General features: G+C 58.3%; 10 protein-coding genes, 1 long non-coding RNA gene and 3 other non-coding genes across 19 annotated transcripts in view; 7 read left to right on the top strand and 7 right to left on the bottom strand.

The window, feature by feature from the left end:
* The window catches only part of JPT1 (Jupiter microtubule associated homolog 1), an 18,992-nt gene extending 9,842 nt beyond the window's left edge, over positions 1 to 9,150 (top strand). The window contains exons 4-5 of the mRNA XM_028520571.2: positions 898 to 916; positions 8,149 to 9,150. Of these exons, the coding sequence (XP_028376372.1) occupies positions 898 to 916; positions 8,149 to 8,297 (168 nt within the window). The 3' untranslated portion in view covers positions 8,298 to 9,150. The remainder of the gene's footprint in view (positions 1 to 897; positions 917 to 8,148) is intronic.
* Positions 9,151 to 11,564: 2,414 nt separating this feature from the next.
* Positions 11,565 to 13,132, top strand: NT5C (5', 3'-nucleotidase, cytosolic). Its single transcript, XM_028521475.2, has 5 exons — positions 11,565 to 11,792; positions 12,088 to 12,188; positions 12,259 to 12,319; positions 12,526 to 12,640; positions 12,763 to 13,132. The coding sequence occupies exons 1-5, from the start codon at positions 11,580 to 11,582 to the stop codon at positions 12,927 to 12,929; spliced, it is 657 nt and encodes a 218-aa protein (XP_028377276.1). The 5' UTR covers positions 11,565 to 11,579; the 3' UTR covers positions 12,930 to 13,132.
* A 2-nt stretch (positions 13,133 to 13,134) lies between these two features.
* Positions 13,135 to 26,540, bottom strand: ARMC7 (armadillo repeat containing 7). Of its 2 annotated transcripts, none has more exons than XM_028520787.2 (3): positions 24,931 to 26,491; positions 24,692 to 24,835; positions 13,135 to 14,624 (listed from the first exon to the last, which is right to left on the bottom strand). In XM_028520787.2, the coding sequence occupies exons 1-3, from the start codon at positions 25,019 to 25,021 to the stop codon at positions 14,263 to 14,265; spliced, it is 597 nt and encodes a 198-aa protein (XP_028376588.1). In that variant the 5' UTR covers positions 25,022 to 26,491; the 3' UTR covers positions 13,135 to 14,262. The 2 variants fall into 2 exon arrangements, with proteins under 2 accessions (XP_028376588.1, XP_028376589.1); XM_028520788.2 differs by having other exon boundaries at positions 14,484 to 14,624; positions 24,756 to 24,835; positions 24,931 to 26,540.
* A 1,104-nt stretch (positions 26,541 to 27,644) lies between these two features.
* Positions 27,645 to 39,759, bottom strand: SLC16A5 (solute carrier family 16 member 5). The gene is made up of 5 exons (XM_028521075.2): positions 39,614 to 39,759; positions 36,297 to 36,552; positions 33,604 to 33,747; positions 30,327 to 31,136; positions 27,645 to 29,258 (listed from the first exon to the last, which is right to left on the bottom strand). Exons 2-5 carry the CDS (start codon positions 36,493 to 36,495, stop codon positions 29,020 to 29,022), a joined length of 1,392 nt encoding a protein of 463 aa, XP_028376876.1. The 5' UTR covers positions 36,496 to 36,552; positions 39,614 to 39,759; the 3' UTR covers positions 27,645 to 29,019.
* A 13,672-nt stretch (positions 39,760 to 53,431) lies between these two features.
* On the bottom strand, positions 53,432 to 65,898 carry KCTD2 (potassium channel tetramerization domain containing 2). Its single transcript, XM_028520271.2, has 6 exons — positions 65,563 to 65,898; positions 63,877 to 63,985; positions 62,019 to 62,110; positions 58,527 to 58,622; positions 56,883 to 57,008; positions 53,432 to 56,189 (listed from the first exon to the last, which is right to left on the bottom strand). Exons 1-6 carry the CDS (start codon positions 65,896 to 65,898, stop codon positions 56,160 to 56,162), a joined length of 789 nt encoding a protein of 262 aa, XP_028376072.1. The 3' UTR covers positions 53,432 to 56,159.
* Positions 65,899 to 66,063: 165 nt separating this feature from the next.
* ATP5PD (ATP synthase peripheral stalk subunit d) lies at positions 66,064 to 70,599 on the top strand. The gene is made up of 6 exons (XM_028520320.2): positions 66,064 to 66,217; positions 67,793 to 67,923; positions 68,262 to 68,358; positions 69,228 to 69,299; positions 70,023 to 70,085; positions 70,398 to 70,599. The coding sequence occupies exons 2-6, from the start codon at positions 67,802 to 67,804 to the stop codon at positions 70,527 to 70,529; spliced, it is 486 nt and encodes a 161-aa protein (XP_028376121.1). The 5' UTR covers positions 66,064 to 66,217; positions 67,793 to 67,801; the 3' UTR covers positions 70,530 to 70,599.
* A 4,533-nt stretch (positions 70,600 to 75,132) lies between these two features.
* TRNAR-UCG lies at positions 75,133 to 75,205 on the top strand. The gene has a single exon. It is a non-coding gene; the product is annotated as a tRNA-Arg (tRNA).
* Positions 75,206 to 75,546: 341 nt separating this feature from the next.
* Positions 75,547 to 75,619, top strand: TRNAR-CCU. Its single transcript has one exon. It is a non-coding gene; the product is annotated as a tRNA-Arg (tRNA).
* Positions 75,620 to 75,943: 324 nt separating this feature from the next.
* Positions 75,944 to 76,016, bottom strand: TRNAR-CCU. Its single transcript has one exon. It is a non-coding gene; the product is annotated as a tRNA-Arg (tRNA).
* A 3,334-nt stretch (positions 76,017 to 79,350) lies between these two features.
* On the bottom strand, positions 79,351 to 85,888 carry MRPL58 (mitochondrial ribosomal protein L58). 3 transcript variants are annotated; one of them, XM_028520959.2, is made up of 6 exons: positions 85,638 to 85,870; positions 83,154 to 83,190; positions 81,090 to 81,149; positions 80,481 to 80,563; positions 79,964 to 80,133; positions 79,351 to 79,693 (listed from the first exon to the last, which is right to left on the bottom strand). In XM_028520959.2, the coding sequence occupies exons 1-6, from the start codon at positions 85,821 to 85,823 to the stop codon at positions 79,609 to 79,611; spliced, it is 621 nt and encodes a 206-aa protein (XP_028376760.1). In that variant the 5' UTR covers positions 85,824 to 85,870; the 3' UTR covers positions 79,351 to 79,608. The 3 variants fall into 3 exon arrangements, with proteins under 3 accessions (XP_028376760.1, XP_035890005.1, XP_035890004.1); XM_036034112.1 differs by having other exon boundaries at positions 79,491 to 79,693; positions 85,725 to 85,888; XM_036034111.1 differs by lacking the exon at positions 81,090 to 81,149 and having other exon boundaries at positions 79,492 to 79,693.
* Positions 85,889 to 89,560: 3,672 nt separating this feature from the next.
* On the bottom strand, positions 89,561 to 101,025 carry CDR2L (cerebellar degeneration related protein 2 like). The gene is made up of 5 exons (XM_028521804.2): positions 100,375 to 101,025; positions 95,133 to 95,245; positions 94,733 to 94,881; positions 93,985 to 94,149; positions 89,561 to 92,175 (listed from the first exon to the last, which is right to left on the bottom strand). Exons 1-5 carry the CDS (start codon positions 100,451 to 100,453, stop codon positions 91,296 to 91,298), a joined length of 1,386 nt encoding a protein of 461 aa, XP_028377605.1. The 5' UTR covers positions 100,454 to 101,025; the 3' UTR covers positions 89,561 to 91,295.
* A 4,300-nt stretch (positions 101,026 to 105,325) lies between these two features.
* LOC118502247 lies at positions 105,326 to 108,469 on the top strand. The gene is made up of 2 exons (XR_004904955.1): positions 105,326 to 105,697; positions 107,800 to 108,469. It is a non-coding gene; the product is annotated as an uncharacterized LOC118502247 (long non-coding RNA).
* Positions 108,470 to 109,850: 1,381 nt separating this feature from the next.
* HID1 (HID1 domain containing) lies at positions 109,851 to 126,639 on the top strand. 3 transcript variants are annotated; one of them, XM_036034107.1, is made up of 20 exons: positions 109,851 to 110,056; positions 115,063 to 115,212; positions 115,716 to 115,886; positions 116,346 to 116,459; positions 117,045 to 117,151; positions 117,361 to 117,477; positions 119,322 to 119,544; positions 119,734 to 119,790; positions 120,445 to 120,585; positions 120,780 to 120,870; positions 121,124 to 121,275; positions 121,375 to 121,453; positions 122,804 to 122,968; positions 123,350 to 123,577; positions 123,935 to 124,041; positions 124,526 to 124,606; positions 125,164 to 125,255; positions 125,454 to 125,612; positions 125,894 to 125,984; positions 126,025 to 126,639. In XM_036034107.1, exons 1-19 carry the CDS (start codon positions 109,991 to 109,993, stop codon positions 125,955 to 125,957), a joined length of 2,364 nt encoding a protein of 787 aa, XP_035890000.1. In that variant the 5' UTR covers positions 109,851 to 109,990; the 3' UTR covers positions 125,958 to 125,984; positions 126,025 to 126,639. The 3 variants fall into 3 exon arrangements, with proteins under 3 accessions (XP_035890000.1, XP_035890002.1, XP_035890001.1); XM_036034109.1 differs by having other exon boundaries at positions 125,894 to 125,988; positions 126,031 to 126,639; XM_036034108.1 differs by having other exon boundaries at positions 125,894 to 125,992; positions 126,031 to 126,639.
* Positions 126,640 to 126,972: 333 nt separating this feature from the next.
* OTOP3 (otopetrin 3) lies at positions 126,973 to 133,529 on the bottom strand. Its single transcript, XM_028521474.2, has 6 exons — positions 133,055 to 133,529; positions 132,841 to 132,977; positions 132,218 to 132,276; positions 131,815 to 131,933; positions 129,446 to 130,251; positions 126,973 to 128,297 (listed from the first exon to the last, which is right to left on the bottom strand). The coding sequence occupies exons 1-6, from the start codon at positions 133,527 to 133,529 to the stop codon at positions 128,127 to 128,129; spliced, it is 1,767 nt and encodes a 588-aa protein (XP_028377275.1). The 3' UTR covers positions 126,973 to 128,126.
* Positions 133,530 to 133,766: the final 237 nt, after the last annotated feature.

The raw sequence follows: 133,766 nt of genomic DNA, 5'->3' as shown, positions 1-133,766 counted from the left end.
CACTTCCGAGTTTCTCGTGTGCACGTAGGGCGGCATCTCTGAGTGCAGGGACTGTTTCCGTTGTTGGTAGATGCTGCGCGTTTGTCCTAAGCTGAACTCCAGGGCACTGAGCTCCGCCCCACAGCCCCCAGCTGAGTGTCGGGAAGGCCTGGGAGGGGGTCCTGCTGGGCCGGGGTCTCAGGGCACGGGGAGGCACCGGCAGCCCCCTTTGGGTGTGGGGAGACGTGCAGAGGGGCTTTGAGGTCGTCAGCTGCCCTTCGCCCCCAGGTGAGAGGGAAGAGGGAACATGGAGGGGTGGACTGGCCACTTTCCCAGGCTGATACAAGAGCCTCTGAAATGCTCATTGTCACAGGTCAGCAGTGGAGATGTTAACATGTTTTCATTTTTAATCTGACTTGTGTGGCTTAGCAGGTTGGGCGTCGACCCTCAGACTGAAAGGTCACCGGTTTGATTCCCGCTCAGGGCACAGGCCTGGGCTGTGAGCCAGGTCACCGGCTAGGGGCGTGAAAGAGGCAGCCAGTTGATGTTTCTCTCGTGCACCAGTATTTCTCTCCCTCTCTTCCTCCCTCCCTCCCCCTCTCTCTAAAAATAAATGAATAAAATCTTTTTTAAGAATCCAATTTATTGGGGTGATATTGGGTAGGTGTTAAATTTCTTTTTGGATTTTGGGTGTGTTGCTGGCCCTGGGGCAGTCAGTCCGGTGGCATTTTTGTACAGCGCTGTCCCCGAGCTGAATAAAGGTCGCCTATTGTCATGTAGCCTGGCCCTGACCTTGACCGAGTCAAAACGAAACCCTTGGCTTCCGAGAGACAGTAGTCTGTCGGAACTGTGACTGCTTTGTTTGTATGTTGCAACCTTCAAGTCCGAAGTCAATGTTTAATGTCTTGTCTTTTCTAGGGAGAAGGTGACATTCATGGTGAGTCCTTCTGCAGCCCGAATTTCTGCTTCTGTAAATGGTTTTAGGACGGATTGGAGTTCTGGTCCCAGTCACGTGCTGGGGAAGGCGAACCTGGCTGTGCCCGAGTGCCAGCGTACTCTGGGTGGAGGGGACAGACCGTGGGAACAGGTAGGCTAGCAAACGCAGCCGCGCTGGGTATCGGCCAGCAGTGAGAGCGACGCTAGAAAATGTGCAGAAAGAGGGGCAACACCAACATCCTTCACCAGGACGCTGACCAGCTTGGCGCTGGTTATCCTTAATGACAGCGTTTTAGTGAAGGGCTCTGGCCGTTCACCTTGGCCCACCGCGTTTTGTTTGATTTTTATGCTGAGGTGCTTACTCGTCGGGACAGCGGGAGCCCTGCGATCCTGTAAATTGCGATTTAGGGAGGCAGATGTGAGTTTTAGTTACCATCCATGTGGGTATGAGCTATTATCAGGTACTTAATTATTTTAAGTCTTCAAAGTGTTTATTAACCCTTCCTTAACAAGTGCAGCAGGACTACTGGCCAGGGCAATGCAAAGCTGATACAGCTCAAGCAGTAGCCGCCGGATTCAAAGGGACTCGGTGAGACTCCACCTCCACAGGCCCCGTGGGCCTTGTCCTGCCGGGGAAACGAATGTCTAAGAACCACATTCCTCCTCTGTCCTCTCAAAGGGTCTTTCTTTTCTTTCTTTTTTTCTTGTATCTTCACGTGAGGATATGTTTACTGATTTTGGAGAGAGAGAGGGAGGAAAACATCAGTGTGAGAGAGAAACATCCCTTGGTTGCCTCTCATACTTGCCCCAACCAGGGACCGAACCCTGCTCCAGCCCGCTGAGCCACCCAGTCCGGGCCAAAGGTCCTTCTTGCTGGAGGTGGGGGCGGAGGTCCTTCCGAGCCTTTGTGAGTGTAACCCGGGCCTGTCCTCAGCGGACACATCCCCTTTTCACTGGACTGAAGGGGGACTTGTTTTTGTTCCTGTCCGATTTGTTCCACTGAGAGGAGTGCTCTGGAGGTCAACTGTCTTCTAGGCTTTTCGATTCCGCTGCTTTTCACATTCTGAAACGTTTCTCCTGTCCGACCTTATTTAGCCGCAATCTTTATTCCTAATTTTGGCCAGTGGTTAGGAATAGAATTAGGGATTTGGGGAACCCTGAGAAGTATCTGAGAATCTTTTTTTTTTTTTTAAGATTTTATTTATTTATTTATTTATTTATTTATTTATTTTTAGAGAGAGAAGGGAGGGAGAAAGAGAGAGAGAGAGAAACATCAATGTGCGGTTGCTGGGGACCGTGGCCTGCAACCCAGGAATGTGTCCTGAATGGGAATTGAACCTGCGACACTGGTTCTCGGCCCGAGCTCAATCCACTGAGCTACACCAGCCAGGGCATATCTGAGAATCTTGATGAAAATGAAAAACTGTGTCATTTGTCCTGCTGAGTAATAATGCCCCCAGCTCAATTTGTTACAGATTCTTCGGGAAAACAGCAATTGAATTGTGCAGTGTGACGGGTCCTTCCTCTTTTTGTTATTTAATGGCCGTCTGTGTTGCTACCAGGTTATTTTGTGTCCCTGACTGCTGCTACTTTTAGCTTATCTGTCACAAAACGAGAAGGGGCCTGGTGATGCCAGATACACCTGGTGGAGTGGAGGTCAGCCCCGGTTCTGCTGTCAAGCTTACTTCCAAGCCCCGCTGCTCTGCTCGGTTCACACAGAACAGATGTGTTTGGATATGAGGAAGGTTGTCTTCATCTTCGGCGTAAATACAGGAACGGCCACGGGGAAGGCTTTGGAAATCTACTGGGTTGGCCAAAAAGTTCTTTTTTTTTTTTTTCCTGTATGCTGGCTCTAGTAGTGCTTAATTGTCTTTAATCTCATTCAAAACAATTTTGTTAGATTGTATTCTGAAAGCTGTAGTATCAATGTGCATTAAAAAAAAAATCAGAATTGCTCTCTGGCTGGTGTAGCTCAGTGGATTGAGCATGGGCCAGTGAACCAAAGTGTCACTGGTTCGATTCCCAGCCCCAGGGCACATGCCTGGGTTGCGGGCCAGGTCCCCAATTGGGGGCATGCGAGGGGCAACCATACATTGATGTTTCTCTCCCTCTCTTTCTCCTTCCCTTCCCCTCTCTCTGAAAAATAAATAAATTATTAAAAAAAACAAAATTGGTGAATTTTTAAAAAAATATACTTTATTGATTATGCTTTTACAGTTGTCCCATCCCCCCCTTTATTCCCCTCTGCCTGGCACACCCCCTCCTACCCACATTCCCGCCTTTAATTGATGTCCATGGGTTATACATATAAGTTCTTTAGTGTCTACATTTCCTATACTGTTCTTAATCTCCCCCTGTCTCTTTTCTACCATTTACACTACTTATTCCCTGTACCTTTCTCCCCTCTTTCCCCCTCCCACTCCCCCACTGATAACCTTCCATGTGATCTCCATTTCTATGGTTCTGTTCCTGTTCTAGTTGTTTGCTTAGTTTGCTTTTGTTTTTGTTTTAGGTTCAGTTGTTAATAATTGTGAGTTTGCTGTCACTTTACTGTTCATATTTTTTATCTTCTTTTTCTTAGATAAATCCCTTTAACATTTCATATAATAAGGGCTTAGTGATGATGAACTCCTTTAACTTGACTTTATCTGAGAAGCACTGTATCTGCCCTTCCATTCTAAATGAAAGCTTTGCTGGATAGAGCAATCTTGGATGTAGGTCCTTGCCTTTCATGACTTGGAATACTTCTTTCCAGCCCCTTCTTGCCTGTAAGGTCTCTTTTGAGAAATCAGCTGACAGTCTTGTGGGAACTCCTTTGTAGGTAACTGTCTTCTTTTCTCTTGCTGCTTCTAAGATTCTGTTCTTATTTTTAATCTTGAGTAATGTAATTATGATGTGCCTTGGTGTGTTCCTCCTTGGGTCCAAGTTCTTTGGGACTGTCTGAGCTTCCTGGACTTCTTAGAAATCTATTTCCTTTGCCAGATTGAGGAAGTTCTCCTTCATTATGTTTTCAAATAAGTTTTCATAATTTCTTGCTCTTTCTCTTCTCCTTCTGGCTCTCCCATGATTCAGATGTTGGAACATTTAAAGATGCCCTGGAGGTTCCTAAGCCTCTCATTTTTTTGAATTCTTGTTTCTTTGTTCTTTTCTGACTGAATGTTTCTTTCTTCCTTCTGGTCCACTCCATTGACTTGATTTCATTTCCTTCCCATCACTATTGGTTCCCTGTACATTTTTCTTCCTTTCACTTAGCATAGCCTTCATTTTTTCATCTAATTTGCAACCAAATTCAACCAATTCTGTGAGCATCCTGATTACCAGTGTTTTGAACTGTGCATCTGATAGGTTGGCTACCTCTTCGTCACTTAGTTGTATTTTTTCTGGAGCTTTGATCTGTTCTTTCATTTGGGCCATTTTTTTTGTCTTGGCACACCTGTTACGTGGTGAGGGGCGGAGCCTTAGGTGTTCACCAGGGCGGGGCTACCCACGTGGTGCAGTTGTGACGCTGTATTTTGGGGAGGGTCCCAGAGGGAACAATGGCTCTTGCTCCACTCTGCCGGATCTCAGCCACTTCCCCCGATTCCCACAAGCAAAGTGGACCCTTCTGGTGCTGATTCCCTGGTGGGTGGGCTTGTGCACGTTCTAGGACCCTGTGGGTCTCTCCAAGGAACTCTCCTGTGAGGCTGGGAGTCTCTCCTGCTGCCTCAACCCCCACAGGTGTTTTCAATCGGTGGTTTGAGGCTTCGTTTCCCGGCGCTGGAGCCCTGGGGCCCTCGCAGTCCGTCCCGCTCCCCAGTTGTTCCCCCCGGTTTATCTGACCGTGAACGTGGGACCCCCGGGTCCGCCAGCCGCGGCCTCGCTGCCGTCCTCTCCGCTCTGGCCGCCCCTCCCCGCCCCTCCATCCGGCCCGGGTGAGTGTGTCCTCTCTACCTCCTTGGCTGTCGGACCTCCATACAGTTGGGTTTTCTGTCAGTTCGGGTTGGTTTTGGTTTTTAAATTGTTGTTGTCCTCCTTTTGGTTGTACGGGGAGGCACAGTGTGTCTACCTACGCCTCCATCTTGGCCCGAAGTCCAAAACTGGTGAGTTTTTGTGTAGCCAATTTAATATTGAAGATCATAGAAAAGAAACAACATTTTCGGCATGTTATGCTTTAGTATTTCAAGAAAGATAAATACGCGACTGAAACACGAAATTCAATCAGTGCAGCGTGTGGAGGAGGTGCTGTGACCGGTGGAACGTGTCCAAAGTGGTTTACGAAGTTTCGTGCTGGAGATTTCTCGCTGGACGGTGCGCCACGGTTGGGTGGACCAGTTGACAGTGATCAGATCACGACATTCATTGAGAACAGCCAGTGTTAGGGACACACATTGTCACACAGGAGATAGCTGGCATCAAAGTATCCAAATCAATAAGGTTATTGGTGAAAATGAAAAAATGTGTCTTTTATTTTATGGCAAAAACTAAATGGACTTTTTGGCCAACCCAGTATAAGAAGAGGGAGACAGTGCAGGAAATTTAGGGCTGAAGTCTTTCCCTGCCTTCAGGCAGGCTGCATTTTCTTAGGTTCCAACTCTCTGACCCTTGCTGGGGGTCCTGTTTTCCTGTGCTGACAGCGGTGTCCGTTCATCACGTTACTGACCCACCGCAGAAGGAAGGCGAGTCAGGAGTCTAGAAGGCGGATGTTATGGTAGCAGTACTTCTGCTTAAAGCCCTTTAAAGAAAATGATTAGGTTCAACAGACAAAAGCTTTGTGAAGTTGCTCTAGAAGTTTCTAAGCTCTTACTCTCAGTTCCTTATTTCCCTGCAGACTTGATGATGAGGTCAAGTAGCAAGCAAACCTGCATCTTTTCTGGCGGGAGTATCTATTTCCAACCAATGAGCATTGAAGTTGAGGCCTGCTGTTTTTTTTTTAGTTTCCGTGTGTGCATTTTTTTTTCTTCTTCTTTGGTATGTCACCTCCCCGTGAAAGACAGAAAGAACTGTTCCATTAATAATAAAAGACAAGTCGATTTGTTGGAAATGAGCTCGATTTCCCTAGGAATCACTTTCAGGAAATTAACTGCCTGCCCTGACAGAGCATTCATTCACTGCCCGGGCCAGGCAGACAGCGGGGAGGTCAGGTCCCGGCGGCAGAAACGGGACGGCTCACAGCGCGCTCGTTGGCTCCGCCCGGGTTCCTGGTCTGTGTTCGTCTGTGTCAGATTGTTTTAAAATGTTTTGTGTGTGTGTGTGTGTGTGTGTGTGTGCTCGGGGGGCGGGGGGTGCTGTTTGTATATGGAGCATCACGTCGGACATGTCTCCCTAGGCTCCGTGAGGGGCACAGGGCTTGGGCACTGGGCGTTGGCGCACGTGGACCCCCCATCGTGCAGCGGGGAGTGTGGCGACAGGCACCCGAAGGCGGCCCTCTCCCGCCCAGCTTCGGTCCGCAGCCACCAGGGCTGTCCTCTTGGGAGGCGTCCTCGTGGGTCTTTGCCGCCAGCTCAGCACTGCGGACGGAACCTGGTGTCGGTCCCATTGTGTTGCTTCTGTAGGCCGTTCCCCAAACTCACAAAATGCGACGTCAGAAGCAGCGGCAGCGCATTTCTGGGATTTTTGTCGCGTTCTGATCCGAAACCCCGTCCTTCCCCCTTGGACTCTCGGTTTCTGTCCGCTAAATCAAAACCTGGTACGAGTGGTTTTAGGGACGTGAATTTTTAACGTTTGGTTTTTGAGGAACTTAGAGAAATTGCATTTTTTTTCAAAGCTGGAACTTGTCACTGGTGTCCCGTGGGGGTCCGTACAGAGGTCTGACCCTGGACGGCTTCCCCCCTTCCAGGGTTTCGGAACTCCCAAACCAGGGACGGGGTCACTGCCGGGGTCAATGCCGTTAACCTGTACAGTTGTCTTCTCCCACGTTTTCTAAAGGTGCCTGTGTGTGCGTGTGTGTTATCCTAAGGCAGGTGTTAGAGCATGCAGTTGGATGTGCTTTAACACCACAGTGAGGCCTGGCATTTAAAAAAAAATTAAAAATAAATATTGTGCCTTAAAACTAACGAACTCTTCATAGAAATTTTTTTCCCACAGAAAGTACTGAGTTTCTTCTTTTGCGGTTACTCCTGACCTTGAATACCAGACTCCTCTGACTTTGGAACCTACCCGGTTAGGAATATAGGCTTGTTGGGGGTCTCACAGATCAGCCCGTGAATCAGCCGAGCAATACCCAGGATGCTGGATGATAATGCACAGTCTGTAGAGACTGGAATGCGGAAGGTGCCCCTTTAGGAAGAGATGGGAGCGGGCGACCAGGGCAGTGGAGATGGCACTACCAGTCGGGGGGGAACACAGACTCTTTGGTACGTGTCGATGGCTCTGTGTAGTTCACGTCAGCCTCGCCCAGTGACCGAGGACATGTAACAGAAACAGGGAACACAGTGACATTTTTCACCCATTGGTTTGGCAGAGATTAAAGTGAGGTGGTCATCAAGTGGGGGCTGTGCAAAGGTGTAAGGAGGGCATTCTTCAGCGTGGGCTGTGGGGCGGCTTGTGGCACAGCCACCCGGGAGGGCAGGGCGGTGAGTCATGTCTGCCCAGGTCGAAGACGGGGTGCACGTCCCAGGGGTGCACGTCCCGGGGACGTGCCCCACAGCCTCCTCCGGAGTGGCTGGGTCGGTTCCCGCTTGTTGCTGTTGCTGGAGGGTTGCACGGATATCTACTGTATATGCACACATAGACTATGAAGCAGTTCAGTGAAGCAAGATGAATTATGACCATGTGTATAGATAATGGGTAAATTTGCCAAAGAGTGGGGAAAAAGCAAGCTGATATTGTTTATGTTAAACGCAACACAAACGGTGTTGTATGTCACCTGTTGGAAATAAAATACACACGGAATACGCACGAAACAGACGGGCTGGAGGAATGCAGACAGCCAGCCAGCCGTGGGGCCTCAGGGCAGGGCGAGGAAACCCACGTGGGCGTGGATGGGGTGAGGGATCTGGAGTTTTGTCTGTGGGGCTTAGCTAATTCAAACCATCCTGGCCCTCACGGTGCATGTTCCTGAGACAGAACGCACACAGGAAAGGGTCCCGCCCGGGGACAAACGGCGAAACGTGGGCGGTGGTTAATTCTGGGTGGTGGGAACATGGCTGGTGATTGTCGCTTTCTTCTCGACATCTCCAGGTATGTGTGGAACCTAGGTCCTTCGTCCCCCCTGGAAACAGTTAGTAGCCTTAAAATGTCATTCTATCTTCCTAGAAAACGTGGACACAGACTTGCAGGCCAGCCTGGGGCAGAGCGAGGAGAAGCCCGTGCCCGCCGCCCCTGTGCCCAGCCCGGTGGCGCCGGCCCCGGTGCCGTCCCGAAGGAACCCCCCCGGGGGCAAGTCCAGCCTGGTCCTGGGCTAGCTCCGGCCGCCGGCCGCCGCCGTTCCGTTCGTTTCCTCCATGCTTGTGAACTGCACAACTCGAGCCTGACTGTACGTCTTTCGGATTTGTTTCATTAAAAAAGAAGCACTTTATGTACTGCTGTCTTTTTTTTTTTTTCCCCCTTTTCCTTTTGAAGAACAGGTTCTCTGATCTGTCCTGATCGCGCTGGGTCTGTAGGCCATGGCATGGTGTTCTCTAGTGGTAGGTTGGAGGGAAGCTTTGTGGCCCTTAGTATTGTGTTTCTCAGAACGAGTAATTTGGCTCCCAATCTGTCAGAGGATCTTCTGTACTGAGGTTCTTAAACCCCTTTTCCTGTCAGCTTTGCTTGGGTTCACCAAACCTGTGGACAGGCCAGTGGACGGGCCACACACAGGCAGCGCCCCTACGGGCCCCAACACAGGGCTGTCTCCACGGGGCAGCGCCCTCTCGGCGTGGCCCTGACGGTCAGCGCCCTCTGCTGAAAGCGTCCTCCTGTGCCGTGCGGAACCACAGAGAGGCCTGCGCCTCATGCCGTGCTGCCTGCAAAGCAAAGAAACTGCCTTCTCTTTCCGAACCTTAAGAAGCAAGCCAGGTACGAACGTGACCGGCCCAGGAGCCAAGGCTCCTGCTCTCGAGAGGAGGAGCTGACTGATTCCAGGCGGTGACCGCACAGGGTGGGGGGGGGGGGTCTTCGTCTTCACCAGACCCCGCCGGGGCGGCCGTGCTCGGAGGGGACCTGCAGCTGTGTGCATGACGCTGGTGCTTGCCCCTGGAACGAAAAGCCTCATCCTCAGAACATGTGTTGTCCTTCACAATCCCGGACTGTTGCTCAAAGTAAACAATGTACGCATTTTGAAACAGTGTGTCCTGTGTCATCTTTCTGAGACCGCGTTCTGCCTGTTGGAGCGCATTTTCTCGCATTAGCGTAATCCCGCTGCTCGGTGGTGTGAGGGGTCATTCAAGGTAAACCAGTGAAGGTGCAGTAACAATCGGGCTGCTCCCCACCTGAAGTTGCAGACACAGCAGGTTTAGACTCGTAGCACGAGTTCCAAGTGCCAAAAGGATGACTAACTGATATCTGTGGTAATGAAATTCAGGCATAAGAAGACGAATCGACGGCCCAAATAATTATTAGCCCAAATATTCTGGGCTCAAGCCCTCTCACCACCTGTGAGGTGCTTCTCAGTGGTGGGTGGGCAAAGGAGCGTTCCAGGGAGAGGAAGGACCCACATCATTAGAAGGGGACAGGGGTGGGGGCCCCTTGAGTGACACAGGGACACCTGAGCTCTAGGGAGAAAGTTCCAGGTCAACATGTTATATCAAGTGTCTAAACTGAGCATTATCAAGACCTGACTTCCAGCAACGACTATGCTACTGACCAGCTGCATTCTGTCGGCTTGTCACTGGGTCTCAATTTCCTGACTTATGAAGGGACCCCTTTGGAGTCGGTCACCTCTAAACCCCTTTCACAACTGAGATGAATGTGCTGTGTGACCACAGAGTCATTTGAGCTAGTGGGCATCTCCGTGGGAAGAAGAAGGGTGTTTATAGGCTGTGCGTGTTAAGTTTTTCTTCGAGTGGAAGGTGTGCTAGCCTCACTTGCGGTATGGAGTGTGACTGTGGAGGTGGGGGCTCCTGGAAAAGAGATGTCCTCGCTTCGTGTATGGCTTGTGATCTGAAGTTAATTCTGTGAAGAGAAATGCCTAATCCAAAGGGGTTCTGGAGGCGGTTCCTAATCTTTTTGTTACAGCGGAAAACAAAACTGGACGGCTGGAGAGAAGTGAGATGCTCTGAGGGATGCACCAGCAGTTCTGCCAGTCATTTTACTCTCAACATTACATCAAGTTTGTAGAAATTATGTAAACATGTTTGCTAAAGGTTCATGTTAAATTTTCCAGTTAGAAAGCTTAGAAAGTGAAGTTGAATAATCTTTTAAAAAAAAGATTTTATTTATTTATTTTTAGACAGAGGGGAAGGGAAGGAGAAAGAGGGAGAGAAACATCAATGTGTGGATGTGTCTCTCACGCCCCCTACTGGGGACCTGGCCCACAACCCAGGCATGTGCCCTGACTGGGAATGGAACTGGTGACCCTTTGGTTCTCAGGCCCACCCTCGGCCACTGAGCTACACCAGTCAGGGCTGAACTTGAATAATCTTTCTTTTTTTTTTTTCTGTTAATTGTTCAAGTAGAGTTTTCTGCCTTTTACTCCCATCCCAGCCCCCACCCCCAAAAGTTGAATAATCTTAAAATGATGACCAGAATCGACATTTTGGATTTTTTACCCAGTTTGTGTGGCTTAAGTGGTTTAGTGTGAGGGAGTGGGGGAAAACAGCCAAGTTCTCAGTATTTACTGTTTATGCAAAAAGTTCTACCTCTTTTTTCCTTTATGTTTTATTGTTTAGACTGGTACAATTGCCCCTACTATTTAGCGCTTTGCCGCCTCCACCGGGCGCCCCCCTCCCCCCCCAGGCTATCACCACGCTGTTGCCCTCCTCCGAGGGTCACGCAATACCAGTAAGCGGTTTGGCTAATCCCTTCTGCTTCTCGCTTCCTCCACCTCTTAAGAGTTTTTTTGTTTTGTTTTGTTTTGTTTTGTTTTGTTTAAGTTCGGTCCCCTTAGAATGAGAGGCCAGGCTCCTCTTTGTAATGCTTCTGCTGCATTGGTTTGGCAGTATCGGGCGCTCTTGGGGAAACTATACATGGACGTAGTCAGGAAATTGCTTGATATCTACAAGAGGGGGAGTTAAAATTTAGCAACATCCAGCACTTTTTAATCGGAGGATCTAACCGCCGGTTCTAGAGGCGCCAGTTCTACGGCGAGAAGGGCGGTCCCGACGGCCTGAGCTTGACGGAAGTCGTCTGCCAGGCGGGGCTGTGTGCTTTAAGCAGAAGCTCCCGCGTTCCAAGGCGGCAGGTCCGAGCCTTCCTTTCTCCGGAGCTCGGCTCCGGGTCCGCGGAGTCCCTGGGCTCCCCGCGCTGTAAGCCTGCAAGCGAGGACTCGCGGTCTGGGTCCTAGGGCAGGGGGAGCCAGCCGCCCCGGTTTAAGAAGCCCCAGCTCCGCGTTTGAAGAGGCTTCTCAGCATTTTGGATCCCGGGGACGCCGGCGCCAGCTGAAGACCAGAAAGGCAATCAATCCCCTGCGCCCTCCCGCGCCGGCCTCCCCCCGGCGGGTGGGCGGGGCCTAGGGAAATCCGCGGGCGTGGCCACGCCCACCGCGGTGCCGGAAGGGGCGGCCCGGCGCTCAGTTCGTCCTTGCTTTCGCGGGCCCTGGTGCTCCCGCAATGGCGATGGTGACGGCGACAGCAGCGGCGGTGCGGCACGGCGGGCGGCCCGTGCGGGTGCTGGTGGACATGGACGGCGTGCTGGCCGACTTCGAGGCCGGGCTCCTGCGGGCGTTCTGCCGCCGCTTCCCTGGGGAGCCGCACGTGCCCCTGGCCGAGCGCCGCGGCTTCTTCGCTCGGGAGCAGTACCGAGCCCTGCGGCCGGACCTGGCGGTAGGGAGTGGAGGGGGGGCGCGGGTGCAGGGCGGGGCGCCCTGGGAGGACCCCCCCGTCTCCGGGTGCGAGAGCTCCAACCCCGCAGGGCACTTGGGAGCGAGGAGTCCTACCCTGGGGCAGCATGGCCCCTGGTTCACTTCCCGAGACGCCGTCTTCCTGTTAAAAGTTAACAAACCCCACTTAAGAGTACAGGGTTCGTCCCAGGATAAGAAGAGCCTGCCCCCCGCCTTCGAGATCCTCGCCGGGGTAGATCTGCCGAGGCAGAGGCCAGCAGGGGAACGCTCTCTTTCAGGACAAAGTCGCCAGTGTGTATGAAGCCCCCGGCTTTTTCCTGGACCTGGAACCCATCCCTGGAGCCGTGGAAGCCATGCAGCAGATGAACGCCCTGAAGGAGTGAGTCGGGGGGAGAGGGGGCGGGGAGCAGGGCCAGCACCGCCCTGTCTAACGAGCCCCTTCCCCGCAGCACCGAGGTCTTCATCTGCACCAGCCCTCTGCTGAAGTTTGACCACTGTGTGGGAGAGAAGGTGCGGCCGCCCCAGCTGTCTCTCAGACACGCTTAGCTTCCTAAGTCATGATCTTAAAATAAACCAGCGGAAACGCAGGAAGTGTGGGGTGGGGGAGAGGGGGGCAGCGGCCGTCATGGGCCGCAGACCCCACTCACCTACTTTCTCACTGGCCCTGAACTCAGGGGCCGTCAGGCCCCACTGACACATCCGCGCCCTCTGCACAGTACCGCTGGGTGGAGAAGCACCTGGGGCCCCAGTTTGTGGAGCGCATCATCATGACGAGGGACAAGACGGTGGTCTTGGGGGACCTGCTCATTGATGACAAGGACACCATTCAAGGTTGGGTCTCTTTTCCTTGGCAACCGCTAGGCACCTGACCTTCCTGGGATTGGGGAGAGGGAGCAAAAAGAACCACGTCACAGACTGCATGCTCGCTGCCTTTCTCCCATGTCCTGTCCCAGGCCAAGAGGAGACCCCAAGCTGGGAGCACATCTTGTTCACCTGTTGCCACAACCAGCACCTGGCCCTGCCCCCCACCAGGAGACGGCTGCTCTCCTGGAGTGACAACTGGAGGGAGATCATAGACAGCAAGCGGCGACTGGGGCCCAGGGCCGAGGACGGGAGCTGAAGGAAGGGGAGGCTGGCCAGCAGGGAGCCCCAGCTGAGCGGAGTGACAGGGCAGCATGTGGCAGTGAGCCCAGCACTGGGGAGCAGGGAGACACGGTAACCTCTCCTCTCAGGCCGGCCACCTGGCACCTCCCGAGATGGCTGGTGTGGAAGCACGCTGGGCGATCAGTCAGGAACCTTTGAATAAAAAACACTTGGCTCATTGCTCTTTTCAGACCCTTTATTTGGGAAAGGAAAGGGGCAGGAGCCCAAGGGCTGCAGCTGGATTGGAGGCTGGCGTAAGAGGCCTCCCCCTTCCTGTCTCCAGGGGCCCTGGGTCCCGCCACCTCCACACCCCCGGACGCCTTTCCTTGGTCAGGTAGGAGGTCAGTCTTAAGGGGGTGCAGGGGACCAGGGCTCCCCACTACTGCTGAACCCTAGCCTCCCATGGCTGTCCCTCGCCCCTTCCCTGGCGCTGATCAGCGTGTACTGTGGACTGCAAGCCACAGACGGTGTCAGGGCCTGGCCCTCTGTCTCCTGAGCACCCCTCTTCCCCGTATCCCTGAAGCCCTCAAGCCGGAGACGCACTTTCAGGGGCAGGGACTCCCCTTGACTTAACCCTGATGGTGGAGGCGGGGCCTGCGTGGGGGAGAAGACGCTGTTCCGGGAGTTTGCGCCCGTGTTCTGATGTCATCACCTGCGGGGCCTTGGCCTGAACGCCTGATGCCACGGGAACAGTCGCGGGGCTGTATGGCTTGGGAGCAGGGACCACTTGCTTGCTCGCCTGTGACGCCCTCCCAAGGTGCCTGGCAGACGGGCCCGTGTGGATAACTGGTTAGTCCTGGGCCAGGCACCCAGCCTCCCGGTGGTTTTAATAATGAGGCTGCTCATTCCCGCTCCGCAGCATTGCCCCAGACACTCCCGTTAAGGACCACACCTCCTTCCTCAAGCTCGGGCAATGCTCCCGAGCCCTGGCCCAGCTGCTCTCAGGAGAACGGCCTTCTGCAGAGGCCTCTGGGCGGAGGGAGCGCTTGCGGCTTCTACCCGAGGGTGAGAGCCGGCCAGTGGGGCGGGGCAGGGGGCGGGGCCTCTGTCCCCCTTGGTGAGCGTGCCGCCCGTGAAATGCACTGCTCTGGATTTCCTTCTCGTGTGTCTCAGTGTGTCTGTCCTCAGCTCAGCTCCTGACGCCTTTCATCACGGTGTAAACACCCGTCAGGCTGAGGAAACTCACCTTTAAAACGGCACCATGTGGGGAGAAAGGGCTCACTGGGAGCCACCGGCCCCACTTCCCGAGCCCCACGGGATGTGGCTCGTCTCCGGCAGTAAGGGCACCAGGGTCTCGGGGCCTCCCTGCATCAGGACTGCTGTGGGGCCTCGGCCCTCGGCAGGGGGATGCCCAGGGCGGAGTGGGCCGGCCGGCGGCGCGCTTCAGCCACCTGGCTGGGGGAGCAGAAGTCTTCCAGGAAGATCTGTGCCAGGTTCCGGAGCCTCGTGTTGGCCGAGAGAGAGAAGCGCAGCATGCACTGGACCACGGGCAGCGCCGTCAGGTCGGGGTGGGCGGCGGAGCCCGGCGAGCTCAGGTACATGAGCGCGGTGACGGCGGACAGCACGGTCTCCTCATCGGGGCTGGACAGGCAGTTGGTGATGAGCGGGACGCCCCCCGCCTGCAGGATGTGCTCCCGGTTGGCCGGGTCCGCGCACAGGTTGCAGAGGCCTCCTGCGGGGAGAGCAGGGTGAGCCCGGACCGCCCCCCCCACACTCCACCGCTGCCCATGGAGTCCAGGGAAGGGCCAGGCCCTGGACGAGGTGCCCCAGGGACCAGGGCCGCGAAGTCCACGCTGGTCTCCGGCGCTCCTCACACGGTCCCAGCCTTCCGGAAGCGGGCACTCTCCTTTTGGTTTGGCCAGCTCCGTGGGTGATGTGCTTCCCCCACCCCCCTTTTTAAAAAGTAAAACACAAAAACAAAGCCCATAATATACATCTTTAAAAGAATTTTAAAGTAGAGGTAAGATGATGGTGTCACAGTGTACATACAGGTCAAGACTTATGGAAGTGTACCCTGGAAGAGTGTCCGTTACACTTCAGTGAAGCTAAAAACACTGGCCCTGGCCAGGCACCTCAGTTGGTGCGAGCGTCATCCCAACAGGCCAAGGTGGTGAGTTCGATCCCCGTCAGGGCGCACACGGGAAGCAACCAGTGAATGCGCAAATCAGTGGCACGGCAAATCTACGTCTCTTTCTCTTAAAGACAAAAACAACCATTTTCTTAAAAAGCTAAAAATATTAGGCAAAATATAAACCATTTTAATCTCCTCACCCAGACATTTGGCATTTGCTTTACGTAACTTTTAGATACGTAAACACGCCCCTCACAAAAACCCGGGGCTCCCCCACGTTTCCCGAGCCGACTGTGCTCGCTGGGCAACGCGCTGCCAACACCGTCCCGTGCTGACGGACCCACCGGCGCCGCCACGCAGCGGCCGGGCCACACGGACGAGGGCACCGCAGAGCTCACTGGGAGGGCGGAGCACTTCTGCGTCACTTTCCCGTCACTGTCACCAGGCTGCTGGGGCAAAGAAGGGGTCCGCAGGGAGAGACCCGTGGCTCTGCGTCCGAGCGGCCATGGCCCAGGCGGTGCGGCCAGACGCCCCTCTGGCGCGTCAGGTGCTCGAGCACTGCCCCCTCAATGTGGCAGCCCTGGGGGACGGTGCTGCCCGGCCCCGGGGCAGCGCCTCGAGCGGCGCCTCGGGCGGGGAGCCGAGTTCCTGTGCGTGGACGGAGGAGCTTCCTGCCATCGCGGCACCGCTACCTTGTGGTGGTAACCATGCTGCAATGTAAGGAATGGCTACCGAGGAAAAGGAGAACAAGTTCTGACTGGCTGGGGAACGTGCTCTGGACAAGCCAGACAGGCCGGAGAACGGGAGGCAAGAGGAGGGTGCTTCCAGATGCAGGAAGCCACGGAACCCGCCCCGCCCCGCCCCGGCCCCCCGAGAGGTCAGGCAGGTGACCTTGGTCACACAGCAAGTAGGGCACTGCTGCAGGTAGGGACAGGGGGGCCTACGGGTTGGCCCAGGGATTAGATGAGGTCGTGCAGACAAACGCTTGGCCAGCAGCTGGCGCCTGGGGGCTGGGTGAGGCCTTGGAGGGAAGGGCCCAAGACACTACTACAGCTGAGGACGCAGCCACCCAGGGCTGCTGGACAGTCTGCAGCCCACCCCAAGCCAGCATCTCCATCTGGGACTCTGTTCTTGGGTTTCACTGCAGCTTCTTGAGAATGGCTCTTGCTGGAATTTCAAGTTTGAAGGACAGGACAGTGCATTGGGAAAGCCGCCCCTGCGCAGGGGCAGGGGCAGCGTGTATGCGTGTGCTCACGTTCATGGGTTCTCTGTGAGGGGGTGCTGTGGGGGACACGGGAACGGAGGGGACTTCCTTAAACACCTTGTAATACAGTTTTGACCTCAACCGATGAATTCCACTTCTAGACACTTATCCTACGGATACAGTCCCACAGGTGAGAAGTGGCACTAAAGCAAGGCCATCCACTGAGACACTGCCTGGGGGAGCAGAAGGGAAACCAGCTGAACCTGCACCCCTGCGGGGCTGGCTAACCCTCCGCCCCTCCCGGCCACGGACTACCACACCACTCTGTGCCACGTACACAGCACGAGGCGGCTCCCTATGGACTGACACTGCAGGTGTGTCAAGACATGTTGCTGAGTTACACACACACATACACACAAAACAAAACAAAAGCAGAATACCGATACAGCACCCTGGCCAGAGTAGCGCAGTGGACTGCAAACCGAAGGGTTGCCAATTCGATTCCCAGTCAGGGCACAGGCCTGGGTTGTGTGCCATGTCCCCAGTAGGGGGCGTGCAAGATGCAACCACACATTGATGTTTCTCTTCCTTCTCTCTAAAATAAATAAATACAATCTTTAAAAAGAGAAAAAAGAATGTTGATATAGCACACTACCCCATGTGTAGGATAGGAGAAAAAGGATTCATATACAATTTATACGCCTGTAAATCCCAGCAGGGAGGGATGGCGGAGACGGCCCTGGTCCGGGCGAGGACAGCCTGCTGACCCAGTGAGGGAGGAGCAGTGGGGAGAACCGGACAGCACCTCGTTCTTGTAAGGGGAACCCTGCCACAGGTGCACGGCCGAGGAGTTTCTTTGCAAGCAGAGAGAGGATGACCACGGGGGCTAACCGATGGGTGGGTTCAGAAGGGAGTACCGGGGAGCCTGGAGGAGGAGGAGATGGAGCAAGGTGGCGGGCAGATCCAGTTAGAATCCCAGGACTCCCACTGAGGACTTAGGGGACCAGAGCACGCAACTCGGCTTCTCTAAGCCTCGGTTTCTTCATCAGTCAAATGGGCAGGGAGGACTAAGTAACATGATGGCAGCCCCTTCCTGGCACACACTGGCTGTGGACCAAGAATGTGCCTGTTCGCAGCCCCAGAGGCTGGCACGGGGCCACACGTGCAAACCACACACACAGAAAAGGGCTGACACGCACAGGAGAGGTGAACACGGGTAAAGCAGATGCCCACGTGACCAGCACTGACAGGGTCAGGAACGCGAACACTGTCGGGTCCAGAGGCCTTCCCGTGTCCCTCCCCGATCCAACTCTCTTCCTTGGAGGGAAACACCTTCCTGGTTTGGAAGAATTTAACACCATACTTTTTCGTAAGCAGAACTTGTCATACTTTTTATTTAAAAATGATTTTTACACACACATCCCTAAACACTACAGTTCATGTCTGCCTGTTTTGGACTTTGCGGAAATGGAATCACACTGTAGTGTTGTGTCTAGCAACATTATTGCATGTAGTTGTCGGCTGTTCATTCTCCCTGCTTAACAGTATCAATATCCCCCAATGCTGGTATCCGGTCCACTGTGTACTGTTTCCAGTTTGGGACTCTGCAGACAATGTTGCTATTTCTGCACACGTGTCTGGGTATATAGTCGCCCTGACCTTACGAATGCTCATGGGAAATGCCTATCTTCGGTTTCACTAAGTACTATTTCCCAAAGAAAAGTTTCCCTGAAAACCTGCTTTGGACTTCTGGTCGAGATGGCAGCATGGGCAAACACGGCTCACCTCCTTGCACAATCACATCGAAATTACAACTAAAATACAGAACAGCCGTCACTCAAAACCACCAGAAACCTCGCTGAATGGAAGTCAGGTGCCACACCTGAGACTCATCAACTTGGCTAACACCGTCCGCCTTCCCCTGGAGACTCCATCCTAGTGAATGGAACCATGAACCACCCAAACTGTTAACAGGGACTTTTCCATGTGAATGGCTGGTCTTGGCTCATGCTGCACAACTTCCTAAATCCTACCGAACAAGGAAAAGCTCACCACAGTGAGCTCCCAGCCCCCCAGCCCCCACCTGGTACCTCTTGCAAGTGTCCCCAGGCCCAGCACCAGCAGCAGCAGCCAGCCTAGATTCATAGCTTGGTGCCTCCCGGGAACCTCAGAGTCCAGCACCACAGCAGCCGTCTCAGACTGCTTTACAGCTCAGGCAGGGTGGCCCCGGGCAGAACACAGGAGGGGGCTGAGCTTGGCCTGAACCCCCCAGGAAACTCCAGAGCCTGCACACCCAGTGGACAGCTACGGACCAAGTCGGAGCAACGTCACCCTGCCGCCCCTGCACAGCTGACCCTCCATGGAAGGTGGAGGCTGTGGTCACAGCCAGTCCTTGCAACTGACTGGCCTGGGTAAATCCCTCCCACTGACCTGCCAACAGCAACTCAACTACAAGAGGAGGGTGTACTCAGCCCACATGAAGGGCACACCTCGAGTACCCAGCTTGGGTGATAGGGGAGGCGGTGCCCTGGACCCTACAGGACACCTACTACCTTAGGCCACACAACCAAGCCAGGGAGTCAGTGCAGCTCTACCTAATGCATAGAAACAGACACAGGGAGGCTGCTAAAACGATAAGACAAAGAAACATGGCCAAAGTGAAAGAACAGATCAAAACTCCAGAAAGGGCCAAATGAAATGGAGATAATCAACCTATCGGATGCAGAGCTCCAAACACTGGTGATAAGGATGCTCAGGGAGCTTAGTGAGGACCTCAGCAGCATAAATCAGATCCAGTCAGAAATGAAAGACACATTAATCGAAATAAAGAGCAACTTACGGGAAAAAACAGAGTGGATGAAGCCAAGAATCAAATCAATGATTTGGAACATAAGGAAGCAATAACAACCAACAGAAAAGCAAGGAAAGAAAGAATCCAAAAAGGCAAGGAGAGGGTAAGGAGCCTCTGGAACAACATCAGGTGATCCAACACTCACGTCACAGGGGTGCCAGAAGGAGAAGAGGAAGAGCAGGAAATTGGAAAGGAACCCGAAACACGGATCTGAAAGAACACAAGCACCCCGATGTTCCCTGCAGCGTTATTTACGATCGCCAAGCCATGGAAGCAGCCCAGTGTCCACCAGCGGGTGAGCGGATGAAACAGCCATGGGACATTTACACAATGGGGTACTACTCGGCTGTAAGAAAAAGAAGGAAATTTTACCCTCTGCGACAACGTGGACGGACCTGGAGAGCATTATGCTGAGTGAACTAAGCCGGTCAGAGAAAGACAAGTACCACGTGATCTCACTCGTATGTGGAACCTAATGAACAGACTGAACTAACAAGGAAATGGGGACAGGCTCACAGATGGGGAGCAGATGACAGTGGGGGGTGGAGGGACTGGGCAAGAAGGAAAAAGGGCTCGTGGACATGGACAACAGTGGGGTGATTGCCGGGAGGAACTGGGGTGTATATATAAGGGGACTAAATGTTAATGGAAAACTACAATAAAGATTAAATTAAAAACAGACACCAAGGGAGGCCCCTGAGGATCTACCAACCAACCTGTTTCTGCACGCCGCCGCCGCCTGGTGGCAGCTACACATATCGAAGAAAATAGGGAACAAGGAAAGGGCTTTTAACCTGAATCCTGCGAGGCACCCTGCTTGAACTCGGTTTTAGTGCCAAGACCGCCAAGTACTCTGTGATATCCCAGGATTTCACCAGTGTTCGCAGAGGCAGAGAAACCCCTCCTGGTCCCTGCACGCCCACACGCAGCATCCAGGACGGTGTCCACGCAGCACACGGGACGCCTGCGAGGCGGCCAGTGGTGCTCCGGGCCAGCGATTCCCACTTCATGCCAAGGGCCGCCCGAGTTTCCGTCTGGGACACGAGCTCGGAACACTCACTCGAGGGTCTGTGGAGGTCCTGGCTTCATCTCTGGTCCCCACAACCCACTCACTCCCCACCCCGTCCCGGCGTGAGCAGCACCATCTCCTGGTGGCAGTTCCTCATAGACACCTGTGCCAGGGACGACTTGGCACCGGAACTGTCTCGGGGACACTCTGAGCCGCACGGGATGCAAAGACTCAGGGACGAAGATACGCTGGACTCTGTGCCTGGCTCTGGCAGCTGGGCCCCTGGGCACAGAGTTCGGGTCCAGGAAGACGGGGGTCGGCGGTGGGCCGCAGGCAACGGAGCGGACCTCCACGGGGTGTGCTCCCTCACGGGTGCAGAGGGCTCGGTGCTACGTGCCCCGCGGCTGGCGACACACCCAGAGACCGTGCAGGCAGTGCTGGTGCGAGGAGGGCAGGCAGAGGGCATGGGCTGGCACCCAGGAAAGTGGCCAAGGGAGCAGCTTCTAGAACCTGACAGCCGTGGGTTTAAGTCCCGGGTCCGGCGCTCTTTAAACCTCTGAGCAACCCACCTCCGAGGCCTCAGATTCATTGTCGGGAAAGGCCTGTTACGAGCCCACCAGCTTTCAGCGCTGTCTGGGGGCCCACGGGATAAAGCGCAGGAGGCCAGTGCGTGGCACCCAGAAGGGGCTCCGTCCGTGGAGCTATCGCTGCAGGTCCCAGTGAGTGGGACAGCGCCAGTGTCGCAGCTAAGGGGCCGAGCGTGGCGGCAGTGACACCACAGCCGGGCTCACTCCGCCTGGAACTGCGCGCACAGCGCTAGGAGGCTGAGGATCGACTTCCCCGGCTTTTCCCACCATCCGACGGTGTCTCCCCAGGAGGGAAGACTCCCCGGAGCAGAGAGGAGGTTCCCTTGAGAGGCCCTGATCCCCGCCACGGCACCTCTGGGGACGTGAGGGAACGGCTGGTCCTCAAGGGGCTCCGAGTACCCGGGGGCTGCAGCTGCAGACACTCTGTGTCACTCGCCTCCCAGCCCTCTGCGGGGCGGGCACCGATGCTGCCCCCTCGGGCGGACAGCGGGAGGTGGGAGATCACGCACTGGGACTTAAGTGGGGCGACAAAGTCCTAGGCCCAGGCCTGCCTGGCCCCAAAGCCTGGCTCTCACCAGATTCACTCACGTTCCCTGCCAACAAACAGCCATCGGTTTTGGTTCTGGGAGCCAAGGCCATGGGCAGTCTCACCCAGCTCTCCTCTCTGCCAGCTGTTGCAGAGCCAACCCCACTCAGGCCTGCGGGGCCAAGTCGCAGCCAGGACTCTGCGCCTTTTGGGACCTTCCGTCCAGACCAGTCCAGACCAGAAGGCCGGGGCATTCGGGACGTGACAGATAAGCGAGGCTGCACTCCGCCCTCACGGCCATCACCGTCTCTGGCCTGCCGCCAGAGATGGAGGATTCCAAGCTACAACGCGCACACGGAGCCTTTCGGCAGCAGAGAAAGCGCCGGCACATTCAGAGAAAACGGCGGCGGTGGCCAAGTCCGCCTCTAAGTCCCACCGGGCTCTCCTTTACAAGATGAGTAAGAGAGAAACCTGATCCCAGGGGATCCCCCGAAGGGGCAGCTAAGCAGGCTGCTGCTGCTCCTGGGGCTGAGGACTCTGCTCTGGTCCTCACTCTGGGAATGGGGAGGAAGAAAAAAGGAGAAAAAGGCGGCTGGGAGAAGCAAGGCTGGGGAGCCGCCCAGGAGGGCGTGTGCGCTCAGGCCCGGCGCAGTGGGCCAGGCTCTCGGAGCACCCCTGCCTGGGGAAAGTTGCCTCTCGTCCTGTAAAAACTTTCCCTGGGCAACAGCTCTTTTCAGGCCAGTCTCCTCCAGGGTCAAAAGCTTGAGCTGGAGGGGCTCTGTCACTGACAGGCGGGGCCACGGTCACCATGCAGATGTCAGAAGCCACGGAGCCGAGTCACAAAAAGGGAGGGGATGGAGAACTTACACTGGTGAACATCTTCAAGTAGCAATTTTGTAGAATATTTATTTAGCATAACAATCTTCCAGATGGCCAGAGACAGGGGCTAGCGCCACTCTATCAGCCCTGGGCTGCTGGGGCACTCGCCCCGGCCCTACTGTCGAGGGGCTCACTCTGGTCTTCTCCACAGGCTGGGAAATCCCCGGCACCCACCCAAAGGCCTGAGCTGTTCCCCACACCTGGCGCTCCAGGGCCTGCACCTCTGCCCACAGCTGCACGGGCCTCTTCCCTGGATCCTGACTCCTAGTGGGGAACCCGGGGGGGCGGGCACACACTCCAAAGTCCAAGGAGAGGCCGAGGGCAGGCATGTGTGGGGGTGTGAATGGAGCCAGGACGTCCACACAGGTGCGAGGCCCGCCGTGGTGAAAAGAGGAGGGACGACCCCCACCTGTGCTTTAGCCCCAATACCGCAAACATTAGGGGCAGACCCGGGTGGTCTTCCGGAATTTTAAATTACACTCACCTAGGATGTGTCCAGAAAGTCATGTGTATCTTGACTCTGTCAGGGCTTTCGATCTCATTTCTAGGTCACAGGAAATTAAAGGGGACAGAGGGGCAAACAAGCACCGTGAAGAGGCAGCCAGACAGTCTGGAAGGCGGGCAGGCGCTCTGCAGAACTGGTCTGGGCCCTTGAACAACGAGCGCTATGAAAAAAGAGTCTAAAAGAGAGGTAACTGACTCAGTGACTTCCTTCCAAAGGGTGCAGTATGGAAGGGGGTAAAACAGCCACTTTAGCACAGAGCAACCTGACAAACCCTGCCTCCACCAGGGCATCGGCGCTGTCAGCAAACGTGGTCAGCCCTGACGGGAGCACCGGCCCCATCTAACTTCCCCTCTGTGGCTGTCCTCCCTCAAACCCAGTCTAATCCTGAGAAAAACAGCAACTTCCCATTGAGGGGCAGTCTACAAAACACCTCCCCAGGACTCCTCAAAACGATCAAAAAACAAAAACGAGAAATCTAAGAGGAGGAGCCTAGGGAGATGGGACAGGTGAAAGTGACACAGTCTCCCGGATGGGATCCTGAACAGGACAAAGACCTCAGGTCCAAACTAAGCAAATCTGAATAAACTATGGTCTTTAGTTTAATAATAATAATAATAATAATGTATCAAGACCAGTTCATTAAATGTAACAAATGTACGGTACTAATGAAAGATGTTAATAACAGGGAAACTGAGTGTGGCATGAATGGCAACTGTCTGTATTACCTTGGCAATTTTCCTAAAACGGTTCTAAAATACAAAATTTATTTTAAAGGAGAGAGAGACTGAGATCTAAGGAACGTAACAACCAGACTGAACTGCATGGACCCTGGTTTACACAAACCAACCCCCAAAAATGTCCCTTTGGGACCTATGAGAAAAATTCGCATAATTGGGTATTAGGTGACAATGGGATTATTATGAAAGGCTTTTTTCCCTACATAGATAAGAATACTTTCACTATATAAAGAAATGTTATTTTTTATTTATTTAAAAAAATTTTCACATTTATTATTTACTTTTAGAAGGGAGAAAGAAAGGCAGAGAAACATCAATGTGCGAGAGAAACGGCAATGGGTTGCCTCTCATATACCCTCTGACCCAGGAACGAACCCACAACAGAACCCACAACCCACTCGTGTGCCCAGACCCGGAATGGAACCGAAGACCTTGCACTTTGCAGGACGACACCCAACCAACGGAGCCACACCAGGCAGGGCTGAAATGTTCCTTTCTAAAGACGCATGCTGAAAAGGAATTTCTGTTTCCCTTTCAGAATAAACTCCAAATGCTTCCCTGAGGCCGAGATCCCAGCCCCTGGAAGCTCTGGTGCTGTCGCCTCGCCAGTCTCACCCTGTCCCTCGCTCCCCACGATCCAGACACGTCGGCCTTCCCGGGGGCTCGCCCTGCCCTCCGGCCTCCCGCCCGTGACGTGATGCACCTCTGCCTCGAAGGCCTGCCCGGCGTGGCCAGAACGCAGGCCGCCACCGTCTCCCATCGCTCTACCCATCATCCTCTTCATCTCCTCCAGAGTCTCCCCGTCCGGGTTTGTGTGCTCAGCATCTGCCCGCCCCTCCTAGAATGGACGCTCCTTGAGGGCAAAGGCCTTCCCAGACCTGTTGGCCATCTCCCCGGCACTCAGAGCCCGTGCTCACATTCATTCATGCCCATAAATGTCTGCCCAGTGAATGACGTAATGGGTCTTCGGCCCTAACAACTACAGGAACGACCAGCCATTCCAATCACCTCTGTGTCTCTGGATATTAACACATTACAATAAAGCTGTTTAAAAGAGCACTCTAATTTTTCTCCCCCTCCAAGTGGCTTCAACCCATTCCCTCAGTTACGATCTCATCTCTAAACAGGAGGAACAGGTGGTGGGGGGTCAGGGCACGCGGAGGGAGTCCTCGCCCTGAGTCGCAGGCCTGACCCCATGACCCCAGCTGGCTGCGGCCTGGACACTGTGCGAACGGCGAAGTCTGCCACTGCCGCCGAGGGGCGGCCTGCCCGGGATCCCTTCCCCAAACACTCGCCTCGCGCTCACTTCCCTCGCCACCGCCCGCCACAGCCCGCCACCGGGCACCCGGGACACCAGCCCCCATGCTTACCGATAGCAAACTCCACCAGGGTCTCGTTCTCCTCCGACAGCGAATCGAGGAACAAGTCCAGGACCTGCAGCTGTCGCAGATACTGGTAGTTGCTGGGGTCATAGGCGAAGTTGGCGAGGTTGGCGAGGACCTGCTCCTTGGCGTCTGCAGCGGGGAAGCGGCACCGGAGTCAGGTCCCAGGCCACGGTCGCGGGCAGCCCGCTGCCCCGCCCCCCTGACCCTCACCCCGTCTCTCTCACCTTGGCTCTCTGTCTCCTGGAACTCCGTGACCAGCGCCTGCAGGTATCCCAGCCGCCCTACGTGGGGGTCTACCTTCTGCTTCTGGGCCATGGTCGGGGTGGAAGAGGGTCCATGGGGGTACGGGCAGGGGAGTGTGGCTGATGAGGCCGGAACGGCGTGCGAGAACCTCACAGGGCCTCGCCGGGCAAGGGCGGGCCAGGGCAGGACGCAGGTCCGTCTCCCGGCCTCGGGTCCTGCGGTAATTTGCAGCTGTAATTGGGCTGAGGCGCGGTATCGGGACCTTGTAGGAGACGGGCGTGAAATTCTGAGGCGCAGGAGCCTCGGAAACCGCTGCGCGACGGAGGAGGAAGTAGCACCACCCAGCCCCGAGCTAGTAGGTAAGGTTTTCCGCTTGGTTCCGGGCTTCCGCCGGAAGCCGCACTTAGCTCCGCCCCAGAGGGCGGGAAGGGGTAGGCAGAGGCGGGCCGAAGGCGGGGCTTTCCCTGAGCTCAGCGCGCGTGCGCAGTTCGCTGCAAGCCGTAGCGCTCGGGCAGGCGGCGGAAGGCTGCGAACGCTTTGAGGGACTTATCCAGGGTCCTTTAGAGCGTAGAGGCGCCGGAGGGCTCCGTGGGGGGAGCTGTCGAGGCAGAACCACCTCCAGATCCTCTTGCATCTGACGCCGCTCTAGAGCGTGGGCGTCGGCTGCCTGCGAACGACCACCGATCCCCACCCCCACCCACCCCCGCTCTGGGTCCTTTGACACTGCTTTCTGGTCGGCTTTTCCAAAAAGCCGTGCAAGCCTGGTGCTCCCTGCTCCCCCTCCCCGAACTGAGTCTTCCGCCTCTGGCCAGAAATCTCGTGAACTGGGTAAAGCTCCGTCAGCCAGGTGGATGGAGAGCGCCGGGCAGCACCGACGGGTGGTGGGAACCTGCATCCACCCGAATGTACGGTTGTGGGCAGCGTTTAGAGTTGGGCAGCAGCCCTGCATGTGGAAGCCCTTCTGTCCAGTTCTTTCTCGGGGCTTCCCAGGAAGGTGGTATGTGAGGGAGACCTCGTAGGCGCAGGGACTAAAGCCCCAGGGAAGGAGGTGGTCCTGCCGCCCTCCCATCTAATTGAAAACGTGAGGGTAAAGGAGGCTTGGGCTGTGAGCTTCTCCAGGGCGAGGACCATGAGCCTTTGGTCCTGGGCCATACTCCATCCTGCCACCGTCCCACTGGGAGCAAGCCCCGCATGGCGTGCGCTCAGGTCCCTGTGGTCAGCCCATGCCCTATGCACACCCCCTGGGGCAGGAGGTACCCTTGGGTACTGTGGCTACTCTGTGATAGTGGTGGCCCCAGGACCCTTAAACGGGCCCTTCAGCGTCTTTGGGGAACCGATGTGGCCTGGGGATGTACATCTCAGCCCAGGATGGCCCGTGGCCTTCTCTCCCTCTGGCTGGACAGAGCAGCAAAGGCTTGGGGACCAGAAGGTCAGGGCTTGGGGGCAGGGTGGACCAGAGCTCCCACCCGCACTACTCAGGAACGGCTCCAGACCCTGTCTAGAGGATTCTCAGGAAGCCAGCTAAGCGTGGTTTCTTCCCTCATTTGTTTCCTCCCAAGGCCTCAGCGGCCCTCCTCCTTCGGGAGAAATGCCCAGTCCTGGCACACAGTAGGTGCCTACATATTTGTTGAGGAGAGCCTAGTGGCCATCGCTGCTGTTGACAGAGGGCCAAGCTCTCTGTGCTGAGTGTTCACTAATAATCTTTTTTTGCCTTAAAAGAAATCTGTTTTGTCCTGACCATTGTGGCTCAGTTGGTTGGGTGTCGTCCCTCAAGGCAAAGGGTCACTGGTTTGATTCCCGGTCAAGGCAGAGGCCTGAGTTTTGGGTTCTGTCCTTGGTCGGGGCACACACCAAAGGCAGTTGACCAATGTTTCTCTCCCTGTCTTCCTCCCTCCCCCTCTTTTAAAAAAATAATAATATATATTTTTTAAGATTTTATTTATTTTCGGAGAAAGGGGAGAGGGAAAGAAACATCCATGTGTGTTTGCCTCCTGCGTGCCCCCCACTGGGGACCCAGCCTGCAACCCAGGCACGTGTCCTGGCTGGGAATTGAACCCGAGTCCCCTTGGTTCTCAGTCCAGCGCTCAATCCACTGAACCACACCCGCCAGGGATAAATAATATATTTTTAAAATCTGTTTTGAGGAAGTGGGCCAATTAGGGGGTGCAATTTCAAAGCCTAGTGGCTACTAGTAACCAAAAGCATGTACCTGCTTACCAGCCCCAACTCCCTCCTTTTCTACTCCATTAGGATGGAGGACACAGGACTTGGTAAAATGTGTCCGAGCTTCTCCCCTTCAGCTCACACTCTGGATGGTAGCCAAGCACAGGACGGGGCAGGGAGCAGAAAGGCAGTGTGGTTCTTCAGGATCAGGCTTTTCAAACTGGAGGAGACTTTAGCTCATCCTGGCCAACTTCCTCCTTTTACAAATCCCAGTGGTGGTGAACAACTTGCCCCAAGTCACGGAGTAAATTATGGCCGAGTCAAACATGAACTCGGGTCCCTAGTATCCCAGCCAAGAACCCTTTTCTTCGCCTCTGCACTACCTCCTTTGGCCATAAGGGGGCACTCCGTCACAGGGTCCGGGAGAAGACTGGACATCCTGAAGGATGCTTACTCATGCCAGTTGGGCATGTGGAGGAGGAAGGCTAGAATCGGGTCATGAAAATACAATCAATCTCCTGATAAGGTTTTCTTGGAACCTGGCTGAGCCTGAATCAACAAACGAGGTCTTGGGTGTGAGCAGCCCCGGCCAAGCTGGGAGAAACGGAGCGTGGGAGGAGGGCTTATTCCAGGTCCGTTTTCGTGCTTCATTAGTTCGCAGGTTTTACAGCCTGCTGCAGGAAACGTTTTTGTGTGTGTGTGTGTAATTCAAACAAACTGCTTTTCTGTTCCCTTGGTTGGTACCCTGCTGGGACAAGCCTGTCCTGATGACAGTGAGCACCCGCTCCTCCCCAGGGATGACCTCAAGGAAGGGCACCAGCAAAGAGTGTGTATGTGTGTATGGGGGGTGGGGAGGGGAGGCGGGAGGTCTCACCTCCGGCCAACGACGCAGGCCAGCAGGCCAGCAGGCCAACGCGGAGCAGGGGTGGGTTGGCAGCCGGCCCAGCCAGCTACTGACCCCTGGCCGGCACCTCTGACACAGCAGGGTGCAGGGAGTGGACGGGCTTCTGTTACAAAAGCAGCTCTATTTTCAAAGAGGTCGTTGGGCCCTGGCTGGCGAGCCTTAGCCTTTCCCTGGTTGGTCACGTGTCTGGCTTCCTCAACTCCAGCGCTCATCTTCCCGCCAAAACACCAGGTGGGGCAGGGGAGGAGGGGAGGAGGGGAGGCCCTGGAGCAGGCTCTGCGGACCGGGCAGGGGGCCCCTCAGACTTCCCCGACTTTGGGGCCCGAGCGAGGTGCTCCCCTCCGATCCTCTGTGCAGACGGACGCCAGGAAAGGCACTCCGCCCGACATCCAATCCGCCCAAACCCCGCAGCCAGGCTGCCTCCTCGGTGTGGCCACCCGCTGCTGCAGGCCACGCTCGTTCTCTCCCGAGGTCCTTCTTCCCGAGGTTCCAGTCTGTCGGTCGGAGGCCCAGCAGCGTGCTGGGGGCAGCCCTGAGGGCAAGGGCGGGGTCACTGAGAGGGGGCAGGCGGGAGGGCTGAGGAGGAGGGGTGGAACCGCGTGGATGTCAGAGAAGGGCGATGAGATAGCATCAGCGGCATCCAGCCAGACCGGAAGGGCTGCTGCGTTGAGCTGTAGCAGTAGCGGTGGGCAGCCAGCAGAGCGGGGTCGGGCGTGACAGGCCCAAGCAGGGCTCAGCCCCACCTTCCTGGGCCCAAGCACCCTGGTGCCCAGAGGAAAAAAAAAAAAAAAAAAGGAGGAGGACTCGCTCCTTCATTTGGCTCATTGGAAGGAACCCTGAGTCTTCAGAGGACGACCTCGAAGGTCACAGCCCCTGGCTGCGTCCCAGCGGGCGGAGCCTGGATGGCCTTGGGTTCGGGCATTCCGGGCGGCGCTTCACCTGGTGAGGCAGCTGGACATCCTGTTCTCGGGCGGAGGCGGCGGTCACTCACCGACCTTGGGGCTCAGACGCTGGTCACGTACATGGTTTCCGTCCACAGCTGCCTCTCTGCACTGTCTGTGCCCTCCCCAGTGAGGGCCCGCTCCGGGACGGCCTCCTTGGCCTGCAGGGCCTGCTTCTCCTGCTTCTTTCTCCGAAGGGCACAGAAGCCGCCAAGCATGAAGAGGGCCGCCGAGAGGAGGAAGAAGCTGGACATGTAGAAAACGTAGCTGAAGTTGCTGTCAGTGCTGTCCAGGAGAAACCCTGAAGGACGGAGAGCAAGTTAGGCCGCTGCCCTGGCCTACCAGCCCCCCACCAACTCTGCGCCCTGCAGGTGTGGGGACTTTATTTTTATCTCTGTTGGAGCCCCAGTACCAGGAATTGCAACTGACGCCTAGCAGGCACTCGCTAAATCGTTGTTAAATGAAAGGGGAAGAAGAAACACTAAACCTGCTCTAGCCCGGGCCAGGAAGACTCCCGGGGCTGGAGAGCACTTAAGGGCATGCCTTTCTGACCCTGGTGGCTGGAAGCTGAGCAGACGGGGGCCAGTGGAGCCCGGGACATCTGCTTGGCCATTTCCAGCAGCCCCCCCCCCCCCCGCCCCCACCGCCCATCCCCGCCAGGTTCTTCCGCTCAGAGAGCTCTCTCTACTTCTCTACTTGCTGGCTCAATGGCACACTCGGGAGAAGACTCCCCATCATCTTAGTGGAATGGTCGCCGTTGCGACCACAGATATGTCCCTTTGCTTTAACCCCCAGTGCTGCCACCAGAAGGGAAGTCCGCGCACCCAGGGACCGGCACAGGTCCCTGTTGCAATGGTTGTGGCAGGTGCTCTTTTCTGCATTTCGCAGGTGACACTGTGGGTCAGAGAAGGTAAATGACTGGGCAGGTTCCCACAGGCAGGAAGTGGGAGAAGCAGGATGTTAATAGCAGCAAACCCTTGCTCCATGCCAGCTTCCCTGCTGAGCTCTTTATGGCATAACCTGTGACCCTCCCAACCAGCCTGCCGGGTAGACTCTATTATCTCCCTCACTTTGCTGATAAGAAAACAGAGGCACAGAGAGAAACACGACAGAGTCAGGTAAGCCTGATAAGCAAACCCCTATTTTTAAGTGTTCACACCCCAGGTGACAGCTAGGAAATAAGCTGGCGCCAGTCCCTTGGGACTCTTGGGAGGAGGACAGGCTCCAAGTCCCCGCTGCTGGGGTCCTGGACGGGGCCCAGAGCTGCCCAGACTGCTCCCTTCCCTCCCCTCCCCTCCCAGGCCACACCCTCAACCCCCAGAGACCCTCCCTCCCTCCCTGCCTCGGCCCCGCCCCTCCCGGGCCTCACCAGCCAGGGGGGGAGAGATGAGGATGGAGATGCTCTCCAGGATGGTGCAGAGGCCCAGGGCCCTGGAGAAGCGGTCCATGGGGACAATGTCCATGAGGACCTGGAATAAGAGGGCGCCGATCATGCTCATGGACATGCTGTACACCAGGCAGTAGCCCACCAGCACTCGGAAGTCGGCCGACACGGTGCACACCAGGTTGGTGAGCCCGTTGAGCAGGACGGCTAGGCTGAACAGGTACTTGCGGTAGCTGGCGAAGCCCTGCCGGCCCGCCAGCAGCCCGGCCAGGGGCCGCAGGAAGATGTTGCTGAAGCCGATGATGGAGACGAGCACGGCCGCTCTGTGCTCGTCCACCCCGTGCCGCACGGCGTAGGGCACCAGGAAGACGTGCGGCAGCAGGAACCCGAGGACCATCCACACGACCCCCAGCGTGAACACGCGGTAGCCTGCGTTGTGCCACAGGATGTCGAAGGCCAGGTGGCGCAGGGTGAACCGGCCACATGCTGCCAGGCAGCCGGGAGCGGGCGTCTTGGGAGGCGGAGGAGGGCCATTTGTGGTTTCAGGAGCCGTGCCGGTGGCCACCGGCCTCAGGACGGCCCCGCAGACACAGCAGTGGAGGAACACCCCGCCGAAGACGAGGAAGGTGCCCCTCCAGCCCAGGTGCTCCAGGAGGTGGCGGGAGAGCAGCGGCCAGAGTGTGATGCCCAGGGAGACGCCCACTGAGGCCAGTGCGTTGGCCAGCGCCCGCCGGCGGGTGAAATAGAAGCCCAGGACGGTGATGGTCGACTGGAAGCTGAAGCACAAGCCCAGGCCTACGGTGGAAGAGCGGAGACCAGCTCGAGGGGGGTCCGGGGCCGCCCACTGCACCCACAGTGGGGACCGCAGGGCCCTGTCCCACGTCTGCTCTCCTTCCCTCCGAGCCCGGACCCCCCTCCCAGGTCCCAGGGACTCAAGGGAGACTCAGCCTGGCTTGCCTCCTCCCTAGGCCCTCACATGTGCCCCCCCCAAAGGCTCCCAGGGACACACCAGTCCCCTTGGCAAAGCACCCGGGTGATCTTTAAAAACTGAAGTCAGCCCTGGCTGGTGTGGCTCAGTGGATTGAGTGCTGGCCTGCAAACCAAGGGGTCGCTGGTTCGGTTCCCAGTCAGGGCACAGGCCTGGGTTGCAGGCTGGGGCCCCCCGTAGGAGGCGCATGAGAGGCAAAAACATACTGATGTTTCTCTCTCTCTTTCTCCCTCCCTTCCCCTCTCTCTAAAAATAAATAAATAAATAAAATCTTTAAAAAAACACCCTGAAATCAAATTAAGTCTCTCCCCTACTTAACACCGTCCAGAGACTTCCCATCGTGCGTAAGAAGAAAGTGTTTAGCCCTGGCTGGCATAGCTCAGTGGATTGAGCGCGGGCTGCGAACCAGGCATCGCAGGTTCGATTCCCAGTCAGGGCACATGCCTGGGTTGCAGGCCACGGCCCCCAGCAACCGCACATTGATGTTTCTCTCTCTCTCTCTCTCTCTTTCTCCTTCCCTTCCCTCTCTAAAAATAAATAAATAAAATCTTTTAAAAAAGATAGAAGAAGGCGTTTACTCTGTCCCAGAGGGCTCCACGCGATCTGGCCCCTGGCCACTCGCCCTGCCACTGATGACAATGCAGCCACATCAGCTTCCTTCCTCTGGACACCACGCTGTTCCCTACCTCAGGGTGTTTGTTGTTTCCATTCCCCCTGCTGGGAACATACCTCTCCTGATTTTGTCCTCCTAACTCAGCTCAGACGCCACCTCCCCGTCCAACTCTGGGCCTGCCCCAGTGCAGCTGAACATTCTAGAGAGAAAGCTCACAACTGCCCATGACCACGGGCCGCAGGCGGCCTCTGGGTTGCCCGGGATGCCAATATGTGTCCCTCGTCCATTTACTCCCCTTCCTCCTGGATGACCCCCAGGCTTTCTTCCTCTTGACTCTCCACACCTCACCCCTCCTCACTCCCGGCTGACACCTGCCTTCCCGCCTGTGACAACGGGCCGTCCGACCTCCCCCTTGATGCCAGCCCTGCATCTTGTCCACTCACAGGCACCTCTCTCCAGCAATGTCCCCCTCTCGCATCATCCGTTTTCTCTTTTCCAGCTCACTCTCCTTCATCGTTGTTTCTCCCATTAAAAACCAAACCAGCCCTGGCTGGCGTAGCTCAGTGGATTGAGCACGGGCTGCGAACCAAAGTGTCGCAGGTTCGATTCCCAGTCAGGGTACATGCCTGGGTTACAGGCCATGGCCCCCAGCAACCTCACATTGATGTTTCTCTCTCTCTCTCTCTCCCTTCCCTCTCTAAAAATAAATAAATAAAATCTTTTTTTAAAAAGGACCAACTTTCCTTGTGTTTCCAAAATATCCCTTTAAAAAAGACAAAACACAAAAAACAAGCCCTCTCCGGACCCCACGGCCTCTTCTAGACTCCGGCCTGTTGTTGCTGTGCTCCCCTGACACTGCAATTTCTTGCAAGTCCTTATCATCTCAGATGAACCAGATTTCTCTCCTCCCGCTCTCGGCTGAACCCGCTCCCGTCAGACCGTCACCCCCAGCTCTGCTCCAGAACTGCTCTTGCCTAGGTCTCCAGCCTCGACATCGCCACATCCACACAGTCCGGTCCCTATTCAGTCTGAGCTGTCGGTGGCTTGACACAGTTGGTCGCTCCCTCCTCCTCCTGAGCTGTCTTCGTTCCTGTTCCCGAGAAACCCCACCCCTGTGGTTCTCCTCCCTCTCTGTCCCTTCAAATGGCTGCCCGTCTCACTACGACGGCACCTCCCCCCAGCCTGGCCCCTCCCCCCTACTGACCACCGCATTGCTCCTCAACACCCCAGGGCCTTTGCACTTGCTGCTCTCTCTGCCTGGACCGCTCCTCCCCACACAGCCTGGTGGCAGACTCCCTCCATGAGCTCTCCGCTCGCCCAGAGGGCGCCTTTGCTGCAAGGCCCTCGCTCCCGCCTCGTTGAGAACCGCGCTCTCCCCCCAACCCTGCCCGTCTTTCACGGTGGGCGTGCCAGGCGCTCGCCCTATCCACTCCTCTCACCGCGGCCCGCCCGCCTTCACCCTCAGCCGGGACACCGTCAGGTCAGCGGTCCTGTCTTCTCGAGCACTTGCCCCGATCAGATACAACCCTTCCTGTGTGTCTGTCCTCCCCTCCCCCCACCCCCGGCTCTCTCACGGGTTCCCTCGCTTTGCCCGCCCTGACCCCTGAGCCTGGCGCGCTTTAGCAGGCGTCCAGCAGTTCTCCGGACAGGAAGACAATCACCTGTGAACAATCCCGTTGCGATGTAGAGCTGGCTGAGGGTGTGGCTGAAGGAGCTGGCCACCATGCCCAGGCAGGCCAGCACACCCCCTGCCATCACCGTCGCTCGGCAGCCGAAGCGTCCCACCAGGATGCTGCACAGGGGGCCTGTGGGGCGGAGGCGGGAGGAGCAGGGGTGAGGAGCCCGCCAGCAGGGGGCAGCGGACTGAGCGGGTCTGGAGGGAGGGGCCGCAGAGTGAGGCTGGGAGGGGGTTGGGTCCCGCAGGAACCGGTCAGGAGGCCTAAAGGGCATCATCAGCCCTGGATCCTGGTGCCCACTCTGCCACAGACTGGCCAGGTGGCCTGGGCAAGGCTCTCCCTCTCTCTGCCTCAGTTTCCTCTGCTACAGCATGAGGGATCAGACTGGGCGATGGCCAACCAGACAAAGGTCCCAGGGGCGCAGGCCGGGGACCTTGCTGCCCTGGCCTGAGGCTGCTTCCCGCCGCGTGAAACGGGCCTGGCTCACGACCTCTGTGGCCACTCCTCACTGGGGGTCTCTCTCAGAGGGCGGGGGTCCTGGGCATCTAAATCGTGGTGAGCATCCCCAGGCCCTGCTCCTACCCCACCCTCAAGAAGACTGGCCACAGCCCCCCCCCCCCCACCTATGCAGAGTGGGCAGCCGGGGCCCCAGACCACTCTGCAGCCCCCGCACCAGCCTCCGGAGAAAATTGGGTGGGGAACCTCCCCCTCCCCCTCTCCCCATCCCCTCTAGCCACCACCTGTCTTGCACCCAGATGTTTCGCTTCTGTCTGGAGAGGGGCCTGTTTTCCTCCACCCCACCCCCACCCGAGGGGCTTGCTTCCGGCCCAGACCGGGAGGAGGAAAAATGAGCCAGTCCTGGCTGGCTGCTCAACACCTTGCGAGGCCCGCTCCCTAAGGGCCCTGCCCCCACGTGCTCATAATGGAGTTTCCAGGAGAGTGCATACACTAGGGGTGCATGTGCATGTGTGCGTGTGCGTGTGTGCACGCGCGCACGTGTGCTTGGGGTGCAGAGGGGATCTGTGGGTGGGAGCTGCTATGAATTTGGGAGTGCAGAGGAAGTGAGCGGCGCATCCTTCAGAGATAATCAAGCAGAGGGAGGCAGCTGCAGGGGGAGAGGCGAGGCTTTGGCATGGATGTCACCACGGACCCGCACGTCTCCCCGCCACCCTGCTTTGACCCGACTCAGGAAAGGTGATATTGGGGAAAACCCTGAGTCATGAGTTGGGGGTGGGGCTGGGACAGGTGCCAGCCTAGCTGAGGGTGCTGGGGCAAGGCACCGGGTGTTTCTTTGGCAGGGGCGCGCTGCCTCTGCCCCGAAGCCGCTCTGCAACCTTGGGCAGGCCGTGCACCTTGTCCTCACTTGCTTTCTTCCTCTTTCAACTGTGTCGGTGCCGGCGACACCTAGGGTCCATGAGCCTTTCACATTTAAAGCTTCTATCAGACTCTGAATGAGCGTGGGCTGAAGGCCGTGTGTGTGTGTGTGTGTGTGTGTGTGTGTGACAGACACAGACAGACCAGACATGCAGGGCTCCCAAGCCAGCTGAGACGTTGGGGACTGCTGGGGGACAGCGAGTAAATCTGGCCGGGGAGTCGGGGTCCCCAGCGGATGCCCGGCTCCCAGAGCCCGGCCCACAGGCCTCTGCAGCTGTGTGGAAGGAGCCCCCTGCAGTTCCCACTTCGGCACCTGCCTCCCAGGTGAAGAGGCCGTGCGGCCGGGCCAGGCCTGGCCTCTCCCCTTGCCCTGAGCCCGTGCCCTCAGCCCGCGCCCTGGGTGCCAGGTTTAAGAGTTGCTCCAGCAAAGGCAGCACCTACCACAGGCTGACCTCCCTTCCCGTTGGAAGGACAGAACTGGCAGGATAAGCAGGTGCCAGGTGGAGGGAGTGGCAGGAAGCAAGCACACCCCTGCATGGGGAGCCCTGAGGCCCCATCAGCCCCCACTCCAGTTGACCCAGCCCCCTCCCCCTGGAGGCCGCTGTCTGCAGGGTCTCCCCCCGGAGAGCAGCCAGAACTGAGCCCACAACTGTGGTGGAGAACGCTCCTGGGTGGCTCCTGACCTTCCCCTAGGGCTGGGGTCCGGGTGAGGTGGTCACGGTCCCGGAGGAGCCAACGAGGAAATGTGAGGGCTGCCTTCCCTCCATCTCCCCAGCCCTGGCAACCCCTCCTCTGCTTCCTGGGGAGAGACGGGGCTTTCGCCCTGTCCCCACCCTGCTCCCGGCGTCCACAAAGAGCCGGCTTTCCCCCCCTGAGGCCTGGGAAGGTCTCCGGGATACGAATCATTCACGCTACTTAGGCCTCCGCTCTCAGCATCAATGAGTGTCCTGTGCTCTTCCCTTCCAGCCCACATGCGAGGTGGGCGGGATGCTGGGTGCTGCTCCCAAAGGGCAGGGTGGAAACCAAGGTTCAGGGTGACCTCCCCGCCGCTCCCGGGGGCACTCCTCCCCCAGGGGCCCCTCAGTATGTACCCTGGGCACCTCCCTGCCTTCACGCCTCCGCAGCCTGGCCCCGCCCCGGCGGGACTCCAGCCAGGGGAGTGGGCCCCACCGAAATCAGGTGAAATCTCAGGGATTCATCTGGAAAGGCAAAGCCTGTGGCCTCTGACAGGGGGACCCAGGAGGCCAGGGAGGTCACGGCTCTTTCCCACCGCTCCCCGCGCCTCCCTCCTCAAGGCTGCTTACCGCCGGCGTGGAGCATGGCCATCAGGGTGGAGGGGAACCAGGAGGTCTCGCTGTTGCTGGCCCGGAACTCATGCTGCAGTTCGGTGAAGAAGATGCCGAGGCAGGGGGGGAAGCCCAGGGTGAGGCCCTGGGTCACCACGGTGGCCAGCAGGACGACCCAGGCCCAGGAGCCCTCCGCCCGTTCCAACGCCTGGGGCATCGTCTGCTGGGAACGCTGCCCCGGCCTCGAGGCCACAGCTGTCAGGGCCTGGGCTGCCTGGGGAGGGGACAGGATGAAGCTGCCGGCCCTCCCCTGGCTCACCTGCCACCTCTCCTGGGCGACTGACACCGTCCCTTCCTCTTGCCTCAGCGCCCAGTATCAGAGGAGCACCACCCACTCTGGGAGGCGGCCAGAGGCCCACGAGTTGGCCTTGGCATCTCCTTTCACCCGCTTCTCAGAGCCGGCCTGGCAGGAGGGGCGGGCAGGTGAGGGATCGGTGGGACAAGGCAGGTGAGTGGGATTCTTTCCAGTCCCACATCACTTAGGGGTCAGCAGGGGCCACCTCCTGTCCCAGCCTTGGGCCCCGCCCCCCCCCCCCCACAGAGCAAACACCCACCAGCTACTGAGTAGCTGGTTGTAGATGAAGCAGGTCTCTAGGGTCAGTGGGGTCCCACAGACCCCTCAGACAGACAGACAGACACACACACACACACACACACACGTCCTGAGAGCCAGGCTTCCTGCACACAAACACAGACTGTGGCAATGGCACACCAACAGCAAAGTCCACTGTCAGTGCTCTTGTGGGGCCCAGGGTGAGCGAGCCGGTGCAGGGTGCAGCCGAGGAGCACACAGAGCAGCTGGACGCTGGCGCCGGTGAGCAGCGCTCTGGGAGAAGGCAGGGCCACGCCCCGAAGCCCTCCGGCCGCGCCCTGCAGTGCTCCTTTCACGGAGAGCCGTGGCCCGGGGTCAAGGTCCACGGGCACACTGAATAGTGAGCGACCACTGGCAAGGGCCTCTCGGAGCGCCCCTCACGCGCGTAACACGCACTCACAGGTGGGTGCGCAGTCACAGTTAGGCACATTTCAAGACGCAGGTTCGCACACAGGCGCGAGGGTAGACACCCGCTTACACAGACACACACAGACAGACACACGCCCCTCACACCTGCGGCTCAGCACTATCTCAGGCCCTTGCCACCACTGGGCCAGTCTCCCTCCCGCAGAAGCCACCATAGCCAGACCTAGAAGCCCCAGGCCCCCTGCCCAGAGGTGGAGCCCTTTCCCAGCCCCCTCGCTCCATCCCGGCTCTCCCTGGTGCCCTCTGACCTCACACACACAGGGCTCCAGGGCCAGCGGGCGACGGGAGCGACTTCCGCCGCCGTCACGCCAAGGGGCCCACAAGCGATTGCCCCACGGCCTCCCTCCTTTCAGCCCCAGGTCTGGGGAAAACCCACAGAAACCCAGGACACTCCCGGAAACCCCCTCCGCCGGCCCACACCTCTCCCCCAGGCCCAGCAGCTGTATGAGGGCGCCTTCGCTGGATCCACCCTGAAATGACTCCTTCCCTTGTTTCTCCGGGTGCAGCCCTGCCCAGGCAAACGTCCCATTCATCCCAGCCCTCAGGGTGCGAGCACTCGCGTGCGTGAGTGAGAGTGTGAGCGAGCGTGTGTGTGGCACCTGCTGGCCTCCTGGCTCCTGCCCAGGACACTGGCCCTAGAGATGCCCTCAGCCCCGACCCTCCCTGCCCGGCTTCAGGCTGGGAAACCTCAGAGGCCGCTCCTCTAGCACACTGACTTCCGTCCCTTCCACGATTTCTGTTCCCTCAGCAAGTGGAAAGGCCACCAGTGCCACCTGATCCTCTCTACGGTGACCTGAATGTCGGTCTCCACACCCTTCTCCATAGCTCGCCCCTCCTCCTCCCTGACACGCCCTGGCCCCTCACCCTTCTGGGACCTGCCACTGTCCAGTCTCCCCCCCCACCCCCGCAGCGGGACCACCAGCCTTCCTCTGCAGCCCCCACCTCCCCCTGCCCTGCCCTCCCTGCTGCCCCTGCACCCCCAAGCTCCGTTTCCCTTCAGAGCTGCAGCTCACTGTCGCCCAAGCCAGAGGTGGCAGGGAGGAGAGGAGGCTGGAGAAGAAACAAGTGGGGGGTCTCAGTGGCTGGACCCCAGCCACCAGCCCCCATCACCCCCCACACAGCTCTTCTTGTTCATTCTCTTCCTGCCCCTCCACGGACAGGTCCCTCCAGCCACTGCTTGGTAGCCACTTCCCTGGGCAGGACCTCTGGGGACTTTTGTCCAGGATTCTGGCTTTCACTGCGGCGTGGCCGGCTCCTCACAGCTCCTCCTCCCTGGGGCCTCCTGGGACCATCAGCGTCTAGGGACTGCTAAGCACCTTGGTCCTCTCTCTGCTTGTGGCAACCCTCCCGGGTTAGGAGAGCCCTGGGGACCCTCTGGGAGCTCCCAGACAGACCCAGCCTCAGGTTGGGGAAGGAGAGGGCCTTCCCCTCCCACACCCCCAGCAACTCCCAGGCCACACACATAGCTTTTAAGTCCAGCCCCTCCCCCAGCAAGCTGCCCCCCCCGCCCCCACTGCCACTAGCTTGCCTACAGTAGTGGGTCCTTCTCCAAAATCCTTAGCCTGAGAGAAGTCGGACCGGTCCTTTAAGATTCAGCCCTGAGGGCACCCCTAGGAAGCTACCCGGACCCTCACCCCCAGCTGGACTAGACCCACTTCTTGTTTTCTCTCCTTAATAATGGTTTTCCAGCCCCAGCCAGTGTGGCTCAGCAGACTGAGTGCCGGCCTGTAGACCAAAGGACCGCAGGTTCAATTCCCAGTCTGGGCACACGCCTGGGTCGCGGGCTGGGGACACGCGAGAGGCAACCACACATTGATGTTTCTCTGCCTCTCTTTCCCCCCTCTCTAAAAGTGAATACATACAATCTCTTTTTAAAAAAAACAGTGGTTTTACCCCTGGCTGGCATAGCTCAATGGATTGAGCGCGCGCTGCAAACCAAAGTGTCACAGGTTCGATTCCCAGTCAGGCCACATGCCTGGGTTGCAGGCCTTGACCCCCAGCAACCGCACATTGATGTTTCTTTCTCTCTCTCTCTCTCTATCTATCTCCCTCCCTTCCCTCTCTAAAAATAAAAATAAAATAAAATCTCTTTTAAAAAAACAGTGGTTTTTATACTACGCTGGAGTGGTTCCATCCTTTGTTTATCGTGCCCCCTCACCTGTGCCCCCTCCCCCTGCTTTTACACCGTAAGCATCTGTTTCCGAGCTCCCCCGCCCAGCCTCCGGCAGAGCACGAAAGTCATCCAGGTGTGACCCACCTGCGTCCCCCAGACGGAAGGCAGGTCCGGTACGAAGGGCGACCTGGCTCCGTGGCAGGCAGGCCCATCGCAGAAGACTCCCGCGGCGTAGGCACGAGACGGGGCTGGGGGCTCGGGCTTCGCCTGTGCCCTGGCTGGGAGACGGTCTTGCCTCTGTGCACGGAACCATGAGCCACCGTCGCCGCCTGCGGTGCGGGTGGGACACGGAGGGAGATGTGGCTGCAGATACCTCACTGGCACTTCCTGGGCCGCGAAGTGAGCCGCCTGCCACCCACCTCGGCCCTCGGGGGCACCCCCACGCCCCCACCCGGAGGGGACCATCTTCACGACCAGGGGACGATGCCAACATGGCATTTCTTGTCCTCCCGTCGTCACACAGCCTCCAGTCTGTGTTCAGGCCTCCTCACCAGGTGGCAGGCGCCTGGCTACGCCCCCACAATCCTGTCCTGCCCGTCTGGGTTCGCAGGCACGGTCAGAAGGACCAGCGGGTGCTCTCAGACGGAGTTCCCCGGCTGCCTCTCGGAGTGGAGAGGTCTCTTTCTCCTTCTCCCTTTCCCCAGCTCTTCCCACCGTCAGGGGGAAAAGGGCAGCGATGGGCCCCAGAGCGGCGAAAGGATGGGCAGCCCCGAGAAGCCCCTGGAGACCCCTTTCGTCCGTCACCAGACCACCTACTACGTGTCAGGCAGGAATCCGAGAGCCCAGAGCCTAGGACACAGGGCGGGAGGCAGTGGGGCTCCCCGCTGGGCCCGGGGAGCCGCAAGAGCAGCTTGAACTTGGGGCCACCAGCCCTCCAACCCCCCCCCCGTCCCTGGCAAGGGCCCCGGAAAGAAGAAGTTAATTCCAGAGGTCCGCAAGCTGGGGCCAGTCTCCCCGTCCCTTCTGGGTCCCCCGCACGTGCCCCACCTTTCCCTCCGGGCCCCGCAGACCACAGCCTGAGAGGGGGATGGGACGGGCAACAGAAAGCCATGACCTCTGGTCACCCCGGGCCGGGCCGTGTCCTCGCCCTCGGGATCTAGTTTCCACTGGGCTTCCCACCCTCCGCTGGACGGCGCCGCTCTGGGTGGGGCTCTGCTCCCGCGTGCCCATTTCAGGCCACGCCTCGGGGCCGCCCGTCCCCTCGTCCCCTCGTCCCCTCGCTCCCCTGGCCGAGGAGGGCAAGGAGTCGCTTGGGAGAGACGCCCCCTGGGGGGATTCCGCAGCCACCCAGGGCTGTGGGAGCCCTGGACCCGGGACAAAAAGGCTTTTCCGCATCCTCACCCTCGACAGGCGGGAAGGGGCCGGGGAGGCCCGGAGCTGGAGCCGGGAGGGTGTGCCCGGCGCAGACGGAGACCCCGGCAGGGGGCGCCTTGGGAGCCGTGGGGGGCCCGGGAGCCCGCTTACAGGCTCGCAAGGGCCCGGCCTACCCACAGCTCCGCTTCGCTCCCGCCGAGCGCGACTACCTGCGGCCCCGCCCGACCCTCCGGCGCGGACAGGCCAGACGCCACGGCCAGGGGGAGGCGGGCCGCCGGGCGCCGGTGGGTGGGACCGCCTCGGGGCCTCGGGGTGTAGGGGCGGGACGCCTGGCCTTGAGGTGGGAGGGCGTGGCGTGGCCCGGGCCGCCACCCCTGCTCCCAGCCAGGTTCCCTCCCCGGAGGCGCCAGGGGCCGTCCAGCAGCCGGGGTCTGACCCTGGCTCGGCGGGTTCTTTTGCATGTCGTTAGCGCGTCGTTTGCGTAGAGCATAAGCTGGCTCTTCAGCTTCCCGATTTGAGAGTCCCGGGTGCCGGGGCCGCGGGAGTCGGAGGGCGGGAGCGAGTGCTGAACCCGATGAAGAGACTCCATCTCCCAGCCGGAATGCGGTGCAAGGCCAGGGCGGAGGGTTCCTCCTTTGGGGGCTTTAGATGCCCAGGGCTCCTTCCAGTGCAAGCCTAGAGCTTGGAGGGCCACGCCCAGGGTACCCCACGCACACAGCTGAGGGGGAGCAGAAAAGAAAGCCAAACCCCTCAGGCCTGGGAGCTGCTCAGAAGACGCCCACCGTGCCCCAATGCGCCTGCAGAACCACAAGGCCCCCATCTTCTCCCTCAGCTAGCCAGCCCTTGACACGCACTGTTGGAAATGTACTCAGTTAAGACAGAGCTCCAGTAACGAACACCGTCGCCCTGGCCTACGGGTAGACACGTGGACCAACGGGCTAGAACTGACAATAAACCCTGACATTTACGGCCAACTGATTTTCCGCAGGAGTGCTGAGACAACGCCATGGGGGGGGGTCTCTGCACCAATGGGTGGGGGAACAACTGGACGCCCACAGGCGAAAGGATGAGGCTGGACTTCTACCTTGCCCCACGTAAAGGGGAAAAAAAAGGACCGCAGAGGGAACTGTGGGGATGAAAACATAGGAGTAAATGTTCACGACCTTGGACTAGGCCAGGGGTTCTTCCCCGCGGCACCAGAGGCACAAGGGACAAGGGAGAAACCGCACGCCCGGTGGACATGGACCAAGTGGAAAACTTGTGCACCCAGGGGACACCGCCCGGCAGGGAGAAGGTGACTCTCAGGACGGGCGACGGCGTCTGCGAACCGTGCACCGGAGAGGGGGCACTTGCACCGAGAACTGGTACAGCTCAGCGATGGAAAGGCGACCTCGCTGGCAGTGGGCAAAGGCCCCGGGTGGGTGGCTCGCTCCCCGAAGAAGAAGACGCACAGCTGGCCGACAAGCCCGCGAACGCAGCTGCTCTGCGTGCGAATTCAGCAGGGAAGTGCAGGTTGGCCCACGAGGAGACACCACGTGCCACCCGCCAGGATGGCTCAACTCCCGGGCATCTCCTGCGGGAGACGCTTGTGTCAGGAGGTAAGGGCGTGCCTGATGTCCTGAGTCACCGCTCTGCCTGGGCTCATCCTGTCGCTGCCTCCATGCTGGCGCTGGCTCCGACACGGCGGGAGGTTCAGTGTTAACTTGAAGGTCTCGGGGGGGGGGGGGGGGTAAACCTCGGGCGGAGGGGTTGGGATCTATTAAGATTTATTTTAGGATCCTAGGGGACTCGATGGTAATGGGAAAAGTATAGTAAAGATTACACACACAAGCCCTGGCTGGCGTAGTAGCTCAGTGGATTGAGCACAGGCTGCGAACCAAAGCGTCGCAGGTTCGATTCCCAGTCAGGGCACATGCCTGGGTTGCAGGCCACGGCCCCCAGCAACCGCATATTGATGTTTCTCTCTCTCTCTCTCTTTCTCCCTCCCTCCTCTCTCTAAAAAATAAATAAAATCTTTAAAAAAAAGATCACACACACGTATATGTGTATATATATACATATATATATATATATATAAAGATTTATCTTACGGTCCTATAGAGACGAGCCCAGACCTTGGGGGTCCTGTGTGAGGGACAGAGAGGGTCAACTTGGGGGTCTGCATCACCTTGGCCGTGGCCTGGCCGGCGCTGTGAGCGGCAGAACACACCCCGGGTACTGAGAACAGGCCGGACGCAGCCTCCTGCCCCCTCCCTGGGTACTCTGGCAGGACCCAGGGACTTCCTGGAGCATCTTACCCTCTCTGAAAAGATCAAACAGGGAGGTTTCCCAGGGACGCCACTGTCCTCTGGGGAGCCCCACTTTAATCTTCAACCTGTACTTCATTGAGATGAAATTGGTAGATTTGTGAGGGCCCTGCCCCCCCCCGCCCACCACCACCCTGGACTCTGGGTGCTTCTCCCGTGTGAGGTTCCCAGCAGACTGGGCCACGGTCAGTGTGGCTGCGGCACTCGGAGCCAGGGCCTTGGGCACCCACGGGCAGTCCCCAGCCTTCCCCAGCCTCCCTCTGTGACTCTGTCCCCTGAGAGCAGGTCTCAGCACGCAGGCTGGTCACCAGGCCCAGTTTGGTTAGGGCCTCTGACAGTCATCAGTGGGGGGTGAGTGACCAGGGACCCAGACTGGGGGAGGGGGTCAGCATACTATAGATAAGGGGACGGAGGCACGTCCTGGAAGAGAAAGGGAGGCGCTTGCTCAAAGTCACAGATCTTTAGAAATTAACAGTAGATCATTGGTACTTAATAGCATCATTGCCACACACCAGTAATAACCACCTCCATCGCATCCCATGTGACGTGGAACTCCCTGAGAGCTTTGTGCGTGTGTGTGGTTGTGCTCTCCTGGAACACTCTGTCCTGCTGATCCTTGTTTACCTGGTTGGCCTGCAGGTGCCAGCTTAGAAGCCCCTTCCTCCAGGAAGGCCTCCCAGACCTCCCGAGTTGAGGCAGTAATCCTGCTGAGCATTATGTGTCCTCCCCACTAAGCTCCCTAAGGCTTGCCCTGCTGATCAGTACTTCCCCGGCTCTTAGCACAGGGCACAGCGCAGCATCATAATTACTCTGATGACAAGGGTCCCACGTATGCCACATGGTTCTCGGTGCTGCCCAGGTACTGACTCATTGGCTGAATGAAGGGATTGAGTATCGCTCACCCAAGTCACTCCCCCATTCCCGGGTCTTGACACTCCAATCCTTGAGCCTGGGGTCCTTTAAAAACATTTAATTACTTGAGCCCTGGCTGGCATAACTCAGTGGATTGAGCTCAGGCTGTGAACCAGGCATCGCAGGTTCGATTCCCAGTCAGGGCACATGCCTGGGTTGCAGGCCACGGCCCCCAGCAACCGCACATTGATGTTTCTCTTCCTCTCTTTCTCTCTTTCTCCCTCCCTTCCCTCTCTAAAAATAATAAATAAATAAAATCTTAAAAAATACATTTAATTACTTGAAAGCTCTGGGATGGGCTCCTGGTCCCTTTACCTCTGCCCAGCTCTCGGCCTCTGCTGGGACCCCCTGGCACACCTGGCATAGCCAGGGCGCCCTCTGCTGGAAGAACGGGGACAAGGTCTGCTCCAGCTCTGGATGCCCGTAGGTGGCTGGGCAGCTCCGTGCCTGCACCTGCCAGTTCAACAGCCCCTTCTTCGCCCGCTGCAGGGCACTCTCTGTGTCCTTTCCCCACGTGACCCCCTCTGCCTGTCTGCACGGCGCAGGTGGGAGCTTGTCAGCTGGCCCCCGAGGCCTAGGCTGTGCCGCCCAGCTGGCTATTTCCCCCAGGACCCCCTGAAGTCAGATCTGATGGGCATAGTCTGTCCCAGGGCTGGCCATAGAGGCTGGCCGTGATGTTGGGGGACCCACTCCCCCACCCCACTCTACTCCAGCCCCGCCCTCTGGGGGGGTCCAGAGATGCCCTGATCTCTCCCGTTCAGGGGCAGCGGGATGCCTATTGCTGAGGCCGGGGCTGGGGCACAGGACAGGGGAACTGCAGGGCGACCTCATGCCTCCTGACCTGGGACTGTCCCTGTGAGGAGCCCTGTCCCGATGTCAGCTGTGTGGGGAGGGGCGGCAGCCCTAAATCAGGCAAGCGGCCCGCCTGGAGCCGCCGCAAGCCCGGCACAGCCCACGCTCCGACGGCCCCGCCAAGGGAGAGGCTGTCGGAGTGGTGCTCGAGGGGCCACCTCTTGACCTGAGCCCCCCACCTTCCCTGCCTCCTCCTTCCCCGCTCTCTTACCCAGACTCTCCTCCAGCCCACACTCTCTCTCTCTCTCAAGTTCCGCCCCTGCCAGCAGGTCTGGAGACTGTCTCGTGGTCACCCTGACTCAGCCTGTCCCCGCGCCACCTTCCTCCGTGGCCCAGGCCTCGCCTCTACTCCTTGACCCGGTCGGTCAGGGGCCTCATCTCCCAGTCCGTCCTCCCCTCTGCAGCCTCGCTCAAGTCTTATCTCTTCCTGCCACTGGGCCGCCTCGGGCCCCCGTTGCCTGGATGCTGAGCCTCGATAGGATCTCCCAGCCCAGCCCCCCTCTCCCCCCGTCTGGACTCATCTCCAGAAGCATCTGTGCTCGGGAGCCGCACCGGAAAGCCTCGCTTCGCCCACGCCTCAGCGGGCTGCGGGCTGCACACGCGGTTCCCAGCTCTGTCAGCCCGTGCGTGAGCCCATCAGCTCACCCGCCAGACTCTTCCCCTCCCCTCGACCCCACTCGTCACCCTCTTACCTCCCGCCCGGTGCCCTCGTGCCCTCGCCTCACCGCCAGCGCCCTCCCTCTCGCTCAGCCTGACCCCGGCTGCCCAAAGCCCCCCGGATTGTCCTCAAACAAACCGGCCCCTGCTGCTCCGCGGAGGGCCTCGCTCGGCGGTGCCCAGAGCGCTCCAGAATCGATTTCGCATTCCTCCTGCGCCCTCGCCTCCTTCCTCCCGGTCTCTGCCCTTCCTCTGCTCAGCCCTGACCCAAGTTTCAAGTTTCATCACCTCCCTGCTCCCACTCAGGTGCTGCCCCGCTGCCCTGCATAATCCCCACCGTTTGCAGTGACAAAGGCCAAGGGCCACCTCCTCTGGGGGGAGCCCCTGATGCCACAGCTTCCCGAGAGCAAGGACCACTCAGGGGACTGTCTGCTCTGGGGTCTGCAGGGCCTGGGAGGACCGGACACGGGGGGTGGGGGGCCGAAGACAATGGCTCTTCATTCTGCCACGATCCCAGAGGCCTGACATCCGAGATCAAGGTGCTGGCAGGGCAGGCTCCTTCTGGAGACTGGTGGAGAATCCGTTCCGTGCCAGTCCCCTCGCTGCTGGTGATGATGCACCTTCCTCGGTTACTGGGCTCGTCATTCCAGTCTCTGCTCTGTCTTCTCTCTGTGTCTGTGTCTGTCTGTGTCCATGTCTCCGTTGTCGTATAAGGACAGCGGCCACTGGAGGAGGGCCCACCCTCCTCCAATGGCACCTCCTCTGAATCACCTTGTGAAGACCCTGTTCTCAAGTAGGGTCACATTCTGAGGTTCCAGGTGGACATGAACATGAGGAGGACACTGTTTATTAGCTTGCAAGCCACACAGAAAGAGGTAATTGGCCACGGTTGGCTGACTCCTGGTTTAGACGGTTCCGGGACTGATCTTTCTGTCCCGGCGTTGCTGGATCGCACGCTCCGTGAGGATGGGGGCCGTGCAGGTCTTGGCTCACTGTCGTGTTCCCACCGCCTGATACACGGGAAGAACGTTCCTCCCTCTTTTCCACGCCCCCTCCCCAGCTCAAGGAATATTTGTTGAATCAATAAAAATAGCCAGGGACACAGGTGAATTCACTAATGAGGTGGATACTATTATTACTTTACTTTTTCCCAGAGGAGCCATCCACAGCACAGAGAGGTTAAGTGACTTGTTCAAGGTCACGGATTTGTCAGTGGCAGAGCCAGGATTTGAACCCAGGCAGTCTGGCTTTGGAGTCTGTGTGCCTAACCACCACGTAGTGTTTGTCGAGGGCTGTCATGGAGGCAACATCAGCGGGACGTGGCCAAACAACCTGCCCCCAGCCCAGCCAGGCCCCGCCCTCCCACCCCGCAGGCGCGCCCTCCACACGCAAGTCAGGGTCGCTTCTCCAGGAGCACCCGCTGCAGGGCGGCTCCCGGTCACCTCTTCCCCAAGGAGGCTTGATGAGTGCGTGGGTGGAAGCGAGGGTCTGCCCACCCCTGAGCTGCTCTCTTGTTCCCCCCCCCCCCGCATCCCCCATGGGGGGGCCCTGTGCCTGGCCCATAGCCGCCACTCTGGGGACATCTGTGGGACATGGGAGCGATCTGGGCAGAACCCTAACTGCCTGCATCTCCAGGGCGTGTGAAGTACGGAAGTCCCCAGACATGTGTCCCGCAGGCAGGGACAAGCTGGCCATAAAGAGAGGAGGATTCCGCTTCCAGCAGTCCCTGGCGAGGAACCCAGGCCTCTGAATGGGCGCCCTTGGGTTTTTGTCGCTGGGTGGTTTACTTTGGCAAGGGCGAGCGGTCGAACGACTGTCACTCGCTTTTCACCTGAAGTGTGGGTGCGCGTGCACATTGGTAACAACAGGGACATGTGGGGCAGGACTCCTCCGAGCACTGCGGGACACTTGGTGTCCCTGACGCCTCCCCCTGGTCCGGGTCTGAATTCCAGCAATGCCCTCCAGGTGTGGGACACCCTTGACCCAGGGGAGGCCAGGGAGGCCGGTGAGGTTGGTGACCAGGCCTCAGAGTTTACAGAGATGCCGACGAAACTCGGTAACCAAGGTAACGTAATGCAACGTTTTTTCAAGAAAACAAGATCAAACAAACCAGGGCCAGGGGAGCAGCCGCCTGGCTTCAGCCGTGCTGGGCCCAGGCCCCCTCGGGCGAGTGGCCTGGGGCAGACAGCGCTGGCCCTGGGGCTGGCCTTCAGTCATAACTTGGAGATGCATCGTGGATCCGGCATTAATTCTGATTTTGTAAACGATTGCATTAAAATATTCCCTATCTTGAATCCTGAGATTTTTGGCACGGCCCCGTGAGTTGTGTGCCCAAGGCGGGTGCCTGGCCTGCCACGCCCTGGCTCTGCCCGAAACAGACCGCGTGGCGCGGCCAGCTGGGCTGAGCAGCCCCGGGAGTGCGTTCGCCTCGGCATACGTGAAGGGTGTCTCTGTCCCGGCCGTGTCACAGATCAGGAAGCAGGTGGGGAGAGGCGTGTGTCTGCCTCCTCCCGCACCTGCTGCAGGGTCCTGGGCCTCCCAGAACCTTCAGGGTGCAGGGGAAGCCGGGGTGGAGACGGAGGAGGGGTAGGCGGGTCCTCCGCACCCACCTGGGTGCAGTGGGCACGAGGGCTGAGCTGCGGGAGGGAGCAAAGGGGCGACCCAGGGAGAAGGACGGAGGTGGGTGAGTAGTCACACTCGGGTCTCCGACAGCCAGCCTGACCTGGCCCAGGACAGGACCCGCACCCCCCCGCCCCCAGCACTGCAGCCTCTGGAGGCTGTTCCTTCTGTCCTGGGGTCCGCGTTTATGGAGCACCCGCTCTGTGGCAGGGACGGAGACCGAGAGGAAGCGGCCAGCCTGCCCCCAGCCTCACGGAGAATTCCCGCCTGGAAATACCGAGGCGCCGGGAGGGACAGATGCGGGAGGGCCTTACGGGAGTGCAGAGCAGGGGACCCGGCCTGGCTTAGGAGACTTCTCCGCCAGCGTCCCGGAACACAGCCCCTCCTAGCGGGGTCTCCAGGACGGAGGAGGAGAAAGTAGTGAGTGAGTGGGCAGGAGTGAGACGGGGGTGCGGGTGGAGGAGAGCTCTGGGCAGAGGGGACAGCAGGGGCACAGGCCAGCGGGTGAGACGACCCGGGAGGCGGAATGGAGTGGGGGCTGGCGATGACAGCGACGGGGAGGGGCTGCTTGTGGCAAAGGAGCTGGGGCGGGAGGGGGCGGGACGGGGCCAGCAGGGAGATGGTCCACCTCCCTTTAGCCGGTGGGACCAGGTCCAGGTCGTTCCCAGGTGCCTCCCTCACAGGAGAAGTGCCCAGGGGAGCTGGTGTCGTCTTAGGTGAGAGGCCCCACTGCGTGCCGGGCAAGGGCCCTGCCCCAGGCCCCCACAGGCATCCTCTCCACCGCCCCCCTGCCCGTCCTGGTCCTGCGAGCAGCATCCCTGGGGTGAGGGGAGGGTCAAGGCTCATTCCCTAGGCACCTCCTTCTGGTCCTGCTTCCTGCACTCCCCAACCTGTGGGATGAGGCCAGACGGCCGGACACCACGGAGGCTGCCAGTGTCCGCTGCCCCCCCCCCCCCCCTTCTGACCATCCTGGCTTTGGGAGACACTGGGGAGTGACACAGAGGGAGCCACACCTGCGGCTTCGGCTGGCTCGCCACCTGCCACCCACTTCTAGGGGGAGGCAGGGAAGGGGTTCCGACAAAACAAAGCTATAGGCCAGGCTCCTAGGTGCCTGTGAACCCTACGTAGGGCAGCTGTGAACAAGCCGTTTTGCATTTTGAAAGTAACTTTGGAAAAGGTGCACGGAGTGAGGTGGATGAACACTGCGCACGGGAGCTGCACTGCCGTCTCCCGGGGGTCTGCGTGTCCACGGCAGCTCCTGAGCTCTGTCTGCTCAAGAGTGCTGGGAGGAAGAGGAGGAGGAGGGGCTGTCTCTGGGAGGGTGGGATTGCGGGTGGCTGGCTTTATTTTCTTCTTTGTTTTCGATACTGCATACATTTTCTGTAACAAATGTGTTATAGGAGGGCCGATGCAGCATCATGGTTAAAAAAACCAGACTGCCGGGGTTTGAGCCCTGGCCCCCCAAAGCGTGCTGCAGCTTCATGATCTCGGGGACGTCCTCCCACCCCCGGTCCTCAGGTTCCTCGTCCACACAGCGGGAGAATTCGCGGCACCTGCTTATCGGGTTGCTGTGAGGGTTGAGTGAGTTCATATTTGCCACGCACATTTCACTGGCCGTGACCAGGGGCTGGCGCGGAGGACGCGCTGGGTATTGGTTGAATAAAAGCAAAATTACTTCTCTAGACGATGCAGAAAGACATTTGAAAATGACCCAGGACAGGAACACAATCTTTTTGTAAGGAATAACAAGACACATTTTTTTTTGGAGAAACAGTCCTTGGAGACAGATTCTTTTACAGCCTGTTTGGGCTCACAGGGAAGCAAATACTCTTTGCGTGTGAAGGCAAGAGCAGGAAGGCATGAGAAGTGTGTGGGTGGCATTCCGGGGACAGTCCCCTCCCTGGTCCCAGCGCTGGAGGGGGAGGGGGAGGGTTCCCCGATGTGGATTTTCGAAGAGCCCTGGCTGGTCTTGCTCCGGAAGCTCTCCCTTCCCATTCTCCCCTGTGAAGCACGTACTGACTTTATGAGCAAAGAACACTGACATCTTGGTTTGCTGGCCAGCCTCACCGACGCGCCGTCAGCTTGCCATTCGGCTCTTTGAAACACCAGAACTCATTTGTGGACCCCAGGGATTGTCCCCTGGGGACCCCGATGGGTCTAGCGACTCCAAATGAGGAACTACTGTTTAAGAAAGAGAATGGCATCCCTCTTACATCCAGATGCTGTTTCCTGCCGTGTGACCGAGGGGGTGGCAGTGCCAGGATCACACCCCGCTCCGCCCAGGAACGGCATGTCCCTCGGAGCCAGAGGGTGTGGGTGGCCACCTCCCACTGTGTCAGCTGCCCAAGGGGAAGGAGTCTGAGGCCCACGCCGCTAGCCCAGTGGGCCCCAGTCCCCTCGGGTCACACATCCATGTTCTCAGCATTCGTACCTCTGCCCGCCTGGTGACGCAGAAGCCCGAAGGCCCTGCAACCAGGACGAATGAAGATTTGGGGGCGGAGAAGCGACAGTAAGGCATTTTGGAGAGCGAGAGCGAGAGCGAGAGCGAGAGAGGTGCCTCCTGGACAGCAGGGAAAGGTTTAGCTTAGGCTCCTACCCATCACCACAGGTGGCAGCCCACAGGGACAAGTGGTCGGAATCCGTGCAAACACTGCAAGGAGGAGGCTCAGCCCGGGCCCCCCAGCTGGGCTGCTCAGAGGAGCTGAAGGGCATGCCCCCCCCCACTTAACACCTCAGAGCACCCTGCTCCCCCATATCCTGCTGCAGCCAGCTCCGGAAGACCGCCTCCTGCTGAGAAATGGGGGTCACTGACCTCTCTGAGGACAGTCCTCCCCACGGTGGAATTCAGGCACAGCCCCGTGGGGCCCTAAGGGTTTTCTCCTGTGACTTGCCTCTCATTTCCTCCTCGGAGCCAATCATTAACTTTACCGAGAACCACTTGCGAGAAGCCACAGGGGCGATGGCCGGCTGCGGCTGGAAACACAGACGCCGCTCCCCCAGAGGGTCCAAGCATACACGGGGGACTTGCTCGCGATTTCCTCACGCGAAAGCTAAGAAATACGAATTCTCAATCTTTTAAAAAAAATCTACTTGGTGTTTTTCTGGGAATAATAAACAGAAGACTGCCATTAGTAAAAAATATACAAATGTAGATCCATGAGACTTAGGTGTTGAGCTGCCAGATTTGACTCAGGGGAACAAGACGTGTTGGAGGGAATACCGCAACAGAAACCCAGGAGGGCAAACGCTAAAATTGGTTAAACTGCATTATTTTTCCACCATAAAAATCTCACGGAAAACAGCGATTTTTTAAAAAGATTTTATTTATTTATTTTTAGAGAGGGAAGGGAGGGAGAAAGAGAGAGACAGAGAGAGAAACATCAATGTGCGGTTGCTGGGGGCCATGGCCTGCAATCCAGGTATGTGCCCTGACTGGGAATCGAACCTGCGATGCTTTGGTTTTCAGCCCATACTCAACCCACTGAGCTATGCCAGCCAGGGCACAGCGATCTTTTTTTAAAAAAATTTTATTTATTCATCTTTAGAGGGGAAGGGAAGGCGAGAGGGAGAGAAATATCAATGTGTGGTTGCCTCTCGTGCATCCCCCCCTGGGAACTGGCCTGCAACCCAGGCATGTGTCCTGACTGAGAATCGAACCACGATCCTTTGGTTCACAGGCCCGTGCTCAATCCACTGAGCTACACCAGCCAGGGTGGAAAACAACAATCTTAATGAAAATAGTTTTAGGTAAAAATGAAAATAGAAAAACTTGGAAACGAAAATTTAATTGCACTGTAAGGGAATAGATCAAGGAATTAAATGGGCTTAATGGAGTATCTCCAGGAGAGAGCTTTGCTGATGGAAATGCGTGTGGTGTGATTCTTGTTTTATTTTATTTTATTTATTTATTTTTAGAGAGGGGGAGGGAGAGAGAGAGAGGGAGAGAAACATCAATGTGTGGTTGTCCCTCACATGCTCCCTACTGGGGACTTGGTCCACAACCCAGGCATGTGCTCTGACTGGGAATTGAACCAGCGACCCTTTGCTTTGCAGTCTGACACTCAGTCCACTGAGCTACACCAGCCAGGGCTGGTTCTTGTTAAAAGCTGAGCTCTGGGCTGCCACCTGGCTTGGTGACCGAGCTGATTCCGCAGTACTCACACGATCTGTTCCAAACACCGTTGCTGCTGGGAGCCCCCAGCAAGCCCTGGCTGGAGAACCCGTGCGCGGAATTCCAGGGCTTGGGGAGGGATCCGCGCCTTCTTCTGCACAAGAACTCTTCCCTCTTTGAGATCCACTCCTGCCCTCTAACCACGGGGCCTCAGGAGGCCGTAGGGCCTGAGCTGCTTGCTCACCACGAACCGGGTGCTGTCTAACCCACCAAGCCAGTTTGGAGAGTAATTAACATAGTTCAGAAATAGATGTGGGTCTTTCATATCCAAAGATTTTATTTTATTTTTTAGACAGCGGGGAAGAGGGAGAAAAAGAGGAACAGAAACATCCATGCGCTAGAGATACATCGATCAGTTACCTCTCACACGCCCCCTGCTGGGGGCCCAGCCTGCAACCCTAACCTCTTCCCTTTGCTCCTGGGTCCTGGGAGCAACTGTGTCCTTCAGTCACTACACCTGTGACCCCTCAGTGTCCTCAGGCCCTTTCCCTTCCCCACCACCTGCTGACTGCTGGGGTCTCCGTCTCCGGTTGGGCCCTGGCTGACACAACCCTGCACCTTGTCCATGACCTTTCTGTACAGTTGTCTCCTATTTCGGGGTGCGGGTGCTTCCGAAGGCCTTTTGGGGGTCCCACACCCTGCCCGGTGCCTTAAGTGGTGGATCCTTCGCTTGGTTACTGAATGTTCACGTATCTCACCCTCTACCTTGCAGAGAACATGGGCACTTTTCTCTTCCAGGAAGGCTGTTTCCCTCTTAAAAACCACCTCACCCTCCTCCCCGTGTCCCTTTCCCGGCCAGCTCCCTGGTGGGCAGCCCATCTGTCCCACCTCCTGTTTCTCAGCACTGTCTGGTCCCTTCAGATTCAGTACGACGGCGGCGGGGGGGGGGGGGGGGGGGTGCGGGGGGGGCGGGGAAGAAGGCAGTTTCAGCAGCGGCGACACCAGGGCTTGGTGCAAGGCCTGCTGGGAAAGGGGAAATTCTCCTCCGGGGAGCAGCGTGAGAATCACGAGGGGTGACAGGGGCAACCAAGGAGCTCGTGGTGCGGGAAACACACACAAAGGTCTTAAGATTCAGAAGTGTAATGTCTTTATTGACCAAAAAAAAAAAAAAAAGTCAACATTTCAGACTTTCCAAACACGCCAACAGTAACAAAGGGCATCCACAAGGGACAGGCACGGTCCCCAACACCTGGACCCAAGGCCACACCGGGGGGCGGAGGGATCCTCCCGCAGCAGTGGCTCTGCCCCTCCCTCCCCGGCACCACCCGCCGCCCCTGAGACCATTCAACTGCGCAGGAGCAGTCGCCTGGCAGGGGCTGGGCCCCGCCGCACTGGCAAGGGTGGAGAGCAGGTTCTGAGGGACAGACGGAAGCGCTGGTCACTCGGGAGGTGCCAGGCTGCCCCTGGGCCCGGCCCGCATGGCCCGCGGCCTCAGGCCTGGCGGAGAATGAGCGGGAAGACACTCCCCACTGGGCGGCTGGGGACGGGGGTCCCTGGGCACGTGACGCCCCCCCCCCCCCCCCCCCCCCCGCCACTGGCCAGACGTCTCTCTGAAGTTCCCAGCCGGACTCTGCCGGGGGGGAGGGCTCTGGGGGAAATACTGCCTCGGCTCATAGAGGGTTCGGGTGGAACACTTTCCCAGAAACCTTGAGAGACAAGTCGCCTGAGGTTTCTGGAGCACTGGAACAACTTAAACTGCCACTGGGCTGTCACGGGGAGGGCCACGTGGTGAAAGCCAGCCCTCCCTCCAGGAGAGAGGAAATCTGGCCATGCCTGCGGCTCAGGGCCCTCAGCAAGGGGTTCCACGGCCTCTCCACAGGACCCACGGGGGGTCCAAAACCCAAGTGACGGTGCACCCCCAGGGGGCGGGCCCACGTCGGTCCTCCAGCCCTCCTCTCGTCCTCTCGCCGCCGGCTCGGGGAGGAGGGGCTGATCGCCAGGCACAGCCCGTCCTCCTTCCGAATTGTTCGAATTGGCCAGAGCACCTCTCCCAGGCCCCTGTCCTCGGGCAGCTTTCCCCGACACAATGAAATCCTTGTCTCTCCTGAAAGATGACGGGATGGTGCTTGTGACCTTCTGGGAGAGGTGACCGTTTTTATTATAGGCAACATTTTACAGCTGTAAACGTCTCGGGCACGGGAACTTCCGAGGTGCCAGCATGCACACCCGGCCGGTGTGCAGACGCCGCGGCAGCAGACACCCCCGTACACACGATTCTGTCTTACTTCACACACAGAGAAACAGGCTGGAGTGAGAGTCTGCGGCCCGGGCAGGTCACACGCCCAGAAGACGTTTGGCACAGTCTATGTTCATTTCCAAAGAGTGCGACCCCGGGCCCACCTAGCGAGCGGCTGCGCTGCAGAGCAGGGAGGGCCGCGGCTGTGATGGAACCAGGAGCAAGTGGCTTGAGGTGGCCTTCACTGGTGCAGCGTCCCCGGGGCTCCCCCCGAAGCTGCCCCCCTTCTCTGGACCGTTTGCCACGCTATGCAAGCCATCGAGGGGAAGCACAAGGGCTCCCCGGGCCCTGTGCGCGCCACGGCTCTCTCCACGACTTGAAAGCTCAGCGAGAAGGTCGAGGTGCAGGCTCTATGGTCACCGCCTTGCTCCCCCAGGCCCAACGAGCGTCCGATCCCCGAGGACGCGGCACCCCACAGAAAGAAGCGATGGCGAGGGGTGGAGTAACAGGTGCAGGGAGTCCTCAGACTGCGCAGCAAACACACACACACACACACACACACACACACCAGTGGGGACGGCGTGGGGTCACTGACAAGGCTGTGGGGCTGGACCGCCAAGGTCAGAAACCAAGGGAGACACAAACAGGTATCGCATGTTCAGTCGAAGGCATTTCCTAGAGACAGTCACGGAAGTAACGCTTCGGACACACCTGGCTGCTCTGGGACAAACAGCCGTCCCCACCCCAAGCCGCCAGCACTTCCGAAGTCCCTTCCTTCCAGTTGAAGGTCGGGGAGGCAGACGGGCCCACGGAGGGTGGGAAAGGGCCAGACGCGGTCACACGAACTGCCCGAGCTCCCACCTGCCAGATCCAGCCAGGCCGCCGCCCGCCCCAGACTGCTGCCCGGGAGACAGGGAGCCACCCGAGGGCCCGGGCTGCTGGGGACAAACGAGGCAGAGCTTCGCCTGGCAGCGGCTGAACGCCCTGGACACCGGGCAGCCACCCCCGGCCTCCAGCAGCAACCAGGGCCGCTCCACCCTCCCTGTGCCCAGAGGCTCAGTCCACAGGAATGTGGGGACTCTGTCGACCCCACCCTTCTCCCAAAACCCCGACGCAGCCCGACAAGTGGGAGCCAGCATCCCACGCACCTGCTACATTAGTCTGTGATGCATAGAAGGAAGGGAAAGAGTCACGGAGCGGCCGGCTGCCGACGCCTGCCGGGGCGCCCTCACGCGCAGACATGGCACAGCCCAGGGACAGTCCGCCTTCGCTTGCCCCCAGGCCCCCGAAGTGCAGGCAGGGGCCAGGAGCGGGCAGGCCGCCCTCCCCCCAACTCCCCACAGGGGCTCCGACCGGGAGCCCAGCCCAGACGCGGTTGTAAGGACTTGTTGTAACACTGGTAGGAAAACAAAGCCAGATTCTGACAAGGTGCTCTGCGGCCAGAAGTTGCATCAGTCTTCGGCTTGTGGGTGGGGTGCGGGTTCCTTTAGTTTGACCAGAAACTCTCCACGGGGCCAGGCTCAGCCTCACGCTGCAGCGGCTCGGTTACTGTACAGGGGCAGGACCGGCCTCCACAGGGGTGCTCTGCCAGGCCGCTCTCCGGGCGTGCAAGGATTCTGGGGTTCACATCCGAGACCCTCTCTCCTGAAGGATCTGGAAGTGGAAGACGGGGCAGGGGCTGAGGCCTGGACCCAGCGCAGACTGCTCTTAGGCTGAGGCCGCTAAGCAGGCTGCTGAGGGCCAGTAAGGGGACACAAGGCAGGACCGCAGCCCGGCACTCCCCCAAAGCTCCTGGGCTGTGATGAAAGATTCTAGCTGGGGCGCAGGCCCGCTGGGCGGTGGGCCCACTTCTCCGGCGCTCCGGGGAGCGGTCCGGGCGCTCCGGGTGACTCACAGGCGCGTGCGCGTGTGTCTGAGGGGCGCTGCAGGACAAAGAGCGCAGCGCGCCACGGGGTTCGGTAACCTAAGAAGTCACAGAGGGAAACCAATACCTTTTCCCTTGAAGCAGGAAAAGAAGAGAGAGAACAGTTTCAAGTGATTAAGGCAAACCACTTTTCAGCTTCGCGTGGCAGAATTCGGGCCCTGGAGTAACTGGGGGCAACAAGCTTTTCTTTTTCACGCTGATTGGACGGAGGCTGGGAAACCGCGGCCCCGCTTTGGGTCACGTTTCCTAACTAAACCCCTCTCACTGCTCCGTGCATACTGACTTACACTGCACCAGTCAAAAGACCCAGACGCAGGGGGACAGGAAGCTGGCTGGGGCAGGGGCGGGCGGAGGCAGGCACGGCCGGGGAGGGGCTGGGGGCGAGGGAGTCGGAGCCGCGGCGCGGCGCAGCCACTTCTCACCTTCGCCTTCTCACTGGGCTCTATGACGATGCCGTTGGTGGAATTATTCAGTTCTCTGGAGACGACACAGAGGAACTCGGCCTGGTCCTCGTTCCCGTAGTTATAGGAAGACCCGATGCTGATGAGCTGGGAGAACAAGGGCACGGCCAACACATGGCCACGTTAGAACACTAAGTGCTACTCACACCGGAGTCCCCCCCCCAGCCCCGCGGGCTCTCCGGCTGTGCCTCCCGGGGGGTGAAGGACTCCCCGGGGCCTCGCTCAGGCCCAGGGGACACCCCAGTCTCGGCTGTTCACCAGGGCGTCCCGGGGCAGCAGCTGAGACTGACCCGGTCACACTCCTAGCAAACATGGAGGCAAAACGAAATGCTTCTCCGAGGCAAAACGGACCCCCGCTCCGGCTGGAACGCCCACACAGGGCCGGCTCCTCCGTAAGCCGAGGCCCCAGGCAGGACACGGGCACTCGGAAGGCCCTGGAAAGCGCCAGCGCCAGGCACTGGAGAGCCACCGCGGGCCTCATGCTGCCGGTGGTTTTAGTGTTTTTGGCGAACTGATTCTGGGCTTTAATTCTAAACAGGAAACACACACGCAGAGGGGACGCTGAGCCCGCAGCGAGGTCACCCTGGTGAGCCTGCGGGGTCTCCAGTCGGGGGGCCCGGCTGCCCAGCCGGGCTGCAGACGCCGTGGCCACCCTGCACCGTAACGTCCTCATCCACGTCACGGAGTGACCAGGGCACACCTTGGCCCCACAGGACGTTAGTAAGATGAGCAAAATAAGATAAACATTTTTCACTGGTTTCACAAAGAATACTTTAAAAAAAGGTTTGATAGTATCCTTCGCTTAGACTTTAATCAGGTAAAACACTTTTGCAGCATTTTCGCGGCCTGCACCCACCGGGGACCAGGAGGCCGCCCGCGGGCAGAACTGATTCCACGGCGGGGGCGCCGTGGGAGGAGTGCCGGGGCTGGTTCTGAAGACAGAGGCACAAAGGGGAACCTCTGAGAAGGCAGGTTCACGGTGACAGTCCAGTGACCGCCCACACGCAGCTGTAACAAGGCACTGGCTCCGTGGTGCTCAGCACCCCCCCCCCACCCCGTTTCAGCGACGACCGACCAGCTGCACGAGCCCGCCATCTGGTGGAAGGCAGCGGTAAAACCCCGCCTCCCTGGGCGTCTGGGCGGCTGTCTGGGCGCCCAGTCCCCAGCACAAAGCTCCAAGCTCGGAGATCAGAATCCACAGCCTGGGGGCGACAGGTACACTCTGCTCTGTGTTTACCTACACGTTCAGACACTAAAGCGCTGGCTCTGGGCAAGGAAAGGCTTCCTCCTTTGGCAGTTACTCCAGAATGGGGCAACAAGCCCTTCTGAGAACCATTCCTCGGGGGAGAGCAGCCACAGAGAGAGAAAGGCGCCTCAGGCCCAAACACGCTGGCCGGCCGGCGGGCTCCCTCTGGACACGAGGCTGGGAGGCCTGATGTTACTCCCAACTCGTCCTGCACCGCAGAGCACACAGTCCACACCGGGCAGCCCCCGTTTCCCGCCTCTGCACAGGACCGCAGGGGGCCCCCTGAGCCCCACAGGGCGATGTCTGAGGCGTGCGGACGCCCAGGCGGGGACGCGGGGGCCGCCGGCACGGGGACGTACCTGCTCGAACTTCCAGCCGTCGGACATGGTGGAGACCATCTGCGTCAGCTCCTCCTCCTGGCACTGCAGGACTCTGTACACGTGCTTCACGGGGCCCTGCGGCAACCAGGGGCAGACTTGGGGCAGAGGCCAGGACACGTGACCGTGCGCAGCCGCCGCCTCCGTGAGGCCGAGCCAGCTGCACCGACCGGAGCTGGCCTGGTGCGGCTCTTCAGCGGCCGCCCCCAGCCCTGTGTCCCCCCCGCCCCCCCCCCCGCCCCCCACAAGCGGCACCAGTGTCCCAGTAAACCCAAGTCCGAGGAAGGAAGGGCAGGGTCTCAGTGGGGACCGAGATTCCAAAGTGCAGAAGAATGGACTATGCACTTCATCTGTTTTCTAAACAGAAAATAGAGTAAAATTGCTCCGGACAACAAAGCCACATTTTCTCAGGTGCTCACTCTGACGCCCACGCTGAAAAGGCAGACTCCGCTTCGGCTTGTTGAGCGCGACGCCTCGCTGCGGGACGGCACATCGAACAGGAGCCCACGGCACACAGGCGTTCCAGCCGCGCCCGCCCTCTGCCCACGCCGCCCGAGAGTGTCCCGTGCTCCAGGGCCAGGCCCCCGCTGCAGGCCGGCAGGGCAGCACAAACCAGGCCTCGGTTCCCGTCCCTGGGTCCTGGCGGCACAGAGCACCTAAAACGCCTGGCATCTCCCGAGTGACACGTGTCTTTTGTGTGCTAACGGCAGGTCACCAGAGAGACCAAGCTTGAGGGGAGGGGGCTTCCGGTCCCATCTCCCGACTTACCCTGGGGAGAGGGGCTGGCGATGGCTTTCAACAACCAGCAACCAATGACCAATGGCTTAGTCAATCAAGTCTGTGTAACAAAACGTCCCTAAAACCCCTCAACAACGAAGTTCAGGGAGCTGCCCAGTTGGCGAACACACCGGGCACTGGCGGGAGACGCACCCTGCCGCCCGGGGACAGGCTCCTGGGCCAGGACCCTCCAGACCCTGGCCCCGTCTCTCCCTCCGCCTGGCGGTTCATTCCTGCCCCTCCCAGCAAACCACAGGGGTGAGCAGAGCCTCCCCCTGGTCCTGGGAGTCACCCTGGCCCATGACCGGACCTGGGGCGCGTGCGAGGCAGCCGATGGATGTTCCCTGCTCTTTCTCCCTCTCCCCTCCTCTAAAAATAAATAAATAAATAAATAAAACCTTTAATAATTTTTTCTTCCACGTAAAACATATGACAAATCTTTTTCTAAAAAAGACTTTACTTATTTATTCTTAGAGAGAGGGGAACGGGAAGACACAGAGAGGGAGAGAAGCATCGTTGTACAAGAGAAACAGCTGCTTCTCACACGCAGGCCCACAACGCAGGCACGTGCCCTGACTGGGAATCAAACCAGCGACCTTTCGGTTCACAGACCAGTGCTCACCCACGGAGCCACGCCAGCCAGGGCAGGACAAACATTCTAAAGATTTCAATGTACGTGTGGCTGTAACCACACACTTCGGAAACCACCAGGTGTTCTGTATCACAGACGTCAGGGCATCGCAACAGATCTACGACAGTGGCCGGGACTGTCACAGCCCCAGGTATTTATGACGTCGTACTGCCTTTTTGATTTTCCTCCCCCAAAGTGAGCCGCTGGTGCTCTCAGACATCCCAAGATTGACCGCCTAGCAAGCAGCGTTCTCGGAGACAGCGCCGTGGCAGAACGGCGGCAGCCCTGGGAAGGGACGGGAGGTCGCTAAGAAAAGGGGGGGGTGGGACCTCGCACTCTGGGCTTCACCCACCTATCTGCCGGGCGGGTCTCCTGCAAACACAGACACGGAAGAGGAGACACACAGACACATGAGAGGAGACACCCTGTCCGAAGGGACAGACAGAGACAGCCACGCGCAGCCAGCGTCACCCGAGAGCCCCGTGCAACAAAAGCAAAAGTGGGCGTCTTTGAGCAGCATCAGCTCATTGCTTCGAGAGTTGCACAGACGGAGAGATCAATTAACATCAAAAAGCTCCTGACATTCCTGGACTAAAAAAAAGCTTCCAACCGGGTCTGAATCCCCAAGCCTTCAGAACCTAGAACTAATTACCTAAATTGCTGTCATCGGATAGAAACCTTACAACGCTCTCAAGGAATCAGCCAAATGCCAAAGAACTCGAGTGTTCAGGTACCATGATTTGAATGGTTTCAAAATACATAATTCATGCCACCCTCAAAATCTGTACTGAGCGAAAGCTTTTTCTGGAATACGGAAAACTGAGGGTAAGGTCAGACTGTCCGAATGTCTGAACTCCTAAATCTCCCCCACAGGCAAAGTCGCCGTGGAGATAGAACACAAGGCGGCAAAGGCCGGGCCACACGGGGCCCTCTGTCGCCGGCAGTCTGCAAGCCAACCGGGGAAGCGTCTCCGAATGGCAGAGGGGCCCCCGGCCCTCGGCCAGACGAGAGAACTCAATGAGCACACCTTCTCCCCACCTCGGCCAGCCGCGGAGGCAGCGTGACAAGAACCCACTCATCTTCTCATCGGAAAAGTGTGGACCGCTCAACCAGACAACCCACTCAGAGCCAGAACACTCTGATACACAAAGTCCAACACAGAGGAAGCGAGGAGCTACTTTTGACTTTGGAGAAGAAACGCGCCGCCTTCTTCACCATCACAGGGGAGTCCCGCGTGCTGCACACCAGCTCTCAGGAAAGCCTCCACCACCAGGGTCCGGCCCCACCCCGTCCCGTTACGGTGGTCGTACGACACACAGGACCTAACGACACGAAAGGGAGCCTCTGCTTCCCCTCTGGACCCCAGGCTCCTTGAAGGCACGGCATTTCTAGCAGTCACAGAATCCCAAGGGCCTAACAGAAGCTACTGTGGCCACTTAAGACACACAGTGGATGGGTGACGGGACGTGGAATAAGCTAAGTGCACCCTCCCGTGCCCCCTTCTCAAACTGGGTGGCAAATTGTGTGCTTCACTTTGTTACTGTGGCTAGTGAGTTAGTACCAAAATCTAGGCCCCACGATAAACGCAGAAGCTGGAGTTATTTTCTCAGAAGCACAGTTCACAGGCAGCTCCTGAAGCCCACGCCAGGGGCCCGGTTTCAGGTGGCTGGCGGGGGCTGGGTGTGACGTGCGGACACCTTCCAGGCTGACCCTTTCCAGAGCAGCCGCAGGTGGAAGCAGGACTCGGCCCGGTCTCCCCGTGGCGGGAGACAGGTGTTCTGTCCCGGAGAACAGGTGCGGGCCCCTCCTGCCGCCATATGGCGGGCAGCCACCACCTCCTCGTTCCTCTAAAGGGACACGAGGCTGTTCTGTTTCCTTTGTTACTCCTTCTCTGCGTCTTTGTTCTGAGCTAGTCTGGGGGAGCGCAGCTGTCTGCCTGGCGGACGGAGGGTGCCTCCTCACTGGCCTCTGGCCCTGAGGGCAGGCGTGCCTTTTCTGCTCACGCGGGGCACGCGGGCAGGGAGCCACTCGGGACAGTTTCCCCACGAAAGTTCAAAACCCATTACTTGTGAGGTTCTGTTCTCATTGTCCCGTATCCTCTCCTTAACCAGCCGCACGAGAGACGCGATGTTGTAGAACTCCGCCTCTTCGAGCACACCTGCAACGAGGACCGGACGGCGGTTAGAGGCGCGGGCGGACTCCCCGGGGGCGGCAAGGCGGCTGCAGTTTGCACGCTCGCCAAACACGGCATTTTCCAAATGCAGGTCCGGTCTCCCCCAGCCTGGGAAATGTGTCTTTGCTGTCACCTCCTCCCCAACAGGAGCCAGAGAGGAAGGTCTCCCTGGGTACTCCGTCTCACCCTCGGGTTCCCACCGGCACCTTCCCTGCCTCCCCCTGTCCCTGCCCACCGGCTGCTCGGCGCCTTTCCCGTGTGCCACGTAGCTCCCGGGACTCATCCCTACGGGTAACTCCCGAGCTCGCAACTTCTACCTGAGCTTGCGGTCTGCCCTAAAAATGACGAGGGTGGGCTGTGTGTGTAATGTGCGTGGACCAAGTTGAACAGAATGCTTGTATTTGAACAGTACAAAAAGAGGTCACGGAAAGAACCCCGTACTAAATAAAAGCAAAGACCTCGGACAGGACAACTGAGTGGGCCGTGTGGTCTTGTCCCGGGAAAACAATTCACCATACAGGCCACGACGGGCACAGCTGACGTAACTGGGAAATGAGCTGCAGATAAAAAACATTTACCAATGTTCAATTCCCTCAGTTTGTCAACTACACTGCAGTTACGTAAGAGAATATGTTTGTTCTTGGGGAACACACACCGAAGCACGAGGGGTGAAGTCTGGAAACTATCCTTCAGTAGCCCAGGAATAAAACTGTGGGAGGGGCGCAGAGGGGAGAGGCAGGAGGAGAGAAGAATGAATGAATGACAATGCAAATACGACCAAAAAAATGTTAAAAATTGGTGAACATGGGTAAAGGGAGTTCTTTATACTATTGCCCTTTTCTCTAAGCTTGACATTATTTCAAAATAAAAGTTTCTAAAAAGGCATTAGAAGAGATGCTTAAGATTCCTCTTTTCGAGCACAGTTACCCACGAGTTGGCCACCGTAGAAGCAGGACGGTGGGTGCGCGGAATTCACTGTGCTATGCCCATCGCTTGTGCATGCGTTTATTTTTTTTAAAGAGGGCGTTTGAAAAAAGAGAGGGAGCGAGTCCTCTTATTACCGGTTGCAACAGAGGTGTTTTGCAGCCGCTTCATTAACTCGCACAGCCATTCCAACCTTCTTCTTCAGAGCCAATACTCCCCGGTCGGGGCGTGCTGGGTTTAGGGACAGGCCCCCATTTTCAACGGAATGCCTTCGGTGAGACGGAGTCAGGACTTCTAGAAAGATGTGTGGACCCACTTACAGCCTCAATGCCCTCAAAACCAAAGATGATGCACCTGACAACGCAGTGCAGAATGAATTAGGTCAGCTGAAAAAATTTACAAGGAGGCATGAGACCAGCCTTAAAAGAAATGGGGCCAAGCTTTTATAATGTTCTTACAGTTGCAAATTCGAACTAAAATGGAAAATCTAAATAACTGGATGTCAGAATGTGCTGCTCCAGGCTCTGGACTCTCACTGCTGGCACAGAAGCGCACGTAAGGAGGGCTCCCGACAACGACACGGTGCAGAAAAAACTCCCGCAGCCGTCAGCGAAGCTACGCTATCCGTTAAGGAGAATGAATGGAGCCCGACGGGGCTCCCTTAAACGAGACTCCCGAAGCCGCCGCCAGTACCTGGAGGAGGCTCCCTGCGCACCTTTGTAAACCCCCACTACGCCTGTGCGGAAGCTTGAGAAAAGTCTCCAACCGAAGTGAAAGCTGTGAAACAGAGTCAGCCTGAAAATGGCTGGTTCAAACCTCGTCCTCACCTTCTTCTGCCAGCTCCTTCGTGATGATGAGCTTCCCGTGGCGGAGGTAGTTTAGGATGGGACCGAAGTAGGTGGGGTCCCTGTCGATCAGGTAGGCCCCGGTCTCGTCCTGCCAACCAAACACAAGGGTGTCACCATGGAGCTCTGAGACCAGGCCAGGACAGGGTCTCAGCGTCCGTCACCGTGCGTTAGAAGGGGGCGAGTGATGTGCAGACGCCTGCGCATCACAAACCACTGGCAAGGAGGCCAGCGCTGTGATCTCGCACTTCGAGATCATTCCAGGTAGGGGGTTCTGGATGCACAGTCGTATCGTCTGTTCTAGGCGTTTACTTGAACTCCTAAAATATTTAAGTGGAAACAAGTACCGACATTCTTCTGTGGGACATTTGCTATAAAGGAAGGAAGGAACAGAATGCTCTAGTTGCAGGATTTAAATCTTTGCGTGAGACGGACATGCTCAATTCTCTATTGCTCCTAAATCACATTCCTGATTCTGAGAAAACCTGTTTAGTTGGCAGCACTCCTGAGCTCAAGGCCAATATCAGTGGAAGTCTGCACTGCCAGCTGTACCTCACATACCCCAGCTCCGTGCCAAGAGGAAGCTTGGCACTGCCAGGACTTGGCTCTCCGCAGCTTTAACCCTACTCATCTTTACAGTAAATGAAATAAGAATAAACTGGCTTCTACTGCAATAAGGCAGACCGGGCCGATAAAAAACCACTCCTCTATAAGCAAGGGTTTGGGAATCTCTTTACTTTAAAGTTAGGGCAGGACAGGTTTCCAGCAACCTGAGATTAATTATAAGAGAGATAAAAGATGAATAAATGAAATCAGTTTCGCCTAACCCCAAGACGGTCTCAAGGTAACAGGCTGAACACTACATGGGATGTTGCAGGTGTGAGCAATGGTCAATTCCTATACGTTGGGAACGAAGAGATGAACGTGTCAAGTTAAAAAAAAAAAGTCAAATAACAGTTCAAACTGGAAATGGGTTAAGTATCTCGGGTCCTCTCACCAATTTGGTTAGCAGCCACGCATCTTGCCCAACAGCATTCTCATGTTCATTTTTCCTGGGTCTTAACCCAGTGGTGTTAGGTTTGCACTGGAAACGGTAACCTCTTTCCAGGGAATGCATCTGATCTCAGATGCGGACCCCAAACAGTGGCTGTTCCTAGACATGAGCTCTGGGACCACGACCACGGGGTGGAAGTATGCTGTCACGAGAAGCACTCCCGCGGCTGTCTGTCCAAGCCATCCTACAACCCAGGCATTCACCCAAGGCAGAGGGTCCTGGAGGAAGTCCGAGAAAGCTACAAGGATGCCTTAGCTCACCCTGACCCAGTTCTGGATGCATCTGGCACATGCAGTGAGGGGCTGACAAGGAGCCAGGGGAAAACTCATGCTGACCTGAGGGGCTGGGAGATGGGTGTGGAGTGGGTTGTCATGGGTGCCGGTGGTCAGTCTGGGCAACGAATCGCTGAGAACCAAACGAAGGGTGGGGTCAGAGAGAAACCCTAGGAGCGTCTGAGGATGGGCGAGAATAGCTGCCTGGCTGGGGAAGGGTCGGGAAAGGGGGTCTCGGCTTCAAAGGCCCGCCTGTGACGAGCGTGTCGCAGGAATCTGGGGACGCGCCTAAAAGAAACGAGGGGTCCAAAGGCCGGGGGCGCGCCCGAGGGCGGGGCGCACCTTGTCCGAGTCCAGCTCCGGGTCTTCCTGGCAGCAGAGGCGGCAGAGGAAAGACTTGGGCTCCCGGCCTAGGGTCTGTCTGGTGGTCACGAAGTAGGTGCCGCCCACGTTCAGCCGGACCCAGCGGGCCGCGCCGGCGCCCCCTGCCCGTTCGGGGGGTCCGGGACCGGGCTCGAGCGGCTGCGCGGTAGTGGGCGGGCGGCCGTGCCCACGGGACGTGGGGCCAGCGGGGCGAGGGCTGGGAGGTCCGCGGCCCGGGCCGCCCCCGTCGCCCAGCCCGCTCCCACCACCCCCGCCTAGCCCGGCCATCGCCGGGTCCAGTTGCAGCTCCGCCATCTTGGGCCGCCGCCGCCGCCACTGCCCGCGCGCCGCCGGGCCGGCCCATCTCTCGGCAGGGAGAGCCGGACCGGCCCATCGGCGGGGGTGGGGCCGGGGAGAGGGACGGGAGCGCCCCCAACCAGCACTCGGGGACCCGCACAGTGGAGGCGCTGGGTCCGCCCCGGGGGCGGGACTTCCGGGGCGGAGCCCCATCCTATCGGCTGGCCGGTGGCGCGAGGCCCGCCCCCTGGGTTGCGGGTTGGCTGAGAGGGGAGTTTCCGGTGACCCGCTTCCGTCACTTGCTGCTGCGGCCTGTGGGGCGCCGGGGTCGGTGAAGGTGAGTAGGGTTGGGGACGCTGGGTCCGCCTCCAGCGGGTTCCTTTGCTCTTTCGCCTCCAAATTTTTCGCCGACCCTTGCCGCAACCCTGCCTAGGACGTGGGGTCCTGCGGCTGCCCCGCTGAAGCGGGGCCCCGGGTGTAGCTGCTGCCGCTTCGCTCCGCGCTCCCTTCCTTTTTCCCTGCCCGGCGCGGGAGGCCGCCGGGGCCGGGCTGCGGCCGGGTCGCCTCTGCCTCAGCCGCTTCCACCAAGCTGGCCTCGTCCAGTCCGCCCCCGGATTAAGCAGTCCGGGTTGGGGGCTGGAGAAACGTTACGCGGAGATAGTTACATAACTTGATGCGCCTTCCCCTGCCTCCCGAGGGTCCCAGTTTTGCAGCGCGTGGACCGTTCGGAGCTTCTCAAGTGCAAGCTTCCTCTGCTCCTTCAACAAATAGTCCTTGAGCCCCTCCTGGGTGCGTGACCGGCTCTAGGCGCTGGGGGTTCAGCAATAAATAATAGACAAAATCCTTTCATTTATGAAGCCTACCTGTTACTGGGGCTTGGAAAGGCGTCTATAAGGAAGCTTATTCCTCCGATGTCTTTAAAAGGCACCTGCCCCTCACCTCCATTCCGGGTAACCCAAGGTATCCTGGGAGGGCAGGAAAGGAAGGGGCAGGTGCTGGACAATTTCTCTCTAAGATCCTGGGGAAGAGCTGCTACCACCTTCCCTGTGATCCGCCCCGTGGCCTGTAAAGACCGTTGACACTTCAGCTTTTCAACTAAGGCCTGATGCTATTATTTAGTTTGGCGAGTTTACTTTATTCTGTCTTGGATTTTTAAATAAATGGCTGTAATCATTTTCCTTCTTCTCTCACATTCATGTGTATACTGAATACCTCTTTTAAGGGTGTTGCTAATTACCCTCCGGGCATGTGCTGGTGCTGCAGGGGTACATCAGACGTGAATAAGGAATACAGGTTATTACCAATCTGATAGACAGGGAGTAGAGAGCCCCTTCCGTTCGCCTGAGACGGTAGAGTGAATGGCTGTGCACAGTTTCCATTTGGTCCTTCGAACAGCTTGCTCAGGTAACAGCAGGGCTGGTGTTAGCGCCATGTTCAGGTGAGGAAATTTTGGTCTGGAGCCTGCGCTGTTCACACCTTGTGGGAACTTGGGTGCGTACAGTTCTATGGCCTGGAGAATCGGTGAATAAAACAGTCTCGGTGGAAATGCATTTAAAATAAATCGCTAACTTGAATGCAGTGCGTGAGTGTTACCTTAGCAGTGTTTCCAAAGGTACGTGGAGAACGCACAGTAGAGCACTGGGCTTTGAAGGCTGAGTTAGGAGTCACGGAGTGGGCGGAGGGACATTTAGGGGGAGAGAACATAGTTCTGTGCCGGGTTGCACACCTTGAATTTGAAAAGCTGAGGTGCCCCCCCTTTTCTGGGTTAGCAATCCTAATTTCTGTAGTTGCCATACCCTCCACTCACTCGAGGACGCTGATCTGTTTCTTAAAGCACTTCCTGTTCATAAGACGACTTGTATAGAGTTCTTTCCGAAGGCCCGGTTTTGATCTGAGCTGTTTCATTTTCTAGGATCTCAAGATGGCTGGGCGAAAACTTGCTCTGAAAGCCATCGACTGGGTAGCTTTTGGGGAGATAATACCCCGAAACCAGAAGGCCATTGCTAACTCCCTGAAGTCCTGGAATGAGACCCTCACCTCCAGGTCAGTACCTTCCTGAGAGGGAGCCTCCTAACTCGCCACGTACGTGGAGACGGAGCAGTGACGTGCGGTTACGTGTGGTTTGGGCTTTCTGAGGCTCTTCTGCCAGAAACTGTGAGGAAGCCCGTGTATCAAGTTACCAGATGAAAGTAGGGCATTTTTTTGTTTTTGGGTTTTTTTTTTTTTGGTTTTTTTTTTTTTTGCATTCCTGTGCTCTTCCTCCTAGAGAAAAGTGTGATGACAGGTCCAGGCTGTGGGAATAAGGAACAGGGGAATTATTACTGTGTGAATTTTCGGTTGCTCAGAGAACAATCTTAACTTTTGCTTTTCCGCGTGAGCAGGTTGGCTACTCTGCCCGAGAAGCCCCCTGCTATTGACTGGGCTTACTACAAGGCCAATATAGCGAAGGCCGGCTTGGTAGACGACTTCGAGAAGAAGGTGAGACTTGGGGCAGCCAAAGCGCTGGTCTTGTAACGTGGCTTGCGGCTGGGACGGGGGGAGAGCAGATGATCCCACGTGCAGGTTCACAGCAAGGAAGGAGGGGTGGTGTTAACGAACACTCAGGTCCCAAAGGAAGCTCAGGAGAGGGGGCTGCGGCCACAGGTCTTGCGTTAGCTGATGTAAAGGTGAACAGAATGAATACACGCGAGGGATTCAGGATCTGTTCATCGGGCAGGTTCTTATCCAAAGGAACAGTACAGGATGGCCTTGGTCAGGGGCCAGAGGGCTGTCGAGGTAAAATTCCCATTCATCTCACCCTTGGGAGAAACTACCATCTTTTCTCCTCTTTCGCTGTTTCCCCCCGTCTCCGCGCTGCCTTCCTCACTGTCTCCTGTGGCTGTAATCTCTTGTCAGCCTGTCAAGGCCCGCTCCGCCGGGGACGGTGCTGAGCGCTGGGCCCCAGCACGAAGCGGTCTTCTCCGGAGACCGTCTCTGCCTCCATTGTGCCATCAGTGCTGCCACCTTGTCCACAGGGATGGGGTTCCCTTAAAAGAAACCAGAATTTCTTTAGAAATCAGAGGTTCTAGGAGGCTATTTTTGAGGCCATCCGGTCCAGCTGTCCCTTTCAGATGAAGCTCACTGTGACAGAGACTTGTCCGAGGTGTGCAGCTGGTTGTGGGCGGGGCCGGGAAGCACCTCCGTCTCCCTGTCCCGGGCTTGGCATTGTTTCCACCGCAACAACCCGGATTCATCCTGGCTTCCTCTTGGAGTGGGGGATGTGTTCTTATGTGCTCTGTGAGGACCGACAGCCCTCCCTTTGGGCTCCCGGCTGTACTGACAACGGCTCCCTGTGCCTGCGTTCACAGTTTAATGCCCTGAAGGTCCCCGTGCCGGAGGATAAATACAGTGCCCTGGTGGATGCTGAAGAAAAGGAAGATGTAAGTAGTGGAGGCTGTTACGGATCTTAAAATCCTCTTAATCCCCGACGGCGCTGTATTTCTCAGTCCCTGGGCTGGGGTGGAGTGTGCTAAAAGGAGCAAGGAAATGAAACTCTAGAAAATGCAACCTGCGCGGTTGCCTGGGAACCAGAGGGAGGGGGCTGTTCAGTGTGCTTTCTCTCGCGGTCGTGGCTGGTTTCACAGATGAGCGCGTACGTCACAACGGGTCTTTAAACACGTGCCCTTGACTGCATGTCGGTTGTGCCCTGACGGGCAGTTAGGGAGTTGGGTAGGAAAACCGTCCAAGGTGGTGTTCAGATACTGAACAATGTGCCTGGAAGTACCGAAGGCCAGATGTCGGAGCCCCGGTGGCTCCCGCAAGGGGTGGTCTGGCTTGGCGGTCCGGCGGCTCGTCCTGACTGTTCGGTACCCAGCCCCCATAAGCACAGGCGTGGCGCAGGCTGCCTAGACGAGTGACTCCCGGAGGGGCCCCGGGCCTGCCGTCCCAAGCTGCTCCTCCTGTATGTGCTGCCCTGTGCGTTTAGCAAAGCTGTCATTCGCCCCCCACAGCGCGCTCCCCCCAGTCGTCACGGCGTTCTCCGTGTATCCTCCAGAGCGAGACAGAGAGAGGGGTCCGGCTCTGCGACTTCGCAGACCTTGGGAGCCTCAGGGTCAGCACGGTTGAGCTTGGTTTCAAAACGGAGTTTCTCTCTTCTTTTAAAGGTGAAGAGCTGTGCCGAGTTTCTGTCTCTCTCCAAGACCAGGATCGAGCAGTACGAGAAGGAGGTAAGGGTGAGCTCTGGCCTTGGGGTGGGCTTCCTCTTCCACCTAGTGGCAGTGACCTGCCGGGGTTCTTTTCTGCATCTTTGCAGCCCCCCCCTTTTTTCTTTTCTTTTTCTAATTTTATTGTAGTCATTGTTCAAGTACAGTTTTCTGTCCTTTACTCCCATCCCAGCCCACCCACCCATCCCTCCCCACCTCCCTCCCGTCCCTCCCCACCTCCCTCCCATTTCCACCGCCCCTAGTTTTTGTCCATGTGTCCTTTATATGTTCCTCTAAGCAGCCCTGTTTACCTTGACATGTTTGCCTGCCTTCCAGCTGGAGAAGATGAGGAACATAATTCCATTTGATCAGATGACCATAGAGGATTTGAATGAAGTCTTCCCAGAAACCAAACTGGACAAAAAGAAGTATCCCTACTGGCCTCACAAGCCAATTGAGAATTTATAAACTTCAGTCTGGGAGAAGGCTCTGGCCTCTGTATCATAAACTGTGGACATTAAAAATAATTACGTAATGCCGAGTGTGTCTGTTCCTTTGCAAATGAGAGAGTTACAACTCTGAGGCGACCCCCCCCCCGGGAGTGGGCTGTTTGTTAAAATGGGAGGGTGAGCCCATAGGTGGGTGCCGGCCCCGGTGTCCAATGATCTGCCTGTGCTCCTAATCCCAGAAGGTAAAAATGGTCTGGAGGGTTCTAGAAGATCCTTTGTTGGGTGTTGGCACACTGCACCTTAGTCATTTATGTCCCCCAGGGCGTAGCACTGTGCTTGGAATTTTAGAAGCGTCTTCATATGAATTCATTATGAATGAAAGAAAAGACCCGTGAACCTTCGGGGGTTCACATCTGGGGAGGACATTCCCACACACAAACCCTGAGTAATAGGGCCAGCCGGCATGTTGGTGATGGATCGTGCCTCACAGAACACATACTGTGTTCCAGGAATCGTCTTAAGTAATCACTTTAGATAAATACTCTCATAACAACCCTACAAGGTAGGTAGTGTACCAGCCAAGACAAAGAAGTCCTTGGAAGGCGACAAAATTGCCGATGGCACGTTGGCTATTCTCTACCCAGAGGCCTTCCCTGACTGCTCAGTAGCTTCCCGTCACCCTCTTTATTTTGAATCATCTCTTGTTTATTATTTGTGTGCTGTCCTCTCTCAGTAGAGTGTGAGCTCCTTGGAGGCAGCCCGGAGGACAGTTTTAGGGGGAACTGGAGGCAGAACCCAGAAAAGAAGCGTTGTCTCCAGTCGTGCAGCGGGGGCCCGTGTTGCTGCAGTGACGTAGCCGGGCCTGGGGCCTTAGAAGTGGCCTCAGTGAGACTCCTTTGAAGCAGACAGAGGAAGAGTTCTGGGTGACCCTGGAGAAGGGAGAAGAGAATCCTGTGCTTACAATCCTTTGTTTTGTTCTTGTGAAACGTACGAGAAACACTGGTTTTGAAACATTTTCGAGTCAAAGACCTACAAACAAGACAGTTTTGCTCTGAACAAGAACAAGTATCCCGGAGGGCACGTGATGGGAGACACGCAACGTCTAGAGCGCAGCCGTAGCTCCCCAGCAGCTACGGGCTTCGAGGTTTAAAAAAAATCACCTGTGGCCATATTGATAGTTGCAAAAAGATAAACATTTTACTAAAGGAATACACAGGAACAAATGAAAATCATAAAAGTACATTTCTCCTATAGTCCCTTTTTTTTTAAGATTTTATTTTTAGAGAGGAAAGGGGGAGAGAGAGAGAGAAGCATGAATGTGCGGTTGCTGGGGGCTGTGGCCTACAACCCAGGCATGTGCCTTGACTAGGAATCAAACCTGCAATACTTTGGTTTGCAGCCTGCGCTCAATCCACTGAGCTACGCCAGCCAGCTATAGTCCCTCTTCAAAGGCTCCCGGGATCAGGCCCTGGCCGGCAGCTCGGTTGGCCAGAGCATCACACCAGCAGGCCAAGCTTGCAGGTTTGCTCTCTAGTCAGGGCACGTGCAAGAATCAACCAGTGAGTGCGTCCATGAGGTGGGGCAGCAAAGTGATGCCGAGCTCTCTCCAATAATCTACAAATTAAGCACTAAGGGTGGGGGGGACTTCTGGCCAAGATGGAGGCGTAGGTAGACCAAGTGTGCCTCCTTGCACAACCAAAATAAGGACAACAACAATTTAGAAATAAAATAACAACCAGAACTGACAGAAAATTGAACTGTATGGAAGTCCCACAACCAAGCAGTTAAAGTAGATACATTCATCCAGACCGGTAGGAGGGGCGGAGCCGGGTGGCCAGGTGGAGAGGGATCACGGCAAAAAAAAGTGGTGGCACCAGACGCACAAGACAGCAGTGGATGGACCCAGTGAGGTGGCGATTGTGAATCGAGGCACAGTGCACAAGGCGGTTGGCTGACCAGGCGGTCCCACATTCACGTGCACATAAACCAGGCGAAACTGGGAGGCGAGACAGACGGCGCGACCCAGGGCCCCAGCACCAGGAAATAAAGCCTCAAACCACCGACTGAAAACACCTGTGGGGGTTGAGGCTCAGGGAGAGACTCCCAGCCTCATGGGAGAGTTCTTTGGAGAGACCCACAGGGTCCTAGAATGTACACAAGCCCACCCACCCAGGAATTAGCACCAGAAGGGCCCAGTTTTCTTGGGGGAAGTGGTGGAAGAGACTGAAATCCGACAGAGCAGAGCAAGTGTCATTGTTCCCTCTCAGACCCCGCCCCCACGTTCAGCATCACAACCCAGCGACTGGGCTGCCCCGCCCAGGAGCCCAGGTGAACACCTAAGGCTCCACCCCTCACACATAACAGGTGCTGACAAGGCCCCCCCCCCAAAAAAAAAGGCACAAACAGAAGAACAGATCAAAGCTCCAGAGCAAATATAACTAAGTGATGAAGAGATAGCCAACCTATCAGATGCACGGTTCAAAGCACTGGTGATCAAGATGCTCACGGAATTGGTTGAATTTGGTCACAAATTAGATGAAAAAATGAGGGCTGTGCAAAGTGAAATGAAGGAAAATGCACAGGGAACTAATAGTGATGGAGAGAAAATTGGGACTCAAATCAAGGGAGTAGACCAGAAGGAAGAAAGAAACAACCAAACAGAAAAGAATGAAGAAATAAGAATTCAAAAAAGTGAGGAGAGGCTTAGGAACCTCCAGGACATCTTTAAACGTTCTAACATCCAAATTACAGGGGTACCAGAAGGGGAAGAGGAACAGCAACACGTGGAAAAGTTATTTGAACAAATAATAAAGGAGAACCTCCCCAATCTGGCAAAGGAAATAGACTTCCAAGAAGTCCAGGAAGCTCAGAGAGTCCCAAAGAAGTTGGACCCAAGGAGGAACACACCAAGGCACATCATAATTACATTAGCCAAGATTAAAATGAAGGAGAGAATCCTAGAAGCAGCGAGCGATAAGGAGACAGTCACCTACAAAGGAGTTCCCATCAGACTGTCAGCTGATTTCTCAAAAGAGACCTTACAGGCAAGAAGGGGCTGGAAAGAAGTGTTCCAAGTCATGAAAGGCAAGGACCTACATCCAAGATTGCTCTGTCCAGCAAAGCTTTCATTCAGAATGGAAGGGCAGATAAAGTGCTTCTCAGATAAGGTCAAGTTAAAACCCTTCACCAAACCCTGATTATATGAAATGTTAAAGGAATTTATCTAAGAAAAAGAAGATAAAAAACATGTATAATAAAATGACAGCAAACTCACAATTATTAACAACCACACCTAAAACAAAAACAGAAAGAAACTAAGCAAACAACTAGAACAGGAACAGAACCACAGAAATAGAGATCACATGGAGGGTTAGCAACAAGGGAGTGGGAGGAGGAGAGAGGGGGAAAAGGTACAGGGAATAAGTAGCATAGATGGAAGGTAGAAAATAGACAGGGAGAAAGCAAGAATAGTATGGGAAATGTAGAAGCAAAAGAACTTATGACACATGGACATGAAGTAAAGGGAGAGAATGTGGGTGGGAGAGGGTGTGCAGGGTGGAGGGGAATGAAGGGGGAAAATGAATGGGACAACTGTAATAGCATAATCAAAATATATTCTTTAAAAATAACTATCAAGAAAAAAATCACTACTAGGGTCACACAGTTTGAGTGTGCCACCTTTTCTCCTGTGATCCGTGGTTATTATTCCTACTGTCCGGTGACCACGTGCACACGTGCTTCCTTGTACACACACACACCCAGTGTGCACAGAGCCGTGCGCACCGTCGGGATGGGGACGGCGCACAGCGGGGCGGGCGGCATGGAGTTGGGCGGCATTCCCATCTCGCCTGCCCGTCCCCAGGGCGTGGCTTAGGGGGAATGGAGGGGCCGGGCCTGCAGTTTTGCCTGCTTTTAATTAAATTGTAGCGATTCTTACAGAACACATTAGTTTCTCGAGGTGAGTGGATACCAACTCAAAAGATGCAAGAAGCGGGGCCCCACTGACCCTCAACAGTTTATCATTCAAGCTGTAGTACGGCATGATCAAAAAGAAAAGGAAAATAATTGCGGTACTATTAAAAAGGAAACGAACTACACCGTTTTCATTTTACGTGCGTAATAGAGAAACTACCTCATACAGGATTTGAACTTACACCCTCTCTCACTGTTACATTCACTTTCAAAAGCCAGCGTCTTAACCACTAAACCATAGGAATGGTAGACAAGTAACCCCCGAACAATTGCCTTTTCAGCTATGATGCCGCGGGGCTGCGTAATGACATCACACCGGAACTCTCTGGCAGGAAAAGCAAGGGTTGGAAGTGAGCTGTGATGCCAATGTGCTGTCCTCTCGGAGGACTGTACACGGGTACAGGAAATTCGAACTCGCGACTTCTTCAACCGGAGTCAGCGGCTTTACTCGCTATGCCACTCAAACTCCACGGGGACGCAGCTCTGCCGCGATGCCTCCTTGGGGATCTGCGGACGCACTGGCACAGAAAGCGACTGCACTCGCTCCGCCTTCGCCGCGCCGGTGTCGCACCCTGTGGCACCTGCAGTGGGCGCCACCGCCCGCGAAGAAGTTGTACCTGGACTGCGCATTGCTCATTGTGTTACACTAAGACCGCGTGGCCTAACGGATAAGGCGTCTGACTTCGGATCAGAAGATTGAGGGTTCGAGTCCCTTCGTGGTCGGTGATGTTTTGGTCGATTGACCCTGGGCCAGCGGCATGACAATACTGCGGCCCCTCTCCTAGTCCCTCTGCCCGCTGACATCTATCTTCTAAGAAGCTAGGAGGTTCGCGCCGCTAGACCACCCTAGGTCTGAGCCGGCCCTTCCCGGTCGTCTCGTCTTGCTGTTTAGCTTTTCGCGGTAGCACGGCTGTGTACCCTCTGGTTCTCGGGCTGTCCTGCCGCGGCGACCTGTGCTACGTTCTGGTCTAGGAGTACGCAGTCCTGCCGCAAGCTTGGCGGAGAACTGTGACATTTGTGCACGTGGCATTACCATGGACCACGTGGGCACCGCATTTTGTCGTGCCCCAGTGGCCTAATGGATAAGGCACTGGCCTCCTAAGCCAGGGATTGTGGGTTCGAGTCCCACCTGGGGTGATGTACGTGTCCTTGCGCTAAAGGTTATTTTGGTTCTGCGAATGGGCAACCAGGGGCTCCAGTCCACGTGATTTGGACCCCGGGCACTCCTCCGCCTCCGGAGCCTGCCTTCCTTCTTGACAGTCCCCGTTCGTCTGCAGTACTGCTGCCTAGCCTCGGCCTGTGAATTGTAGAAAAGTTGACACAGGTGAGTGTTGCCGATGGCTGCTTTGTTTCAGGGAACCATTTGGTTTTCCACCGCGCTCCCTTGGGGTCTGGGCACGTTTTTACTAGAATGTAACAACGTTGGAGTGAATTTTTCTGAGTAACAAAAACACAAGCTTTTACCCCAGGTGGGACTCGAACCCACAATCCCTGGCTTAGGAGGCCAGTGCCTTATCCATTAGGCCACTGGGGCCTGCAGCTCACCCCCCTCGCATCTTTTCCTCTAGTAGACGGTCAGAGTTCGAGTGCAGGAGTCCGTGGGGCACCCGTTTACCGAGGGATGCGGAGCCAGGGATGGGCACGGGAGAGGCCCCCGGAGCTCACAGGCGAACGAGAGGATGCGGGAAGACGCTACCCCGGGAGGCGAGCTGCCCAACCTGCAGCCTCCGCTCCGGGGAGCACAGTAGGGCTGCGACTGCCTGAACACCTGGGCCGCGGCGGATGGAGGCTGGGGTTCGAGCCATCGTGTCTACTACTGACCCGACAGAAAGTCAGGTGTTTGGGGGGAAAAGTGGTGTAAGGAGCGAACGAGAACAGGCCAGGCTCAGTCACGAATACTGACACATAAACCCTGAAAATCTTCACTATCACGAGACAAGGGACAACCAGGAGGAACAAATCCTTCCATGTACACACACACATACACACACCCACACACCCCTATGTATATGTTATATGCCAACGTATAATAAGCAGAAAAGAAACATATCAGCCAAATATATACTTCACCCTAATATTTTGTTCCTTTAAAACGGTTAGATAAAAAATAGCCCAAATAAAGGCTAAGCACATTTTTAAACGTTGCAACATTGAAAATCCGCTATTACAGCCCATGCACCTCTGAAGGATGTTGCAGCAGAAGCTTCAGCCAAGGGCAGGCGGCGCGCGTCCCCGTCAGGACTTGGATGAGACTTGGCCTCTCCAACGCTCTGCATTTCAGGACACAGGGCGCTTGGACACGTTCCCGTTTCTCTCTCCAACACGCGGCGTCTGCAGAAACCCACCCCTTTCCTTCACATCAGCAAGACGGGTTTAACCGACCTGGCTCCGGTCTCCTGCCCTCATTTCAGTTAATCAGCTTGTTTGTTGAAGGGTAACGTTCATGCGGCAAAGTGCACACACCACGGCCCATGAGATACAGAACATTCCCAGCCTCCCAGCCCTCCTCCCCCTCCCCCAGCTACTTTCCTGATGTGCATCACCGCCGAGCAGCTTTGCCTTGTTTTGAACTACGTATAAGTGGAATCGCTGATTGGGAGCTTGGCCTCTTTCGCTCAACACTGTGCCCATGGGGTTCATGCAAGTTCCTTCTTTCTCCCTCAGCTTTTTAAAAGAATGGGTCCCACCCCTGGGCTCTACTTTCTGTCCCGTTGCCTGTTCTGTTTTTCTGTACGTCTTCCTCCCCTCATGTCTGGAATGCTCTTCCAGGTCCTGTCACATGCCACCCACGTCTTCTGAGGGTCCAGCACTTTGCCCAGGGTCAACCCACAGGGGTGCCTTCTCCCGTTCCCCGCTGACACCGTCTGAACCCGTCTCCCTGGGTTCTTTCTTCTGCCTTGCCTCTTCCTCAACTGCTCCTGCCTTTCCCCAGACTCTGCTCGTCCTCCTGCACCCTGCACCTCCCAGAGGCAACCTCACTCCCAGCTGCAGGGCTCCGGCCCCTCTCCTGGGCATCGGCACCTGGGCATTCCTTCTCGGGCCCCACAAAGCCAGCTTCTCCCAGGTGACACCATCCTCCTCATCCAACCGCCCTCCCAGCCTGCTCCCTCGGTGAGTTTCCTGTTTCAACGCACAGCACCGCCCACGTCGCACACCTGTTCCCTTTCCACGTGGGCCAATTTTCTGTCCCCATAATCCTTCTGCATCGATTTTCTCTTCATCCCTGCTGTCACTGCCCCAGTTCTAGGACGGGTCCCTGACTGCTCACCGGGGTCAGTCTACCAACCACTGCACACTTCCCTGCGGCCTTTCCGCCTCCGCTCACGGCCAGATTAATCTTCCCCTGACAGCCGCTGGAGGGGTAGAGCCTGAACGTGTCAGCTGTCACACTTAAGGACTTCCTAGACCTGGCTCCCACTCAATGTGGCAGATGTGTCTTCCACAGCTCCTCGTCCCCTGGGTCCCCGCCAAACTGCGCTATTAATCACCATTCCCCGAGCACATACTCAGCGCCATTAGCCATTTATTTATTCATTTCGGTCCCACACCAGCGCGAGGAGGTAGCCGCTGATAGCATCACCCCCAGGTGATAGATGGGAAACCGGGAGGCGAGGCAGTGTGCGGTGCAAGGCCCCACAGCCGCGGGGGGTGGAGGGCAGGAGCTGCCCGGGGTAGTCAGTCTGGCTTCGGAGCCCATTCTCAGTGCCACAGTTCGCTGTCCCAGCGACAGGCATGGCCCTCGGCCACCCTGGAGTCTCCTGGTGACAAGCTCTTGTCTCGCTTGCACGGCCGGCTCTTCCCATCCGTCAGGCCCACCTGCGCTGCAGCTTCTCCGGCCTTCCAGCGGAAACTAATCGTTTCTCTGCCTCCCAGAATCTCTTTAGACCTTTCTTACGTTATTTACATTTTAGGTCATGTTACCATACAGGAATCCAGTTTTTTCTTTTCAACTGATCGGATGCCAAATCTCTGCCAGAATGGACTTGGTTCATCGCTGACTCCCCGGGGTACCCACCCGGGGCCTCGTGGACTAACGGATGTTGCACTTCCTTGATCCCCAGGGGGCTCTCTTCAGGACCGGGACCCCGTCTTCCACATCTGTATTTCCTAAGCCATTTATCCAAGACCTTCCCCCTTTGTTTACACGCGCGTGAATGAGGTCCCTGCTCAGATAGTGTACGCACTACTGCTGTCTGTTACATTGCGTTTAAAGCCCTGCGATGCACTGTTGTTTGTCAAATGAATGAAGTAGGTCAAAATAATAGAGAACGTTCTACGGAATTTGTACATTCTAGAGTAACCTACTCTTATGCTGGCCTGGGTGCTCCCCCACCCACAGGATTGCAAAACCCTTTTCCTAGTTCCAACCCACTCTTTCCCTGCCCCCACAACCCCAGGGCCTAACACTCGACATTCCTTCCCACTCAGGTGGTCCCCTGCTCCCTGTTCCTTAAAACCTAACCCGCCTGACTTGAATGTGAGGGTCTCCACCCTGAGCGTCTGTCTCCCTCCGGACTTAGCTCCCATGAGCCCCTGCCCAAACCCACCATTCCAGCGGCTTCCTCATGGTCTCGCCGCCCCCAGCCTTCTCTTTGGTCCCCTTTATCCATACTGTTCCCTTCAACTGGCAGGTGCTCCGCCCCTTTGTCCTGATGGAAGGTCCGCACCTTCGTGGAAGCCCAGCTCTGACGCCCCCTCGCCTGCCTCAGCTTCTAACCGCACGTGTGCTCCTTGAAGGCAGACACCACGCTCGCTCCCGTCTCCCCCGGCTGCGACACCTAGTCCGCGCCAGTCAGTAACTGCTAGGCCGATTTCAGCCGAGAGCAAGGTGGGACCCCGTTCTGAAGCGTTCTGAAGAACGGAAGCCGTCTGTGTTTAGAGTTTTATTGCAGCTCACACATGAAATGGGAAATTAAGGTTTGACAACATGCAACATGCAACGCCTATGAAGAAGGTCTCAGCCAGTGTCCACAGCCCTCACTCCCGATGCACGTTCCCGGACGGTTCCAGCGCTAGAGACCGGCGCTAGCGACCGCACACAGCGGCTCCGACTCCTGGCGGCGCTGAAGCTCACGGCCACTGCCCGACGCCCCGCAGAGCGTCTCTGCCGGCCCTGGAGGGTGACTTCAGTCCACCTCTACCCTCCTGCTCGTCTTGACGGCAGAACTCATTCTCTTCTTTCTCAGCCTTTCCCGGTTCGTGTTCTCTATCCTGCAAACAAAAACAGCGCGGTTAGGCCCGGGTGTCCAGCCGGTGCTTTTCAAGGCAGTGAAAGGGCCTGGCCGCGCAGCGGGGAGCGGAGCGGCTGGAGGAGGAGGTGCGGGCTCCAGGTCTCCGCTCCAGGGTCTCCGCTGGGGCCAGTCTGCCCCCGCCCTGGGGGAGGGGCGTTTCCACCCATTCGCTGGGAGGCTGTGGGCTCCACCCTGCCCCCCTTATGCCCGGTGCTGCCCCTCAGGAGAAGGCTGGGGCGGTTCCTGGTACCTGATTTTCCACAGTGCAGCATCCTCTTTGGAGGGCTCCTTGGCCGGCTGGTTGGCTTCAGCGATCATGTCTCGAATTTTCTGTAGGCAATCCGCCAGGTTTCGGAGCTGATAGCGGCTGCATTCGGAAGTGAGTATCAGCTCTCCTGACTTGTTGATCTTATTTTTATGCTGCAGGGAACAAAGGCAAAACCAGAGTTCCACCGAGTAAAGGCTTAAACGCTACCAAGGGGTGCCCTGACCAGGGTGGGTCAGTTGGTTAGATGGCATCCCACAAAGCAAAAGGCCGCGTGTTCAATCCCCAGTCAGGGCCTATGCCTGGGTTGCAGGCTCTGACCCTGGTCAGGGTGTGCCCCTAGGGCATGAACAAGAGGTGACCTAGCCATGTTTCTCTCTCTCTCTCTCTCTCTCTCTCTCCCCCCTTCCCCTCTGTCCAAAAAAGAAATCATTTTAAATAACAAATAAAAACAATAAAAGCAAAGGAGGGATTAAAGAGACAGAAAAGGGGCTGGCCCTACTGTGACAGCTATCTTCTGCCGCACGGGCTCTGCAATCCAGTCCGCGGTGGCCAGGTGGAACCTGACTTCGGCCTTGGAATTCACTGGAAAGAAAGAGAGGAGGGAGCACGGGTCACCGGGTCTCTAGGCAGGCTCTGCACCTGGGTGGCGGGTGACCATCCTGGAACAAAGGGAGGCGAGAAACCCAACCGGGTGTGTTTCCTTCCTGTGTCGACTTGGGGAGGCCCGGCTGGCCGGGGAATGAGCCTGCCGGGCAGTGGGGCACTTCTGGACAGAAATAAACCGCCGGGAACTGGAGCCCAGCACCCCCCTCACAGTGTACTGGGTGCTGAGAGGAATGGGGGGGTGGGCTCCACGAGGACGCAGGGACTCCGCTCTGGGGGCTGGCTGCCGGCTCCCACTGGGGTTTCCCTTTGTTTCGACTCCCAAGCCGACCCACAGCTCAGTCTGAGAACCAGGCCACGTTCAGGAGGATAAAGAGGATTATTAGAAACTGGCTTATTTAAGTTTCTGCTATTTAAAAAAAAAAGCCCTTTATTCCCCACGAATGTAAACACAGAATCGTCAAGTCCCTCTTCCGACCGAAGAAAACGACAAGGCGTCCCGTACCTTTGTTCACGTTCTGGCCCCCGGGACCGCTGCTCCGGCAGTAAGAGATCGTCAGGCGGTCTGCAAAACAGAGCACGCCCCAAAGAAATGATTACCTCAGGGCAAAACACTCCACACCTCTCTCAATGACACAAGACTACATATATATATATATATATATATATATATATATGTGACATTCAGATCAGCAGAGTAAGAGATGATTTATAGAGGTCACAACTAAAGTCAGGAGTGCCTTTCCCAAGGTCGCAGACAGCGGAGGCCGTAAAGTTATGACCCAGGCCATCTGCTTCCGGTCTGGTACATTCCAGCTGCCCCAGCTCTTTGCCCCTTGTTTTAGGGTGAGGATCCTTTCAAAAGGTCAACCTAAGAGACAAACTTAGTGTTTTATTTCAGAACGTGGTGGATGTGGTGCCCAGTAGCCTGTCAGCTCCGAGGACGGGCGTGTGTCTAATTCACTGCGGGGTCCGCGTGCCTAGCGCTTGGGCAGCGTTTAAGGACACCTGCTGGGCGGCTGAGCACCTGAACTGGAGCCGGGGCCTCGCTCCCAACCCTGGCTCAGCCGCTGACCAGGTGGCGCCGGCCAAGTCCCATGCTCCTCTGGGTCTCAGTTTTGTGTGTGTCTGCAATCACAATGAGGTTTCTTCCTTCTGTAATTCATGACAAGCAGCCTCACAGTGTCTGAGGAAAGTGGGGAAAAGGAACATTTGGGGTGCCTAGAAGGTGAGCTGCAAGATGTTTGGGCGGCAAACGACGGTGGTGGCCTGGTGGCGGAGGGCAGGCCCCTCCGGCCAGTGGTGACCCATCTCGGGACTGCTCCTGAGAGGACTTCCTCCCTGTGGCGGCTTGGGTGACAGGCCCACGCAGTACTGTACGGGGACCATTCCCCCATGGCCCCACGGCCCATGGCGCTGGCAACCGAGCCTGTGTCCATGTATGCAGGCCAATGAGGTCCGGCTGGCACCGCCGTCCACTCTGTCTCTGCAGGAACTCCCAGGGTCCTCCAGGAGCACAGCAGCCTGGGCGGCAGGCGGGGAGCTGTACTGCAGCCCCCTCCCACGGCCTCCCTTCTCCATAGGCTACAGTGACACAGCTTCTGAGCCCCCTTCTGACGCAGCAGCTTTCTGCCTCCTCCAGGCACGCGCACCCCACAAGGCCCGGCTGCAAGCGAGGAGGCCGGCCGCAGGGCGTCCTCTCTCTTGTGTTGTTGCTGCCTGAGCGGGGCCAGCGGGGCCGGCACCTTTGATCCTCTTCCTTTCCGGCCGGTGGAGGCCACAGTGAGGCCTCTGGATCTGAAAAGGACTGGCTGTTCCTTCCCAGGCCTTGCCTCAGGCTCGATGGGCGCACAGTCCTCAAGGGATGCACGCTCTGGCTCACAGGGAGACGTCCCCACGAGTCTGTCCTGTCCTCTCCCCTCGCTGAGGCCGCCCTCCTATCCAACTACTTGTGCATCCTTTCAGATCTATGCATGCATGTAGGAATATATATGTATTTCAGATGCATATGTAAGACACAAATGCTAGCTTACTACACGTATTCTTCCATAACTTGCTTTCTTCCAGCAACAATCAAGTCATCCACTGTAAAGATTACTCAGCCCTGGCTGGCGTAGCTCAGTGGATTGAGCGCGGGCTGTGAACCAAAGCATCGCTGGTTGGATTCCCAGTCAGGGCACATGCCTGGGCTGCAGGCCACGACCCCCAGCAACCACACATTGATGTTTCTCTCCCTCTCTCTCCCTCTCTCTCTCTCTCTCCCTCCCCTTTCTAAAAATAAATAAATAAAATCTTAAAAAAAAGATTATTCCACATCACAGGAATGTGAGGAGCTCTCTGTCCGAGCTGCACAGCACTCCGGAGTGGCTGCGCCACCATATTTTATTTTATTTTATTATTTTATTTTATTTTTTTTATTTATTTTTTTTTTGCTATTCTAAACAATACTGAAAGGACTCCACTTTTGCACACCCAAAGAGTTTATTTTTACTAGGCTGAAAAGATCTGGGAGGAATGTGTGAGGGGTGGGGGAAATGGCTGATTTTTAAAATAAAATCAAATGACTTACCTAGAGGAATGTCACTGTTGGCTTGCTTTGCGTCATCCTGTAATGTAATGCACACAGTGTCAAATAAATACTACTTGCTGGGTGACTCCCAGCTGGCCCAGGGCAACCAGAGAAATGATGTAAAGCCATGACACAAATGTAATACAGCTATTTCCAGGACCCAGCAAAACCCCATCAGAGGACAGAAAAAGCTCCCAGAAGTACCGTCTCAGATGGTACACTCCTTCAGGAAAACGGAACTGCCGTGTCCAGCCCTCCCTGCCCTGACCCGAGCCAGTGTGGGGACGACCAGAGGCTCCTGGGAGGCGGGAGGGAAGGCACCAGAGCACACACATCCGTCAGGGAAACTCCAGCGGGAGTACCCTCTGCTGGCCCGCACGGACGAACACGGGGGGCCCCCAGTGCTCCCTCTGCCCCTGGGAGTTTTCCTGCCCTGGACAGTGACAGGCATGTCTGCCTCGAGGGTCTGTGTGGAACAGAACCACTCCCTCCAGGACGTCCCACCTCCGTGCCTCTCCCAGCTGCTCCCCTGGCAATGGCCTTCAGCTTCTGAGCCTCAAATCCACGGGCCCCGGGCAACCACTACCCCCCTGAGGCTCTTCGGGCCATCCAGGCTCAGAAAGTGTCCTCACCTGTCCTGTTGTCCACCCCCGCCCCTCTCATCTCAGAATTATTCCAGGGGTTGGGGGGCGGGTCCTCCTCTCACTCAGCCTCTCCACAGCGCTGAGGACCGTGGGCCATGCCCTCCGCGCAGCACCCTCTGCTGAGCGATCTTCTTCGTGTTTTTTCTCCTCCTTCCCTAGGACTTTCTCATGCTCCTTTGCTTGCTCTTTGCCACCTTTCAACACGGACATGCCCCCGAAATCCTTCCACTTCTCTGTCTGACTCTTTTCCTGGAACGTTTCATCCCTCTGTGTTGACACACATACCATCTGTGTTGGTGATTCCCAACTTCCTGGCTCAAACCAAAACCTCTCTTCGACCGCAGACCCACAGCCAACAGCTCTTCGATGCCCCCTCTCAGAGGCCTCAAAGACCAACTCAGGGAGGGACAGCGTCCCTTGCTCCCACCGGAAGCAGCTGCCCCGCCCCCTGACAGCACACGGCTCTACTCATCTCTTCCCAATGCCCGGCGTGTCTTCTCCACTGGCTCACTTTCCGCTCCTTCCACTGCAGCGCTTGACAGTGTCTGACACAGTAACTACAGATTCATGTTTTTTCTCTGTTACTAAATGAAAGAACGTTCTAATCTCAATGAATGGCAAAGCAATCCTTCCATTGCTCAAGGCCCCAGACTTCAACTCCTCTTTTATTCTTGCCTCTCCTCGGAAACCCATCGGCAGAGGCTTCCCAGTCAGAATATATCTAGAACCGGAACAGTTCTCAGGACTCCCGCCGCTTCCACCCTGCTTCTCCCCTCTCACCTGCATTGTCACAATCTCCTAACCGGCCTTCCTGTTCTTCCCATCCTACAGCCTACTCTGCACAAGGCTCTCTGAGCGTGAGCCCTGCAAAACCCAGCCGGACCATCCCACTCCTCTGCCTCGGATCCCCCAGCAGGCTCCCCTGCTGGCCTGCCTGCTGTCCCTCGAACAGGCAGAGCACGCTACCACTCTGAGGTGGCGGCACCTGCTGTTCCCACAGGATGTCCGTCTCCCCTCTATTCCCAAGCTCCCTGCCTTGCTTCTTCTAGGCCCTACTCAAAGTCACCTTCTCAGAGACCTTCCCAGGCACCACCTCCTACCTTAGCTCTCTCCTTCCTTCCAGGCTTTATTTTCTCTAAAGCGAGTCACCTTCTCACATAGTCTGCACTACTCATTTTACTTGTTGCTGTCTCTCTCCTTTAGAATTCAAGGTCAACAAAGAGTAGGAATTTCGTGTTGTGTTCACTACTCTGTCCCCATGCCTGGCGCAGTGCACAGAGCATGCTCTCAATGGAGGTGTGTTGGCTGAGTGAATGAATCCATGAACGTTCTCTTCCAGTCCTGTAGGTGGAAACTCTACAGAATTGGCTGGGTGCTATCTCTCCCGCTCCAGGGCCAGAGCCTGCACACAGCAGGCTGTGATTGAATGCATCCTGAGGATACGAATGAGAAAACAGTTTCCTCGGGTGTGCTGGGGCTACTAGAGGCTAAGGTCGGTGGACCTTTCCCACATCCCAGGAGGGAGCAAACAACATGGCAGCCTCCTGCATTTATTGCTCATTAGGGCCAGAATGTCCACATTTTCCCTGGGACAAGGATCTGGGTCTGAAGGTTGGGGAACTAATGCGGAAAAGCTGGTGCTCTCCCAGTACTCCCACACTTCTAGTCTCCCGAGGCGCCGAGACCCGCCCAGTGGTCCCAGTCCTCGGTTGCTCGGGCAACCAGCTCCCACCGCGGCCCCTTCGAAGAACGGCGCGCACGCCCAATAGGGCTGGGCTTCCTGACGTCCCCCGCCAGAGGCGAGGAAACGCCCCTTCCGTCTGGCCCTCCCGGCTCTCACCGGGACCTTCCAGGCGGTGTCCACGCCCCGCGATTCCGGGTAGAGCTTGTCCAGGCTGTAGATGCTCTGGTATTCGGTGCCGTCTACCTGCTTGTGCAGCTCCCGGCGGGCGCAGTGCGCGGGTGGTGGTAGCAGCCAGGCCCCGGCTCGGCTCAGGCCCCAGCGGAGCCCCCGGGCGGCCGCCATGTTCGCGTCCCGGGGCTGCTTCCGGTGTGCTCTTCCTTCCGCGGTCCGCTAGATCGTGTTTCCCTTTGGATTTGGTTCCGTGCAACTTTTCGCGCCATCCGAGGAAGCAGAGAGCTGGGCTCCCTGCGTGGCTCTAGCGCGGCGCCTGTTAGAAGGTCCCCATCGGCGGGCTCCCGCAGGCCTGGTTGGCACTCTGAGGTCCGCTGCAGCGGTGGGGAAGACGTTAGCTAGCCAGCGAGTTCTCAAGGGAGCCCCCTGGTGAAAGAAGCCCCCGATCTGTCTCCCCAGAAACACCCTCTCGCCCCTCCTCCCGGACCGCTCTCCCGCCGCATCTCACACCATCCATGAGGCCAGTCCTGTCCAGCTTAGTTCATCTTCATCCCCTTTACCCTGCTGTACTTTTTGTTTCCCCTTTCAGATCGCCTAATCTTACTTTTCTGGTTCATTGCCTGTCTCCCAGCCAGAATGTAATAAGCGCCAGGAAGGCACTGGCTCTCTGCTGGATCCCCTGCAGCCAGCACCTGGCACATGGTAGACACTCAGTACACATTGTTCCGACCAGTTCTTTGGGAATGTGTTTCTGAAAGCTGAGGTCCGCTAGAACTGAGTTGTAGTAACTTGAGGCTCATTTCACGAGGCAGCCTACAAGCAAGACCCCGCTGAACGCGTGTGGGAAAGGCCTACGGCACAATTACCAGAGGGGAGGAGAGGCAGGCAGGTGGAGGAAGAAGTGTGGGTAGCCTCAGCCCGATACACCGAAGTTGCGGGTGTGGCCCCCAGGTCAGGGAGCAAACATACAAGAATCAACCAATGAATGCATAAATAATGAAATAACAAATGGATGTTTCTCTCTAAAATAAATAAATAAATAAGTGGATTAGACCCACCTCCCTTTGTGGGGGAACCAGCAGTTCCGAGGAGCCCCAGGGCAATTCCCCCTAGCCAGGAGGTAGCCGGGGGCTGAGGATGTAGGTGGAGGTCCAGACAGACAGGCTAAGCAGAGCCTTTTACAGGGCTGTTAGGGAGTGAACTCCAAGACTGAGAGGTTGTGGCTCCAAGGAAGGTTCCAACAGAGCAAGCAGTGTCTGGAAACAGCTGAATGGTGGCCGAGTTACTTTGTTGAGAGGCAGGGTGGGAAATGAAAACAGCTCAATGAATGCTAGTGATTATTAGCAATATTAGTGGTTGTTGGTTTTTGTTTTTTTTTTTAGGATTTTATTTATTTACTTTCAGAGAGGGGGAGGGAGGGAGAGAGGGAAACATTAGCGTGTGGTTGCCTCTCGGGCGCCCCCTACTGAGAACCCGGCCCACAACCCAGGTATGTGCCCTGACTGGGAATTGAACCCGCGGGCATTTGGTTCATAGGTGGCCACCCAAGCTACTGAACCACACCAGCCAGGGCTAGTGGTTGTTTCTTAATAAAGAGTTCTATTTTTAGGGAAAGCATCATTACCTAGAAAAAATATGTGCTTGGGGATGTTGGCTGTTTGAAACAGGAGATTGTCATCAAATCAGGTCTTTATGGTCTTAGCCTCGTTGATCCAGGCAAATCTTTAGGAGGGAATAAACTGCCCATCCCCACTGGCCCTGGCTTTGTAAACCCAAATGGGGCAGAGGATGACCCTGGGTTGGAAGGGGAGTCTCCTGGGTCCCTCCCTGTCTTAGTCCCAAGACCTCAGAGACATCTGCATGGCGGCTGGGACAGCTTCTCAGGGGAGCCAAGCCAGGACTCCTCCAGGTCCGCGCTCCGGAGTTATGAATGACAAAGTCACCGCTGTTCAATCATTGCTTTGAGCTGGGCTCCGGCCCTGTGCCTGACCCAGAATGATAGGGAAGGGAAGCTGCAGGTTTCCATGGCCCCAAATGAACACAGCCTGCTCGGGCCATCTGGCGCCCTGGATTCTGGGACAGGAGGGGGGTAGAGGAGAGAATGAGACAAGTTACCCTGGGGGGCGGGGGCGGGGAAAGCAGCTGCCAGGCTCCTTGCACCTGCTGCTGCGGTGAACCATCCAGAATAGAGACCCTTCTGGGAGAAACAGGCCCGAGGGGTGTCACCTGTTCCCTTAAAAAGAGGGCACAGAAGGCTAACGCCAGCCTCCTTCCCCCTCCTTGGTCCTCCATAGGCCGAGGCAGAAAAGGGACATTCACAGAGGTGAGGACGGGGGGGAAGGCAAGAGGAAGAATCATCCAGCCCTTCCTGGCAGCTGAGGAGCTTGCAGGCACCAGCTCTTCTCGGCGGCCTGTGAGTTGGGCATCACAGCTGTGCAGGGAGTCCAAGGGGTTTCCCTCTCTCTCCTGGAGTGCCCCGGGCCAAACTGGTCCTTAAAACTCAACAGTCCATGGAAATAGGGAATGTGCAGTATTGCATAGTGGGATGGGGTCACATCTGGTTTCAAGTATTTCTCTGTGCTCCTGAATGACTAGCTGAACCTCTAAGCCTCAGGATCCCCATCAGAAAGTTGAGATTCTATAGCTGCCTGCCAGCAGGCAACAAAAGTTGGCTGTTACTAGGGTGCTAAGTGTGTAGAGGTTTTTTGAAGGAACTTCCTTTTACTTTCAGAGAGCCGATGGCTTTTATCTTCTTTTTTTTTCTGCCGCACAGGCTAGGAAATCCAGTCCGACCAGCTCTGTTCCAGATCTCCGTCCCTCTCCGCCGAGGGGCTGGGCCGGCAACACGGAGCCGGCCCCTGCCCCCTGCCCCCAGCGTGGGTGAGCAAAGCTGCCCCCTTCTTCCCGAAGCTGCTTCCCTCTCAGCCTAGTTACCAGAAAACCAGGCCTTCAGCTCAGAGTTTGCAGGGCGGGTGCAGGCAGGCCTGTTTCCTGGGTCGTGGGAGGGGGGCCCATCCCTCTTACTTACCCAGTGTTTGGTCTCGGGGAAGGTTGGCTGTGTGGGAGAAGAAAGAAGCAGGGGAGAGACCTGGGGTGGGGGGGAGCAACCCAGGAAGGGAAAAATGGTGACAGGAAGAAGCGGGGAGGGAAATATATCCAACGGGGAATTCGGAAGGTGAGAGTGAGAGAAAGGTGCCCGGGCACAAGTCCCAGCTTCCCTTGCTCCTCAGGTGCAGCTGCTCCAGGTACCACGCCCACACTGTGCTCCCCGTTCCCCCCCAGACAGGCCACAGCGGGTCCGGAGACCCCGAAAGTCCTTCGAGTGCCATGTACTTAAAACCCGCATGCTGGTCATTGACTTAAAAAGCAGACACCACCAAGTTGGGGCCCAGCTCTGGGCTCCCCCCACCACACTGTCCTCACCTGCAGGGGCCAAGGGAGGTTGCTCCTGGCTCCCTGGGGTGGGGTGGGGATGCGGGGAGAGGTCCCTGGGCCGACCTCCAGAAGATTTTGCAAGCTTTTCCTTGTGGGGATGGGATCCACAGAGCTTGCCGATTTTTCTGTGTGGAAGTGGGCGCGTGGAGAAGGCAGTGAGAAACGGAGCCCCAAAGATTCAGGAGCGTTCTCTGTGATTCCTGAGGTCAAAGCCGCTGGTGGGTGTGGGTTGGGAGGAGGGAACTGCCGAATCTGTCCGGCAAGGGGTGTCCCCCCAGCGTGGGGCGCCCTCGTGGCCGGTGCTCAGTAAACAGCTTCTGAGACCCACTCTTCACCTCAATGGCTGCCAATCACGGGGGCCCGGGGAGGCCCGGAGGATCAGGGTTCCAGAACTCCTCTCCTCTGAGCTGTGTGACGGGGAGGCGGGCGTGCGGGATGCACAGATAGGACCACGGCTCCGGGGCCATTTCTGCTTTTAGAATACTGGTGCATTTTATTTTTATTATTAAAGAAGAGAATAAAGCATTTGTAAATATATTTCTCTCATGTGTACATCAAAGGTGATGCCGGGTCGGCTGCTACAGAAGTGGGAAATGAACAGGCAGGAGCCCCTCCCCCACCCGATGCACCCCGCCCCCTCCACCCTAGATGACAGAGACACATGGAGGGCCGGGAGCCGCCTGGCTCCAAAGGACAAAGGGTTCCACGATGTGTGGCCGAAGGACCAGCCAACAGCTGTCACCACAGTGCCGCCCGGAGAGCAGGTTGGCACCTCTGGGGAGGTCAGGCGTGCGTAGTAAGAAAACCCCTTTACCCCTTAGAAACGAGTAAGGCATGAAGGTGCCCCCCCTGGGGCTCCCAGCACAGAGGCCCGGGCCACCGCCTTCACCCAGCTGCACGGCTGTTCTGACTTCTTGGGTCTCGGGGTGGGCGGGCAGCCGAAACCGGGGGGGCCCTGCAGGGTTGCTCAGGGCAAGCTGGGGACCTTGGCCTCTCCTAGTTGAAGCTGGACTTCCTGCAGCCTTCACAATTGGCTGAACCCCAGCTGGATCTTCAGGAGCCCCCCACCCAAGCAGGAGGTTAAGAGCAGGCATTTTATGGGAGGAAGGAGACATGCTCTCCTTCCGGGTCCCATGTTAATACTGTTCAGAGTGGGGGGGGGTGTCTTGAGCTGTCCCCAGTGAAGGGGGGGCAGGGGCAGAAGCTGGGACCACTGGCTTGTGGTGGCACATGCCTGGCACATTCTGGGGGCAGCAGGTGTGACCTGTGGTGAGGTCAGCACGTGGGCAGCATGGGAGTGAATGAGACACGTTATGGTCCCTGAGGTGGGTGCAGGCAGAGGCCAGACTTGATGAGCTGCAGGTGGCGTGCAGGGATGGGGGGGCTCCCCGCCACTCAGACCCCCGGAAGGCTTAATGCTCGGAAGGCATTTCCAGGGTGGGCACCCGAGGGGGCTGGCTCTGAGGGCAAGGGCGCACGGCTCGTGTATGGCTGCTGAGGGGCTCTCTCCGTTCTGCTCCTCGGATTGGCTGCAGGTCTGCAGTGGGCCGAGGGTCTCCAGGGGGAAGGCCACCCTCCCCAGGGCCGGAGCAGGGCACACCTGAGGCCGGGCCGAGGTGTTCTGCTCTGCGTGGCAGGGGGCATCTCTGACCTGGTTAGGGCCCCGGGGGTGGGACAGCTGGTGCTAGGGGAATGACAGTGTGTCACAGCTGGGGGAAAGCAGTGGGTGGTCTAAGAGACCCCAGGAACCTGCCACAGCTGGCTCTGGGGTCCCCCTTCAAGTGTTTCCAGTTGTGGCGAGGGGTCAGGGGGACCTTACATTGCAAACCTCTCAAAAAAAAAATGAAACTAAACTTTGAAAAAAAAAAATAGAAAAAAGCCAGCTGGTCCAGAACGGCTCTCAGAAGCCTGGTGACAAGTCTGGGGTCAGAAAGCGGGGGAAGGGAAGCGGGGCCGTTTGGCTTTGTAACTCCTAGCTGTGCCTTGGGCTGACTCGGGGTCATGGAGGATCCCGGGGGGGCCAGGCTGTTTGCATGTTGACCACCTCCCACACCAGCAGGGGACAAGCCCAGTCCCCCACCGGCTCCCTGGGTCGGAGAGTGGCCCCCACTGGGCTATATTGCCACAAAAAGGCTCCCTCATTCACCAGAGGCAGCTCGGCCCAGGCATGAGGCACCCATGGCCTTACTCTGGGGGGGACCCTGAGGGTCACTTGCTGCTGTGGGTCTTGACCTTGGTGGCGTTGATGTCGGCCTTGGTCTTCTGGATTCTGGAGAAGATCTCCTGGAAGAGCGCCTTGTACTCGGGCTGGCTCTGCTCCAGCCGCTTGTCCACGGCCTCCACGTGCTGGCTCAGGCTCTTCTCCGCCATCCTGGCTTCGCCCTGGCCCTCCTCACTGCCCTGCAGGTCCCTCCACGAGCTGTCCCGGGAGATGGGCCGCGAGGTCTGCACGCCGGCATGCCGCACCCCGGCGCGGTGCTGCCGGCACTTGCTCAGCAGCTCCTCGTACTTCTCCAGCAGCGCGTGGTACTGCTCGTCCACCTCCCGCAGGATGGACATGCCCCGCTTGCGCACGCTGTTGGCGTGCAGCGTGAGGTTGCCGGCGTGCCGGCTGGCAGCGTCTTTGGCCACGATGGCGTTGAGCGCCGTGTCGCTGCAGCTTTTGCGCACCGAGTGGCCTGGGGAGGAGACACCGTCCTGGGCGCCGAACTCATCCCCGCTGCCTGGCTGGGGGTCATCAGCCTCGGGGGCCTGGGTGAGGGGTGCCAGTAGGGCCGCGGCCAGGTGATCCTCCTGGCCCAGCAGGTAGGTCTTCGCCTGCTTCATCTGCTGCAGCTCCAGCAGCTCGGCCTCCAGCTCCTGCACGCGGAGGCGGCAGCCCTCCATCTCGCACAGCTGCTGCTCCAGCTCCGAGTACTCCTGGAGCACGGCCGCGAACTCGCGCTCCGCCCGCTCCTTGCGCTGCCGCTCCTGGCTCACCTGGGAGCGCAGGACACCCACCAGGGTCTGCAGGCGCTCGTTCTCCTGCTCCAGGGGCCTGGGGCCCAGCTCCAGCGAGGAACTGTGTAGGCGGAAGGCGTCTTCGCACCTGGGAGAGGGGGAGGGGCAGGTGGGCAGAGGGCTTGGGCCCTGGGCAAGGCCGGGGAGCCCAGCCCCGGAAGCCCAGCCCCGGACACTTACAACTTTCTATTACCCGGGCATCGTTTGTTCCTCTCGATCCACTCTAGGCCCTTTGCCCTCTGCCCTCTGCCCTGGGAGGCGGACACCAATGGACCGCTTCAGCCCGGCTACCTGAGCTCAGTCAGGGGGGCTCCGGGCAGGGGATCCGAGAACGGGAGGAGACGCAGGCCCTGGGGACGCCTTCCCCAGGCTCCCTCCGGCTCCGTGCGGCATCCTCCATTGCTTCTAGGCTGCAGTGACCCCGCCCCTGCCCTCTTGGGCGGAGGAGTGGTAACAGCTCCTCACTATGGCAAGCCTGGGGTGCTACAGTGTCCCCCCATTTTCCCATACCTGTCCACACCTCTTTATTAAGCGCCCCTTAGTTACTCTGTGTGAGGCACTGCCTCTTGCCTCTTACTGAAACCCCAGGATTGGATAAAGATGGGGTACATGCACACAGTGAAAAACTACTCAGCCATAAAAGATGAAATCCTAGCCCTGGCTGGCGTAGCTCAGTGGATTGAGTGCGGGCTGCGAACCAAAATGTCGCAGGTTCGATTCCCAGTCAGGGCACATGCCTGCGTTGCAGGCCATGGCCCCCAGCAACCGGACATTGATGTTTCTTTCTCTATCTCCCTCCCTTCCCTCTCTAAAAATAAATAAATAAAATCTTAAAAAAAAAAAAAAGAGTCTCTATCTCTCTATTTAAAAAAAAAAGACGAAATCCTGCCATTTGTGACAACATGGGTGGACCTTGAGAATACTACAGTAAGGAAATGAGTCAGTCAGAAAAAGCTAGGAATTATAGATTCCACTCTTTTAAGGGACATAAAACTGAAACACGTGGACACCGACAACTGTGTGATGGTTACTGGGGGGAGAGGGCGGGGGGTAGTAAAGGAGGCCAATTATACACCAGCAGAAGATGATCTGACTTTGCTGGCGGGCACGCAATGCAGCACACAGATCACGCATCCTAGAAACGTACAGTCGAAACCTACATGATCTTATTAGCCAACATCACCCCAATAACTTAATTAAAAAAAAAACAAAAGTTCAATGTTTAAGGAAACCAACCCCCAAAATAGACCACATGTATTCTTCCATTAAGAAGTCACCCCACTCTGGCTGGCGTAGCTCAGTGGATTGAGCTCGGGCTGCGAACCAAAGTGTCACAGGTTCGATTCCCAGTCAGGGCACGTGCCTGGGTTGCAGGCCATGACCCCCAGCAACCACACATTGATGTTTCTCTCTCTCTCTTTCTCCCTCCCTTCCCTCTCTAAAAATAAATAAATAAAATCTTAAAAAAAAAAAAAAAGAAGTCACCCCACTGAGGTGTAGCAAACGGGGGCTGCCAGGGCCAGGGGCTGCCCCTCCCGGGCTAGAGCTCTGGCTTGCTAACCAGGGGACCTTGGAAAGACACACGACCTGTGGGGCTCACTTCCTCATCTGCGCAGTGAGGGCGGTAAAACACACCTCAGGGTGTTGCCACGATTATGAAGCCACTTAGCGGAGTCTCGGGCACGTGGCCAGCGCTCGGTCAACAGCAGCTGCCGACTGTGGTTAGCAGCAGGGCCGGCCTCGCCGACAGCCCGGGCAGTGCACCAGCTCTTGCTCCCACCTGCTGCCTGGTGCTCCCCCTCCCCTTGCTCCCCCGGCTGGCAGTCCCAGGCACGTGGAGGTGCCATCCAGGGTCCGGGCCCTCTACCCACAAGGGGCGCCCTCACCCCTCACCTACCGGGGGCTGGTGCACAGCTCCTTGAGGCAGGGGAAGGTGTGGATGGTGCGCCTGCGTTCCCGCTTCTCCCGGCGCAGCCTCAGCTGCTCCAGGCCCCGGAGCTGCTCCACCTGGGCCTGCAGCTCCTCTACCTGGGCCTGCAGACGCTCAATGGTCTCCGTCAGCCTGAGGGTTGGGTGGGGGACACGCATGGGAGGGACTTTCAGGGGACAGGGTCAGCCCCCCTCACCGCAGCCCTGGAGGGACATGGGGTTGGGGACAGATGGGCGACCTTGAGCCATGCTGCCTGGTGCTGAGGTGCTCACCCTTCTCCCACGCCTCCCAGGCCGCGTGCTGACCATTTCTCCTCTGCGCCACCTCAGCTCTCCATACACCTTCTATCACTTACCCCCCTGCCTTGCAATTAGATATCCGCATGCCTGCCTTCCCTCCCGGGCTGTGAACTCCCAGCGTGCACCAGTGTCACTGGCTCCCCATCACTGCATCCCGGGTGCCCGAACAGAGCCTGGTGCACGGTCGGTCGCTGCTTACACGATTACATGGCCTGAATGTTAAACCACCCCAGATCTACAAGGACAAACTCACTACGATCCCAGGTTCCCAGCCTGGGCTTCTGGGAGAAGGAGCAGCAGTCAGGTCCACCGATCCACACACCCACGTGCACACCCAGTCCTGGGCCTCTCCTTGCCCGCCCCCCCCCCCCCCATGGCCCTCCGTCCTGGGCCCCGAACTCATCCCCGGCCCTCACCCATGGATCTTCTGCTGGGCGGCCTTACTCTCCAGCACCAGCTTCTGGTTGGTCAGCTCCAGGTCCCGGGCCGTCAGGTCCAGTTGCTCGTACACTTTGGCGTGCTGCTCGTTCACGTGCCGCAGCGTGTCCAGCTGCTTGGTCAGGTACTGGGGGTCATAGGGGAGGGAGGGTGACTAAGCTTTCGGAACAGGGTGAGGGAAAATGCCTCCGCCTGGGCCCTCCACCCACTTCCAGGAACAGGCTCGCTTCGGGGCATTCACACGCCACGGAACGGGGGAAAAGGCCGTGGGGCAGGGCTGCCCCGGCTAGTCGTGCAAGCCGTGTCTTTCCTATTGCACAAAGGCCACTTGGGTGTGTGTGTGTGGGGGGGGGTGCATGCAGGGCCCGAGGCCCTCACCTCGATCTCCTGCACCTGCTCCTCGTTGGTGGCATACATGTGCTGCAGGGACTCCTCCAGCTCCTTGTTCCTCTCCAGCAGCGTCTTCCCCAGCTCCGCGGCCAAATGCAAGTCTGGGAGGAGGGGCGGAGGGCGGGGGAAGCCATGAGCAGTGTGAGAAAGAAGCCGGAGGACCCCCGTTCGTGCTCTGAGCACTCATTCTGAGCTAGGCCTCGGGGACTCCAGGACGCCCAGGACACAGGGGCTGCCCTTTGCACTGGCTGTGGCCCCTGCCTGCAACACACTCTCCCCGGACACTCTCGGGGCTCATTGCGCTCGGCCTTCAAGTCTGCACTTAAAGGTCACTTTCTCCAGGAGGCCTTTCCCCAACCATTGATTTAAAATCGTGCCCTCCCCCACTCCGCATTCCTCCCGGGCTTAATTTTTTCTCTTTAGCAGAAACCACCATCTAACTTACCAAACAATGTACTTACTTACCTTTTCGTCCCCCCCCCCCCCCCCCCTCCGGCTAACTGTAAGCTCACAGGGCAGGGTTTTGCCTGCTTCCTTCCCTGACATCCCCGGGACCCAGCACGGTGAGTACCTGGCGCAGGGCGGATGTATAAAACTGTCTTGAAAGAATGAGAAGAACCAGGTGCCAAGTGCCCTGGATGAGGAGTGAGGGAGACTCTGTCCCGGGCACAGCGAGAGGCTCAGGCGGTGGGCGGCGTTTGGGAGGGGTGGCTAGGCGCTCACTGAGAGGTGGAGGGGCAAGGGGCCTGCTGGGTATTCGAACTGGATGAGGCTTCAAAGCTCGTTGGCCCCACCTCCTTATTCTACAGATGACAGGCCAGAGCGGGAAGGATGACTTACTTGCTCAAGGCTGCCAGCCGGGTTATAGTGACACCGAAAGAACCCAGGCCTCCTTGCCCCAGTCTCCAGGAGCATTTGGCCCTCATGACCTGCGCCCCTCTCCAAAACCTCCCTTCCCTGGGAAGCAAACCGGAGTCGGCTTCCACACAGCGGGGCGAGGTTCTAAAACAGCTGGAGCGCAGCCTCAGGGCCGGACCTAAGTGGGGGTGGGGGGTGGGGAGCCCTATGTCCAGGCGTCACCCAGAGGAGCTCCCCGGTTGGGTTGAGGGGTGCAGAGCTGCTGTCCCCGAGCGAGCTTCAGGCTGCAGTAACAATAACTTAGCCTGGACAAACACAGCCACAAACACCCAAACGCCCACCTTAGCCATTGTACAAAATACTAGCTCATACAGATCACAGATAACAACCTTCAGCCTCGAACAATTAACCTTCCAATGATGCTACCAAGAAAAACTAGCTACCTGACACCAACCTAGACGGGGAATGAGGGCACTTGCGGGGCACATTTGTCAACTAGATGTTTGGGGAGTCTGCAAAGTGTGAAGTGCGATGTTGGGGTCGTGGATCTGCAGAGAGCGGGTCCTGTCTTACACTGAGAGCTCGGTGGACATTCAGGAGCCCAGTGAAACCGCCTCTAGGACCACACTCCTCGACGTCTTCTCCCCTGGGAGCTGGCGGGTGGGCTGTGAAGAAGCCATCGCTACGGATGCCACCTGCCTTGGTGTCAGGCGCCAGGCTCTGTGGGTGGCCCGTGTGGATCCCTTACGGCGTAACCTAGAGTCCAAGGCCATGGCTCAGAGGTGGAGCGAGGAATGGTCGTGAACGCTGCACTTTCTGCTCGCCCTCCTCCCAGGTGGGCATCTGAGCTGTGCGCATACCTACGGCAGGTGCCGGGGCAGCTGAAGTCACACTATAAGCCAGGGACAGGGCCCTCAGAAGGCAGTGACTATGAGCTGGGCTCCCTAGTGAGTCAGGAATGGGGAAGAAGGGAACACAACAAAGGAAGCTCTTTGGGGCGGGGAGAAAATCTCAGGGACCGACTCAGGGAAACCTGAGCCCAGTGCCAGCTCAGCTGGTTCAAGCGGCCAGGAGGGGTCACGAGGGAAGTGTAGACGCGGCGCAGCTGGGGACTGAGGAGAGCCCAGTGCTGGGGAAGGGACGCCAGCGAACGGAGGGCTCCAGGGAGGGTGCAGCTGGGAGTGGGACACGGGTGAGCTAGAAGCCAGAGGGGTGAACAGGCTGTCACGACCAGATCACTGGGCCGAGCCGGGGAGAGTGCTGAGACTACCGGCGCCTCCCCTTCCTGGACGGGGAGATTTCTGGGTCTCCTGCAGCAGTGCCCTCCCCCCGCAATCAGCTGAGGTGCAACGCCCCAGAAGCCTGAGAGGGCATGACCTGGAGACAGGAGGTATCTTTGAAAAGAAACGCTGAAATCCCACTGCCTGCCCCAGGCTGGGGCCCCGCAAACTCCAAAGCAGGGAGGTGGGAAAGGGGCAGGGAACGGGCTCAGCAGAGGAGAGACAGAGATTGGGGGTGAGGGGAGCGGGGAGACCCGGCAGGGCCTCGGCTGACCGGCTCACAGCCTACAAGGCACGAACTCGGGGTCCACAGAATTGGGGCCCAGTCGCCTCCTCCCCTTGCCACGCCAGAGCTCTCTTCCGAGGCTCAGACTCAAGGTCGGGTGCCCAGGACTCCAAATCTCTGACTCAGCAACCATCCGCCAGCCTGGGAAGTGGTACCCACAGGGCCTGCCAAGCCTGGTCCGAGATGCGGAGGCAGGCAGGAAGAGAAAGAGTGCCAGCACTTAATAATTAATGGCGGTTGCTATTTTTAGAGGTGCTGTGGCAGTGGGCGCGGGGAACACAGCGAGCATCGAGGACCCTGCTATTGGGACGGAACAGCATCAGAGAGTCAAATGGGGTCTCGATGGCAAAGTGTCGGGAAGTGAAGTCGGGACCTGCTGTAATGGGGTCGGGGGACCAGGCTGGCTGGGCAAACTGCTTCCCGGGCCACTGAGAGGCACGGAGGGAGCAGCCGGGCAGAGACTTGGGGAACTGGGTACCGGGAAGGAGGACGCAACAGGCACCTGATCCCCAGTGTGGCTGGGCTTTGGAGAACACTCACACCACCGTCCAGCTCTCCGTGGGGCCCCCCGGGGGTGGCGCCGCAGCACCTGTGCCTGGGACTTCCTCCCACCCCAGCTCACACTCCGTCTAAGTCCTACCTACCTTCCAGCCACACGTGGTCTTCCCACGTTGCTCCATGCCTTGCACACGCGTCCCCTCCACCCAGCATGCCCGCCTGCCTTCCTCTGCCCGGGGAGCGCCTTTTCGGCACGCAGCTCAGAGGGGCCTCAGTGGGAACCCTTCCGAACGTGCCTGCTGCAGCACCCCGTGGCTCTCCCGCGGTGGCTGGTGTGATCTCCTTTCTGCCTCCCCTGCTGGAATGCGGCGCCCCCTGAGGGCAGAGATCACCCCCCAGGCTCAGCACACGCCCAGCGGCAGACAATTGGGTTTTTGGTGGAAAGCTCCAGTGTCTTCTGAGACTGTCTCATTTCTCGTGGCTGCGAGGGGAGCCCCAGGGAGGCTGACCGCTGTCGGCCAGCCAGGCCAGAGCAGTGAGCCGGCTGGGCCCACCCCCCACCCTGGCCCAGAGTGGGCACCCAGCCCAGCCGGGAATCTGGACACGCCTCCCTCTCTGGGAGCAGCGCATCTCCCACCGCCGCTCCCTGGCTCCTTCCTCCCACATCTGGGCCGGCACAGGGCCAGAGACTTCCGGAGACGTGGCTGAGGGTGCGGAATGGAATGAGGCAGCAACAAATCAGCATCTGTCTCCCGGAGGCCATTTCCCAGGCACTCAGCTTCCAGCCTTTCCTTCTGGGCCCACCTCTTCCATGAAGCCCTCTTTCACTGCGTCCTGTCACCTACACTCACGCAATGACGGGCCCACCTCCGCCTGCCCGGGTCCGCTTAGCAGACCAGGGCTGGGACTATATGCCCAGTGCCCAGGAGAGTGTCTGGCACTTAAGTGGAGTCTAATAGGTATTTGTCGGAGGCAAAATTCGGGGCTGGGGGTAGTGCCCGGGTTTGGGGAGGGATTGTCGCAGCCAGTACTGGGCATCTCGCTCCAGGCAGGGTAGCTGAGGGGAGACTCCAGACACAGAGTACGGCAGGGGTACGGCCCAGCACCCCCAGTCCCACACTCAAGGCTCTGATTTCCCCACATTCCGGAGCGCACGGGCTGAGCCTCGTCCGCCAGCGAATCTGGCCCCACGGGGATGCGGGTCAGAGCCAGGAGACAAAAGCTCCAGAATCTAGGTAGATGCTTCCCCAGAGAGCAAAGCCAGGCTTTGGGGGCCATGCACGGAGCCCCAGAGCAGGAATGCCAGCAGCACACTGAATCAGACCCGTGTCCACACCTGCCCACTTGCAGGGGACAGTGGCCCCTTCTCCTGGACACCCCTCCAGCCCTGGCCATTCAGGAATGAGAGACGCTCTTGGGGAGGATAGTGTGGATTTGACTCCACGGTGGCAGGCCTTGGCGGTGACCCTCTCCGGCCTCCTCCTGTTTCCTGTCCTAACAGCCCGCCCCCTGCTCGGGGTGATGTCACTTCGGCCACCTCATCACCAGCTTCTAACCCACTTCTACTCACCCTCGCTGCCCTCAGATGGAGGGGGGAGGTGGCTCCCTCTTTACTCGGGTTCTCAGCTGAGCCCTTGCTCAGAATTCCCAAACCTGACCCCCTCCACACAACAAGCAGTTTGCGAGGAGGCGGGAGGGAAAGGACCCGGAGACCCCTCCCTCAGGAAGGCAGATTGATGACCCCAAATCTGTGATCCTTCCCCCCGCAGGGTCCCCGCAGCCCCAGTCCCTCCCCGGGTGGAGGGAAAGGAGCTGGGGAAACTTTCTGGGAGTATTAGAGCTCAGGAATTCTGGCAGGGAAGGAAGGGTGCCGCTGGATTTGGGATAAGTCCCCCCCTCCCCCTCCCCCACTCCACCCCTCCCAGGAAAACAACCAAGGAGCCACCTCCCGGCCTCCCAAGACTTCCAGTGAGGACTCAGGTCCCCCGACAACATCAGGGGCCCCTGGGCAGTCCCTGCCTCTAAGTTGGGGTGGGCGAGCTGGGTGAACACGTATGCACGCCCCTGTCCTTCGGGAAAGAGGAAGAGCGGTCCCCCGACTTTTGCAGGTCTCCGCGGGCCGGGGCCGGGTCTTCCCGGGCAGCACGCCCCTTCCCTCCACCTTCCCATTCTCCAAGCATATCACCCCTCGGAGTCCGGCTCGCGGGGTCCAACCCAGCCCTCCCGGGGTTGACACCGCCCAACAATGGAGTGGCGGTCAGGGGTCGGGGGGCGCACTTCGCTTTCCTGCCCCCTCCTCCGTGCTCACCCTGCTCCAGGTCCTGCTGGTCGTACCAGGGCTCCTCTTCCTCTGCGGAGAAGTCCTCCATCCCCGCGGCCCTCCGCATGGCCCCGCGGGCGGCGGGCGGCGGGCGGGCGCTGCGGCGGCGCGGCTCAGAGCCGGGCTGCGGGGCCCGGGACAATGCGGAGCTGGCGGGCCGGGTCTCCCGCGTCGCGGACTCCGGCTGCAGCGCCCCAGCCCGCGCTGCGCCCCTTCGCCATCGGCCGTTAACTCGGCGCCCACACGAGGAGGCTGACTCGCTGCGGCCGGCCGTCTGGCCCGGCCGGGGTCCTGCGGAGCCTGGCACACAGAGCGGTGGCGGCACAAAGGGTGGAGGGGAGGGGACGGCGGGCGGTTCGGCGACAAGAAGGGCCCGGGCCCGCCGGCAGGTCTGACGCGCTAAGAGTACGCGTGTGCCGCGGCGGACGCCCCTTGCCCGGCTCCGGCCCGCGCTGCCCCCGGCCCGCCCGGCGACACCCCGAGCCGCGGCTGCATCCCGGCAGGGTTCGCCCGGCGTTTCCCCAACCGCCCAGCGCTTCCCCAACAGCCCGCTCCACGGGGGTGGGGCTGGACGCCTCCGGCCAATCAGAAGACGTATGCAAAGATGGAGGCGGGGCCGAGGGCGGGATCTCCCTGATGCCCTGGTTTGGCTTCTTCTGGATCCACACGCCCCTTCCCTCTAGGATGACCTTCTTCACTTTAGGGCTCACTGTGTCAAATTATTTTATTTTGTTTACCTGTTGCTGTGTTTCTCTCCCTTTGGGTCTCCTGAAAGCAGGGAACTTATCTTTTGTTCACACTTGGCTCCTCGATGACTAGAACAGGCTAGCCTCTTGATACCTTCTATGGACAGACACTCCGAGTCAATGTTCATTCACATTTACCTTTAAGAGCTTGAGTTTTTCAATGCCTGAGGCCAGAACCTCAGGCCAGGAGTGGAATCCATATACTATGTTCAATTATGCCCATTAAAATCAAATACGGTTTTCCCTCTCCAAGCATTCTTTCCTCAAAGGAGTTTTCAGATTCAAGCATTCATGTAATTCATTTTTATTGGGACCCCCTACGGGCTGTTACTGTTGAAGTACCCTGAGTATGTTCAACTGAGAATATGTGGCAAATGTATCCGACGAAGGACTTGTATCCGGAGTACAGAAAGAACGGCTGGAAACCACAAGAAAAAAGAAAGACAATTCAGTGCAAAAATGGGTACAAGACTTGACTAAGAATTTCACAAGCGACCACAATGGCCCAGTGAACACGTGAGAAGGTGTTCAGCTTCTTTAGAAGGGTCAGCACCCGTAGGGAGACAGAAGGAAGCAGGGTGGAAAGAAGGACAAGTTGGGTTAAGACGTGGCCCCAACAAAGCCTCCCTTGGTTTCTGGAAAGCTCTGGATCTGGGATGCCCCATTAAGGCTCATCCAAATGGCAGTGGAGAGGGGGGTCTTTAACTTCACCACCCACTCAGGGTACTTCAACAGTAACAGCCCGTAGGGGATCCCAATAAAAATGAATTACACGAATGCTTGAATCTGAAAACTCCCTTAAGGAAAGAACGCTTGGAGAGGGAAAACCGTATTTGATTTTAATGGGTATAATTGGATATAGGATACGGATCCCACTCCTGGCCTGAGGTTTCTGGCCACAGGCATTGAAACACGCAGTACACACACATATTGACCAGCCCTTGGATGGATGCAGGCTGCCGCTGGGACGTGGCGTGACATTGGGCGAAGGAGCTCTTTCCAGTTGCTTCCCAGAGAGAGCCCACAGTGGTCAGCAGCTAGGAGAGCCGGGCCTTCAGTCCCGAGGGCGAGTCTGGGTGACGCATTGCAGCATCCGCTATAAATGCACACCCTGTGACCAGCAATTCTGTCCCTATATGTGCAGCAGACATATGTACATGTGTGGCGGAAAGACATGTTCACAGATGTTCCCATCAGTGCTGTTCATAGTAATAGCGTAAAGTAGAAACAACCCAAATGTCCATCAGTGGTTGAATAAAATGTGGTATATTCATGCAATGGAGTATTGTAGAGTACAAATAAAACGTTGAGTGAAAAATACAGAGTAAGTATCTTTCAAGTTCCCCCAAATGTAGTGTCTTGAGATAACACAAATTTGTTATCTCGCAGTTCTGTGCGTTAGAAGTCTGACATGGTCTCGGTGGCTGAAATCGAGGTGTCCCCAAGGCTGAGTTCCCTCTGGCGGCTCCAGGGGAGAGTCTATTTCCCTGTGCCTTTCACCTTTTAGAGGCTTCCGTTCCTTGGCCCGTGTCTGCCTTTCTCCGTCTTCAAAGCATCGACAACATATTGAGTCCTTTTTTTTTAAATAGGTGCCTGTTAATGTCCTTAGAGCTTTTCTTCTTTTTTTTTTTTTTAAAGATTGTATTTATTTATTTTTAGAGAGGGAAGGGAGGGAGAAAGAGAGAGAGAGAGAGAAACATCAATGTATGGTTGCTGGGGGTCATGGCCTGCAACCCAGGCACGTACCTTGACTGGGAATCGAACCTGTGACACTTTGGTTGGCAGCCCTCACTCAATCCACTGAGCTACGCCAGCCAGGAGGTTGAGTCCTTCTTACATTGCATTACACTGACCTCTTCTGCCTCTCTTCCACTTTTAAAGACATTTGGGACCCTGGCTGGTGCGGCTCAGCGGATCGAGCAATGGCCGAAAGGTCACCGGTTTGGTTCCCAGTCAGGGCACATGCCTGGGTCTTGGGCCAGGTCCCTGGCTAAGAGGCGACTGATTGATGCACCTCTCACACGTTGGTGTTTCTTTCCCTTTTTATCCCTCCTTGTCTCTCTAAAATAAGTAAGTAAATAAATCAATCAAATCTTTTTTTTAAATCTATGTATTCCCCTCTTTTTAAAAAGAGAAAGAGGGAGAAACATCAATGTGCGGTTGCTGGGGGTCATGGCCTGCAACCCAGGCATGTACCCTGGCTGGGAATCGAACCTGGGACACTTTTGTTCCCAGCCCGCACTCAATCCACTGAGCTACGCCAGCCAGTCAATCAAATCTTTAAAACAAACAAACAAAGACATTTGGATTAAACTGGGCTCACCGGGATAATAATCCAGCAGAATCTCCCCAACTCAGCGTCCTCCACTTAATCACATCTGTGAAGTCCCCTTTGCCAGGTAATGTAACGTATTCAAAGACTCTGAGATTAGGAAGTGGACACCTTGGGGGAATCATGATTCCATTTGCACAGAGTTTATAACAGGCAAAAAGGAATCTAACTGGGAGAGTGTTTGGCCTTGGGGAGTCACGTGGGGACCTTGGAGGCACAGAGCGTGTTTCATTTCTTCACCTTGGTGCTGGTTACACAGGTGTGTTCAGTAGTGAAAATCACTGGCGTGCACACTTATGATGTGTACACTTCTCTGAATATGTTATACTTCAATAAAATGGTTAAGAAGAAAAGCAAGAAGACGAGGATGGGGTTTTCTTCCATGGTCTAAGGGGAGGTGGCGGTGGGATGGACAAGGCTGGTGGCGGTGGACATGGAACGAGATGAAAAACATTTTACATATAGAACCAAGATGTTCAGATGAATCGACCAGAGAATCGGAGAGAAACCACTCAGACTTCTGGCTCCAGTATCAGCGCGGTGGTGATGTCGTGTATTGAGATGGGGACAAAATAAGTCTGACGACAACCAGGTTGGGGGTGCCGAGTTCCAGAGGGATCTGGTCAGGACCCCGAGCCCACCAGGTTCCCCTCTGCACCTGTTCATTTCTTCAATCTGCCGCTCCGGGGAAATGTAACTACAGGAGCCGGGGCTGCCCCCCGAGGGAACGTAGGAAGCCCCAGCCAGAGGAAGAGCAGGGGCAAAGGGCTGAGGGCTATGGCCTTGGCCTTGGCAGTGAGGATGCTAGTAGGCCCCCACTCTTGCCAGGGCGATGAAAGGCAGCCCCCAACCTGGAGACTCACCTCCAGTCCCCGGAGCTAGGGCTGTTTTCACAGGCGAGGTTTGAAAACACCCAGCTGCTGGGTCATCTCTCAGCCTTCGGCTTGGCTGTTCCCGAGCACTCTCCTTCCCTGTCACCTTCCTCCCCGCGCCCCAGTCCAGCAGGATTGCCTGGCAGGGACAAGCATGTCACAAAGGCTGGATTCTCATTGCTGCCCAAGGACTAGGCAGGGGGATTCAGGCTGGACTCCCCTAGGCCCCTAGGTCCCATGAGGCTGGTGTGGGGTGGGGGCTGGCTGAGGCTGGGCCACCAACTCCGCCAGGATGGTGGGGCCTCCCGGACTGCTTCTGCAGGGGTCCAAGGGTGGGGGCCCAGCAGCTGAGGGGGGGCTTCCTGCTGCATACCTGGCCTGTGCCGGGCCCTTTGCCCAATTTGGTTCATGGGAACCCCGGGCTCCTGGCCCAGCGGGGTCACCTTTTGTATCTTTGGGGCAGGCTTAATATTTTCTGCGCTATTGCATGAGGAGGAAAAATCAGATCTGCCTTTGAGGAAGGAAGTTCTTTTGCCTTCCTGAAGTACCGGTTAAAAAGCCTTGGGGTCCACTTCAGGCCTTTCCCCTAAAGGGAGCATGGAGCGGGCTGACGGCTGGGACCTGTACAGGACCTGGCGGCGGCAGCGCCGGAGCCTGGCGCCTCATCTGTGCATCCCGCAGGCCTGTTTCATGGTGTTCCTTGTCAGCGGCGTCAAGAGGCCGCGTTGGTGGACCCGCCGTCTGCTAAGCTTTGGGTAGTAGGGTTCCCCTGGGGTCGGTTTCACACCTCGGGGACCAGGAGCGCTTCCCCAGTTCCCAGCCGAGGAGCTCCCTCCCTCCGGAGCGCGAGCCCAGACCCTAGAAGTGGGACAGAAGCACAGATTCCACCGGGATGGGGCGGGAGCGGGGGCGGGGCTGGGGAGGGGAGGCTCGGAGCCGGATGCAGCGATGCAAACTCCTTCCAGGCAGGCTCCGCCAGGGACCCCGATGCGACAGCCCGCGGGCACAGTCGCCACTGCCCACTCCGAGGCCCAGCCCACCGGAAATGACGGCGCCGGCAGTGCTGACGTTAGAGGGTCTCGGTCACTCCCAGTCACGCGAGTCACGCTGGGGGTGGGTCAGGGTGCCTAGCTGCACCTCTGGGCCCACGGGCTTCCCACCCACCCCCGACACGGTGCATCTTGGGTTGAAGTCAAGGGACCAGGCGGCACCAGGTCACCTTCTTCCAGGAGTGCCCCCACCCCTGGAGGCGGGCCCGCCGCCCTCCCTGCCCTCAGACTTCCCAGCGCTGGGCACCCGCTGCACTGGACGCTCAGGCCCCGTCTGGCCCGCCCTCCAGTCTGAGGTCAGCGCCTGGCAGGGTAAGGCGCTTAACACATTTGAATGAGTGAGGTCATCTGGTGTCCCTCCCTTCCCCCCATAAACCATCTGGGTCTGTCCCAGACCAGATTCTCGCGGTCCCTGCTGTCTGGAATGGCTTCCACTCCCCGGGTCGGCCTCCAGTCCCTGCCCTTAAAGCCCCAGGTGTGTCCTTTAGGAAGTGTGTGCTGAGTGCCCTCCTGTGGCCTCACCCCACTCCTTCAGGGCCACCTCGGGGGGCTGCTGGGAGGGTTCTGTGAGCTCACACAGGCCGAGGGCGTGGAGCAGGGCCTGCGCATGCGCCACCAGTCAGCGTTAACCTTCAGGGTCATTTTTACTCTAACATGTTTTACCTGGAGGATCTGTTCGTCGTCCATGGCTACCCCTCTTCTGGCAGGGCTCCTGGGGAGGCCTGTTCAGGGGCCTTACCTTTCTAGCACAGGGCAGGTGAGGCTTTCAGTCAAGGCCAGAGCCCTGGGCCTCAGAGACCTGTGGGGCAGCCCCGGCTGTGTCTCGCGTGCCCCCCTCACAATGTGCAGGGGACCCTGCACGGGACCCATCTGCCAGGCATGGAGCGGTCCCCAGCGGGTGAACCAGGGGACGCTCTGACGCCAGCGGCACGACCACGCCCCCTGGCCCTTTCTCAACCTTCTCCGCCCCTGCTCAGGTCCACCTGCCCCACCCGAAAGCCTCCCCAAAGTACTAAAAAAACGAGCCTGAGAAACAGTCGGGGAAAGTGTCAGTCCTACTGGCTGACGTGGACACCCGAAGCGGTTCCGTGTCCCAGGACGGCCCAGGAGCCATCTTCGCTCACGTGTCCAGGGCTGGGCGCCAGTGCTGGGTGCCCGGGCCACAGGGAGCAAGACCCACCCAGTCTCTGCTCCCACGAATATTGCATTTCCCTGGGCAAGAGAAACATAAACCAAGTAAAAAGACAAAAGTATTTTAAATGGGGGGGTAAAGTTTTAGGCAACATCGGAGGCTGGAATAACAACAGCTGGGGATGGGAAATCTTTCAGGAGAAGAGGGTTTAAAGATAAGACCCCAAGCCTGAGCAGGGGACGGCACACGAACAGCGGGAGGAGGGGGGTCCCGGGCAGAAGACACAACCTGTGCAGAGATCCCGGGCAGAAAGAGCTCAGGGGTCTGGAGGAAGCGAGGGAGGGCCGGTGGGTGGAGTCTGAGGGCTCTGGGGGGACGGGAGCAGAGGGGCATCGCAGGGCACTGTGCGGCCCTGAAGACACTGTTCCCGACAAAGGGCTCTGGGGTGTCCTTGGTTGGGAGTGTTGTGAGCTGCATTTCACAGCCACTCCCGGCTGTTCCGCAGGGTGGAGGCTGCTGCAGATGGGAGATGGGGGGGGGGGGTCAGTAGAAACGAGGGAGGTGGAAAATACAACATATGTGTTTGGGAAGTCACATCAAGATGTGGTGATGGGTTGGACATGGGGTGACAAGAGGAGAGGTGTCAAGGGTGACGCTGACTTCTGGCTTGACTGCCTGGGAGGTGCCATTTATTGAGACGAGATGACTAGGAGACAAAGGTGGGAGAGAATGACAGGGCTGGGAGGGATGAAGTGTGGAGAAGAGAATCACCCACAATGTGGCACTTTGAGACATTTTGCCAGCTTCTTTGACACTTCCTCCATGGGGTGGGGTATGGATCTCCTCTACTGGAATCCAATGGACTTGTGATTGCTCTGACCAGTAGAGTATGGTAGAAGTGACTTTATATATTATTATTCCCAGGCTAGCTACCAAATGGCCATGAAGTTTCTGTTTCTCATCCTTCTCCTCCTCCTCCTTCCTCTCCTTCTCCTCCTCCTCCTCCTCTCCTCCTCCTCTCCTCCTCCTCCTCTCCTCCTCCTCCTCCTTCTTCTCCTCCTCCTCCTTCCTCCTCCTCTCCTCCTCCTCCTTCTCCTCCTCTTCTTCTTCTTCTTCTTCTTCTTCTTCTTCCTCTTCCTCTTCCGCTCCTCTCCTCTTCTCCTCTCTTCTTCTCTTTCTTCCTTCTCCTTCTTTCTCTCCTTCTTCTTCTTCTCTTCTTCTCTTCTCTTTCTTCTTCTTCTTCTTCTTCTTCTTCCCCTCCTCCTCTCTTTCTCTCTCCCAGGCACCCTCTCTTTTGTACCCTTTGGGACGCTCACGCTCAGAGCCCAGGGCCTTGCTGTGAGAGGCCCAGGCCACGCAGGAGACCCATGTTGACGATGCCAGACTCAGCCCCAGCTGAGCCCAGGCTTTGAGTCCTCCCAAGACGCCAGACGCCAGATACGGAAGTGGAGAAGCCCCCAGATGGTTCCAGCACCCAGCTGTGCCGAGTTAACCCCTCCCCTAGCCATTCCGGTCTTCCCAGCTGAGACCCTGGACGTGGTGGAGCAGACGCAAGCCACCTCAGCTGGGCCCTGCCTGAATTACTGGCTAATGAATTTACAATAAATGTTTCTTGTTTTACATCAGATTTGGTGGGGAGAGAGGCAGTACCCAGAACATGCATTAAAGTGACAATCAGGATTCCACATCGCCAGCATCACCTGTATCCTTTGGGTGATTATGAATGAAATTACTATCAGCATTACACATTTTTGTGTGTGTGTGTGTGAATATCTGTCTTCGTTTCTCCTGGGTAAATACCACAAGTGGAATTACAGAGTTATATAGTAATTGTATATTCAGCTTTATAAGAACATATAAATGCTCCCCATCCAAGCCAGTATTTGTTATGTCAGGGTTTGTGTTGTTTTTTTTTTCTTCCCCATCCTGATAGGTATATAATGGTTACCATGGTCCGGTTTCAATTTACATCTCTCTAATGACGAAGATTCGGAGTTTTTAATGTCACTCTGGGCTGGACTAGCACTGGGTGATTTGCAGAGTGGACTGGATTTTTTTTTGTTTGAAATGCCAAATAAAGGTGCCATTCACTCATTATCTCGGGAGCGATCAGAAAAGCCACAAGCCAGCCCAGGATTTCACTCAGGGCAGGGAAGACACCTCCCCGGAGCCAGGACGGAGCTATCCTGTGCAGCCTGCTGACTTGGCGACACGTTGACACCCTGTCCCCCTCCTCCCTCCTTCCACACCCGTCCTCCTTTGCCTTGGTGCCATCTCTTCGCTGCCTCCACGGCACATCCCCCATTTTTTTTACCCGTGGAATTCCTGTTTAAGCTAAATATCACCTCCTTGGGAAGCATCCAGGATTTCCAGAAGCTTCCAGACACAGCGTGCAAGAAGATGTTGTGGAAAAAGTCCAACCTCTTTGGGGTTGAGTTGGATTTTTAAAATTTTGGCTTTGTTCCTTACTAATTGTGTCGCGTTGGGCAAATAATTTAAATATTCCAAGCCTCGGTTTTCCCAAAATGTGTCAAATGTGGGTAATAGCTACCTCGGAGGCAGGTTTTTGTATTAGCAATATTGTCCCATTATTGTCACTTTCACCATGACTACTACTTGGCCTCTACCAAGGACACACGGGATGAGCCATGGCTGAGTCTTTCCCTGACTCTCTCCCTAGATAATTGCTGACACAGGACAGGCCTCGTGTCCTGAGCCCCTGTGAGCCTGTCCCTGACACAGTGTTGCTAATCACCGGTCCCTTGACACGTCCGTTCAGATGGGTGGCCTTAGAAGGGTTTTCAGGGAAGGCAGGTGGCCAGAAAGGAGTTGTGGGAGCCAGAGGGACCTCCAGCGTTCACCAGGCTCCGAGAGTGGGGGCACTGGGTCAGCCTGCCTCCTGCAGAGCAGGAGGCTGAGCCTAAGTCTCTCCGGACACATGGGTTTGACAGGTCAGAAAGAGGGAACCAAAGAAGCAGATGCTCAGAAGACAACAAAAAGACTAGGAGGACAGGGATGGACGAGGAAGAAACTCAGGGGAGAGGGCTCGGAGGAAGTGTGGGTCCAGCGATGGCGTGGGGACCGATGTTGGGGAGGGGGGCGGGGACCCGAGGCTGGGAGGATCGCGGGCCCTGGGCTGGGTAGAAATGGGAGAGGCGGAGCGGGGACAGCGCGCGGACGCAGAAGGACGCGCGCAGAGGCATTGGGTGGAGCTGAGAAAGACGCGGAGAGTGGACTGTGCCGCGTGCGGCAGGTGCTGGAGGCGGAGCCACTGGGGGCGGAGCCTGGCGGGGGCGGGGCCGGAGAGGAGGCGGGGCCGACGCCGGGCGGTCGGGAGGGCGGGGTGCTGTGCAGTGCTGTGCTCCGCTCCGCTCCTGCGAGAGCCGCGGGGGCCGTGGCGCTGGAGCTGGATCTTGAGCCGGGGCGGCAGCGGGAGTCGGGACCAGTGCCGGTCCGGATCAGGCTCCAACGATATGGGGTCGGCCGACTCCAAGCTGAATTTCCGAAAGGCAGTGATCCAGCTCACCACCAAGACGCAGGTGCGCCCGGGGCCACGGCCTCGCTACCCACCTACCAGACTGGGGGCTAGGCTGGGCCAGGGGGCCGCGTGAACTTGGCCTGCCCTGAGATGGGGAAGCAGCTGGGTCTGTGGGTGATACTGACACCAGGGTCGAAGCCGAACCCCTTGGCCCGCACCCCGAGAGACTCCATCCCCTAGCTTGGTCCCCCACCCCCAGCCTTCTCTCCCGGGAATATTCTTATCCCCGCAGCCGCTGCTGCCACCTTAGGCTGACGTGTGCCTACTTTCCGAGCCGGCGTCGCCGCTGCCTGCCCCCCACCCCATCCGCTCTTCCAGCCTTGCATCTTTAGCCTCTGCCCGCCTCCACCCACCCATCCACCTCCCTGCTCCCTCGCTGCCCCTCGGTGCCCGCGGGTCCCGGACGCACAGACCCGGCTGACTCAATGCAAACAAAGCCGGGGCCGGTGTCCGCCCTGGTTGAGAAAACAGCTGGTGCGCGGCAGCAGCAGCCTCGCTGGGCCCCGGTCTGAGCCCACGGCAGGGAAGGCCCAGCAGCCCGGCAAGGGGACCTCTTCCCAGGCCCCTGGAGTCCAGTTTCCCAGCTGAGACCACTTCTGAAGGGGACTTGTCCTCTGAGACCCAGGCGTGGGGATGGCTGTGTTTGGGGTACCCTCCGTTTCCTGGGTCAGGGCTGAGAAACCTCCAGATTGCCCTTGACCTGCTGGAGCGGGGCCTGGGGGTGTCTTGCAGCCTAACCCATGCTTGCACACTCCCCCGAGGCCACAAGTGGCACAGAGGCCACCTCCTTGCCGCCCACAAACGGGACCTGGCCCCAGCAAGGCTGCTTCCCCGCCCACCCCTTCTCTCCCCACCCCTTGAGCCAGGCCGTTCTGGCCACGGAGATGCAGGCCCTGACTCCCCAAATTTCCCACTTTCAAGGGAGTCGGGACCTGCTGTCATCTGGGACTGTCCTCTCATGCTCCCCCCCCACCCCTCCCTGGGCTCTGTCTTGCCCTCGGCAGTTACAGTGGGATGGAGAGAGCCATCTGCCCGCAGCCAGCCAGCTGGTCACAGCTGCAGAGGCCAGACCGGGGCTCCCACCCTCTCCGGTTCCCAGGGGAGAAAGGTCAGGTGCTGGCAAACGCCCAGGGCCTCTGGAGAGCGCTGCCCGGTGGGGAGGTGTTTGACAGAAACCAGACCTTGCTCCTTGCTGCTCTCCGGTTCTCCCGTGGCTCCTGGTCGGTTCCGGCACATTGCTCTCCAGGGTTGGGGCTTCTAGGTGTGTGGGTGGAAGGTGGGCCAGCCCCCCAGTGTGGGGGCACAGAGAAAAGAGGGAGGGAGGGAGGCTCCTGGGTTTACCCACCTGCTGAGGGAAGCGCCTGGGTGGAGAAATGGACAGTGGGTCGCAGGCTCGGCTGCCGGGGTCCTGTGCTGGGCCAGCTGGACCAGCTCAGCCAAGACCCAAAGGGTCTGGGTGGGTTACACTTCCACTGGCTCTTGCCTCCCTCCCCCAAATACGGGGATGGATCTGCCTGAGGCGTCACTGTCTCATCTCCCAGCTGAGGCTGGTGTGTTGGCTTGAGACAGGACTGAAGCCGGAGACCAGCCTGGGTCTCCCTCCAGGAGCCCTGGGGCCCTGTAGGTGGGAGGTGGCCTGGGCCACCTGGAGGGGGAGGTCCTCAGGGGCGGAAACCTGGGGTCCTATGCAGTGACCTGGCTCGGGTAGCTTTGGGGGTGAGCACCAGGTCCCAGATGATCATCCAGACCTTGCCATTCATGTCTCCAAGGAGATGCAGGCTAGCTGTCCCCAGGGTGTCCTCCAGCCCCAGGCCCTCAGAGGCCACGGAGTGAGCACAAACAAGCCGGCCCGGCGCCTTTCCCTGTGGCCTGGGCCTGAGCCGCTGCTGCCCAGCCTTCCTGTGCTGCATCCTGTTTTCTTCCTGCTCGCGGGGCTAGGCCGGACCCTGGTGCTGAGGGCCTGTAGCTCGAGCCTTTCCCAGGCGGGAGGGGCCCTGGAGGGGGCATTCCCAGACCTGGACCCTCTCCCAGACTCCGCCTGTTTGGAAGTTCTTTACTGTTGGGCAGACGAGAGGTGCATGTTCTGGTAGGTCCGTGTTTACATGTGTGCACATGTGTGTGCATGTCAGTGCCATGGTGACACAGTCCTCCGGGTCACCCTTAGCAGGCTGGAGCGCTGCCGGTCCTTCCCTCCTGCCCCCAGAGAGGTTTCAGACGATGCAGCTGGCCCCTCGGGCCGCTGGCAGCACTGGCCTGAGCAGGCCCTGCGGAGCTGGTTACCCCACCAGGTAGCTCAGCTCCAGTGCCCCTGGCAGCGTGGGCCTGCCCACTTCCAAGCAAAAACACCCTTTTCAAAGAAACTGGCTTGGATTTTAGAGCTTCCTTGGGCTGGGTGGAGCCCTGCTGGGGAAACTGAGGCAGGAACTGAGCCATGCCCCTCCCCTTAGAGGCCTAAGTGGCCGAAGTGACCCTGATCAATACCTGTAGCATCAGGCTAACCTGGTACGGCCAGGCAGTGGTCACCAGCTTGACGTGTCCAAGCCACGGTGGGACCAGTGGAGGATGTGGGAGGTGAAATTCACCACTCTCCAAGTTCAAGGCCAGCTCCCACAGCCAGGAAGTTCTTCTGCCTCAGGGCTGGGCTACCCTGGGGACACTGACCTGATGAACTAGATCAGAGGCCAAGTCTCCTGGGTGTTCAGATGAGTTTCTGCCCCTTTAAGGGGGCAGTGGTTCCCTGGGAAGCAGGGAAGGTGTAGACACGGGAGCTTTCCAGAGGAGCTTCCGGATTGGGGTGGGGGGAGGGCTCTTCGTATTTTCAGGATGTCCTTCCCTACCCCCTCCTGGCTGCCTGGCGAGTGCCAGAGGGCTGTCCTGCCTGGCCAGCAAACCCCAGCCCCATGGCCCCTCCTTGGGCCTCTGTCCCTCTACCCCCCACTAACTCGCTCTACCAGTTCTGGGACGGAGCAGGCCCTGGTGCCAGGTCTGTCCAGAGGGCCAAGGCCACACACTGGCCTGCAGCTCAGAGGGGAGTGTTGCTTGGGGAGTGGGCCAGGGCGCTCCTGGACCTTGTGAGGCTCGCCACCCCAGCCCTGGCTTTGGACAGCCCCCAGCCCTGCCTAGTGACGGGGCCAAAGGGATCTCCAGGGGCAATGACAGCCTTTAGCTGGACAAATGTAGCCTGAGCATCCACCCTGTGCCTCTAGGGCAGGGTCAGGGAGGAAGGGCTGGTGGCCCAAAGGGGCCTCGAGGCCCATGGAGTCCGGGGCTGTGGTGAGTCCCTGAGTGGGCAGGGAGGGGGTTCCCAGGTGGGAGCAGGCCCACCCGTCTGGAGCTCCGGGAGACCTCTTTCTTGCAAGAAGCGGCTGCAGAGAACAGAATCGTTTGTTAAGATATACGGTTTTCTGATCACAAGGGCGATGCCTATTACATGCGGATCTAAGGGGGCGGTGGGGCCCTCCGTGAGCGCTCTCGGAGCAGGGGAGAGCCGAGGCTGGCTGGGGCGGCGGGGCGGGGGGGGGGCTCTTGCTGGAAGCGGCGGTCTTTGGGAGGGGACGAGTGCCTGGGCACCCCAGCCCCTCCGCCCCTCCACAGGTGAATATTCGGAAGGAGGAAAGTGGTAGTACCGAGCTTCCAGAAAAACATAAAGAAAAAAATAACCACCACCCAGAGAGATTAGCGTCATTTTCTTCTAGACATCAGTTACTACCTGATTTCACACACAGTGGTGGCCGCCCTGTAGTTTTAGATCTTGTTTGTTTCACATAACGTGACACTGAGCAGCTTCCGCTCATGAGCATCCTCTGACAGCAGGATTCTGACGGCTGCACAATGTTCCATCGTGCGGGTGTGCCTGGGCTTTTTACGCATTCCCTGGTCATTGGTAAGTTGGGTCGATCCCAGCTTTTCATGGCTGTTCGTAACACCTCAGTTATCATCCGGATACCTGCGTAGATGTCTCCGATCATCTCCTTAGGAAATATTTCTGGACGTGGGGTTCACGATTCGCATTGGTTGCCCGTGTGACCCAAAAGGCACTCGCGTGTGTGTGAGGCCTGTGGCTTCAGCGGGACCGGTGGGACTTGGGAGTGCGTTGGGAGGGGCGGGCCTGCTGGGAAGAGGGGCCGTCTGAGCAGAGGGAAGGAGAAGATGCGGTGGGGTTGCGTGGTGGAGCTAGCAAATGCAGGTGAACATGCATGCAGGTGTGTGTGTGCGTGTGTACCTGCCTGCAGGTGTGTTCAGGTAAGGGCTTGGCTGACCGTCGGGCTGAGGTCTGGAGTCAGTCCTGCTGGCAGTGGGGAGCCCTGAAGGTCTTGGCTGTGGGAGCTGTGCCTTTGGCGCTGGGCTGTGAGCGTGGGGTGGGGGCAGCGTGGAGATGGGATGGAGGAGGTAGATTTGCGATGGGGCCCTGGCAAGAGCGGCCTGAACGGCAGTGCCCACGCACGCCCCGTGGGGCACCTGGAGGAGCAGGTGCGGCCAGAGCGCCCTGGGGCCGAGGCCTTTAGATGTGGCAACTGGCGGGTGAGCTGGGTGAGGGTGGAGGCCGGGGCCAAGGCGGGCGGCTTGGGTGAGTGGGAATGAGCACCCGCCCCTTGCCCTCCCCCTGGGGGAGGGGCACCTCCTGGGTCTGGTCCCTGGGCACTTGACCTGCTGGTGTGGCCCGAGAATGTTTCTGGGTGGGGAGGCCCCACCAGAGGTGGAGAGTGACTTACCCAGAAGTGGACGGTCACACAGGCCCTCAAGGACTGGGCCAGGCTTTGGCTGCTGAGCTCAATGCCTAGCAGCTGACCCCTGACCATCTGCGCCGTGTCCTCGGCCTGCCTGTGCTGACCGGGGCTTGTGGTGGCCACAGGACGTGCCCCACACGGGAAAGCTCCTGGGCACCTGCAGGGAAGGAGCAGCGGGGCCCTGGCTCCCCTCGTGGGAGCTCCCTTGGCTGCGTGTTGGGCCAACCATGGGCCCTGTGACACGCGGTTGTGCAGCTCTGGACGCTGGGTTCCCCCACAGCCCGTGGAAGCCACCGATGATGCCTTTTGGGACCAGTTCTGGGCGGACACGGCCACCTCGGTGCAGGACGTCTTTGCGCTGGTGCCGGCGGCGGAGATCCGGGCTGTGCGGGAGGAGTCGCCCTCCAACCTGGCCACTCTGTGCTACAAGGTGAGGGGAACCTGGCCCCTCACTGCTGCCCCCCGCGGAGCTCTCTACCGCCCTCTTGGGGAAACTGAAGCCGGCCCAGCCCTGTGGTTCGAGACAGCAGGCACCCGGCACGTGCCGCCGCCTCCCAGGCCGGGCTGGGCTCTGGTCCCCTGTGCCAGTGATCATGGTGCCCACCCCCTGAGAGAGCTTCCCCCTGGCCAGCTCATCTAGCTCGCCCTGCGCGGTTGCCACGGTCAGTGTCACCATTTTACAGATAAGGAAACTGAGGCTCAGGTGGACGGTCACTTTCACTTAACAAGGCTCTGCTAGTGAGTGGTGGGCTGGTCCATGTCCCGTCCACCCGGGCTGGCTGACCCTGTCTGGAGGGGTGGCACCTGTGGGGCGGGGCCCCCACCTGTGGAGCCGATGCCTCTGCCCCTCTGAGGCCCGGGGTACCCACCCTGAGCCAAGTGCCGGGGCCCCACGCCCCCCCCTCCCAGCGTGCCCCTGTGCCCATCCCGCAGGCCGTCGAGAAGCTGGTGCAGGGAGCCGAGAGCGGCTGCCACTCGGAGAAGGAGAAGCAGATTGTGCTGAACTGCAGCCGGCTTCTCACCCGCGTGCTGCCCTACATCTTTGAGGACCCGGACTGGAGGGGCTTCTTCTGGTCCACAGTGCCGGGGGCAGGGCGAGGAGGGGTCTGTGGGCCTGGGCGGGCGGGCTGGGTGGAAGGTGGAGTTGCCGTGTAGACAGGGTGAGAAGCAGGTGCGGGGCTGGCCACACTCCTCCAGGACTTCCAGGGCTTTGGGGAGTGCAGGGTACTGGGGCGGGGGTCGGCTCCTCCTCCCAGAGCCTGGGTTCCTCTCCCACAGGGGTCTCTGCCCTGCAGCTGGGCAGAGATAGGGACAGGGCAGCTGGCCGATGGGTGGACACATGGGTTCCCTGCAGGATCGAGGCTCCAGAGTTTAGGGGACTGGACCCGGCCCCACCCACTCGGTGGGAGGTTTCCTGGCCGCTCTGAGTCATTCTGGGCTCTGTCACAGTGACTGCCTGGGCCCAGACCCTGTCCTCCTCCCCTCCCCTCCCCCCAGTCCTGGGGCCACCTCTCCCTGGCCAGCTATCACTGAGGTGGCCCCTGGGTGCTGTGCCCCGAGCAGGGAGAGGACGATGATGAGAATGCCCGGCCCCTGGCTGAGTCCCTGCTCCTGGCCATCGCTGACTTGCTCTTCTGCCCAGATTTCACCGTCCAGAGCCACCGGAGGAGCACTGTGGTGAGATCCCCGGACCCCCACCGCAGGCTGGCGGGGAGGGCTCTGGGTCCGGGTGGGGCTGGTGGAAGTTCCCTTGGGCAGGATGCTTTGGGGCACAGGGCTGCTCAGGGACAGCCGGGCTGCCTGGCATGCATGGTCCCAGGGAGGGGGTGGTGGCTGGCACAGCTGGAGTGGAGCCATCTGGTGCCTGGCCCTGCCCCCTGCATCCGGGAGGCTGGGCACAGGCTCCCATTGTCTCGCCCGGGCGGTGAGTGGGGTGTGGGGCTTGGGCACGGGAGGCCGAGCCCTTTCGCTTCCCCTGGGCCCATGGACTTGACCTTGAATGCTCTCTGCCCTCCACCCCCACATACCACCAGACATATCCAATTCCATGCCCCTCCCTCCCTATCTCTCTCCCCGTCTCAAACTGTATTGAGCCAGTAGAAGCACCGGAGTGAAGAAAAATGAGCTTTCAAGAGCTTGAGAACATTCATTTCTTCCCTTGTGCATTAGTACTCAGGGCATTTGGAGGGTCTCTGCCCCAGGGACAGTGGGGCGTTTGGGTTGGCCGCCCCCAGCCCGACCTCTCCCTGCCACTGTCCCCAGGACTCGGCGGAGGACGTGCACTCCCTGGACAGCTGCGAATACATCTGGGAGGCCGGCGTGGGCTTCGCGCACTCCCCCCAGCCCAACTATATCCACGACACGAACCGGTGAGCTTTCTTGGGCCCAGAGCTCGTGGCCGGAGGGAACCCTGCCGGGGCCTTACAAAGAGACCCTCCACTCGTGATCCAACCTCAGCGTCACAGGGATGAACGGGGCCGTTTCTTCTCATGGACTTGAACTGGGGCGGGGCAGGGTGGGCGCGTACCCCTCCCTGGAGGAGACTTGAAATCCTGCTGTACCGCGCCCCCTCCCCCAGGACGGAGCTGCTGAAGCTGCTGCTCACGTGCTTCTCGGAGGCCATGTATCTGCCCCCAGCTCCGGACAGTGGCAGCACCAACCCGTGGGTGCAGTTCTTTTGTTCCACGGAGAACAGGTGAGGGGCCCCTGGCCTTTTTTTTCCTTCTCTTCCTTTTGCAAGGGCTGAGGAGCTGAGGCCACGTCCCGCCCTGGGAGTCTTATTCGAGGGGAGGTGCTGCCCCCTGGTGGCGATAGCCTACCTGTAACTTAACAGCTACGCCTTCCGCCAGCGCTGTCCAATGTCCCGTTGCGGGGGGCCTGGGTGACACGTGCCTCGATCCTCCATGTAGTACAACCGTCATGCGAACCACACACGCCATTTAAACAATTTAAACATTCCTGGCAGTGATAATGAAAAGTAAAAACAAAACAGTGAAGTTAATTTTAATATTATGTTTGATTTATCCCAATCAGAAATGAGTATTTAACACAAATCAATACACACATTATTGAGATGCGTTACATTCCCCTTTCATGTTCAGTTTTTTTAAGACTTTATTTATTTACTTTTAGAGAGGGAAGGGAGGGAGAGAGAGGGAGAAACATCAATGTGCGGTTGCTGGGGGCCGTGGCCCGCAACCCAGGCATGTGCCCTGACTGGGAATCGAACCTGCGATGCTTTGGTTCGCAGCCCGCGCTCAATCCACTGAGCTGCGCCAGCCAGGGCTCATGCTCAGTTTTCAAAATCAGGTGTGTGGTTCACACTCGCCGCACATCTCATTTCGGACCAGGCACTTTTTAAGCTCTTTGGACCTTCGTGTGGCTCCTATTGGGCAGTGCAGTTCAGACAGCTTCCCAGTGAGGAGGGGCGGAATGCAAGCCCCGAGGGACGGGAAGCCCAGCCCGCATGGGGGCGCTCCTGGGCTCCAGCGGCTCGTGGGAGCACAGGAGGTGTCACAGGGTGGGGAGAGTCTGTGGAGCAGGTACAGGCCCTCCAGCTGTGCCGGCAGCACGGGGGGTTAGTGTCCTCGAGGGCCCTGCTTCACCCTCTTGCTTCCAGGCTCGGACGCCCACGTGGCATGCGCCATCCCGCAGATTTCCCCGGTCTCCTGCTCAGGGTCCCGCCCCCTAGTCCCGCAGCCCCGCCCCTGAAGGGAACCCAGGAGACTCCCCCCGCCAGCCACAGCCACAGTCAGCAGCTGGCCGGTTTCTTTCTCACCAGCCTCATCAGGCACGCAGCCCTCGGTGCCACTCGCTTAACCTCTGTGGGTCTCAGTTCGCTCGTCTGTAAGACGAGGAGCTTGAACCCTGACATCTTACGAATCTCGGAACGGAGTCACTCTGGGGCCTGGGAACTGGGCGACTGAGCACGTGCTCTGCTTCCCGAGGGGAAGACCACCTCCCCGAGGGCCGCCAGCCCCCTCTCAGAAGCCCCAAGGGAGGGTGCTTGCCCTTCAAAGACCCGAGGGCATATCACATGTCTGTCCCAGCCCGCAGGTTGTGCGGCACCAAGACTGGACCCTCATGGCAGCGATGGGCTTTGGGTGGTTACGATGTAGGTTCATTCATGGTGGGGGAGGCTGCGCCTATGTGGGGGCAGGGGTGTATGGGACATCCCTGTACCTTCCTCCGTTTTACTGAGAACCGCCACAAAATAGCCTTAAAAAAAAATAAAAGAATGGGTTTCAGCTCCTGGCGGGAGGAATCCAAGGGACAGGAATCTAAGGGTCCTGACTGGCCACCCCGCTCTTGGTAATAAACTCCTCCTGCCCTCGGCCCAGGCTGGAGTGGCCCGGAGGCAGGCGAGGATGAGGAGGGTCCTTCTACTCAGGAGGGGGAGGAGCTCCTGGCCCTGCTGCTCCGCCCCCGGCCCAGGGCTGACACCGAGGCCTGCGTGGAATGAGGGAGTGGCTGGCAGGGGTGGATGAAGGGCCGGGGCCCGGCGGGGTCTCTGCAGCCCTGCCGCTCCTCTCCCCGCAGACACGCCCTGCCCCTCTTCACCTCCCTGCTCAACACCGTGTGTGCCTATGACCCTGTGGGCTACGGGATCCCCTACAACCACCTGCTCTTCTCCGACTACCGGGAACCCCTGGTGGAGGAGGCTGCCCAGGTGCTCATCGTCACCCTGGACCATGACAGTGCCACCAGCACCAGCCCCACCGTGGACGGCACCACCACAGGCACTGCCATGGATGACATTGACGTAAGGACGGGGGGCGGGGGGGACAGGGCCTCCAGGCGGGTGGTGCGCCCCTAGCGGAGCTGGGTGAGGGACACCCAGGGGTCACCTTGTGGTGAGCCTGGGGCTTCAGGGGGCACCGCTGCCCACGCCGAGGCCTGGGGCAGGGGCAGAGGTGGGGGCGCCTGCTCACCCCAGCTCCCCCCTTGGCAGCCTCCAGGGCCCGAGAACCTGTTTGTCAACTACTTGTCCCGAATCCACCGCGAGGAGGTAAGTCCAGTACTGTCTCGTTCAGGGGGTTCTTGGCGCCCGCCCCACAGTGGTTATGGTCCTGCAGGGGGTGAGGGGATGCAGCTGAGATAGGGGTGAGGGAGTTGGACCCCTACGTCAAGGAGCTGTAGTCCCCATGGACTCGGGCCCCCCCAGTAAAATAGCGACAGTAGGACTGCGAGGGTTTCAAGATGCAGGAAAGCGCTGACGGCCTCCACTGGGCGATGGTAACTGGGAGGCTTCCAGGAGGTGGCTCTGGTGTCAAGTTCCTCAGAGGTCGAGGGAGGGGAAGGCAGTGGACTTAGAGGCCAGGCAGACCTAAGTTCATGGGTCTTGTGACCTTGGGGACAGGGTTATGTGGTTCCAAAGCTCTCATCTCTGCCTCTGCAACATGGGGACAGTAGCTGCTCCCTTGCCTTGTGGAGGGCAAAGCTCAGCACATAGTAGGTGCTCAGGGATGACCCCTCCTGGTGGAAGGGAAGGGGCCCCTCCAGGCCAGCCTTGAACTCAGCTTCCTGAGGGGCTCACCCCAAGACAGCTCTGACGACATTGGAACCTGGGCCCCTCAGGCTCTTGGGATGGGGCCGGGCTCTGGGGAGATGAGGGGGCGTTCATTGAGAGCCGGGTCGGATGGGCCCCCGCTCTCCCTCCCAGGACTTCCAGTTTATCCTCAAGGGCATAGCCCGGCTGCTGTCCAACCCCCTGCTCCAGACCTACCTGCCCAACTCCACCAAGAAGATCCAGTTCCACCAGGAGCTGCTGGTCCTCTTCTGGAAGCTCTGTGACTTCAACAAGGTGGGCCGGCGGCAGGGGCCCGGCTGCAGGGGCCCGGCCTGCTGGGCAGCGGTCTGCCCTCAGGGGGAGTGGCGGCTCCTCAGTATAGGCCAGGGATAGGGACAGGGTCCAGGGAGACTCCCAGGAGGGAGGGAGGGTGGGGCAGAGCTGCCCTCCCTCTGAGCCTGCCTGCCTGTTCCCCCTCCCTCCCCCAGAAGTTCCTCTTCTTTGTGCTGAAGAGCAGCGATGTGCTCGACATCCTGGTCCCCATCCTCTACTTCCTCAATGATGCCCGAGCGGATCAGTGTAAGGCTGGGGTGCGCATAGGATGGGGTGGGCGTGGGATGGGGTGGGCGTAGGATGGGGTGCGCATAGGGTGGGGGGCTCCTTGAAGAGGGGTGGCCTGGCCAGATGGTTTTATCTCCCAAGCAGCTCAGGCCTGGTGCCCTGAGGAGGGCTTTGCCGGTCCCCCCAGGGTGGGTTCCCGCCCATTTGCTCCCCTCCCCCTCCCCCCCCTCCTCACCCGTGTGGTGACAGAGTCCCATGCCACCTGCCGCAGCTAGGGTGGGCCTGATGCACATTGGTGTCTTCATCTTGCTGCTTCTGAGCGGGGAGCGGAACTTCGGGGTGCGGCTGAACAAGCCCTACTCGGTGCGCGTGCCCATGGACATCCCGGTCTTCACGGGCACCCATGCCGACCTGCTCATTGTGGTAAGGGGGCACCTGGGCGCGTGGGGGTCATGTCCTCTTGGCCGAGTCTGGAGATATGGAGGGGACCCCATGGCCGCCCCTTGCCTCCCCCGCGCACAGGTATTCCACAAGATCATCACCAGCGGGCACCAGCGGCTGCAGCCCCTCTTCGATTGCCTGCTCACCATCATCGTCAACGGTAGGGGGCCGCGGAGCCCACCTTCCCCCCGCTCACCACCAGGTGGCGCCAGGCCACGGCTGCGCGCCAGCACTTCCTGTTCAAACCCTCCTTGCCCGATGGAAATATAAAGGCAGGCAGCAGCCTACGTACGGGTCAATTTTCTAGTAGCCACATCAAAAATAAAAAAAAAAGTAGGTGACAATAATTAAAAAATATATCTTATTTAACCCACTATATCGAGCATACCATCATCTCGATGTGTAACCAATACAAACGATGGAGGTGTTTTGTATTCCTTTTCACGTTCAGCCTTCAACATCTTGTATGTGGGTCAAACGTTAGGACTGCCCATGTTTCAAGGCTTAATGGCCCCACGTGGCTCGTGGCTACTGTACGGGCCAGTGAGGGTTTAGACTCCTCATTCTCTGGGTGCTGTGATGTGCCCCACCCACCCATCATCCGGGTCTGCAGACAGCTAACTGCCCGGGAGGGCAGGGGGCTCAGCGGCGGGCTGGGGCAGGATGACTTTTGGAGACCACGGCCCTGGGTGAGAGGGGTCGACTCCTACATGGTCTGGTTTGGACTTCAGGGTGGGGGTGGGGGTATGGGGTGTGCAGGGCCTTTGATGTGACTGTGAGCTCTGGGTCCTCCCTTAACTCTTCGCTCACTGGCTGCGTCCCTTACCTTACCCAGCACTGGCTGAGTGAGGCCCGGCTCTGGGAATGCACCGGCGAACCAGACAGCCACCCCTGCCCCCCACCCCCACCCGGTGAGGGCGCAGGACCCCAGACGCGGAAGGGCACAGATCAGTGTGCGACTTCAAGCCGTGTGCAGCGTTTCATCTCCGATTCCCTGCTCACAGGCTGTGCAAAAAAAAAAAAGTATTTAACTAAATGGAAACTATCAGTTTGATGCTCTAGCAAGACCTAAAGGCCCTGAGTCTGGATCCCTGCCCAGCCATTTTGCAGCCGGAGAACTCTGTGCAGCCAGAGGAGCTCACAGAGCTCCTCCGAGCCTCAGCCTCTTCATATGTAACATGGGGTGGTTTTCTCTGTGTCCCCCTCCCAGAGGTGTGGGAGCGAAGGGTGGGCGGGGCTGCCTGTGTGAGTGGTTTTGTACACGGTGCAGCTGTGCACATGGTGGAGGGACGAGGGTGGAGCCTAATCTGCTCCCCGGGGCTCTGCAGAAGTCCTGGCCAGGGTGACCTTGGCCTCCGGGGACATGCCCTTCCCGGCTTCTCAGGGGCTTCACAGTCAGGGGGCGGGGAGGGCTCGGGAGCAGGAACACCTTGTCCCGCTCGGGTCCAGGAACCAGGAAGTGCTCGTTGGCTGGCGGGGCCCCAGGAGTAAGCCGAGCCCTCTCCTTCAGTGTCCCCCTACCTCAAGAGCCTGTCCATGGTGGCCGCCAATAAGCTGCTGCACCTGCTGGAGGCCTTCTCCACCACCTGGTTCCTCTTCTCGGCCTCCCAGAACCACCACCTGGTCTTCTTCCTCCTGGAGGTCTTCAACAACATCATCCAGTACCAGTTTGACGGTGACGCACCCGGCTGAGCCCTGGGGGTGGGGGGGGGGCAGGAACCGGGGTGGGCAGTGGGCAAGGATACCTTCGGGTCTGAGGGCAATAGCTCTCTGCCCCGCCCCCAGTTTGTCCAAAGTGCATTAATTGAGCACCTGCTGTGTACCATGCCCTGTGCGGCGTGCAGTGGGCATGATAGAGAACCAGGCAGGATGCTCCCTGCCCTGAGGCTCTTGCAGCCACAGACAGAGGCACTGAGGGAGGCTTTAAACAGACCCCTGCCCCCCTCTGGGGGTGACACCTCCTGCCCTCCAAGGTCCCTGTCCCAGGAAGCCTGCCAGGTGGAGGGGGAGGCGAAGGGCCTCCCTGAGGCCAAGCACCCTGCCCTCCCCCCCACAGGCAACTCCAACCTGGTCTACGCCATCATCCGGAAGCGCAACGTCTTCCACCAGCTGGCCAACCTGCCCACGGACCCGCCCACTATCCACAAGGCGCTGCAGCGGCGCCGGCGGGCGCCCGAGCCCTTGTCCCGCACCGGCTCCCAGGAGGGCGCCTCCATGGAGGGCTCTCGCCCCGCTGCCCCCGCCGAGCCCGGCACCCTCAAGACCAGCCTGGTGGCCACCCCAGGTCCGGTGCTGGGTGGGTGGCAGAGGGTGTGGATGCCGGCGTGTTTGGGGGTGGGCAGGGTCTCTGGGGCGTGTCACCCCAGCTCTGGCAAAGGGCGTGCCTTGAGGTGGGAAACAGTGGAGATGGGGATGGCAACTGGGGTGGGGCAGGAGCACTGGGGTCTTGGAGGGGCGTTCTGTGTGGGGGCTGGGCCTCAGGCCTGGGTGTGGGCTCTGGGGGAGGCGGGTGCAGGGCTGGGGGGTGGAGGGATGGGGCACAGGGTCTATAAAGTGGGCGGTGAAAAGAGGGGGTCAGGCTCAGTGGACATGCTGTCTAGAGGGCCCTGGGCAGTGTCCTCACCACACCTGGCCCTCCCAGGCATTGACAAGCTGACCGAGAAGTCCCAGGTGTCAGAGGATGGCACCTTGCGGTCCCTGGAGCCGGCACCCCAACAGGGCCCCGCAGACGGCAGTCCCACTGAGGAGGTAGGCCACGGGGACTGCTGGGACTGAGCAGCCCCTTTGTCCCGGCCTCCGAGATGTGGGCTCAGCCACAGCCACAGCGCTCTGGCGTCTGTCCCCTGCAGCGGAGGGGCAAGCACCCAGCTGACTGTCCGGGGAGGGGACTTCCGCAGACCTCTCCCTCTTGCAACGGTCACGGGCTCAAGCCCTTGGCCTTCAGACTCCCCATCCATCAGCCTTATCTGAGGTTGGGCTGGTCTTTACCATAAACCTGTCACCAGGCTGGGCTGGGCTGGGCAGGGCCTGGGGCCCAGGGCAAAGGGTGCTGGGCCGTCCCCTCAGTGGGAGGGAGCCCCCCACCATGCACATGGGCTGGTGAGGGGAGACCCCACTGCCCTGCCAGGTTCCGGACAGTCCATGGCCCGGGAGAGGGGCTACTTCCCTGCCCTCTGCCCCCACCCTGTTCCCATTCCTCCTCCCCTCACTCCGGTTCCTCTCCTGGGGCCAGGAGCCCAGCCCGGCCTGGCGGGAGCAGCGGCGGCTGTCTAGTGCATCGGCCAGCGGACAGTGGAGCCCGACGTCGGAGTGGGTGAGGGTTCGGGCAGGCGGCGCCCCCGTGGGGGCTGGGTCAGCTGCCCCTGGGACTGGGAACCACCCAGTAAGTGAAGCCTCTGGCAGTATGTCCAGATCCAGGAGCCAGACTCAGGGTCGGTACTCTGGCTGGGTGACCTTGGCCTCCCTCCGACTCAGTTGCCTCCCCGGAGAGCCGGGCTGAGCTTCACCTGCCCACAGCACCACGTTTCTCCATAAAGCACCCTCTCCAGCCTCCTTGCCCAGATCGCTGACCCAGTCTTTCATGCTTGCTGAGGTCCCCCCTCATGGCACTTGCACAGGGACAGTAAACGTCCCGACCTGATCATGCTGAGGACCCAAGGGGGCCGTTTCTGTGCTCAGTGCGAGGCCATGGCTCTTACCATGAAAAACAGTCACTTTTCATGGGCGCCGTCCCCCATCAGGTCCCTGTCGTGGTGATCGGGGGATGCGTTTTGCCTTGGGGAGCCCGCAGTTTGGGGTCAGGGGGCAGGCCTGTCCCGCAGCCTCGGGGGGCTGCTTCCCCAGGCCCAGGAGCCGCGGTCCCTCCCCCAGGTCCTCTCCTGGAAGTCGAAGCTGCCGCTGCAGACCATCATGAGGCTGCTGCAGGTGCTGGTGCCGCAGGTGGAGAAAATCTGCATTGACAAGTGAGGCTGAGGGGTGGGGGAGGGGGGGAGCTAGGAGGGCTCTGAGAAGGGGCCAGTCCGGGCTTGGGGGTGGTGTGACTGGGAGCGCGGGCCTTGGGGGTCCACGGTGAGCCCATGCTCCCCCGGACCTTCATGGTGGCTTCCCACATGAGCACGTCGGAGACCACCCTGCCCCCCCCCCCCCCCCATCGCCGGCAGGGGCCTGACGGACGAGTCGGAGATCCTGAGGTTCCTGCAGCACGGCACCCTGGTGGGGCTGCTGCCCGTGCCCCACCCCATCCTCATCCGGAAGTACCAGGCCAACTCGGGCACGGCCATGTGGTTCCGCACCTACATGTGGGGCGTCATCTATCTGAGGTGGGCCCTGTGGGGGTGGGGCAGTGACCAGCCTGGGGGGTTGGGTGTCCACCGGAGGGTCTGCCCAGCGGGGCTCCCTGGGGGCCTCAGCGCTGGGTCCCACCTTTGTAGTGGGGCTCATGCCAAGATAGTTAACCATGGGGGGAGTCCTGTCCGGTTGAGGGCGGGACACCGAGGTGGGACATCAGGGAGGGAGGGTCTGGGCTCTGGCACTGCCTGCACCCCCACGGTCTTTCCTGCGAGGTCCCCCAGCACCCGAGGACAGCCTGCTCCCTCCGCAGGAACGTGGACCCGCCCGTCTGGTACGACACTGACGTGAAGCTGTTTGAGATCCAGCGCGTGTGAGGACGGCAGCCTGCAAGGGGCGGGGCCAGGGGAGGGCGGAGCCAGTGGCCTGCAAAGGGCGGGGCCAGGGGAGGGCGGAGCCCTGGCCCCCCATCCTCCCCCCACCGACCCACTGGCCGTGCTGAGCTTTAACTTACTATGATCAGGGCCGGGGGCTGGGAGAGTGGCCGAGTCCTGGGTGGCAGGTCCTCAGAGGCCCCTTGGGGCTGGAACGCTGGCTCTGACCTTCCCTGAACTCCCCCCACCTCCTGGCTCCAGGGCTGCAGGCCCCAGCCAGGGCCCCCACCTCACCCGGCTCCCCCTCAAACCCTGTTTCTATGCTGACCCTCGGTGCCCTCCTGGCCCCTGTCCTGCTCACCCCCAGAGGCCATCCGGTTACTGTGCCATAAGGGGTTGCCCGGGAGGGAGCTGTGGGCTGTCCCATGATGCACCCGGGCAAGGTGAGGGGAGCCCATCCAAGTCTCCCAACTGGAAACTGCTGGGTCCAGGCCAGCTCACTGCTGGGGCTGGGGGAGTAGGGCACGGGGCCTGGCTGCTTGAGGAGGAGGCTAGGGGCTGGCCGACTGCAAAAGCCAGACTGGGGAACCCTGTGCATTTTAGGGGTTTGGAGTGGGGTGTCCTGCTATCTTCTCCCAGGTCAGGGGCTGTGGCCTGGCTTCTTCTTACGTCCAGTTACGGGGACGAGAGGAACGAGGAGGGAGGGGCAGCTGTCCAGTCCTCCCCACCCACTGCCTGGAGGACTGGTGGGGGGCAGGCTGCCACCCCTCTGTCCTCCCGGCCCTGGCCTCTGGCCCCCCCTCACCCACCCGTCAGTACGATCTTTGCTCTGTACAATCGGCCCCTTCACACAATAAACCCCTCTCTACGCCCTGGCGCTTCGTGCTTGCAGGGGAGGGTCAGGCTGGGCAAGGGGGCTCTTGTCCTCAGGGGAGTTGGGGGGGCTGCCTTCTACAGTTGGCCCCCAGAGGGTCTTAGCACCTGACCGGAAACCGGTGTTTGTCATTCTCTTGGAGGTGGGGGGGGGCACTGGAGAGTTGGACTCCTGGGCTGTGGCCACCCAGAGAAAGAGCCCACCCAAGAGACGTGAGAGGCCCACCACCCAGCTTTCTGCATGAGTCCCAGGGGAGCTGCTGGCCTCACGCAGCCACTGGGGGCTCCTGGGGCTTTGACTCTGTGCTCGCCAGGGCTCAGCTTCATGGGGTGGTGCCCAGAGGCGTGCAAAGCCTTGTGCAGGCCTGGGGCTGCCCCCTAGGCCTTACCCCGGGGCCCAGCCCAGTGTTTGCCTTGGGCTCAGGGAGATGGATGGGCTGTCACAGCTGCCCTTCTTGCTCAGTGGCCAGAGGGTCCCGCAGACCTGGGGACCCAGCAGCCTAAAGCCACAGCCCCCGTGGTGAGCCACCTCCAGAGAGTCACCGGGGCTCTGTGTCAGAGAGACAGGGTGTGCTGACGGGGGATGGGTGGAAAGAGGAGCCGGCCCCTCTTTCCACCTCTCCCCTGGGCCAGACAAGAACTGGTCAAGATCTCTCCTGGCCCTGCCCTGAAGGACAGTCCCTTCCCACTGTACCCGGAGTGGTAGCTCTGACTCTGGGAACAAATGCCACGAAGCCCGAATATAATCAATCAAACAAACAGGGTTTATGGCAGCGGGAGAGAGCTGTTGAACCCTGCCTGGTAGCTAATTAATGAGCTTATTAGATTGTGTGGGGAGAGGAGGGCGGAGCTGCCTGCTTCCGGGATGCCCGGGGCTGAGCGTGGACCCTGCACCCTGCCCCCAGCAGGAGGCAGGCCCCGGAGGCCTGGCTGGGTAAGGACCCGTCTCCATGCGCCCCAGACTCAGTCATTTCGGCTGGCCCTCCCGGAGCCGCTGTGGGGGCTTCCTGGGCACACCCTGGGCTGCACTGATGCAGTGAGCAGGGGCAAGCAGATGCTGTCTTTGGTGTGGGCATCAGAGGCTCTGTATTCAGGTTCTGCTCTTGGCCTTGGGCTGTGAACCGTGAACCGTGACCCGCTCTCTGCCCCTGTAGTGAGGCTCTGGGGAAGGGGAGGCTTTGGGACAACCAGGCTTCCCTAAGGCCTCCTGGGACGGGGCGTCTGCTCAGGGCCCCTGGACTACATTTTCCCAGCCTTGACACTTTGGGGTTCTGCCAGGGGTGAGCTCCTTGGGCAGCGTCAGGCCCCCAAGTAAACCTCCACAAGCCCCCCGACAGAGTGCATGCGGTAGAAGACCCCCAGGGGCAGGCCGAAGTTGACGATGGTGAACCACGTCCGGTAGCCGTAGAACTCCTTCTCCAGGCCATTCTCAAACTCGGGGTGTATGCCAAACGCGGGCATCATCCACAGCTGGGGAGCAGAGGAGGGTGGTGAGGGGGGGGCGGTGCTCCCAGGCACTCCACTCAGGGAAGGTGCCAGAAGCTACAGCTCCTCCAGCGTACCCCACACCCTCGGGCCTTCAGAGCCAGCCCCACTCCCTGCAGGTCCCTGTGGCCCACCACAGCCCCCTCCTCGGCTTGCCAGCCTGAACCCCGGATGGACTGTGAGACTCCGGGTCGCCACCACCCATGGTACAACCTGCTCTGTCCTGCTGGGCACCCCTGTGTCTCCACCTCCACCTTCCTCTTCTGGGGCTTCCTTCTCCTGCCAGTCCCACCCCCTCCACCTGGGCCCCGCCTCCTGTCCCGGTCCTACCTGATTCTCAAGGCCCAGGCCAACCTCCCACAAAGCCTTCGTTGGCCACTCCGGCCCACGCTTCCTTCTCTGAGGCCCTGCTGCCCTTTAGGGCCCGTCTGTTGCTTATTCTCTGCCTGGCCCAGGGGTTTCGACTTCCGGGGTGCATTCCCAGCACTGTCATCACCAACGCGAGCTCAAACCACCCCGAGTCGTCCCGGCTCTGCCGCCTAGGCGGTGAGACCGAGGCAGGTCCGGCAGCCTAAGCCTGAGCTTCCTCATCGTGAACCGGGATGGCCCTAGGACCCCCTGCGCGGAGTTACAGCGAGGCTTCCCGGGAGGCAGGGCCCCTGCCCGGGGCAGAGCACCTGGGGCAGAGCCATCAACGCCAACACCTTCCGCTAAAAGTTCTTTAGAAAACCAGGCATTTTCCGATCTCTTCCTTTGACTGCATTCAGTGGGTGACTAGTTATTTCGTAATTTCCTAACTGTTCCCCTGATGGCTCCCCCACGAGACAGGAAGCTTCCTGAGGGTCAAAATCTTACAGGTGTGTTGATAAAGTGCACGTGGCCATGGGCTTGGCCTGTTTATTCTCGCTAGAGACCCTGCAGGGAGCTGGGGGACTCTCTCCGCTCGCAAGCGTCACAGAGCCAGTGGGAACGAGGCCTGTGTCCTTGACAATCAAAGGGACAAGCCGGTCACCCTTGGGACAGCCAATGTGCAACGAATGCACCTTGAATGAATGAATCTAACTGCCCCTTCCCAAGTAAGATTTCTGAGGGCTGCCCGGCCAGCTCCGCCCCGTGCCTCAGGCATCGCTCACCGTGATGTTGCAGAGGATGAGGAAGAGGGAGAGCTCCTTGAGTGCCCGCCGCTTCCAGTTGAGGTGGCAGTTGGAGTGGATGGAGGCCCGCGGCGAGGCCGGCGGCTGGCCGGGGCCCAGCTCCGGCTGGGAGTGGCTCCGCCCCCCGCGGGGTGGCTCCGCCTCCGCAGCGGCCTCCCAGAGCGGGCGCCGGTGCAGGCCCTCGATGATGAAGAGGTTCTGGGCCATGTGCTGCAGGATGAGCAGCAGCGAGTAGGCCAGGACCAGGCGGTCGAGCAGCTCGTGGGGGCGCGTGGCCACAATGGCCACGATGGAGAAGTAGGCGATGCCCATCTGGCCCAGCGCCGCCCCCATGAGCAGCACCACGTCCAGGCTGCGGGTGGGGTTCTTGACCGTGTCCATTTCTCGCTCCTCCAGCCCGTGGATGGCCGTGCCCGCCAGGCACGCCAGGCTCATGGCGGATAGCAGGGCTACGCAGAAGGCGTAGTATAGGATGAAATACCGGCGAGCGATGGTGGGGCCGTTGGCTTCAACCTGGAAGATCACGAACACAACCACGCCTGCCACCAGGGCCAGCAGGCCCAGCAGCAGCCCGGAGAGGGCTCCCCGCAGGTGGAAGGGCGGGGTGCCGGGGCGGGCGCTCGCGTGGGGTGCCAGGCGGCGGCCCACGTTCTTCCACATGACAAACAGCACAGCGCAGCAGACCAGGCAGTACTCGGTGCTGAAGGGGTAGAGCATCAGGTAGCCCTTCTGGAAGACCTGGCACCCCGTGCTGTTGAGGCACAGGCAGGTGTGGCTGTCATTGCCTAGCGGGGGTGGGAGAGGGGACAGGCAGTCAGGTGGGCCTTGCTCGGAGGGAACCCAGGCAGCGACAGACCAGTCCTGCCCACTTCCTGGAGTATGCCGGAGGGGGCGGGGACCCAGCCGCCCATTTCACAGGCGTGGAGACTGAGGCCCAGAGGGAGAAATCAGACATCACAGGGCGATCCTTCCTTTACAAAGGGATTCTGACTTCAGGTGTCAGGCTGATGAAAAGCATTTAATGTGTGATGTCTTTGGTGCCAAATGTCACCTGCACAGATCGCTAGCGGGGCACAAGGGGAAACCTGCAGCATTGTGGTAGGAGGATCTGGCTGCCACCCAGGCAGCAGGCCTTTCGGGGTAACTGGGCATCGCGCCCCGCAGTGAGACGCCCCACACGACACCTGGGCCCACCTGTGGGGTGCTGGGGCCCACCGAGTTTAGTCTGAATCTAATCAGGGCTCCGGGTCCTACCTCCAGCTTCTAGCAGGGAGAACAAGTCAAATGCCACCACTAGGAAGCAACTTGACACATCTCAGCGTCATTAGGAAAAAAGAGAATGAACCACCCAAGGCGTCGTCTGTTTGAACAAACCATCGTAAAAGACGTTTCGTAGGCTGATTCGAAAAACTAATATAAGACCTGGCAGGCATAGCTCAGTGGATTGAGCTCGGGCTGCGAACCAAAGCATCGCAGGTTCCATTCCCAGTCAGGGCACATGCCTGGGTTGCAGGCCACGGCTCCCAGCAACCGCACATTGATGTTTCTCTCTCTCTCTTTCTCCCTCCCTTCCCTCTCTAAATATAAATAAATAAATAAATAAATAAATACTAATATAGATTGATAGCGAGGATGGGGATGATGTTAAGGAATTTTGATAGAAGTTATAATAATGTTGTGCTGTAGTGAAATATATTTATTTCAAAGAGATGCACCCCAAATTATCTTGAGATGAAATACCATGATCTCAGTAATGTAAACAATTCATTCATAAAATAAATACGGTGAAATGTTCATCATTCTTGCACCTGGGTGATGGATATATCTTGTTCTTCTCATCTCTAAGTGTGAATTTTAAAAAATATTTATTTATTTGCCCCGGCTGGTGTGGCTCAGTGGATTGAGTGCAGGCTGCGAACCAAAGTGTCCCAGGTTTCCCAGTCAGGGTACATGCCTGGGTGGCAGGCCATGACCCCCAGCAACCGCACATTGATGTTTCTCTCTCTCTATCTCCCTCCCTTCCCTCTCTAAAAATAAATAAATAAAATCTTTTTTAAAAGAGGGAGAAAAAGAGGGAGAGATACATTGATGTGTGAGAAATACATCAGTTGCCTCTCATATGCCCCCAACTGGGGACCTGACCCACAACCCAGGCACGTGCCCTGACTGGGAATGGAACCAGTGACCATTTGGTTTGCAGGCCGGTGCTCAATCCACTGAGCCACCCCAGCCAGGGATAAGCCTGAATTTTTAATTATAGAACAATCTATGGTGTTCCTTGTAAAAAATTTCTCTTTGCACAGCTCTCTCAGCACGCCCAGGGGTGGGGGGCCTGGTCTCCTCGGTACCTGAGAAATTGTCCATGAGGCCATTGAGCTCCGCCTCGATCTTGCGGTGCATGGTGTCGTTGGTGACCGCCAAAACCCACATCAGCAGGTTTGTGGCCAGGGTCAGCATCAGGCCACACCTGCCGGAGAGGCCGCACTCTGCCTACATAGCCGGGCCGGCTCCTCGGGTGCCCAGCCCTCGCCGCCCCTGCATTTGCAGGGGCTGCCCTCTCTCCAAGCCAAATCCCGTCTGGCATTAGGACATCTGGAGAGGCAGCCCTAGGGGTGGGCCGCCAGGGACGATTTCCAGGCAAACCCACAGCCCCAGGGCCACCCTGTCCAGGGAAGCTGTTGGGGGGCAGGCACTAGCTGGGGACAGGGAGCCCCAGGAGCTGTTGGAGGGAGAGAAGGCACCCCGCCTTACCTAGTGAAGTTGCCCTGGGCCTGGACGCAGTCCTTGCAGTGTCTCCAGAGCACCCAGGTCTGAAAGAGACAGGGCCTTGAGCCCAGGGCCCGGGCGTGGGGGCGTGGGGGCGGGGCTATGGGGGGGTTGTGTGTGCCTCCACTGCTTGGGTGTATTTTCAGCCGACGCCACAGCGAGGAAACCTGGGCTGGGAAATCCTGGCCCTGCCCGTGTTTCCTTGCTGTGTGGCTTTGGGCCAGTGGCAAGAGGTCTCTGAGCCTCAGTCTCCTTGGTTCTAGAAGGGGACTCAAATACCTGCCGTTCAGGGGAAGGCCTACTTCCTGGGGAAATAAAATAGGGGTGTAAAGGAAGTGCAGAACAGGAAGTCAGGCGGGAGCTGGACGTTCGTCATTAGGAGTGGCTTCGGGAGTCAGGGACTTGCAAGCAGGCACAGGCGGGCATGTTCACAGGCGGCCGCGTTTCATGGGCACGGTGTGTGCTCAGGCAGGGACCCGTGGGGGGCTGTGGTGTGTGTGCCCCTACTCTGGGCCTTGCAGGTATTTGCCTGGGAGGCCGTGTCCAGGCAGAAGTTGGGGGGTAGGGAGAGTGCTGGCCGGTGGCCCGGGGGCGGGACGGCCTGTCACCTGGATGCCGATGAAGACGATCTCAATGGCGGGGAAGATGAGCTCCAGCCACGACTCACAGTAGAGGTGGCTCACCTCGTAGCCCACGTGGAAGACGCTGAGGCAGCCGGCGCAGCTGCCGAAGAGCAGCAGGGAGCCTGGCGGGACGGAGCAGCTGTGGGCACCTCCGGCCTCCCCACGTCCCCTACTACTCACCCAGCGCCCCAGTACTCACCCCGCACCCAGATGGACCCCGCGTGAGGGTCCCGGTAGAGCACGGCGTGCGGCCGGCGGGTGGTGCCCGCCGCGTAGTAGAGGAGCCAGAGGAGGGAGAGGGCCTTCAGCACGGCCAGCAGGACCCACACGTCGCCCAGCGTGAGGGCCACGCTGTTGGAGATGGAGCTGCAGATGAAGGCCCCGCCCAGGAACACCACGTTGAGGGCCAGGAGCCCCGAGAAGAGCTGCCCGGCCTTCTGGGCCTGCCGGTCCCGCCGCAGTAACAGTGAGATCTGCCGCACCAGCCAGGACCTCTGGCCCGCTGGGGTGGGGGCCCCTGTCTCCTCGGCCCCCATGTCCACCGGGTTCTCCTGGGCCGGGGCCGCTCCAGTCTCCTGTGTTTCTGCAGAGGCCACTGGTGCAGCCTGGGCAGGCGCTGGGAGGGAGAGAGGGCGCTGGTTGGCTGCCAGGCTGTGCTGGCTTCTCCGTTCCATCCCTGTCCCTGACTGCTGTGTGACCCGGGGCGAATCATACAACCTCTCTGGGCAGCCGCCCGTCCACCTTCCAGGGCCCTGGGAGGTCCACACAGACCGGGGGTGACAGGAACGCTTTCGCGCTCCACGTTCACCCAGGATGTTTCCACGGGCTGGAGGACCACCTCCTGCCTCCCCGCCCCACTGCCAGCCTGACTCAGTGTCTGGCCCTAAGATGGAAAAATAACGTCTGTCAGG

Source organism: Phyllostomus discolor, chromosome 8 (genome assembly GCF_004126475.2).
Source record: "Phyllostomus discolor isolate MPI-MPIP mPhyDis1 chromosome 8, mPhyDis1.pri.v3, whole genome shotgun sequence".
In the NCBI taxonomy this organism is placed as follows: domain Eukaryota; kingdom Metazoa; phylum Chordata; class Mammalia; order Chiroptera; family Phyllostomidae; genus Phyllostomus; species Phyllostomus discolor.
This window is presented reverse-complemented; position numbering and strand designations above follow the sequence as displayed.

Coding starts and splice junctions, on each gene's coding strand:
- NT5C (XM_028521475.2), top strand. CDS start 11,580: ATGGCGATGGTGACGGCGACAGCAGCGGCGGTGCGGCACGGCGGGCGG. Junction 11,793..12,087: donor CCCTGCGGCCGGACCTGGCG/GTAGGGAGTGGA, acceptor GCTCTCTTTCAG/GACAAAGTCGCCAGTGTGTA. Junction 12,189..12,258: donor CAGATGAACGCCCTGAAGGA/GTGAGTCGGGGG, acceptor CCTTCCCCGCAG/CACCGAGGTCTTCATCTGCA.
- ARMC7 (XM_028520787.2), bottom strand. CDS start 25,021: ATGGCCCAGAAGCAGAAGGTAGACCCCCACGTAGGGCGGCTGGGATAC. Junction 24,836..24,930: donor CCAGGAGACAGAGAGCCAAG/GTGAGAGAGACG, acceptor TCCCCGCTGCAG/ACGCCAAGGAGCAGGTCCTC. Junction 14,625..24,691: donor CCTGGTGGAGTTTGCTATCG/GTAAGCATGGGG, acceptor CTCTCCCCGCAG/GAGGCCTCTGCAACCTGTGC.
- SLC16A5 (XM_028521075.2), bottom strand. CDS start 36,495: ATGCCCCAGGCGTTGGAACGGGCGGAGGGCTCCTGGGCCTGGGTCGTC. Junction 31,137..33,603: donor CGCAACGGGATTGTTCACAG/GTGATTGTCTTC, acceptor CTTCCACCGTAG/GCCTGGGCTTGTGCTTCAGC. Junction 29,259..30,326: donor CATCTCTCCCCCCCTGGCTG/GTGAGGCCCGGG, acceptor TCCGTCCTTCAG/GGTTTCTCCTGGACAGCACT.
- KCTD2 (XM_028520271.2), bottom strand. CDS start 65,898: ATGGCGGAGCTGCAACTGGACCCGGCGATGGCCGGGCTAGGCGGGGGT. Junction 62,111..63,876: donor GAAGGAGCTGGCAGAAGAAG/GTGAGGACGAGG, acceptor TCCTCGTTGCAG/GTGTGCTCGAAGAGGCGGAG. Junction 57,009..58,526: donor ACGGCTGGAAGTTCGAGCAG/GTACGTCCCCGT, acceptor TTGTTCTCCCAG/CTCATCAGCATCGGGTCTTC.
- ATP5PD (XM_028520320.2), top strand. CDS start 67,802: ATGGCTGGGCGAAAACTTGCTCTGAAAGCCATCGACTGGGTAGCTTTT. Junction 67,924..68,261: donor AATGAGACCCTCACCTCCAG/GTCAGTACCTTC, acceptor CCGCGTGAGCAG/GTTGGCTACTCTGCCCGAGA. Junction 69,300..70,022: donor ATGCTGAAGAAAAGGAAGAT/GTAAGTAGTGGA, acceptor CTTCTTTTAAAG/GTGAAGAGCTGTGCCGAGTT.
- MRPL58 (XM_028520959.2), bottom strand. CDS start 85,823: ATGGCGGCCGCCCGGGGGCTCCGCTGGGGCCTGAGCCGAGCCGGGGCC. Junction 83,191..85,637: donor ACACCGCCTGGAAGGTCCCG/GTGAGAGCCGGG, acceptor ATTACATTACAG/GATGACGCAAAGCAAGCCAA. Junction 80,564..81,089: donor GGGCCAGAACGTGAACAAAG/GTACGGGACGCC, acceptor CTTTCTTTCCAG/TGAATTCCAAGGCCGAAGTC.
- CDR2L (XM_028521804.2), bottom strand. CDS start 100,453: ATGCGGAGGGCCGCGGGGATGGAGGACTTCTCCGCAGAGGAAGAGGAG. Junction 94,882..95,132: donor AGCAGGTGCAGGAGATCGAG/GTGAGGGCCTCG, acceptor TATGACCCCCAG/TACCTGACCAAGCAGCTGGA. Junction 92,176..93,984: donor GAGCTGTGCACCAGCCCCCG/GTAGGTGAGGGG, acceptor CCCCTCTCCCAG/GTGCGAAGACGCCTTCCGCC.
- HID1 (XM_036034107.1), top strand. CDS start 109,991: ATGGGGTCGGCCGACTCCAAGCTGAATTTCCGAAAGGCAGTGATCCAG. Junction 115,213..115,715: donor TGGCCACTCTGTGCTACAAG/GTGAGGGGAACC, acceptor CCCATCCCGCAG/GCCGTCGAGAAGCTGGTGCA. Junction 119,545..119,733: donor CTGCCATGGATGACATTGAC/GTAAGGACGGGG, acceptor CCCCCTTGGCAG/CCTCCAGGGCCCGAGAACCT.
- OTOP3 (XM_028521474.2), bottom strand. CDS start 133,529: ATGGAACGGAGAAGCCAGCACAGCCTGGCAGCCAACCAGCGCCCTCTC. Junction 131,934..132,217: donor GCCCAGGGCAACTTCACTAG/GTAAGGCGGGGT, acceptor CCTCTCCGGCAG/GTGTGGCCTGATGCTGACCC. Junction 130,252..131,814: donor CCTCATGGACAATTTCTCAG/GTACCGAGGAGA, acceptor CACCCCCGCTAG/GCAATGACAGCCACACCTGC.